The 144,179-nt window shown below is 39.8% G+C and overlaps 5 protein-coding genes and 1 pseudogene across 5 annotated transcripts; 5 read left to right on the forward strand and 1 right to left on the reverse strand.

Moving 5' to 3' along the window:
- The first annotated feature begins 3,812 nt into the window (after positions 1-3,812).
- On the forward strand, positions 3,813-8,207 carry LOC139449793 (transforming growth factor-beta-induced protein ig-h3-like). The gene is made up of 6 exons (XM_071231324.1): positions 3,813-4,012; positions 5,474-5,676; positions 6,213-6,408; positions 6,818-6,904; positions 7,465-7,575; positions 8,064-8,207. The coding sequence occupies exons 1-6, from the start codon at positions 3,856-3,858 to the stop codon at positions 8,153-8,155; spliced, it is 846 nt and encodes a 281-aa protein (XP_071087425.1). The 5' UTR covers positions 3,813-3,855; the 3' UTR covers positions 8,156-8,207.
- A 10,301-nt stretch (positions 8,208-18,508) lies between these two features.
- On the reverse strand, positions 18,509-29,443 carry LOC139450517 (transforming growth factor-beta-induced protein ig-h3-like). Its single transcript, XM_071232249.1, has 6 exons — positions 29,210-29,443; positions 27,834-28,042; positions 24,521-24,725; positions 23,652-23,753; positions 20,031-20,141; positions 18,509-18,673 (listed from the first exon to the last, which is right to left on the reverse strand). Exons 1-6 carry the CDS (start codon positions 29,355-29,357, stop codon positions 18,546-18,548), a joined length of 903 nt encoding a protein of 300 aa, XP_071088350.1. The 5' UTR covers positions 29,358-29,443; the 3' UTR covers positions 18,509-18,545.
- Positions 29,444-33,852: 4,409 nt separating this feature from the next.
- LOC139449986 (transforming growth factor-beta-induced protein ig-h3-like) lies at positions 33,853-49,741 on the forward strand. The gene is made up of 6 exons (XM_071231596.1): positions 33,853-34,084; positions 35,288-35,505; positions 37,233-37,419; positions 38,170-38,271; positions 46,480-46,590; positions 49,537-49,741. The coding sequence occupies exons 1-6, from the start codon at positions 33,931-33,933 to the stop codon at positions 49,686-49,688; spliced, it is 924 nt and encodes a 307-aa protein (XP_071087697.1). The 5' UTR covers positions 33,853-33,930; the 3' UTR covers positions 49,689-49,741.
- A 1,919-nt stretch (positions 49,742-51,660) lies between these two features.
- On the forward strand, positions 51,661-57,678 carry LOC139449987 (transforming growth factor-beta-induced protein ig-h3-like). Its single transcript, XM_071231597.1, has 6 exons — positions 51,661-51,890; positions 52,560-52,756; positions 54,139-54,325; positions 54,684-54,785; positions 55,781-55,894; positions 57,475-57,678. Exons 1-6 carry the CDS (start codon positions 51,728-51,730, stop codon positions 57,621-57,623), a joined length of 912 nt encoding a protein of 303 aa, XP_071087698.1. The 5' UTR covers positions 51,661-51,727; the 3' UTR covers positions 57,624-57,678.
- Positions 57,679-60,809: 3,131 nt separating this feature from the next.
- On the forward strand, positions 60,810-67,187 carry LOC139450568 (transforming growth factor-beta-induced protein ig-h3-like; annotated as a pseudogene).
- Positions 67,188-69,444: 2,257 nt separating this feature from the next.
- On the forward strand, positions 69,445-79,062 carry LOC139450413 (apolipoprotein D-like). Its single transcript, XM_071232104.1, has 4 exons — positions 69,445-69,544; positions 75,439-75,706; positions 77,919-77,983; positions 78,706-79,062. The coding sequence occupies exons 1-4, from the start codon at positions 69,527-69,529 to the stop codon at positions 78,919-78,921; spliced, it is 567 nt and encodes a 188-aa protein (XP_071088205.1). The 5' UTR covers positions 69,445-69,526; the 3' UTR covers positions 78,922-79,062.
- Positions 79,063-144,179: the final 65,117 nt, after the last annotated feature.

Consider the following 144,179-nt stretch of genomic DNA (forward strand, 5'->3'; position numbering starts at 1 on the left):
TCTGTCCGAGCCTTAACACCATGCCGGTCTATGCAGGCCCATACGATTAACGTGTCCATATCAGACACTGGCTGTCGACCAGGGCGTTAAGGGGGAGGTTGTCTTCGCGCGGTTGTCACCACACAAAAACACGATTATTTTCTCCAAGATCACTGTTACACTATTCAGAACTCTATCTCTGTGATTGTCAACAGTTCGATACAGACCGGTCGACCATGCTACACGACTTTTGATGTAGTTACGAATCCTGGTGTTCTTTCTTACCATTCGCCTGTGAAATTTATGTTAATGAAGACTTTAGTTAGTTCTCCTTGATACAGCCTTGACTCTGTGGTTATTAAATTCAGTAGTAATAGCATCTGAAGGAAAAAGTCTGTTATTTCTGACGGTTCTCAAAATTTGCCGAGTGTCACGGGGTGTTAGCGTTTTGCACGGCCTGTTCGAGTGGTGTTCTCCATCGATCCACGTCGAATGTATCGTTGTACAAATGTATAGGTGCATTCCCAAATACTTCGAACGATTTCAGAACGATTATGTCAATCTTGGTATTTGTCTTTGTTTCTTTTCTTTTCTCACTTCGATAGGTCGTCAGATTTGCCAGTTATTGTCGTAAGTGCCCCTGGAAAAGTAGCAGACGACAAATGGCTGAATATAGCACGTGATCATCCCACAAATTAGGTGGTGAAATATGGTGTAGATACGCGATGTGCACGCACATCTTAAACGCGACGTTAAACCCCATTTCCCCTGACTTAACTTCAACTTATGGTGATTAAACCGTCTTCGTGGTCTAATGGTAATGCGTTTGCCCGGAGAACGGAATGTCTGGGGTTTGATACCACGCCGTGTCATACCTAAAGACGTTAAAAGATGGCATTTATTTTTACCCTGTCTGGCGCTCGGCATTAAGGGGCTAAAACAAGGACTGGTTGGCTTGGTGTCAGTATACTCTGTCTGAGTGGGGTATTAACGTTACGTTACTAGCCCGGACTAGCATACACACACACACACACACACACACACACACACACACACACACACACACGTGCATGCACGTCGCTATGTAAGCGCAATAATCTTGGAGGCAACGTTAAAGCTCATTTGACCTCACCTTTGGTGAGCAGCAGATTTTAAGGTCGCCTCATTGAATGCTTAATTACATTGAGAACTGTTGGAGCGGGGTTACCAATAGATATACAAAAGAATTATGCACATTTTGTAATTAAACATGATCGAAGATGAATTTCATGTCATATTTAAATGTTCATCATATAATGATATAAGATAAGATTATATACCGAAAAAGATATATTGCTAAGTGTAGATTCAATTCATTTCGGGGCGGTGGGGTTGCCTGATGTAAAGCTTCAAGCGTTAGCTCGTCACGCCGAAGAAGTCCGATTCCCCACATGGCTTGTCGTAAGGGGCGACTAACGGGATCGGGTGGTCAGGCTCGCTGACTTGGTTTATGCATGTCATCGTATCCCATTTGCGTAGATCGATGCTCATAATGTCAGTCACTGGTTTGCTAATCCAGTTTCGATTATCTACAGGCCGCCGTCATATAGCTGGTATATTGCTGATCTCAGCGTTAAACACCAAATAAACAAACTAACAAATCACAAAAGAAGTTTTATGTCTATTGGAAATATGTATTTTTGTTGTAAGTTCTGAGAAGCACCCGTAAAATATAGTGTGCTTCATGACATGAGGTGTGACTTCATAAGATGTGATTTGTATTATACCATATGGTTTTACAGGTGAACAATTGACTTGTCTTTGCATGTGTTTGTGACGATTTCTCCCGATGGGACAGGATTTGCTCACCTATACACCTATATTTTATTTATTCATAAATACATGCTCATGATATAGTCGGAATCGTAAAATCGACTGCTTTTGGCAGAGATGAACGCGGAAAGGGCTTTATTTCAGGTTAGGGGGTCTACACATTGTTCGCAAAGATAGCAACGGAAATACTGCCACACTCGAACGTTCCCATTTACATCTGCCTACAAGATCAAAGTAAGCGTGATCGACCAAGTTCTTTGATCTTACCCAAACAGTTTACAAGTTTGTGCCGGGTCCTCCGTTATCCCGCCTCGCCGCCGTATTTATGGATCTAAGTGGTAAGTTGAAATCAATCCAACATATCAGGTTTCAATACATCTAGTATGTCTATCCCTGCTTGGTGGGAAAGTAACGGTCTGCTGGAATGGATCGTCTATCCCCAGTGACAGTCGACGAAAGAAATGACACCAAGTGATTCGCTTTTGAAATGCACAAAAGAGATCTCCATGAGGTATTGACTGATCAGCGAAAATCACAGACGAACACAGCGCTAGCTCCCTGGAGAGACCGGTCGCATCGGTTGAATCATTTGGACGATGTAATGTGGTTGTTTAAAATACATTTTTAACAGCTGTGAAATTGTAATAATTATTATATGAAGTATCTGGGCTTTCAATTTTAAAATTAATAGGCTGTATGAATTCAGCGACATCTTTTCGCTCAAGTATTCTTTCAAATGTTATCTTTTTCATATAATACATATCGTCCTCCACTTGAGCAAGAGTAGTATGAACTCTTTGAACCCCTTGTGGAAAGAACATGTTCGATTGTACTTCACAAGTTGGGAACTGTAGTCCCCAAAGGCTGGAGCTGCAGGAGTATCGCTCAACGTAATGGAACATTTGCCCATAGGAAAGTTAACCCTCTTGTCATAACATCTTGTGAAGTTTTGTCACTCTGAATATTTATGCATTGATGAAATTATGAAAACTGATAGAAATAATTACTTTATAACTTATCAGAAGTGTGTCTATGAATGTATTTGTGGAGGACATTTCCAAATTTGACGCATCAGTTACAAGAATGAGGTCCGATGCAATTCCCTTTTTCGACTTGTACCATATGTTCCCGTGTTTTTTAAGGTGAACAATTGACTTTCCTTTGCATGTGTTTGTGACGGTGGGACAGTATCATCACTATTTGATAGTGACTAAAACAGATACTCGTGATATCGGAATCGTACGCTAGACTCTCATTTTGACAGATGTCTTAGGAATATCGAAAGGTTTTGTCGCTTTTATTTATTTCAGTCATGTCTGGCAGTTAGTTAACACTACACCGAATTATACCATTATGAAGTGTCAGATGGGATCTTTTTGCTTTCTGGAATCGTTATTTTAATACTTGAACATAAGCAAGCATTTGCCCTAAGCTGACTTTAGACAGATAGGCTTAAACTATCAGAGGCTGGCAGTATTCCTGGTCACCATCAGCACTACGTTTTTCAATATATACGTTCTATCTTTGAGTGAGTGAGTTTATGCTTTACGTCACATCGGAAATATTTCAGCCATATCGTGACGACCTATCTTTGAAATTCCACGCCTGCCGATGTGCTCTTAGTACATAAGGACTAAAGTCTAAGATACTCTTAGATGTCAAATTTGCACCCTCTCACCCCAACCCACAACAAACAAAGCTGGTTGATCTAGAAAACGACCTTTTTCGCTCCTATCACCTATAACACTTTTGAACATGTATTCATAAGACCGATAAACTTGCACGTGAGAAAAGAAATAGTTTAGTCATCAGCCATAATCGTGTCAAATGCTTTTATAACAATATCAATAGGTGGTCAAGTTTCAAGTTTAGCCTTTTTCACAGGCAAACCTATCTTAAATCTGGTCCACGCCTTGTATTTACCAATCCTCTCCACATATGGCGCTGCGTACTGTGTCTCTTACATGACAAGGCTTATCTCTCAGCGTCACCCGTGCCAAAATACCTATTTATACTCTATTTGTACACGGACTCTACCTTTATTGGGAAAGTGCTTCGATCAAAATGTTGTTCAAAATATTGTGTGTAGTAGCAGCATTCCATGGCGCTTTTTCAGCCGACACCAGAAACATAGTACAGTACCTGTCCGCCAATCCAGAATACTCCACGCTGGTGGGTCTGGTTAAAGATGCAGGTCTCGTTGCTTCCCTCTCCGCTCCTGGTGAGTTAACTGATGGGGTTACTCCATCTCAGTCTTCACTATTGATGGATTTCCGTCCACTCTACCTATATCAGCGCCGATATATGTCGATGCGTGTGGTATTATCAGATGAAACTTTGTAATTGTACTCTATATGTTCTTCTAATGCCATTGGCCGATGCCTGAAAGTAATAAAGTTCAGTTGCGTTCATTTATTGAGGTATTTTGTATGCACATAATTCCGAGGTTTAATTGTACACTATGCTCTCTATCTAAGTTTCACAATCCTTTTTTCTCAGAATGCAATCAGCATATACAGAATGGCAATTAAATAATTTAGATTGCTTGCCAAATGGATAACTATCTCCTATGGTGCATCAAACACGATTACCATGAGGGTTATAATTAAACAAGGCAATGGTTTAAAAGTAGGAACTATCCACATTGTTTATTCAAGGCAAGCTGAGAGACCATAGGCCCCTGGTTTAACATACTTACAAGGTGTACTGGTTTCTTCTAACTTTCGGGGGCACGGTTGGCCCAGTCGTTTCTAGGTTTGTCAGCACCATACCCGTGCTCGTGGGTTTCACCGAAGTGGTAAACGTCTGAGACCTGCATCACTTCGGGCTTTCCTCCCACATTAAGCTGACACGCCGTGATATAACTGGAATTGGCGTTAAACCCAACTCACTCACTCTTCTTACTTACAGAGCATGATGCATTAATGCAAAGTGGTTTTATAGTGTATTTTATGTATTGGTTTCTTTTGAACGTGCACTTTGTGGCACGTTGATAAAGTATGTCTTATCTTATCATCATGTACAGTCCTCCCTGGCCATAATGCCCCTGGTTATAATGCCATCCTGGCCATAATGCCCCTGGTTATAATGCCATGTATTTTCTCAGAACGGATTTATGAAGTGAGGATTCCCTGGTTATAATGCCATCCTGGTTATAATGCCAATAACAATGTTTTTCATAACAAACGTCCCTATTCCCTGCTTATAATGCCATTTTTCTATATCTTTTTACGTAAAATTAGCACTGTAGAAATCTGTTGGAGATAATTCCTTCTTCTAAATCAACAAAGTAAATTTACTGATTTCAGTTGTTTTCACAGCTAATCCCCACACAAAGAATCATTAACTTTGTCAAGATAACAAACAAATTGATATTTGGATAAGATGAAAAGTTCTTTAGAATATATTTGTTTCTTGATTCAAGATAAAGTTTACAAACAAGCTTAATAACACTAAGAGTACAAAAAATATGTACAGATGGTGTTAGATCTTTCAAAACTACTCCATTATAGATCTTTAGAACATAATAACCAGCTCTGAATTGAGATAGCGAGATCTAATGCTGTTGAATAATGAATTATCTACAACATTTCACTGTACTAGAATTTTTTGATAAGTGCATCATTTTACATTACAACACATCTTGGTCATTGTCATTTCAATTATATAATTAATTTGAAAGGTTCTTTGACCGTGTTGGCCCCGACCAATGACGCGTTCAAGGCGCTTCCAGCAAGTACCCTCAGCGCTCTCCAGAAAGATAAGAACCAGTTGAAGACTGTGCTCCTCTATCACGTGATCAACAAGGCTCTTATCAGCTTTCTTATCACTGACGGAGAGGTTGAGAGCACACTGGCCAATCAGAATGTGACCTTCTCAAAAACCGTGAGTCTTTAAAGTGTAACATTTCTGAACTATGTCCTCAAAAGAAAATCCATATTGTTATAATGCACATGAAACAGGACTTTATTCACAGAATTAACCTGTCAATGTAATCAAATTAAGTGTACAAAGCTAATGTGTAAGAAAACCATTCGACCTAATATAGGTCCCACGTCTCTAGAATATCAGGGGCAGACCATATGATATTCTTGGGGAGGCGCTGGGATTTTATCGAAAATAATCTAATTTTCCTTAAACATGCTGTTGAAAAAAAGAAGATATTGTGTACTGTTAAGATTACATGTATATTTTTACAATGTATTTTTTACAAACAAATATTTAGGCTAATAGTTTTAATTATAAGATATCTGATTTGCAGCTGCAGCTGAAATAAATATCTCGTCTCCATAACATATCCCAGGCCCCCACCAGAATATCAAAGGGTGGGTCCCCATGCTTGATAATGTTGTCATTAGGTTGAACATAATTGTTTTAAAGAAAAAATATCATTGGTAAAATTATGATTTTATTGTTTGCAGGGAACCTCTCTCAAGGTCAACAATGCCCCTATCTCCAACTCTGACGTCATCGTAAGCAATGGTGTCATCCACACCATAGACGCCGTTCTCATCCCGAGCACTGAGAACATCCTGCAGTATATTGTCAAGCATGATGATATGTTCTCAGACCTCTTTGCAGCCCTCGTCGTTACAAACCTTGAGAGTGTTCTTGAAGGTAAATATATTTGTAGGACACAAATCTATGGCGAATTTTTACTGAATTTTGTCTGAAAATTGATTACATATTGACAGAAATCTCACTATGTTCACCTGGACGGAGATAGCGGAATATGCTATGTGGATCTGATTCACATCTTACAAATATTACGTCATGTATACTGAACCCAAAGATGAACATGAATATTTTTTTACTATTCAGTTGTGATAGTCTGAGCAGTCTTCATGTAAAGAAATACCCAACGAAACATGATCCCTAACTGTCTTTGTTCAGTATACATGACGTTATTTGTGTACGTCGTACAATGAGTGCAGTGAGTGCTGTGCAAACAAGTATGATACAAACATGTCTTTATCTCCTGGATTTTTTAACGAAGTATTCAAATTCACTATTTCTTTTGCGCCAGGTGGCCAATTTACTGTTTTTGCACCAACTGATGATGCGTTTAAGAAGATCAGCTCTGCACTGCCCCCTGATGCTGCCTCCTTGGCAAGTAGGTGATCATGCTGCACTTGATCATATTCATCAACATAATTATGGTATATCTGGTATATATTTGTTTATGAGGAAGCAGTGTCTTCCTCACTAAAGTCTCAGCGATATCTGCTTGATGGATAAAATAAAAAGCTTTTTTCACGAGCTGTTTCTTCAACTGAGGCGATGAAAAAAAGAATTAATGATTTACTTGACCTTTTTATCCAGTTTTATCTTTTAATAATTGATAAGAACATCAACTACTTGTGGCGTCGCATATCACGATGACGTAATACTAACAGTACTTTTAATCTTCACTGATCTGAAGCTAGTTGTGCTCATTACTTCACGGTCTTTTTTAGAAAAAAAGCCATCGTATATGACACTGTTTTGATACTTTATTACAAACGGTAACAACATTGTTCATCCGGAAAATAAACAAGTGGATCGAGCAATTCGCTATATAAGTGCAATAATCTTAAACTTGAAGCTAAACATTTCACTCCCCTACATGTATGGTTTCTTGTCACACCTGTATGGATCAGCGAGGTTCTACGGTGTTATTCGCTGTTTAAACAGGGGTTCTGAAGTACCACGTTGTGCCTGGGCTCCACCCTGCCTCCAGCCTGAAGGATGGGGATATGCTGAACACTCTGGCCGGCAAGGCTCTGAAGGTGGACCTGAGCAAAGGTGAGCTGATCATGAACCTAGACCCACTAAGACCCATGAACCTAGACCCAGCGATCGTAACGCAACGCTGATCGTAACTCCCCATCTTCACGAGGCAAGCGTATCCACAAGCCTGTATCAAAGCCATTGCAAATAAGACTTTGATAAAATGTCTAGTGGACTCTTGCCACGGGAAGATGGTAACTGTCATACTCTAACATTAACTTAAGATAATCGTCGCGCTATGATCGCTTTGTGCGAGTGACCCGGACAAGGATTAGGTGCACATGGCACTTCTCAGCGACATAACGGCACTCACTTGGCCACCTGCTCGTCCTTCTCCCTGATACAAATGGAAAACTATGCGCATACCAATAACCATTATACCCTTGGCAAATGGTTGTTGATCATGATTATAGTTACTATAGTTACGGAAACACTCGGCTTATAATCTCTATGAGGAAGAATATTCGCAGTGTCCTTGATCGTTGTGTAAATGATTATTCCAGGAGTGAAGATTGGGTCAGGGAAGGTCATCAATGCCGACATCATGGCCGTCAACGGCATTATCCACGTCATCGACACCGTCCAAGTACCATAACGTACACGCCGTGCGCGGTAGCTGAAGAGACTAATAAAACCATACTTCCTAAGATTCTTACAGTCGTTTCTTTGTACATAAACACCACCCACAGCCGGGACGACGTCTTTCCGTGAAGTCGCCTCGAGTCTCGTCACAATGTGAAGAGAGTGAGGAGCGTGTTGCCTCTTCCCGAAGATTCGGGTCAGAGGTCTTCAGCAACCCATGCTTGTCGTGAGAGGCGACTTAAGGGATCAGGTGGTCAGTCTCACTGACTTAGATAATGTATATCATCGCATCCCAATTGCATAGATGGATGCTCATGATGTCAATCAATTGATTGTCTGGTACAGACTCGATTATATACAAACCGCCGCCATATAGCTGGGGTGAGTGAGTATGGCTTACGCCGCTTTTAGCAATATTCCACAAATATCACGGCGGGGGACACCAGAAATGGGCTTCCCACATTGTACCCATGTCGGGAATCGAACAGGGGTCTTCGGCGTGACGAGCGAACGCTGTAACCACTAGGCTACCCGACCGCCCCAATACAGCTTTAATATTGCTGAGTGCGGCTGTAAACACAAGCAAACAAAACATGTTACTGCTTCACTGTGGTAGTATTATTGTCATTACGGCAATGTAAACCTTAAGTAGAGTTGTTATAATTTGTTACGGAATGTAGATATCCGATTGTATATCCGTGGTGGCACGTGGTCCTGTGCACAGCGCGCAGATCACAAATCAGGTGAAGTTAAGCAACGTCGGTCTCGTAGAGTAGTTGGATGGGTGACCATGTTAAGGTGACTCCTGAGAGTTTCTAGGACTTCGGTCCTGCCCCACACTGAAGCACGTGTACCACATGTGTTGTCAAGTGACCTTCTTCGGAATGTGCCTCTACCCAGCAGTGAGTGGGTACGATGAGATGGTAATGTGGCTGTTAACCTTCTAGCGCCTCACAGGCAGCTTGCGTTGTATACTCCCCAGGGAGCTGAGAATGAAAATTGAGTGCTCATTGATTCATTGACCGGATAATAATAATCTGGGGCATTATAAATGCACTTATTATTATTTTTATTGTCAGTCGCCATTTTGTAACCAGCCATTCAAGTCGGCTGGCAGGATTGTACATATATCGTGACGTCATAGTGTTTGATGAGATCAGCTGTTACTTCTCAATGCGCCCTGTTCGCACTTCGAGTTACTGAGAGTCCCATTGTGGTCACAAGATGTTATTGTCACAGACGAATATTTAACACAATAGTCCTTTGTAGCCTGTGTCGATCAACACGTTACATATGTCAGTAGAGGGGTATTGGGAACTGACAAGGAACTCCAAATATGAACTCCTTATTTGTAACTCTCTTGTTTATGGGCCGGAGGCCTTACATACAATAAATATCTTTGACTTGGACCTTAGGTCCCGTGACGTGGTCTACCCCCACTGTGCCCAACTTTGGGTATAGAGGTGTTAAATGATAAAATTTTGTTCATCAATATTACGAGATCTCGCGAGAGGAGACCCCATTCAAGATGGCGGCGCCCAGCGCAAACGGGCGTACCTAAAACAATTGTCACCTCGTTGCGTAATGGTTGACATATATTTCCCCATATATTATTTATATTTCAGATACAATTTAAAGCACATCGGGACGTGCGGAATTATACAGTACGATTGAACACATTTAATGTGACTTGGGTATATTTTTAGATGCAAGACATGTGTAAAATCAAAAATATGTTACTGAGGGATTCAATCGTATGCGCATTCTGATTGGTTTGTCGTATTTTCGCACATAACATTCAGCGATAGGGGCCGAGTCTTCTTGTAGGTTACGGAAAGGGGCGAGTGGTAACGAATGCCAGCGTGTGTTCACATTCGATGTCGCCGGGGTAACTCGTAAGTAATTTTCAATGTGACGTAAGGGAGTTGGGCTGCTGGGGAAATAACATGAGTCAGACATTAGTCTGGCTGAGAATGCCGCTGTTTGCATACGTACATGTCTTGTTATCAGATATGCAACCAAATATACAGCCTTGACTCAAGATACCATCGCTATGTCATCTGGGTCATATTCTGATCTAACATAGGAATAGGCTCAAATTGTACAATAATATCCGTAACAAGAAAACAGCGTTATCACTATCCCTCGCCATGGGGCAGATTAGAATTTTGTTTGCTCATATAGTAGTGAATATCAACCATAAAAAGGAGTCCTTTAAGCCTAAGCAGAGATAAGCACTTGGGCTGGTTTATGTCCTCAGAAAAAAATGATTAAATAAGAAATTAATACACTCAAAAGGCCCGTTCTCTGAAAAAACCCAATAACTCAGTCTTGATAAGTATCTCTTAGATAAGCTAACTTCAGTAGTTTCTGTAAAAAACGTGTCCCCATTGCAGAAACTATGTATGCAACCAGTACAATAACGTAGATCAGGGCCGTAAATGTGTAAAAAATATTTTACGAGACCAATTTTCGAACTCAGACAAGTATCTCTTATTCATTCATGTAACTTCAGAAGAGACAATTTGTCCCTATTGCACACACTATGCACAAAGTAAAATAAAATAGATCAAGGAACGAAACTCTGTAAATATATAATTGACAGGACAAACATCTCTTATATAAGCATGCAAACTTTTATTCATGTAATTTCAGTAGTTACCGAGAAAACTTTTCCCCATTCACATAGTAAGTTAAAAAACATGAAGCAAGGGCCATAACTCTGTGAAAAAAGAGTGTACGGCAATAGTTTTCGAACCCATTTGGGATCGTGACAAGTAACATCGGGGCATAAAATTTCATGTCTCTAACTCGGATAGTTTTCTGAGAACATTGATCCAAACTGAGAAGCAGACGGACGGAAAGACGGACCAACTTTTGACGAGCTTCGTTTCTCGATCCCCCGCCCCACGACTAATGCTCCGAGGACGTTGGATAAAGAAGGCAAAGCAACTATTTGTGAAGGACAGATCGAAGAAGTCAACGTGAATATATGATTCTGTTACACACAGTGAAACTCTGCGAAAACTTCAGTTGTTGCACGATCACAGATGCGAACAAATTGTACATCGTAAAATTGTCACTTAGAGCAAGTATTTCAGCTATTTCACTGTGTATTTCTGCTCATGTAAATATATAAACAGACCCCTGGATGGAATGTTAACCCTTTAACCTCTAGAGTTACCCAGTCTGCCGTGATAAAGGTGTAACGTTGCTGTAATATAGCTGAATCCAGGCAGCTTTGATATAACTGTAATATTGCTGAATCTAGGCTGCTGTTATAAAGCTGTATTATTGCTGAGCCCAGACTACTGTGATATAGCTGTAATATTACGGACTACATGCTGCTGTAATATTGCTGTGTTGTTGCTGGGTCCAGGCTGCTGTGATATAGCTGTATTGTTGCTGAATCCAGGCTGCTGTGATATAGCTGTATTGTTGCTGAATCCAGGCTGCTGTGATATAGCTGTATTGTTGCTGAATCCAGGCTGCTGTGATATATCTGTAATATGGCTGAGTCCAGGCTGCTGTGATTTAACTGTAATATTGTTGAGTCCAGGCTGCTGTGATATAGCTGTATTGTTGCTGAGTCCAGGCTACTGTAATATAGCTGTAATATTGCGGACTACATGCTGCTGTGATATAGCTGTGTTGTTGCTGAATCCAGGTTGCTGTGATATAGCTGTAATATCGCTGAATCCAGGCTGCTGTGATATAACTGTAATATTGCTGAATCCAGGCTACTGTGATATAGCTGTAATATTGCTTAATCCAGGCTGCTGTGATATAGCTGTAATATTGCTTAATCCAGGTTGCTATGATATAGCTGAAATATTGCTGAATCCAGGCTGCTGTGATATAACTGTAATATTGCCGACTATAGTATTACTGAGAAACCATGCGAAAAAATTACAAATATACCTCACACACACAGTATACTGACTCCGACTGGACAATTTCTTGTTTTATCCCTATAATGCCGAGCTCAGTGTAACATCTAACGGACTTTGGAATGACGCTGCTAGGGAATCGTACATAGGCGTACATACATGTATCAAGCCCATGTATTTGTGACCCGTTTTTCACTTATACAGGCAGTTCGTACGCTTTCTTTGACAGCCGGGCTTTAGGAGGACAAAACAGCGTTTACCAATAAATTAAAAACTACAAATGTCAAATGCTGGAGGTTTTCGTCACCTACAATGTTAGTCCATTTTATTATTTTTATGCTTCTTGCTTATCATAGATGCTTCGCTATGCGATTTACAATATAACCTCCCACTGCAGCTCTGTCTGCCGTTTCGTGTCTAACTTCCAGCATATGTTGCTGGTGACATACTCTAGTACGATATCTACATGGCACCATTGTCCAAGAGATTTGAATTACAAAATGTTCTCACCCTTGTACAATATCTTGTGGGATGACCGAAGTACAAGTTTGCCAAACAGTTACATTCCGACCAAAGACACACCAACAAAAACAACGCGATGAGGACATTCGGATACGGCTTCGTTTGGGCCTCAATTTCTGCGACGTCAATGATGGATGAGGAATAGCTCCGAACTGTACAAGTTGGAATGAAATCAGATGAACCAAATTACCCTTTTCTACTGGATTAATATGCTCATGCAAACTCAAGGCATGATTTAGAAATACAAGTTTGAATTTGATCAACCTTTTCCCCTTTTTTTACCATGTTGAGCCAAAATATCTTACGTGGATCAGTTAACGTTCAAAAGGCAATTCTCGACGTCGTAAAATATCCAAGCAAACATAAAGATATTAGTTAGCCGCTTTTGACATTTTAATTAATTTTTATGAACCCCCTTAACTCTTCCTCCACTTTCTATGACTAGATAGCCATTTTCCTTGGTTTTAAATGAACTTTACCCATGCCTTGTCCTGGTAAGATTAATTTCAGAAGACCAAGAAAAAGTTGAAATATTGCTGTTAAGGAATTGTATAATGGACTGTGCTTTCAGTGGCGATTTTTTATGATTATGGAAATGGTTTTGTCGTTTTAATAACAATTCATTTATTCATTCATTGGATAACAGTTATATCACGGCGTGTCAGCTTCATGTGGGAGGAAAGCCCGAAGTGATGCGACTTGAATTACTATTGATAATTGCCACACATGAATCTGACATGTTACATAAATGAAATACTGTTTGGGGTGACGCTCGAACACGCTTACTCACACATTCACTCTGTATGTAACCCCTTGAGATGTCTGATCAGAGAAGGAAATTATAGCATGCATATTCACAAAAAACTCGATATCCTTTCATGGCATATGTCATTCTGCGCAATGTGAAACATTAAACATTTTCAAAAGTATGTGACCCCAAAGGTAACCACTTACTAAAATATCATAACATTTTGTGACAACACCGGTTAAAATATGTTTGTTTATTTTAAAAGCAATGATCGTTTATTTACATTTTGAAGAGAAGATGGTTCCTACTAAATGCGGTACTTTCCATTAGAGGGTGTGTGGTGGTATCTCCTTGTTTTAAGTTTATAAATCGACTTGAAGTAATAAATGCATTTCTCTACATCCTTTTTTATATCGAAAATACTTCGATTCCACTTTCAATCTTTGATCATGAATAAGTCACGAGGACAAATAACAAACAAATGTTTTTTTAATTACACAATCAAAGCATCCAAGCCACTTGAATAAAATCGATTTATTTACATAGCGATGCTTGCAAGTCGTGCTGTATCCTGTATCTTCGTTTGATTTCATGACATGAAACAATATATATGCAATGAGGAAAATACTGACTTGATCCTCTATCATAAAGGTACGTGGATGTATGTATAAAATTATGTTTAGTGAAACATATATTCGTGATGGACTAACGCCATAATCACAGTTCATAATGCAGATACGCCACAATCACAAAGTAAACAAAAACAAGCTAAAAGGGATGAGATATAAATTAACCAGAATGAGATTGATTAAGATCCACCATGCCCTTCCTTAAACCTTCCACACAAATAAACTTTAGATTGTCACGTTTTGACCTCCTTCGACAATCGTACAATCTATTTGAATATCAAAGCAAGCCATTTTGTTGGATGAACGTTCACTGTAGTCTTACTGATTGTTCCCGAGAGATACCAACTCCCCACACCTGTGGTCAGCCAGATCAGGGCACTGGAACCATTCGTCACCATTCGCCCCTTTCCGTAGCCAGGACTACCTCGGCTACTCTGACATTCTTATTCCCACGAGGCCTCGAGTCTACAGAAGACATAGGCCACTGTTAGAAGTGTTAATAGTAGAATCAAGTGGATGTGCCGAATTTCCTCGCTCCCATCCCTGGTGGATGCACATATTGACAGGTTAATTCTCAACACCGCGGGGGCGCGTCTGGATGTCAGGATGTGCAAGATAAGCAATCAATACAAAAGCCCATCGCTGCTATTTGGGGATTTACCCACGTGATGAGGCATATCAGCAACACATCTACATCCGACAATGGATCGCGATCCATAAGAAATATTACTAATAAGTTTTTAGTCGGAGAAAAGTTCTTATGTCAGTTAAAGAAATGTGAAAAGTTAATATAATATTTCTCTGACATATTCTGGAAGCATTTGTCCTCAAATGGTTTCCTGTTATAGGACACATGCACGTGAAAAAAATACATGTAGGTATGCATGCACATTCATGAATTTCATGAATTCTTTAGCCAGGAGTAAATTAGAAAAAAATATATGTGACTTTACACCTTCACAAGAACTACGCCTTCTCTATTTGTGTACCAGTAAATTGCAAATGATTCCATGCCATTTGATTGGCTGACCAAGTATTTATTTTTGCGTTTATGTTTCAACAGACCGAAGAAAATAGGCCAGACCCACTTGTGGACCACTTTTCCCTGATTGATAAAAGGGGTTGGCGGGGTTGGCGGGGTTTGGGTTGCATTACTGCGATGAACATTGTCATCGATTTCGTATCATTGCCCGTATGTTGTTTGTGTTACTGACTGAATAAGCAATCTGTGAAGTTATCATTGTTGACATAAATAAATTATAATAATTAGTTGTTACTTTTGTTTGTTTGTTGTTTAACGCCGCACTCAGCAATATTCCAGCTATATGACGGCAGTCTGTAAAAAAATCGTGTCTACGCAATTGGGACTCGATAACATGCATCAACCAAGTCAGCGAGCCTGACCACCCATTCCCGTTAGTCGCCTGTAAGAATTGCGTTCAATGTGTAGTTGCGGGTTGCAGACTTTGCCTTAAAACCGCTACGTACACATTGTACAAGTCAAGTCTAAAATTCTTCATACAAGTATGACATTAAGTCTTTGAAGGGCATTTAGAAGCGAAGCGAGGAACACAACGTTTCGGAGTACATGTATATGCTTACTCCTTGGTAACTGGCAATGGACGATGGGCAAACGGGAGGCCGGAGAGTATTTAGCATTGTCCATTGTCCATTGCCAATTGCCATTCAGTGATAATTTAGCCCTGGCTTCCAGTTGTCCATAACTGTCAGCGCTAAGTACTGAAAAGTGTTGGCTCCCATTGTCTATTGTTAATCCCCTATCAGCGCCAATTATCTGTTGGCTTCCCTTAAGTTTCACCTTTTGAGACTTATTACTTTTGTTGTTCTTACATGTACGTATACATGCTTTCTGCCTCATAGCATTCATTCACCTGATGAAGGAGTAAGTATATACTCCGAAACGTTGTGTTCCCCATTATAAAGAAGTTGACATCCATAAATTATCTTCCTTATGTATGATATTGATTTGATTGGGATAAATGTTCAAAAAAAAGCTTGGTCCCCGCTTATTCAGCATTTTTCAGTTGTGTCGAACGTCGGATAACTCGAATTATTTAACTTCGAGACAACAGTGTTTGACAGTATGTGGTATGTATTGCTCAACCCTATTCCAGGTATATACGTCGGGCGACACTTCGAAGGAACTTCACTCATTTTACCCATGTCTTGGAATTTAACTTGGCTGTCGACGTGGCAAGCAAACATCATGTGGCTAACTCACCACCGCAGGATTACTTACGAGGGGTGATGCAAGGAGTGGCTGAACCTAACTGTGATAGATTGCGTTTATGTGGTTATTGTGGTTGTTAATTATTTTCAAAAAAATCTCCTGCGAGGTGAACATTCCTCTGCCAACAAAGCTGTCGGGTCTGTAGGTGTACAATGCCAGACATAACATCATGGTCATTTGCATAATGCTTACATACTTACTTCATGGCGACAACAGACACAGGTGTAGTCTTTGTGGAACAGCATATCTTTAGTGAGTTTTCCCACAACGTTTACCGTTATTCTCACGCAGTTTGAAATGTTTGATGTGTGAGTTGGGTTCAACGTCGCTTTGAACAGTATTCCAGTTATATCACGGCGTGTCAGCTTAATGTGGGAGGAAAGACCGACGTGATGCATTTCTAAGACGTTTACCACTTCGGTGAAACCCACGAGCACGGCCATGGTGCTGACAAACCTAGAAACATAATCAGGGTGAAGCGGTATTCGAATCTGCGATCATGCATGTAGGTTTCTGACGTATCCAAGGGTCGCAACTCTGCCCAGACGACTGGGCCACCTTACCCCTTTCTGGAGGAAGTCCATCTGTAGTATTCCTTTGGAATTCCAGATAGCCGAAACCATCACCTGGCCAACTGGTGGAACTGACCATGTCTGACTGTTCTTTATTCTCTGGCTGATTGGTAAACCCAAGAGTCATCATTAGTTACAAATTGTTCAGTAAAACAGCTGTGTCTGTTTCAAAACAACGTGAATTCTCTCGATCAAAATGTTCTCAACTCGGATGCCTACTGTATTTGCTTTGTGACGTGTGGTGAGTCAGTGATCTTCCATAATAAGATAATTTATTTTCTCAACAATTTCCTTAGAGGTGGCAGTTGAGGGTCATCATGACCTTTGATCATCTTCCCCTCTGCAACTACCCATCTGTTAACAAGGTTGAGGATTCGGGATGAAGTTGACACCATGTACGAATGAATGGGTGTTCATTTGGAGATGCTTGATGATAGCGCGAATTGTGTCCATTTGCATCCACAGATATCACCTGGTCACTGATGCCTGCACAAATATGCTGCCTGGTTGTGTATTTGGTTCAAATGCAAGCTGTAAACATAATTTTCCAGAGGTGAGGGCGTTAACTGACCCAAAAGGTCCAGTTTCTACCTTGCCGAACTAGACTGGAATTCCGGAGTTACATTTTCTCTGACGAGTCTAGGCACAGTCCAATCAAAATTGCGTAACGAACTAGACATCCGGTTCGAAAACAACATGGATTTTAACGTGCTGGTTTCGGTCGACTGCAGGATTTGAAAAGCATGTTCGCCGTCAACTGGGCGTCGACAGATATTTGGCAAATCTTTTCATGTGTTTAATCATGGTGCTCAAGTGATTTGATGCACTTCGGTAAGACCCGTTTTATTACAATATAGATCTTGATTATTGATCATATCGTCTTGACTGGGCGCAGTCATTTTATTTTGAAGCAAAAGCAAGTGATATGAGAGATGAGTCTGATTGGTCAATAGGAGGAATATAGATGGGACATAACTCGTAAAGCCACTGGTGGCGCAACGATCGAGCTTGGAAATTCTGGTCTGTTCGGCAAGGGTGGAAACTGGGATTTTATAGTCAGTTAACGCGGGAAGATGGTTAGCATGGGCAGTATTGTACTAGATACATGCAAACTGTTAAATGTGTTAGGCTTACAACTACTCAAGAAATCCTCGTATTCTCGATAAAACTCGTATATAAGAACAAGCAGGTTCATGTTAATTATCAACGTTACCTTCACGAGGCAAGAACAATACCTGTTTCTCTGATATATATTGCGGTAACTGTCTTACTGACTCGAACAACGAAGCCCCGGATCGAGGTAGGCATAACATAGAGCATAAAGTTTTTAATTTACCAAATTCAGCAATGTGATGTAAACTGTCGAGCAAAAGAATGTATATTGGATTTGATTAAAATATTACAGGGGGCACGGGTGGCCCAGTCGTCTAAGGCGCCGCGATTCGCTGTGCAGAGTTGCGCCCTCTGGGTACGCCAGAAACCTATGGTTGTTAGTTCGAATCCAGGTTCGCCCCGATTATGTTTCTAGGTTTGCCAGCATCATACCCGTGTTCGTGGGTTTCACCGAAGTGGTAAACGTCTGAGACCTGCATCACTTCGGCTTTCCTCCCACATTAAGCTGACACGCCGTGATATGACTGGAATATTGTTAAAAGCGGCGTTAAACCCAACTCACTCACTCGTCCGACATGTCACACCGGGTGTACGCTTTCGTTTGTCCGTCAGTTTATGTAAAAACGACCATTAACAAGATGACAGCTTCACTATTTTATTTGATAAAGAACTGGGGTTCTAGCCAATGATCTGTCCGCTGAGGGTACTTGGTATCAGCACGTGATCGATGATGTGGACGACGCCATTGTCAGCTTCAATATCACTCTCGGTCATATGAGCCACATGGTTCAGACGGATGTCGTTGTCTGGAGTTCAAACAAGAAAGAATTGGATTCTTTGATTTATTATCGGTGAGAAGATGTCACATCCAGTGAGGTTGTTTAACCCCTCATCCAAAATTCTCGCACTAAAACAGCGGTGGTCGCCAAGAATACCCTTTACATATTGTTTTTGTTGGATTCAAACCCAACTACAGCGCGACAAGCAAACGCTTTAACCAATAGGCCATTCTACAGCCCCGGGAGATGACGATTATATCATAATAATACTCTCAATCCTGTTCCTAAACATATGGAAAGCTGAATTGAATGAATGTTTTCCTGCAGTGAAGCTGCAAATCCTTAGTATGACATTAACTGTCTAAAACACCTTTATTTCCTTGTCCATGTTCCTCGACCATAATACTTAATGATTCTATCAACTATTGTCTATTCTACCATGAATTTGGAAATTAATCGATTCTGATTGACCAGTCAGACGTGGTTAAATCACAATAAACCCGGGGCGGTCGGATAGCCTTGTGGTTAAAGCGTTGGCTCGTCACACCGAGAACCCGGTTTCGGTTCCCGACATGGGTACAATGTGTGAAGCCCATTTCTTGTGTCCCCCGCCTTGATATTGCTGGAATATTGCTAAAAGCGGCGTGAAACATACTCACTCACACTCACTCACAATAAACCCCCTCTGATTGACACAGCCGATTTGATGGCCGTGTCATCGTAAGCGTTCGGTTCCAAATTCAAGTTAGCGCGGTTTAATATATAGGTAACCTAGCTCTACTTTGAAAACCCAAAATGTTTATCTACTGAATACAACATCCCCTCTTACATACCTAGCACATGAATCTTGCGACTGAGATCCGTTCTAATTTCAATTTTTTCCTGGCTCGAATAGCCGAACTTTTGGCATTACAATAGCGACTACCAACCGGAATTTTTCATCGCGAATTAATGATGTAAGACGTCATTCTCTGGATATTTACTCTGAGTTTGCTTTCTGTCGGCTCCAATGTTTCAATAAATGTGAAAAATGAAAGAAGTGGATAAATGCCTAACTGTGATATTCTACCGAGTCAGACCAAAGCATGCACACCTGTAATATGATTAAGTGTGTAGTAAGATAGAATTGTTGTCCACCGGTCCCACGGACATTAACTAACACAGAGGGTACTTATGCCCCCTCGATATTCTTGGACAGCTTATAACAAACTGCAATGCGAATACAAACTACACAAAACACGCTGAAGAACATCCCCAATTAGAAGGCTGTGTTGCAATACCCAGCCACGACAGATTAACCGTAGTCATATGGCGTGTAGAAATCGGGTGTACTTTAACGTTTTTTGAGTAGTATATATTAATTAGTTATGTTTAAGATACTGACTGCTGATGTCAACACCGATGTCGTGGCCGGAGTACATGGTTGTTATTCTACCGTTGTGGTCCAAACTCTTCAGGTGGAGGGTGCCCTGGTGTAGATGGTAACGGACCAATTCTAAAATCACAAAATATATACAATACCCTATCAATCCGGGCGGTGTTAATCGATATGTTATTTTCCTTTACGTAGTCTACCAATAATTTACCAACTACTGCATAACTAGAGGCCTGACGGTAGTGTGCATTACATTTTATCAGGGATGTGATAAATACAAATATATTACTCAGGCATGTGATACATGCATATATATTACTGAAACATGTAACCCAACCATGCATATAACCCAAACACGTGATACATGCATAAACATCAGTCACGCATGTGGTACGTGCATATATATTACTCAGGTGTATGATACATGCATACATGTGTCACTCAAACATGTGATACATGCATAATAGGATACATGCATATACAACACTCAAACATGTGATTCATGAATTATACAACACTCAGGTATGTGATACTCGCATATACAGCACTCAGGCATGTGATTCATGAATTATACAGCACTCAGGCATGTGATACTCGCATATACAGCACTCAGGCATGTGATACTCGCATATACGGAACTCAAGCATGTGATACTCGCATATACAGCACTCAGGCATGTGATACTCGCATATACAGCACTCAGGCATGTGATACTCGCATATACAGCACTCAGGCATGTGATACTCGCATATACAGCACTCAGGCATGTGATACTCGCATATACAGCATCCAGGCATGTGATACTCGCATATACAGCACTCAAACATGTGATACTCGCATATACAACACTGAGGCATGTGGTACTCGCATATACAGCACTCAGGCATGTGATACTCGCATATACAGCACTCAGGCATGTGATACTCGCATATACAGCACTCAGGCATGTGATTCATGAATTATACAGCACTCAGGCATGTGATACTCGCATATACAGCACTCAGGCATGTGATACTCGCATATACGGAACTCAAGCATGTGATACTCGCATATACAGCACTCAGGCATGTGATACTCGCATATACAGCACTCAGGCATGTGATACTCGCATATACAGCACTCAGGCATGTGATACTCGCATATACAGCATTCAGGCATGTGATACTCGCATATACAGCACTCAAACATGTGATACTCGCATATACAACACTGAGGCATGTGGTACTCGCATATACAGCACTCAGGCATGTGATACTCGCATATACAGCACTCAGGCATGTGATACTCGCATATACAACACTCAGGCATGTGGTACTCGCATATACAGCACTCAGGCATGTGATACTCGCATATACAGCACTCAGGCATGTGATACTCGCATATACAGCACTCAGGCATGTGATTTATGAATTATACAGCACTCAGGTATGTGATACTCGTATATACATCACTCAGGCAAGTGATTCTCGCATATGCAACACTCAAACGTGTGATGCATGAATTATACAGCACTCAGGCATGTGATACTCGCATATACAGCACTCAGGCATGTGATTCATGAATTATACAGCACACAGATATGTGATACTCGCATATACATCACTCATGCAAGTGATTCTCGCATATTCAACACTCAAACGTGTGATGCATGAATTATACAGCACTCAGGCATGTAGTACTCGCATATACAGCACTCAGGCATGTGATACTCGCATATACAACACTCAAACATGTGATTTATGAATTATACAGCACTCAGGTATGTGATACTCGCATATACAGCACTCAGGCATGTGATACTCGCATATACAGCACTCAGGCATGTGGTACTCGCATATACAGAACTCAAGCATGTGACACTCGCATATACAGCACTCAAGCAGGTGATACTCGCATATACGGAACTCAAGCATGTGATACTCGCATATACAGCACTCAGGTATGTGGTACTCGCATACACAGCACTCAGGCATGTGATACTCGCATATACAGCACTCAGGCATGTGATACTCGCATATACAGCACTCAGGCATGTAATACTCGCATATACAGCACTCAGGTATGTGGTACTCGCATACACAGCACTCAGGCATGTGATACTCGCATATACAGCACTCAGGCATGTGATACTCGCATATACAACACTCAAACATGTGATTTATGAATTATACAGCACTCAGGTATGTGATATTCGCATATACAGAACTCAGGCAAGTGATTCTCGCATATGCAGCACTCAAGCAGGTGATACTCGCATATACGGAACTCAAGCATGTGATACTCGCATATACAGCACTCAGATATGTGATACTCGCATATACAGCACTCAGGCATGTAATACTCGCATACACAGCACTCAGGTATGTGATACTCGCATACACAGCACTCAGGCATGTTATACTCGCATATACAGCACTCAGGCATGTGATACTCGCATACACAGCACTCAGGCATGTTATACTCGCATATACAGCACTCAGGTATGTGATACTCGCATATACAGCACTCAGGCATGTTATACTCGCATATACAGCACTCAGGCATGTAATACTCGCATACACAGCACTCAGGCATGTGATACTCGCATATACAGCACTCAGGCATGTGATACTCGCATATACAGCACTCAGGCATGTGATACTCGCATATACAACACTCAAACATGTGATTTATGAATTATACAGCACTCAGGTATGTGATATTCGCATATACAGAACTCAGGCATGTGATACTCGCATATATAGAACTGAAGCATGTGACACTCGCATATACAACACTCAAGCAGGTGATACTTGCATATACAGCACTCAAGCATGTGATACTCGCATATACAGCACACAGATATGTGATACTCTCATATACAGCACTCAGGCATGTGATACTCGCATATACAACACTCAAACATGTGATTCATGAATTATACAGCACTCAGGCATGTGACACTCGCATATACAGCACTCAGGCATGTACTACTCGCATATACAACACTCAAACATGTGATTCATGAATTATACAGCACTCAGGCATGTGACACTCGCATATACAACACTCAGGCATGTACTACTCGCATATACAGCACTCAGGCATGTACTACTCGCATATACAACACTCAAACATGTGATTCATGAATTATACAGCACTCAGGCATGTGACACTCGCATATACAACACTCAGGCATGTACTACTCGCATATACAGCACTCAGGCATGTGATACTCGCATATACAACACTCAAACATGTGATTCATGAATTATACAGCACTCAGGCATGTGACACTCGCATATACAACACTCAGGCATGTATTACTCGCATATACAGCACTCAGGCATGTGATACTCGCATATACATCACTCAGGCATGTGATACTCGCATATAGAGCACTCAAACATGTGATTCATATATATATATATATATATATATATATATATATATATATATATTACTGAAGCAGGTGATGCATACATTTATCACTCAGGGTGCAATACAGACGTCAATGTAATCATTGAAAGTCCAATGTGTTTCAGTCATGTTCATTATTGGGTTTGTTCACAGTGCAGTGCGTTTGTGGGACAACATAATTTGTTGAAATGAAAAATAGTTCGAAATAAATGACAAACGTTCCAGATATACCTGAGGCAAAAGTAGGGTTCGAGAAGATGCGAGACACCTGCGATTGATCCAGTTTAGCGAAGGCCGCATCACTGGGAGCGAACAGCGTGTGACGGTAGCTGGCTGAAAAAGTGAGTGATTTATAATTAATGTCTGCAATATTTCAGCCATTTTATCGGGACGCTGAATGGAGACTCAGGTAGTGGGCTTTAGGCAGTTGGCCCCTCTGGTCGTTTCGCGAGCGGTTCCTGTTTCTCACATAGAAAAATCGTTCTGGATAATTTGAACATGTACTTTATGTATTCTATGAATATTGTTACCATGAAAAAGGAAATACTGAAATACTGACTGTATGTATCAATTTTTTCATAACGAGCACTCGAATCAACAATAAAATACTGTCAACACGGAGCTCTTGTAGTCACCCTGTGTCGATATTGGACCATAGTCTGCTGAGAGTGAGTGAGTGAGTGAGTGAGTGAGTGGGGTTTTACGCCGCTTTTAGCATTATTCCATCAATATCACGGCGGGGGACACCAGAAATGGGCTTCACACATTGTACCCATGTCGGGAATCGAACCCGGGTCTTCGGCGTGACGAGCGAACGCTTTAACCACTAGGCTACCCGACCGCCCCTATTCTGCTGAGACCATTCCTTAATCGAAATACATACATACAGACATTTCGATCTGATACCGAGAGGCTGAACCATTAAATGCAATACGTGCCTTTTTATTTATAAACTAATAGCATTCCTTTTCATCACAGGCAACCCGTATCACAATTACTATTTAGGATTGATGCTTAATGTAAGCCTTGCTTTAGGATTAAGCAGGGATCGAAATGAGAGGTCGATGACTACCTTTAATAGGAAGAACAATTGAACTGACCACCGTTATAGGTTGTGTTGAGCATTCTGTCATACCGGACTCTGTCTACAGCCTTTTTGAACTGGGTCAGTTTGTACTCTGGCTTCTCCAAGACCTGGTAGATAGTGCCCTCTGGAACATCCAGGACAGTATCCAGGAGGTAGATGACGCCATTAGCAGATTCAAGGTCAACCGCCACAGCTTTAGCATTGTTGAAGTATACATCCTGAAAACATAACAATATATGGTTATAATAATATGGTTTAATCACATGAAATACAAGTTTGTTTATGTATAAAAATATAGACTGTATCAAACGGATGACGTCATAAATGACGTCATTTATTGTTCAAATGACATGTTCCAATGAATGGTTCTGTATTTATACCCAATGTTCCCAATGTTCCCAGTGCGTTCACCTACCTTTTGTTCCCTGGTGATTATGAGTGAGTGAGTTGGGTTTAACGCCGCTTTTAACAGTTATATCGCGGCGTGTCAGCTTAATGTGGGAGTGAGTGAGTGAGTTGGGTTTAACGCCGCTTTTAACAGTATTCCAGTTATATCACGGCGTGTCAGCTTAATGTGGGAGGAAAGCCCGAAGTGATGCAGGTCTCAGACGTTTACCACTTCGGTGAAACCCACGAGCACAGGTATGGTGCTGACAAACCTAGAAACATAATCGGGGCGAACCTGGATTCGAACCCACAATCATTGGTTTCTGGCGTGCCTAAGGGCCGCAACTCTGCAGAGCGAATCGCGGCGCCTTAGACGACTGGGCCACCCGTGCCCCCCTTAATGTGGGAGAAAAGCCCGAAGTCTCTGCAGGTCTCAGACGTTTACCACTTCGGTGAAACCCACGAGCACAGGTATGGTGCTGACAAACCTAGAAACATAATCGGGGTGAACTGGGATTCGAACCCACAATCATAGGTTTCTGGCCCAAAGGACGCAACTCTGCACTGTGAATCGCGGCGCCTTAGACGATTGCGCCACCGGTGCCCCCTGGTGATTATGAAGAAATGTATTGCATTCACATAGTCTAATACTATCGGGTATCCATGGCGTGTCGGTGTGGTTTCTCATATGACCCTGTCTATACACCCTGATGTGTCCATGGAGAATTACTTACATTACCCTAAATAAATACCCTGATCTTGTGTTCATTGTTTATCGCTTACAATGCCCTGCATATATACCCTGATGTCGCGTCGTTCGTGAAATACTTACATTGCCATGTGTGTACATTCTAATGTCGCGTCGATCGTGAAATACTTACATTGCCATGTGTGTATATCCTGATGTCGCGTCGTTCGTGAAATACTTACATTGCCCTGCGTGTATACCCTGATGTCGCGTCGTTCGTGAAATACTAACATTGCCATGTGTGTATACCCTGATGTCGCGTCGTTCGTGAAATACTTACATTGCCATGTGTGTATACCCTGATGTCGCGTCGCTCGTGAAATACTTACATTGCCATGTGTGTATACCCTGATGTCGCGTTGTTCGTGAAATACTTACATTGCCATGTGTGTATACCCTGATGTCGCGTCGTTCGTGAAATACTTACATTGCCATGTGTGTATATCCTAATGTCGCGTCGTTCGTAAAATACTTACATTGCCATGTGTGTACATCCTAATGTCGCGTCGTTCGTGTAATAATTACATTGCCATGTGTGTACATCCTAATGTCGCGTCATTCGTGAAATACTTACATTGCCATGTGTGTATACCCTGATGTCGCGTCGTTCGTGAAATACTTACATTGCCATGTGTGTATACCCTGATGTCGCGTCGTTCGTGAAATACTTACATTGCCATGTGTGTATACCCTGATGTGGCGACGTTCGTGAAATACTTACATTGCCATGTGTGTACATCCTAATGTCGCGTCGTTCGTAAAATACTTACATTGCCATGTGTGTGTACTCTGATGTCGCGTCGTTCGTGAAATACTTACATTGCCATGTGTGTATACCCTGATGTCGCGTCGTTCGTGAAATACTTACATTGCCATGTGTGTATATCCTGATGTCGCGTCGTTCGTGAAATACTTACATTGCCATGTTTGTACATCCTAATGTCGCGTCGTTCGTGAACTACTTACATTGCCATGTGTGTATACCCTGATGTCGCGTCGTTCGTGAAATACTTACACTGCCATGTGTGTATACCCTGATGTCGCGTCGTTCGTGAAATACTTACATTGCCATGTGTGTATACCCTGATGTCGCGTCGTTCGTGAAATACTTACATTGCCATGTGTGTACATCCTAATGTCGCGTCGTTCGTGAAATACTTACATTGCCCTGCGTGTATACCCTGATGTCGCGTCGTTCGTGAAATACTTACATTGCCATGTGTGTATACCCTGATGTCGCGTCGTTCGTGAAATACTTACATTGCCCTGTTTGTACATCCTAATGTCGCGTCGTTCGTGAAATATTTACAATGCCATGTGTGTATACCCTGATGTCGCGTCGTTCGTGAAATACTTACATTGCCATGTGTGTATACCCTGATGTCGCGTCATTCGTGAAATACTTACATTGCCATGTGTGTACATCTTAATGTCGCGTCGTTCGTAAAATACTTACATTGCCATGTGTGTGTACTCTGATGTCGCGTCGTTCGTGAACTACTTACATTGCCATGTGTGTATACCCTGATGTCGCGTCGTTCGTGAAATACTTACATTGCCCTGTTTGTACATCCTAATGTCGCGTCGTTCGTGAAATACTTACATTGCCATGTGTGTATACCCTGATGTCGCGTCGTTCGTGAAATACTTACATTGCCATGTGTGTATACCCTGATGTCGTGTCGTTCGTGAAATACTTACATTGCCCTGTTTGTACACCCTGATGGCGTGGCCAGTGTGTATCACTTACATTGCCCTGTTTGTACACCCTGATGGCGTGGCCAGTGTGTATCACTTACATTGCCCTGTTTGTACACCCTGATGGCGTGGCCAGTGTGTATCACTTACATTGCCCTGTTTGTACACCCTGATGGCGTGGCCAGTGTGTATCACTTACATTGCCCTGTTTGTACACCCTGATGGCGTGGCCAGTGTGTATCACTTACAATGCCCTGTTTGTACACCCTGATGGCGTGGCCAGTGTGTATCACTTACATTGCCCTGTTTGTACACCCTGATGGCGTGGCCAGTGTGTATCACTTACATTACCCTGTTTGTACACCCTGATGGCGTGGCCAGTGTGTATCACTTACATTGCCCTGTTTGTACACCCTGATGGCGTGGCCTGTGTGTATCACTTACAATGCCCTGTTTGTACACCCTGATGGCGTGGCCAGTGTGTATCACTTACATTGCCCTGTTTGTACACCCTGATGGCGTGGCCAGTGATACTGTGAACTAAGCGGCCAGACAGTATGTCCCAGCTGAAGATATCCCCCTGTAGGACGTGGTACTTGAGAGTGTTGGCCAGATCGTTTTTGTCTGCGAGCAGCTTGTTGAGATCATCTTTTGGGATAGCTGCAAACGCTGAATCAACTGGAGCGAGGATGGTGAAGGGACCTGTGATGGAAAGAAAGTAAGAATGCATTGTATTGTGAAAAGGATTTGCTTTATTATATGATTGGCTTTGCTTCTAATTCTTTGGAAGTACATAAGCTGGATGTGTCTTCTGTTTCCGTGTTCATGTCAATTCAAATATAAGTTATGAAATGAAGATACTTTTAGCACCCCTTTTTAAGGCTTCCCTTAAGAACGTGCGGAATAACAATTGAATAATTTTATTGATTTCTGCGTAAAAAACCCCATCAAATTGTCAATTCAAAATACAACTTATCCATCATTCTGTCATGTCACATCCATTCTTTTATTCGGGTTTTCCCATTTCAACTTATATTTTGTTCCGGTATAAAAAGAACATACATTCTCATATCAATAATAATATCATCCTGAATCGCACCATACCTTTCCCATTACAAAATATTACTTGACCATCTACATTACCGTACCTAGCCAATTTCAGTATCTTATTTGATCTACTACATCAGAACATTGTTGGTATTACAATAATAGACCGATTCTGTTTTTGTAATCAAATATGCCTTCATTTACCTATCCCATTTCAATAATAACCAAATTAGGTTCATATCATCATACCTATCTCATCAGAATAACAACCAGATTCTGTCCATGACATCGCCGGTATTTTATAATTATTACTAGTTCTGTCATATCATCTTACCTATCCAAATAAACTAATTACGTGATTCTGTTCATATCATCATATGTATCTCAATTACAATAATTACCAGATTGTATATATCGTCATACCTTTATACTACATGTATACTAATTTATATCAGAACGCCTTTCCCATTACGGGGGCACTGGTGGCCCAGTCGTCTAAGGCGCTGCGATTCGCTGTGCAGGGTTGCGTCCCTTGGGCTCGCCAGAAACCTATGATTCTGGGTTCGAATCCAGGTTCGCCCCGATTATGTTTCTAGGTTTGACAGCACCATACCCGTGCTCGTGGGTTTCACCGAAGTGGTAAACGTCTGAGACCTGCATCATTTCGGGCTTTCCTCCCACATTAAGCTGACACGCCATGATATAACTGGAATAATGTTAAAAGCGACGTTAAACCCAACTCACTCACTCACTCTTTCCCATTACAGTATTCAATCTCATGCAGCTTCATGTTGGCACAATTTCACCATGACAATGTCGTACCTTGTCCTTTGAGAGTGTCACCAAGACCAGCTTGAGTTATCAGGCTTGCTAGCTGTGTGGTATTCTGGTTTGCCCCTAAATCATCCACCAAATTTGTCATGCAATGTGCAACACTTGCCAAAAGCACCAACACAGCAATTCGCAGCATCTTGAAGAAGGTGCCTAAAGTTACAGCAACTGATAAAAAGAGACGACCGGCTACGAAATTTCGCCAAAGCAAAAGGGCTTGTACGTTTTCTAGAGATAGAGTTATATAACCTACTTATTACTGCGCATGCGTATCATTGACCACAACTATTTGTGTAACGACATTCGCAGAGTTCACTAACGTGTTGGGTCACACGATAATCTACATCTGACACCAAATGTTGAGTCTCAGGAATAATTCTTAATTTGTCCTGAGTCGACACGTTTCCACACAAAGTTGAATGTATTTCTAGACACATACGTAGGTAGCATTACATAGCACAAATGCTGTAAGAAAATGAATGCTTTTAGAAAAATGGTAAATTTTCTTTGAAAACTTGAACACCGAACAAGACAAAAAGTGAGCAGGGCTCACTAGTATCCCCGACTCCAATCCAAGTTCTAAACATGAAAAAAATAAATATTTTCTCAGACAAATCCACTTATCGGAATCACACTTTGCAAAATCACGGCAATTAGGCCACACATGCCTGATAATTGTGAATGGATGTGATAATCATCACAATGTTTCAAAACTTTCTTTAACCGCACACAAGACCCACTCAAATTCCTGTGGATGGCAAGTACCAGAATACAATACAGATTCCACCTTCAATTAATGCTTCTTGAATTGTTGAATCTTGAATAAGTCTATTTTGAAGAATTTGCATTCAGAATCAATTTGACAACTGAATATATGTTACAGCTATGTAATTTCTTTACCGAAAATAGATAAACAACCTGGGATGTGTTCGCTGTCACATCCATAAAATACATGGTAATCACCAATAGTTGATGACCTTTGGTAATGGCATGGTATGGTTGGCAGCTGTCAACAGTAAGATATATCCGGTCATACCACATAGGCACTGCATGACAAATTATGTCCTGAATAGGAACAATGCACAGACGAAGTAATGACTGTGTACTCGTCTTTTGGTTAATAAAATGGCTATGTCGGAGTCCCGCCCTGAGGACTGAAGCGAGAGAGTGAGTGAGTGAGTATGGTTTTACGCCGATTTTAGCAATATTCCAACAATATCACGGCGGGGGACACCAGAAATGGGCTTCACACATTGTACCCATGTCGGGAATCGAACCTGGGTCTTCGGCGTGACGAGCGAACGCTTTAACCACTAGGCTACCCGACCGCCCCTGAAGCGAGAGGGGGTGGCAGCATCACCGCTAGATCATGACATCCTGTAAAGAGTCCGGGGCAGACCAATCGGGAGGGCTTAACAGTAAACCGCGCAAAGACCAAGTACCGCAAAGCGATCGTAGCGCGACGAATGCCGTAACTCTATGTTAAAGTATGGACGTTGCGATCATCTAAAGCTACAGTCACACAGACAATGCGACCCTGATGGCGACCTGATTTCTTTTGCGACCGACTGGCAATCGTTGAGAACGGTGCAACTACTTCTGCCCATAATTGGAATTAGGCATGATCGCCGATCAATCAGCGATAGGTTTTGCAACTTGTCAGTGATTGATCGGCAACTGTTTACCGCAGGTACGACGAAATGTTTGCAACTTGTTGAGACCGATCGGTGACTAGTCAGCGAATATTCGGTGACTTATTGCAACTAAACGGGGACTGATCGGTGACTCGTTGTCAATCGATCACCGATCAAAACATAATGCATATAAAAAGGGTGCTTTTCTTAATAAAATCATCTCTTTGCAAGTTGTCACCGATGAAGCGCCGGTCGATCACCGCCTCATCACTGATCAATCACCGATGGGTCGCCACTAGGTTGCAAAGAGTCGACAAGTAGACGAGACCGATCGCCGCAGGGGGAAACCAATCAGCGATTAAAATAACACCACTTGAGGATCTCTAGGAGACCAATGAAACCTCGGAGCTACCAAATCGGTCGCAAGCCAGTCTTTTGTGCATGTTCAAAAGACTGGTTGCGACCGAATGGGTTTTGCGACCGCTCTGAAACCTTGTAGCGACCTCAGTGAAACCTTTCAGAGATCCCTCAAACCTCATTGAGATTGTCAAATATTTTGGTAGAAAGAAGGTTGCATCGCGGTCACATTGTCTGTGTGACTGAGCCTTAAGCGCTCGCTGGTCATACGTTTAGCAACCATCGCCGTGCTATGCAGCTGGATCGATCGTGCATCAACCAAGTCAGCGAGCCTGACCACCCGATCCCGTTAGTCGCCTTTTACGAATGCATAGTCGCCTTTTACGGCAATCATGGGTTGCTGAAGACCTATTCTACCCCGGATCTTCACGGGCTATTGACGTAGAATATCCCGTGTGTTACAGTGATACACAAATATGGAATAAAGTTGCGTATATTGCGTGTATTGTCATCGGTACTCTGGCTGCCCAACACGAAGCCTTTGTACTTGTTTGACCGACAATGCCTCAAGTTGCTCACAATGACACGGTCTCAAGTAGCATAACAATTATACGTTAGCATCACTACATTAATTGTTTGATCAAAGAACTTCCTATAAGTGACATGTCAAATATTGTCACATATGCCAGTACGCTGAGGAAGAAATCTGACCAAACGTAAGCTTCATTGTATATCGATGATCTGATATCGTTCATAAACGTCCAAGACCTGCATCACTTTCCTCCCACATCACGCTGACACGTTTTTTTATAACTGATAATCTCATTTACTCAATGTACATGTATTAAAAGCATTGGATTTAACGGGCTCTGCTCAAAGATTTCTTATGATTATTGTCGCTTTAGGTATTTGGGTATTGTCGCTTTGATTTAGATCATATTTATTAAGCACCTACCATGGTAACAGTTTCTAAGTTTTTCAGAAGCCAATTTTAAGGTTTGGAGGGGGGTTGTCAGGTAAATGCACGTGTACCTGAACTACAAACTTAGCAATCTTTAGAAATCCTACAGACACAATAGAGACATATAACAATCGCGTCTGACTTTGGAATTGGTTGGAACCATCCATGAAACCGATTGACAAATCAGGTTTCAATTTCACCTTTAAACAAAAATAGGATCGATACCTCAAACAGGCCCTTACTTCTTTTGTGCACTTCTACACAGGGAAAGGGACGTTGTTTGCAGCGTCAGGCTGCTTGATTAATTCTACATTCCATGTTTACAATTCTTTCCCCAAGAGCAAGGTAGCCGAAACGTTACATTGATTACAAAACTTCTGTCTAATCCTTTCACTCTATCGATACATTGATACAACAAGAAAAGTTGCCCTTGGCCTATACTCTACTATTTGCATTGGGGCTCTGTATAATTTTACAAGAACATTTTCATCCTTATTGCAACTCAGGAAACTCCTTCTAATCTTACATCTTAGACTTCTCAAATGAAGAGATTATTTTGAACTTTCCAAAGATGAATAAATAAAAGTACATATTTCAGTAATTCAAATATATTAACTTTTATACTTCTGTATTTCTTTTTGATTTTGGAAAACGAAGTAAAGGTGAACAATTATGTTTATAAAACCCGAAGAATCAATCTTATTTCACAACTTGTAACTAATGGTTTCATGACTGTGAATTAAATATTTTCGACCTGAGATATTTGAGTGAACTCTACCACCACTGAACCCCAGTCATACTCACTATGTAAGTTAGGTATACAATACTATCGGTTTATAAGGGGGTGGAGGGTGGCCAAATCGTCCAAGGCGTCCCAAGTATCTGTGCAAAGATTCGCCCCTTAGACGTACCAGGCATCTCTGATCCATGACATCTGTGGTTGCGTATCCCAGTCTAGCCCTAACTCTGTACTTGTTAGCACCATAACTTGATTGTGGATTTCACCACAGTGGTAAACGTCCAAGACCTGCATAACTTTCACACGCCATGTTATAACGGTTGGCGTTAAACCATTTCATTTAGTCAATGTAATGTATTTACAGCATTGGACTTTCTTTGTAATATGGTTTCACAATGGATCCATTACTGAGATTGATCAGAGACCACATACTATATGGTCTCTGGATTGATACACACTTTTACTTACTTCATAACGGTTCTGTGACAAGTTACACGTCTACTAAAACCGTCCCGTGTGTTAGCCTAGTAAAACGTTCGCTCGTCACGTAGAAGGTCTGGGTTCGATTCCCCACATGGTTATCACATGTGAAGCCATTTCCGGCATCCATCGTAATGATATTGTTAGAATATTGCTAAAAGAACCGTATAACCATACTCACTCTACAAACACACAAAGAAGTGATGAATTGTGTGTAGGAATGTCCAGTGAGGGTATATTGATATTCTTTGTGTGCGTTTCTTGTCTAAAGTGAGGGATATAACAAATGCAATTTTTTAAGTATCTTTTCGAAATAAAAGAGTAGTGCAACCCTAATTTGTTTCGGAGAATATGTCCACTCGAAGGGGTCAGACGCTAATCAATATGACCTTGAGGTAACCTTTGATAAGAAGTCCAAATGTTGGGAATCACATGACCGCAACAGCGACCTAATAGCTGCTTCACCCGAGGGGACCACTCCTTCTTGCTTTTCTTCAACAGTCGACTGGGAAGAGCGGTGACGCCGATCATATACAACAAAATGCACGCTTTGGTAATTCTGTGTTCGCTGGTGGTAGCAACATGGGCACAGGGCTCAACACCCAACATCGTCGACTACCTGACGTCAAGGCGTTACACCCAAATTGTCAGCCTTCTGAAAACGGCGGGGCTCACTGACACTCTCAAAGGAGATGGTAAGTTCATGGATGGGCACGACGTAATTATAGAGCTTTCATAGCCTGGTTCCTGGTTGAGTGAGTGAGTAGTGTTCAACGCCGCTTTTAACTGTAATCCAGTTATATCACGCGTGTCAGCTTAATGTGGGAGGAAAGCTACAGTGATGCAGGTCTTAGACGTTTACCACTCAGGTGAAACCACCAAGCACGGGTATAGGGTTCCTGGTCGAAATAGAGTTAGTGATTGAATGTGGTTTTACGACGCTTGTAGCAGTATTCCAGCAATGTCACGACACCACGCATTATACCCAGGAAATAGACGAGGACATCGCTTGTGAGAGGCGCAACACATTTTTCATAGGATATTGAAATGGACGCCCTCCGTCCTTGTATGTTCGTTCGAGTGAGTGAGTATGGTTTTACGCCGATTTAGCCATATTCCAGCAATATCACGGCGGGGTACACCGGAAATGGGCTTCACACATTGTACCCATGTCGGGAATCGAACCCGGGTCTTCGGCGTGACGAGCGAACGCTTTAACAACTAGGCTCCCCGACCGCCCCGTGTTCGTTCGAGCAAGATGTCGTTTCCGGAGCAGATTCTGAAATCCGCATAATACTTCTTCACCAAACTTGGCCCATATATAGGCCAAGTGGTGAACTCGTGCCTTGTGATAGTTTGGGATTTATTAAAATACATAAGTTTCCATGGCAATGACTTGACTAAGGCTAAAAATGGGAGTAGTGCTTGTCGTCAATAGACGACAAGATAAAAGATCACAAACCCAATTTACACTGAAAATGATCACTTATTAATTAAATCAGAGCAAATACAAAAAAGCTGGTTAGCTAAGCAACTGCACAACAGTAATAACAGGAGAGCAGCTAAAACATATCTTTGACATTGTATTCGACATGATGCAGTAAAGTGCGACATTCAGGACTTTAAAAAGTAAATTTTCGAGCGTCCATGGCAACGACTTTGACATGGACTGAAAATGGGGGCAGTGGTCGTTTCCGGTTCTTGAACAATTTACAATATTTCTTTACTAAACTTGGAACATAGATAGTTTAGTGGTGAAATGGTGTCATGTCTTAGTGTGGGACGTTTTAAACAAATATGATTCGAATTTCCATGGTAAAAAGCTTCCTGTAATTATTCACAAGTATCCAAAATTTGGGGAATATCGATGACAGTGTTCTCTTGTTTGATTCTCACAGGTCCCTTCACCGTGTTCGCTCCAAGCGACAGAGCCTTCCGTAACCTTGACGCCGCCGTCCTCGGTAGCCTCCAGAACGACACTGCCAAGCTTGCAGCTGTACTGAAGTATCATGTCGTCAGCGGCATCCACAAGGCTGCCGACATCAACTACAACGAACTTCAGCTAGATTCTCTCCAGGGCTCAAAAATCAGAATGAACCATTATCTGTCAGTTGGCGTAAGTGCTGCAATAACTCGAATTCTCCAAACGGCTAAAGTGCTTCATTGGTTTTGTAATACATATTCCATTAACTATCAGACCTATCGGTCTTAGATTTTGAGAAACTGATGTGTTGAGTGCACATAAGTATTATTTTCTTTGAATTTTCTAAAATAAACTGCAACTTGACTTTACTAGAAATAAAGATCAATAAATGGTATAGTATGAATTTCCTAATTGTAAGAAAGATGTTTTGATGGTTATTTGAGCTTTTTGTAGAACAAAACATGTGATAATTACCCATTGCCATTAATTGAATACCCATTTCCATAACTTGAATACCCATTGCTACAACTTGAATACCCATTGTCACAATTCGAAGACCCATTGCCATAAATTGAATACCCATTCCCATAACTTAAATACCCACTGCCATAAATTGAATACCCATTGCCATATATTGAATATCCATTGCCACAACTTGAATATCCATTTGCCACAACTTGAATACCCCTTGCCACAACTTGAATATCCATTGTTACAACTTGAATATCTATTGCAACAACTTGAATATCCATTGCCATAACTTGAATACCCATTGCAACAACTTAAATATCCATTGCCACAACTTGAATATCCATTGCCACAACTTAAATACCCATTGCTACAACTTGAATACCCCTTGCCACAACTTGAATACCCATTGCCACAACTTAAATACCCCTTGCCACAACTTAGATACCCATTGCCACAACTTGAATATCCATTGCCACAACTTGAATACCCGTTGCAACAACTTGAATACCCATTGCAACAACTTGAATATCCATTGCCATAACTTAAATACCCATTGCCATAAGTTGAATACCCATTGCAACAACTGGAATATCCATTGCCATAACTTAAATACCCATTGCCATAAGTTGAATACCCATTGCCACAACTAAAATATAACTAGTATCAACAATCGGAATGAAAGCAAAATATACATATAATATATAACAGTTGTTTTTTAATGTTCATAACATAATGAGAGAAAAAGGAACGTCATGAAGAATATACCTTTAAATCCCAAAATATTGTTCATTTTGTGACATATGAGTAGGAAATGAACTTAAATACTTATATTGGATTGTCGGACATTCAATGATTAACGCAAACGATATGCGCGCACCTGAAAATCTGGCATCTGATCCAAGGACCTATATCTTCATGAGCTTTATTTGTTTGCATGTCCAAATCGATATGAAAGTGAGAAATGAATGAAACTTTTGGTGTAACATAAAGTGGTATCAAAGCAGTTGTTGTTAGTTTGTAAACGTCCTTCTTGTGCTTTGCACACTTTACATTTATAGACCTGTGGTTTCTAACACTGATTATACATGATTTCTCTCACATGTACATGTAACCTGTAAAGAGGACGTATTACAGATAAGCATATGTGAAGGTGGCGTTTTCTCTAATACGCGTTGTAAACCCCTTGTAAAATTCCCTCTATTACATAACTCAATGCAAAAAACATAGTCCAGGAAATTATGTGTACATTTTAAACTGAGATTAATGTTGAATATTCAGATTGAAGTATTATGATTACTATAAAAATGTAATCCATGAATGATTGTTATTTTTTCACCCTCACTGTTATCAGAAAAAAGCATGACTTCAAAAATGTAAATGAAATGTCTAACTACGGTTGATGCTCCTGGTCTGTAAAATGACCCAGTATGAAATGTTGGTAATTCTAGGGCCTGACTGCAGAGGGACAACGTATCATCTCCCCAGACCATGTCGTGAGCAACGGTGTTGTTCACCTCATGAATGGAGTCATGATGCCGCCATCTGGAACCGTTGTCGACATCGTCAGCAACGACGGAGAACTCACCACCCTCCTGGCCGCAGTCCAGAAAGCCGGCCTCACCAACTTCCTCCAAGGTACATGTATTGGGTGGCGGGGTAGCCTAGTGGTTAAAGCGTTCGCTCGTCACCCCGAAGGTCCGGGTTGGATTCCCACATGGAAAAATGTATGAAGCCAATTTCTGGTGTCCCTCGCCGCGATATTGCTGGAATATTGCTAAAATATGTTCGAGGGGTTCATTTACATAACACCTGGATTGCGTAGCAGTGATAGGCGAGAATATCACTTCTTGGAAAACAAGAGCGGGATCTAAATACTAGTAAACCAAATTTGGAATATAACGTAGGCTTTCGGCTTGACGAGAACGCTGTAACCAGTTGTCTACTCCATCATTTATTTATGATTGTAGAAACACAAGAGTCTGACAATACACCATATCACTAGGTAACAATACTGGTACATAATTTCCTCCGTGGTTTACAATTATCTGGTGGCTCAAAGTATGGTATGTGCGTTTGTATGAGGTAATTAGCTGGTTCTGGAAGGTGAACGCAATTACAAAACGTGTCAGTTTGATGTTGGAGGATATACCGGTATCCAGGTTCTAGACGTTTACAATTTTGTAAATCCTACGACGGATGAATCTATAATCATTATATGGGATTCAAACTCAAGATAAAATCAAAATAGCGTTTACGCATCATATATCCCATAAGAGTAATCAAGGCAAAGCATATTTTCAAAGATGAACGTTTTGTCATTAAAGTTATAGTTTCTGCCAATCAGCGTTGCATGGATAAAAGAACAACCGTCTTTTGTGTTTTCAGACCAGCACCCAATCACTGTGTTTGCACCTACTGACAAAGCATTTGCTGACCTTGGATCCGACGTCGTCGGCGCCCTCATCAACAACCCAACTCTCCTCACCAGTAAGTTCAATAGTGTGTTGTAGTGATTTACACTGCTGATATTTTATTATTTTACCAAGCAAAGAAAGTCATGCAACATTTATGATTAGTGATTAACTCTTTAGTAAGTATAGTACGGTGGCCCATAAGGGACATGGAGTCTGTTTTTTACGGTGGAGCATAAGGAGCATATCGTAATCTTTTGCAAATTAACACAATTTGTCATACGAATATGTGATAAATCATGTATAAAAACAACCGAAGAAAAACAAGAAGTATCTATTGAATCGCTAAAATGTGAAGCGAAAATGTCAAAAACTAAAATGAAAATGTCAAAAACAAAAGCAAAAATGTCAAAATCTAAAATAAAAATACAGAAAACTATTTTCATTTTAGTTTTTGACATTTTCGCTTCACTTTTCAGCTATTTAGTATCTTCTTTATACATGATTTATCACATATTTGTATGACAAATCGTGTTAATTTGCAAAAGGTTTACGATAAGAGTATGTGAAATATCAAAATATTGAAAAACAGACTCTATGTCCCTTATGGCCCACCGTACATGTACACTACTGCCTAAAAGTTCATTCCCCTAACACGCGTTGAGAACGCGTGTAACACGCATGTGACACGGGTGCTCAACGGGTTGCACACGGGGTGAGCACCCGTTGGACACGGGTGTGCAACGGGTGTGCATCGCGTGTGCAACCCGTTGCACACGCGTGTGCCACGCGTGTAACACGGGACCGGGTTCCAGTTGAAGTTGACAAATTTATCAAATGAATAGTGAGATAAAACAAAACAGTGAGATGTGAAATTTGAGTTAATGAGCGGCCATTGAGCTGTGTTCACCAGACCGTAAATACAAGGTCGGCCTATCTTAATTAGTGTTCGGTTGCTAGACTTTTATGGCATGAACCATTCCACTAGGGTCCAGTCTAGCCATTGTGGCTAGCCGACAGTAGAACTGTAGTGAATTTAGATGCGAGTTTATTGCTAGGGGAACCCCCGTGTTGACACGATTGTCGCGGGTTGGTAAATGTTCGCCATTAATAAAATGATTGTTTGTGGATTGCGAACATATTCATTTGCCCACACGAGTCATTCCATTTGATTGCAAATATAACGTTTTTCGTTTGCCAAATTTATGCGTTAGACAGTACAATTATGATATAGCCGTCACCACTACTAATGTCTCATTATTTCACGTAGGAATATGTCCCATTTCCCCACACCCCACTTTCTGTGTTGTAGTTTGAAAGAATAAATAAAAGAAGGTTTTGTGTGGGACACTTTTATACTAATTATAAGAGGATGTTGTAAATGAATATGAACAGCCATGCTGTCTGACAGTTGATAGAATTTGAGATCTTCACAATCACCGGGTGTGACCATGTAGACAGAATCTCGTTAGGGTTTGTGATTTTTACATTGCCCAATGACCATAGTGAGTATTGCTGGGGATACCAAACGTAACAGTTTATTATTAGAGGTTGTGAGTACCTATACCACGTAGATAGGATATCTTTAGGATTTTAATCCTTCTCTGAGAGGTATTTAGAAGTTGGAGTACTACGTTAGAAGAAGATTTTGGGGTGACTTTAATCCTTTCTTTCTCTGTGAGTAATCCTTTCACGTTGATTGGAGGAAGTCACTCAACCAGGTCATGACAGGTCGTGCGTTTACTCACTAACTACTGTGAGCGTTTTCGGCCTGACATCATTTCTTGTATAAACATAGAAACGATGCTCACTCACTCACTGTTAATCTTCTGCAGTTTGCTGGCAAAGTGGGGATAAACCTCAGTGTCAAAGACGATCAAACTTAGTTCGAATCCTTGTTTATATGTGACATCTTCCAAATGGGGACATTTTCATAAACTTGGCAAGTGATGATGAATTTTAATATTAATATTATTAAAGTTTATGAAATTGTTAATAAAACTTTGATAAAATTGTGCTTCACTCTCACGAAAAATATATTGTCTGTGAGTAAATTTATATGTCACGTTACATCGGCATTTTTCAGTGATATTGGGACTACATGAAACATGGCTGGTTTTACATTTCTGATACAGGTGCTTGACTGACTGAGTAGTTCATGATCAATAAGATATGTTTAAATCAGTCAAGTTTGCAACAACAGATGAATAAGTTGATACATTTGGACCGCAGTTACCGATTAACAACTTAAGACATAGAGACAGGGAGGAGATATATAACCAAACCTATGATCCTGTTGAGACAGTTGACAGTTAGAACGTTGGATTAAATGACAGTAACTAATTTGAACATTCCCCAGTTATATCATAAAATACATCATAACTCATAACAGTCCGAGAGACAGCTTCCAGACATATACTAGTATTGAAGGGACAATCGCTTTTGACAGTTTAAAAATAAACTCACCTTACAGTGCTTGGCAAGTCAAAACTTACCTCCCTGAGTATGTTTTTTTAGGTTTGACTATGCTTGTGGATTTCAGAGATAGACATGATTGGTTAGCTAGATGTTATTACAATAAGCGAAAATGTCTTAAAAGTCCACAGTTTGTTTAAAAGTACAAAAAGTGTGTTATAGATCTATCAACGTTTTCTTTTATTGAACATAATATTTGCACTATATTGCTGTAAGATGTAAATAATCTAGCCTCCCCATGTACGTAACTTACATATATTTATGTATGACCAGAACAGCAAATACAGTTCTGGTAGATAGGTACCTCGGAGATTTAACGTGCGCTTTCCGACTTAAGCCTATCTCGCACACGGGGAAGCACTTATACTATGAGGGTAAAAAAGCGTAATGATTAAATACACACACACACACACACACACACACACACACACAGACACACACACACAAATTAAGTTTAGTCCTTGTAGTAGTCTCTTGGTCAGCTTCTCATCCTGGGGGTCGGGATTCTCGTAGAGACTCTTGGCAAGGAGGGCGGCGGTATTGGCGACGAAGTGGTTTGAGGTCGGTACGCCACTACTCTGGAAGAAGTGGTACAAGTCCGTGTAGTTTGTGATGTCGTACTCGATGTCCTGTCCCCCCTTCTTGTGCACCATGACGAAAGGGACTCCTTGTTTGGCGTAGAGATATTCCTTTGGGGTGTTGATCTGGTCAATCTTGAGATCCGGCCGGGGCTTGTAGTGGTTGATCAGAATGTCTGATTTTTCCACTAGTAAATAAAGTTCTTTGGTATGACCTCTTTTATCCCTGCTGACGTTATCCTAATGTTCAATTTCAGTCTGCCTCACCAAGCGTAAGAAAGCATATTTGTAGATATGAAGCATTCTAGTTAATTGTGGATACACTGGGCAGACAGAATTGTGTTTATTTCCAGGCCATCCTGATCGTCGTTTACTACTATAAGGTGTATGGTTGGAGGCAAGATCAAAGGCGCCGCACAGCATTTATTAGACGGGGTCGTCCGTTTCGCTTTGAACAACCACCCCACCTGTCTGTAGGAGTTATATAATCGGTGCGCAAATAACTGTGTCAAGCCCACTGCCGGGCTGATGCGGTGTCAGTGTCAGCGATGAACATGAATGCTCAAATCATAGACCTGTAGCACTCACAAGTTGCTTAGCCAAAATATTTGAAAAGTGTATATTCAATTCTCTGATAACGGCAAATATAACCTTAGAAAAAGATTCAACATACAAACAATCAAATGTAGAACACAGACCTATGCTTATTATCATTTCTTCTGGATATGATCAACCTACGGAACCCTCTATCCGATGAAGTAACTAATGCTCGCTCATTAAAAGAAATCAAATCCTTAATTAATCGTTCTGATGCAATTATTAATAATTTTGACTTCAAATATTTTCATAGATCATGCTAAATTGTCCACTGTCGCCTTAGGCTCGGCTGCAGTGACTTAAACGCTGATAAGTTTAGACGACATGTATCAGACATACCAGACTGCACTTGTGGATATCACCTTGAAGATGCAATTCACTTTTTCTATAACTGTTAAAAAATACGATAATATCAGAAATACTGTGTATTTCTACACACATGGGTATGGTCTAAACATGATATTACATGGCAGTAGTTAAGCAGTTCTACAAACATGACTCTTCTTAAATCAGTTCATGACATCATTGTCAAAAGCAAAAGGTTTGAGTAGCTTAATTTTATGCATGTAGTAAAGGAAAACTGCATTACCTTATTTCACAGACACCACTTGCTTCAGTGTATTGGCTTTGTGTATTTCATTTGTGCATTTTGTATGTTTATGTTCATCACTCTCTTATATATATATATATATCCAGCTGTTGTTAAGTTGTTACCTGGAGAGGTATTACATAAGCAAGTTTTGCTTGTTTACCGATCCAGATTTCTTTTGAAATAAAAATACGTTTAAGCCAACACAGCTAACCCCAAAACACATGATTGTAAACTATTCAAAAAGGAGCACTAATCTCTGGCAAATGAAGGTTGATTCTTCAGGTAAAACGACCTTTGGATTGCCGCTTGGGCTTACAAGCTGCCGTGAGTCAAATTGCTCGTTAACGCAACCGAGCGTGACAAGAGACTGGGCTACCAGTCTGCAAGGACAGCTAAATAAACTTACGCATTTTTGAAAACTGATTGGTTACCCGTGATCTATGAAGATTTCAACAAAGGGCACATGGTAATTAATTTCTTCAGCCTAAACAAACAGACAAATAACGGCGAAAGCTCATCGTATGTCGTTATTTGGAAATACCCCTGATTGTTACAGTTTGATAATAAAAAAGTATCCCTGAGTGAAAGCATTTGCGGATTTCGGATTGTGTGGATGATACAATTACTACTCCCTTGTTGTCATCCACATTTTCTGGTATAACCCTATACTTCTGTATTTGTCGTAATTCACTTGCTGCTCAGTTAATGAATTTATAACATGTATACTTAGTTGTAGCACCACTCAGATTACCGGATAAAGGTTCAAATTTGGTCTTTCTTGTACCTGGGGTAATTATTTAATCTAAATCCAGGTTTGAAGTGAGGTGGAATGTGAGTTATGCACGTGGCAGCCCAGCAAGAGATGTATGATCAGTTGCTTTACTTTTTTTGTAAATCAACTGATCATTCCCAGACATCAAAGGATCAACAGGAAATGCGTTGATTGATTAATTACTGTTATCTTGCACAGTGGATATGTCAAAAGTAAGTGTTTACATGTGAAGGTAGGGTTACTGAACCTAGGGAATACACTCATATCATGGCGTGAAGTACAGATGTAAAAACAACATACTTTGTTCAAAGGGTAACCGATAATACACTGACTGGTTGTTCATTGTTATCTAACTCAATGTATGTTTTTAAGAACCGTGGACATTATAAAAATAGTTGTCACGTGGGCTTTCTCAGCTAACTTGGCACCTATGTGAAACAATTGAAACAAACTAAGTGATCAGTTAAGAAACAAACACGGGTTATAATATTCGATACATTTAAATAACGTTTAAAAACGATATATTTAAATATTTTAATATATTTCATATATATTCCAATATTGTTTCCAAATAATTATTATTAAAGTATTTGATTCTCACATAGACATTTGACATCGAATAAATATTTTTGTACAGCTGCAGACGCAATGGATATTGTTCCTTTATGTTGATATTCCCGGATACATTATAACTTTGGTAGGTTGTAATAATGATGTTTGCATTTTGTTTTCATTCATTCGTTGCAGCTTTGAACAGAATCATTCTTGTTCCTTTCCGTTTGGTTGGGAAGTTTTTTTCGATGCGCGATAGACGTTGTTTTCACAAGTATTTTCTTTTTTAAGCGTGTATATGTTACAGTCAATGTGTACAATATGATTCACTCAGGCAATTTATTAAATATCTAAATATTTCAGTCATTTTACAAATTGACTGATTAATCCATTCATTTATTTAACCGACTGACTAAAAATGATAAAGACGACCAAAAGAGCTTAAACACATCACAATATATTAATTATGCTAAGAAAAGAAGCCAAACAATACAGAACTGTACTTGGTGATGATAATAAACATAAACAAATATTTGGAATTCGTTATCATATTCATTATAAAGATGGACATATTTTTCAGTTAATTTGTAAAATAAACTGAATATTTAGGCGTTTAATACATTTCCTTAGTTAAATCTGTTTACATTTTGAATGTAAACATATACACACGGTAAAATAAGCAATGTTCAGATGAAATATTTACTTTGTGTTGCAAGTCAAAATAGTGTACACGAAGATCGCACAATTACCAAGCAAGTGACTTTTCAAAACTGCATCACCATTACCGATGCTCCCCACAGATATACCTACATTTCCAAAACAGTATTTCATTTTTGTTGATCAGTGTGACCATACGTCCTTCTACTTTCAATAAAAATGTGCTTACGAATGGCGAGCACAGGTCGCGAACAAGTCTAGATTTCTGCTATATCATCCGGGTACTCACTGGGAAAATACAGTAATGCACAGGTAACAACTACTCCCGCGGAATTGCTTTAGATCAGTGCTCTTTTGTACGTTGAAATACTATATATTGTGAATGCCAAAATGATGTATCAAGGATCAAGTAGAAGATACATTGACCGTTGCACTGGGAGTTTATTCAACAGACCGTGAAAATAACACTGCTGTATCTTATTATTTATTTTAGATGACGCAGTCAAAGCTCACACTCCTGGCGGCCATTATCGAACGGCCAGCTAAAACACAACCCCGCGCTTACGTCTACAGGTCTCTTCCTGTAGTACGGTAATTAGTATTCTCTCCCTCAAGTGTATCCTCAATGATATAACCCACCCTCATTAATTACATGCTGCTCTTTTCCAGCCTCACGGCTATGGAGCTGTGATAAAGAGTCCAAGTCATCATAAAGTAATTAGGGTCCAATAAAAACAATGCGCCGCCAAACCTCATACATATTATCACTGAAAGTCGTACTACAGACGGTTAATGTCAAATCACAATAAAAGCATTTCAATTGCAATAACATGTTCCAGGACCATGTATTCTCTTAACACCATCGGATTTAGAAGCAATGGTCGTATAAAACAAAACAGATCTATTTAATCACAACAGTATTCATGTTATTCCCACAAAATCACATAAAGAAAGGAGACATTAGGAAATACATGTGTATTATCATTTTTCGTCAGGATAACAAAATTTTCTCTCCTTGTTACCACCTCCAGGTTCAGCTTAACACGGGTCCTCCTTTGATCAAAAGTTTGTTCCCCCTCTAATGAGTGTGTCACGCGTTGCACACGAGTGGCGGACGGGGTGCACACCCGTGTGCAACGCGTTGCACACGGGTCTCACACGCGTGACCAACCCGATGCACACTGGTTGCGTAACGCGTTGCCCATGCGTGTAAGGGGAATGAACTTCTAGGCAGTAGTGTAGTATAGCTATTGTCTGGAGTAATTGTCACTGATAATAACTGGGTGATACTTGTCATCATGTGATCATCAGTTACAGCAGGAGAAGGAAACAATTATATCAGTAACTATTTAAGGAGCAACCAATTAATTTGATCTTGGGATTTCAGTTTGAGATAAGCATATGTTGGGGAGCTCAATAACCTTTTTCTAACATCAATAGTTGTTCATTTGTGTTTTTGTAAAAAAAATATAAGTAAAAGAACTGTATTGGACACTTTTTATACAATGCAAAAAAGGAGTATTTTGTTCCTACAATGCTTTGCTCTTGTAAGTTCTTTTCAGAAAGAACAGGTGCTTGCTCTTTTTTTTTAAAAAAAAAATGCTTTGCCACTAAAGTCTAGGAGTTGTGTTTTTCTTGCTGTAATTCACTTCTCACACAGAATGATTATTTTTGTAAAAACGTATATGTGTGATAATACTGCGTAAGGGTTTCTTGACATATATATATATAATGATACTATGTTATGTAACCTGTCAACATATGTTTATCACGCGATGTCACATAGAAACGGAATTGTTAGTTAACAACCACGTCACCTACATGTAGATACGCATTGTACTATAGGCCTGTGGCCTTTTAAGTACTGAATAAAACTGATTGACAGTGATGACATATATATATATGTCAAGGGTTTCTTACGCAGGTTTATGGCACATGTACGTTTTTACAAATCATCGTTTTTATATACATTGAACTCAAAAGTTTTAACATCAGGTTATTGTATATTTCATCAGTTATTGTATTACTATGTGTGCCCACAGTGTCTCTCGTCTTCCACAGGTATCCTCAAGTACCACGTTATTCCTGGGACTCTGTACAAGGCTGGGTACCACTCAACATCTCTCGATACCTTTGAGGAGGCCGACAGAATCAGGCTCCACCGCTTCATTTGTACGTGTTATCATTTGTCTTGATATTTATCAGTATCTCATACATTTGATTATTGTTATTCAATTTATTCCAGATATGGCTGATATACTGTGAATGTGACCATACAGTTTAATTCATTCATTCACTATTGTTCCATGATTCACCTAACGCATTATAAGCTTCAAATTTCTCAGCATCTCTGTCAAAAGTTGAGTAGGATATATTGGGTTTAACAAACGCGTGTCGTGTTCATTCTGAAATCCTCATAATCACCTTGATGATTAAGTCACCACGAAATAGCCAGCTATTGTATTGTTGAGTCTCGAAAGGGCCCTGTATATTTACAGTATATATATTTAAAAAACAGTATTAAATTTCAAAAGGGTTAATGAAAAATACGCCTTTGAAATCTATCGCTTTCTTCTTTCTGGTCGTGACATAGTTCATCGAATACACGACATCGGCATTCAAAGGGCCCTGTATATTTACAGTATATATAACTAAAAATCACATTATCAAATTTCAAAAGGGTTAATGAAAAACACTCCTTTGAAATCTATCGCTTTCTTCTTTCTGGTCGTGACATAGTTCATCGAATACACAACATCGGCATTCAAAGGGCCCTGTATATTTACAGTATATATATCTAAAAATCACATTATCAAATTTCAAAAGGGTTAATGAAAAACACTCCTTTGAAATCTATCGCTTTCTTCTTTCTGGTCGTGACATAGTTACACGACATCGGCATTCAGACCTGTTGCAGCGTTAGAATTTGGCAGTAGGCCATGCTAAACTGGCCAATAGTTATCCTAGTTAAACTATTAATTTTTAAACGTATCCTATCCCACAATATGCGTCCCTCTTTCTTCTTCGATCCTAAGTGGAAAAAAGTGCTAATAGAAAGGTTTCAAGCGTCTAAAACCCCAAAACAATTTGCCCGAACACCCCTCGCACCACCATGGTCACCTCCCAACAATCTGGGTCACGCACGTTCTCTATGCATGTTGACCTGTACACACTAGTCACGTGATTTCCCCAACCAACTCATTGTCGTCTCAGTATGGTGATATGCTACACAGATTGGGGCTTGTTTATTGTTATAAATAAATTTCAAGCCTTTCGGTATTTCTCTCGAGGTCTAATCATGGACGTTCGAAAGTATTCGCGACTGTTGCGGATCCTGCGGACCCTAGTACTGCTACTTCGGCCACGGTCATTTTGCCTTCGACGAACCTTTTGGAGGTTCGGAATACTTCTCCGTGACCTTCCACTTAGACGATCGATAACTCAGTTACCATTGGCGGAGGGTACTTCCAGGCAATGACTAAGGTGGATCCCTTAATAGACAAGCCGATTTTACCTCGAATTACTCCGTCAGACTCCGATCGGCGTCTTCTTATCGCCATTCATCTCATGAGAGACCTTCTCTAGATGAGTCGCGATTCATCCTCGGACCAACACACCTCTAAGGTTCGTCGAACCTCTAAAGATCGGCGAACGTCTCCTGATCACTATGCTTCAAGCAGCCAACCTTCCAGTGAGGTTCGATTAACCCCGGAAGATGAACGAGCATCATAGGATCGTTGAAACTCTTCGCGAACCTCGAAGGATCGGCTAACATCACTGCACAGGATCTACGCACTTCACAGAATCACCATGTTTCGTCTCACCATATGGCTCCAAAGGTTCGTCGAACCTATAGTGTACGATACTCATCTAGGAATCGCCGATCGGGAGGTGGATCCTTCTCTCATCGTCGCTCAAGCGGGGTCTCATTTGGCTCCTTCTTCATCTCCGAGTTATCCGGACTCTCACCTTCGCGATCTGTCACCTTCCTACCATCACCAGTGCCGTGAACTATCTTGGAACCCGGCTTCGTGTCCTGCGTATACTTATATGACACATGATTGGGATTGCTACCTTCAGTCCATGGACCCTTTTCCCCGAAACGATACACGAGAAAGAGCTTCTCGATCGCATCTTCGCCTGGAAGAGGCTTGCTTTCGTGGGGAAGTTGACCTGATTCAAGAGAGGATGTTGGGCATCTTGGATCTATCGGCTCATTGTCGCAGGCTCCTTCGACACTGTTCATGGTATGAGTCTGTGGGAGATAAGACACCACGATCTTGAAGAATTGGTCGGCTGGATTTAACATCGATTCAATTGTATTCGTTTTGTTTAACTTTACGGTTACGCTACCCTTCGTTGAACATGATTTACATACATGTATAAGTACACAACGTATTGTTTTTTCCTCTGTTCACGCCTCTGGATCACAGCGCTTTGTGGTGTGTTTCATCCCTATTCACGAGCTTTGTCTTTAGACACCTCCTGTTGTAGCCACTTCTCTGTAGGATAGGGAGTTGCGCCTCACCTTCCAACCGTGAAATACATTGGCAGTGTGAGATATACTAAGTTTAAAAATTTGTACATGTTACATTAAATTGTATATTTATATACTTGTCCTATCTCACACGTTATATGCCCACCCGTCCATCCCAAGATCTCAATTCCCTTAGCCTTTTAAGCTTAGAAAAAGAATGATTTGGCTGGGAAAATCACGTGGCTAGCGCGTATAGGCAACATACATACAGAGTGTGCTTGACCCAGATTGTTGGGAGGTGATCATGGTGATGCGAGGGGTGTTCGGGCGATTTTTTTCAGAAGCTTGAAACCTTTGTTTTAGCACGTTTTCCACTTAGGATCGAAGAAGAAAGATAGATGCAAAGTGAATTGCTGTATTTATGTGACTTGTGTCATAATAATGTATACTAAACAGCTGATACAAAAAGACCTTTCTTTCTACCATACAGCATTAATCCTTCATGTGATACCAACCATTTGACATATACCATGTTGTATTGTGACTGTGCAGCCAACTACATTTTATACATAATCATATTCTCCAACAGGTTTGATTTTCATTTTCAACAACGATGAATGCCATTTGATTATCCATTCCAGTCAGTTACGAGGTTGATGATGGCACCCTCGACAAAGTTGAGCTGAGTGCCCTCAATGGCGTTGTCCACAAGATCGATAAAGTGCTGATCCCAAGTTCCTTGTCAGACCAAGTCAAAGCTCTCACTGCTGGTGCCACAACAACTACCCCCTAAACCGCCAAGAAAATTCCTGTTACTGTTGCTTTATTAAAGATATCAATAAAGTGTTCTTCAAGTAGATGAGTATTTTTTGAAGAGGATCCTTGTTACCATATGCATGACGGACAGCTTAACATCCCTGGCATCAAGGGCGAGCAACACAAAACACACAATGCGAAAATACTAATAATGACATTTTTCAGTGTAACAATTACTTATTAAAACAAATCGCGAATCGTCAATCGTGAGCATATGATGATTCAGCATCTTTACCTCCAAGCGTCACCTTGTTTAAAACATGCTCTTGTGTAACATTGTTGCCTTTAATAGTTATCGGGGCGGTCGGGTGGCCTAGGGGTTAAAACGTTCGCTTGTCACGCGAGACCCGGGTTCGATTCCCGACATGGGTACAATGTGTGAAGCTCGTTTCTGGTGTCTGGAATATTGCTAAAAGTGGCGTAAAGTCATACTCACTCATTCACTTTATTAGTTATCGCTGAGGACACCGCGATTCAGCATTTGTTTCCCATAATTGGCCAACATATTTACCTGTATATTCTCTCAGACAAAATACACTTATTAAGCATAATTTTCCTTTTCTAAGAATACTATGATGTTTATGAAAGCTGATTCGGAGAATGGTACATGCTGGGAGGAACATGTGACTAAAACCATTGACAGATAACGTTCACGCCATATCTAGACCTCGTTATCTGATACATGCTAAATTTAGGGTGTTGTACAAAGAAACACCATATGGATGAGAAAGTTCTGAAAGTTGAAATAACACTTTTACACTTAAAAGAGAAAGGACCAATGATTTGATACTTTTTGAGGGCCTGGGATTTTGTAAGGAGACAAGATATTTTTCAGCTAGAGCAGCAAACCCAGATATTTAATGAATTAAAACTATGAGACTATATATTTTTCTAAAAAATAGTAAGTGTAACAATTTCTAAACTTTTTCCAATAAAATCACATCATGAAAACCCGGAGTGAGGCAGGTCTGAGACGTTTATCATGTTGGTGAAACCCACGAACGCAAGTATGATAATGACAATCCAATGACCCAAATCAAGGCGAATCTGGAATTCGAACCCACGGTCATAGGATCATGACGCGCCTAAGGGATGTAACTCTGAACAGCCAATTGCGATGTCTTTTCCCAAGTAAAAGGTGGTGCCAGTAAACATCAGCAGCTTCACTGTATCGAGAATCGGATGAAGGGACACTCCTCTTTCATGTTGTGAAGGGGCGGTCGGGTAGCCTAGTGGTTAAAACGTTCGCTCGTCATGCCGAAGGTCCGGGTTCGATTCTCCTCATGTTTACAATGTGTGAAGCCCATTTATGGTGTCCCCCGCCGTGATTTCGCTGGAACATTGCTAAACGCGGCGTAAAACCATACTCATTCACTCGTCTTGAGGAAGGTTACGGAATGGCTATCATTAATTTGATCCACTGATATGTCTCTGTGTCCATTGGTTTATTAGAATGTATGACGTCAGATTACTTAAATGTGAACTATTATAATCACATTGCGCTATTCTTCTGCAGTTGATTCTTTGCCAGGAAGTTCAACTGGCACATCTATTGGTCATTATGCAACATTATAGAGAAATTATGGTTCAACCATAACACGGTTAAAGCCAGAGAAATCACTCGAATCTGTCGTTTCCAGGAGTAGGGTTTCCCTATTACATAACATGGATGTACGAAATTCTTACGTAACCAGTTATTTAATTGGATATGACGCTGTTGATGGGCATTGTTATATTTTATCATAAGAAATCCATTGAATCCATGTGTATCTACCACTACAGCAAGATACCATTCATCAGAGAATCGCTAAACTGACCACGTAAGTCTTTATCTTTTAAAACCGATTATTGTGAGGTCATTAAAAAACTAACGTAATGAATTTAGTTTCTAGATAAGAATAAAATGCTGTGCTGTTATGTCACGTGATTGTAATCTGAGTCTGACTATACACGAACATTCTTGTGAAACCAATCCTTCTTCTTGCAAGTTGGCTCCGTGGTGCTGCTAGAGACAAAATGTATGCTTTGTTAGTTCTTTGCATGCTGGTCGTTGCTGCAGCGGCGCAGTCGACAACAGTACCAACATCAAATATCATCGACCTCCTGACTACACGACGCCTCACCACCCTCCTGAATCTTATTCAGCAAGCAGGGCTTACTGATACCCTTAAAGGACCTGGTAAGATACAGTAAGGATATCATTTGGATGATTATGAAATCGTCTCTAGGTCTCGGTCAAACATATAGATAATATAAGAAATAGATGCATTCAAAGTATATACAATGCAGTTTTAATAGCTATTTTGAGACGTGGATTAACTTTTCAAAATGAAATTTCTTACATGAAAAATATGACTGATTCTATAACGGTGAAGTAACGCAACAATCAGACAACAGATTCTAGTTTTCTTGAATTGATAACATATTATTAAGCTTTAATCGAAATGAATTTCATGAGTGAATATTAATATCATGTAAAGATTATTGATGTACTTAACAGAAAACACAGCGAAAGATTATGTATATGTTACATGAGAAAATATCGATTCAAATTTAAATCAGTTCTATTTCATAATTTGTTTGTATTCGGGTAGTAACTTATAATGATATTAATATCCATAATTATCACTGTATTCATATCAATGAAATTGTCAATAATTCTTATTAGTATTCAAAGAGTTCGTTCGTCACGGTGGCGATCATTATTTGAAGACAACTTTAACAAAATAGCAGGAATGGTTACACCAAGTAGAATAATACTCTCTTACTAGTAATCATCTATGGACCAATGTTCTTACACAATCCTACACAATGGCTGGTCATGGCATGCCACATTGACTGTTCACAGGACCATTCACCCTGTTTGCCCCCTCTGAGACCTCTCTGGGCAATTTGGATGCAACTGACACGGCAAAAGTGACCGCCCTTATGAAATACCACGTGGCCAATGGTCAATACCAACGAGCTGATCTGTACAATGAGGAGAGTCTCACTTCCCTCCAGGCCAACCAAAGCATCAGGGTCAACTACTATATCAGTAAAGGGGTAGGTGCACGTGTTCTATCTATTCGGCTTATTGGTCAGAATATGAAATGGTTGGACCCCAATGTAGCCTCCGGTTTACACTGAATGTTTGGATGGTCCATCCGAAATGAAAAATACATGAGAAAAGTTTGTCGATTTTCACCTTTTTAATGAACTGCCTTGACACCCAGGACAGAAAGTATCATGTCATACTCTGTGCAGGTAAATGTATTTGTTCTCAGTATGATGATGATCTGGTGGGGTCTGTTCTTAAAATGTTCGCTCGTCACGTCGAAGGCCTATGTTCCATGTTCCATGTGGGTACATTTTGTGCTGTCTTTTTTACGTGAACACTGAAATCTTATGAAAATTCGAATTTCTTTAACACCATATATATTTTGTGAAAGGTTAAAGTTTAGAAACGTTATCATGGTTATCGGCAACATAGGCACTCGAACGACGGATAGCTCGACATAAATACTATTGTCCCCAGGACCCCAACGAAGTTTTACAGTATCAAGATGTATGTATGATTAATCCACGTGTACATTCGTGTCAACGTTATGTTTACATCAATATCTACATTCATATGTACATTCACGTGTATATTCATAATTAATGTGTACATTCATATCTGTTCATTCATCTGAGTTGGCACGGTTGGCCCGGTCGTCCGAGGCGCCACAATTCGCTGTGCAGAGTAGCGTCCCTTGGACACGCCAGAAACCTATGATCGTTTGGTTGAATCCCATTTCGCCCCTATTATGTTTTTCAGCACCACATCCGTGGTCGCGGGTTTTACGAAAGCGCTAAACGTCTTAGGCTTGCATCACTTCGGGCTTATATCTCACATTAAGCTTATATAACTGGAATGCTGTTCTAAGCGGTGTTACAATCAATTCACTCACTCATCTGAACATTAATGTGTTAAAATCAACTCCCTCACTGATTCATCTGAATATTAATGTGTGTATTCATTTATTAATTCCTATGTACTTTCATGTGTATATCCATCTGCATATTCAAGTGTACATTCATTTGTACATTCATTTGAACATTCATGTGTTTATTCCTGTGACTATGCCTGTGTAATTACTTGCGTTAATTCCTGTTTACCTGTTTACACTAGATAGTAATACATTCCTGACAACTAATTATTGTTAAAACACGATGCTATTTTCTACTAATAGAAACAATGCAATGAAATTGGAACATTGTTTAAGAGTATAATACACAGCTATATAACACATGCATAAAATGTTCATCACTATTTTGCCTTTTACGCCCGATGGGAAATGTTTCAGCAAATATTTGAGCGATTAATCTATGACGTTTACATTTTGAATGTGGTACCTCTCTTGGAGTTGCATCACCATGTCGTTTAATAACGACATCTGTTCCAGGTGATAACCATAGAGGGGCAGGCCATTCAATCATCGGATCACGTGTTGAGTAATGGAGTTGTTCACTTCATCAAGGGCGTGATGATGCCACCGGCGGGGACCGTACTGGACGTCGTCTCAAAAGACGGAAATCTTACGACACTCGCTTCAGCTATTAAGAGTGCGATGCTAGACAATTTCTTTCAAGGTAAATATCGACAAGACATTTCACACTGCATAACAATTTAATATGGAACGCCGGTTTACTGGTATTTCAGGCATATCAGGGTGTGCTGACTTTACAACGTGGGTAAAACCAACGGGTAGGAATATGGAATGAAGTTTATTTATGATCATGTAGATCAGATTACAGAAACAGCAATGTACCACTCAATGCACGTCATGCTGGTCTATCCATACAATATGTGTGGAGGAAACTATTTTGTAAAGTTGATAAGGTTTTTACAATAGTAAAATACAGTTTCACAACACAGTTTCTGTAGAACTGGGCTTCACTGGGACTTCACTGTTCCTGCAGTTTACTCTATGGTTACTGGGTATTCCAGATCAAAAGCCCATCACCCTCTTTGCTCCCACTGACGATGCCTTCAACAAACTCGGAAGTGCAACTGTACAAGGTCTTATCGCCGACCCAGCACTTTTGAAAAGTAAGTTCTACTTAAAATTTGAGTGAAAGACATGTTAATTTATAACTTATAATAAAGTTAAATGTGGCTTATGCTGTTTAAAGTAAGGTAATGTCAGGCGAAACCAAAGGCTACATATAGTTCATGCACACAATACATGTTCTCAGATATTTCGTTGTTATAGTTTGAGATTATTGTGTGGCCAGAGAAATAATTTTGCAGCTTAATAAAGAAATATGTCCCTTGTTGCAAGAGCGTTTCAAGAATAGTAAGAACTAACTTATCAACTAGAGAACAAAGCGTTTTGTCTAAGCACTTTTGAAAAGTAAGTTCTACTTAAAATTTGAGTGAAAGACATGTTAATTTATAACTTATAATAAAGTTAACTGTGGCTTATGTTGTTGTTTAAAGTGAGGTAATGTCAGACAAAACCAAAGGTGACATATAGTTCAAGGACACAATACGTGATCTTAGATATTTCGTTGTTTTAGTTTGTGATGTCAGCAAAGATTATATTTTGGTCACAGAAATAATTTTGCAGCCCTTGTCGCAACGTCGTTTCAAGAATAGGAAGAAATAACAACTAAATCTGAAGAACAAAGTATTTTGTGTAAAGTACTTGACTAAGGACCTTTGGTCCTTTATATATGGGAACTCCCATCCTGTTAATTATATGGTTTGAAACGTCGCCATATAAGTGCAATAATCTAGGACGCGACGTTAAACCCCAATTCACCTCACCACATGGTGTACGCAAAAGCACAAGCACAATTCATAAACACATGCACATATAGTCGGAATCGTACAGTCGACACTACTGTTGCATTTAAATGTGGCTTTATTTAAGAATTATAATACCGTTTTGTTATATAATTACTTAATATGACATTGACTAGACTACATAAAGTTCACGAAATGCCTTAAAGATATGTGCTGTAATTCTCCTGGAAAGGTCTTAATCTTTATGACATTACTTAAGTTGTATATACGTACATGTATATGACATCTGTGTTCAGGCGTTCTGCAGTACCACGTGGTCCCAGGGACGATCTACAGGGCAGCGTTCCGCACCACCTACCTGCCCACCTTTGAGGAGGCCGACAAGATTAGAATACATAATTTCTTCTTCTGTGAGTAGTGCGTCTGGGCTTCGCCTCACTTTTGAGGTATCTGGTCAGAGGAGTTTTAAAAACATGACTGTTTTATTTGCGTTACTGTCTGTAGTGATCGCCTCACTTTGGAGGTGTCTGGTCAGATGAGTTTTAACAACATGACTGTTTTACATGCGTTACTGTCTGTAGTAATCGCATCACTTTTGAGGTGTCTGGTCAGATGAGTTTTAACAACATGACTGTTTTATATGCGTTACTGTCTGTAGTGATCGCCTCACTTTTGAGGTGTCTGGTCAGATGAGTTTTAATAACATGACTGTTTTACATGCGTTACCGTCTGTAGTAATCGCATTACTTTTGAGGTGTCTGGTCAGATGAGTTTTAAAAACATCACTATTTTACATGCGTCACTGTCTGTAGTGATCTCCTCACTTTTGAGGTGTCCCGACAAATAGAGCTATATGATTCCTGAGTATTCTCCTCGCTTTCGACGTGCCCGGATGTTTTTATCATAATCCGAAAGGCTTACCTTACCAGCTGAGGTAAGGTGAGGTGAAATGTGGTTTAACGCTCAAGGTTGTTGCACCTCTACAGCAACGAGCATGCACGTGAGTGTGTGTGTGTGTGGCTGTTTGTACTAGTCCGAACGAATGCCGATTTTATAGTGCTAGTCCGCTGAAATACCTTGCCCCAGTTTAACACGAATACCCCACTCAGACACAGAACACTCAAAACTGATCAGTCCTTGTTTTAGCCTCTTAATGTAGAGCGCCAGGCAGGGTATCAACAAGTACCATCTTTTAACGTCTTTTGGATCGAATCCGCGGCCTTCCGCTATCCTTGCGGACGCTCTGCCACTGGAGCACGGAGGCGGTCCTGGCCAGCTCAGGTTATGACAAATGTTATGGACCAAAATGTCAGCCTCACTTTAGAAGTGTCCGACCAGATTAGGTTATATAGATTATGTTGATGTCAGAAGGATTCAACTCACTCTTTATAATTAGGTGTCCAATAAGACTAAACAATAGTATTGTTTCACAAGGGTCTCCGTCGTGTCTGAGGTTGGAAGGTTAAGATGTAAACGGATGATTATTTGACAAAGTGACGGGAACTGTGTGATTACCTTTAATGAGCTTTCAGATATGAGTGAGTGAGTGAGTTGGGTTTAACGCCGCTTTTAACAATATTCCAGTTATATCGCGGCGTGTCAGCTTAATGTGGGAGGAAAGCCCGAAGTGATGTAGGTCTCAGACATTTACCAGTTCGGTGAAACCCACAAGCACGGGTATGGTGCTTACAAACCTAACAACACAATCGGGGCGAACCGGGATTCGAACCCACAATCATAGGTTTCTGGCGTGCCCATGGGACGCAACTCTGCACAGCGAATCGCAGCGCCTTAAACGACTGGGCCACCCGTGCCTCCTTCAGATATGATACTGAGCTAAAGTATTATGATCAATAATATAAAATGAACTAATGGCAAATAAACAATATGTGATGTATTAGGAGTAGAGTAGGGTAGATGTATTGTCAAATCATGGTTCATGTACAATTATATGCGTGCGAATGACCTAATCCTTTCTTTGCCCCTGTAGTTGGGTACGAGGCCGACGATGGCGGTATGGTGGACGATGAGTTGAGTGCCACCAATGGGGTTGTCCAGAGGATTGACACTGTTCTCATCCCCAGCTCGCTGTCTGACCAGGTCAAGGCTTTGACCGCTGGGGCAACGACAGCAGCATGAAGAAATTACCTTGTAATTCCTTGTAATTGTGATTGATTAAATCACTCGGAGCATAGTCATTTTTCAAAGCATTCTTTCCAATTCAATAATTGGCATGATAATGCACGTGTGTGTGTGTATGCGTTTGCGTGCGGGCATGCATGTGTGTGTGCATGCTCTTGTCCCATTGTCCCGTGTCATTAATGGCACTCAGTCAGAATCATCACGAGAGACAAGTCAAAACTAAAAAAAATATTTGATTTATTCTTCACATATCTACAACAAAATTATACTGATTCTAAATTTGGTTTTGCAGCAAATACTCAGCCTGTATATATGTATGTAAATCTTGGCTAGTGGGTGGTAGGGTTGAGCAAAATATTCCTTGTGAAAATTTGTTGATAAACAATGTCGTTTCGAAAATGCGGGGGGCCTGACAGGCCTGTTGCATGCTCTTATCCCAAAAAATAACGTTATTATCTGCTGTGTCGCGTCCGGAGGTGTCGGGCGGTCGGGCGGTCGGGTAGCTTTGTGGTAAAAGCGTTCGCTCGTCACGACGAAGACCCGGGCTCGAATTCCGATATGGGTACAGTGTGTGAAGCCCATTTTTGCTGTCCCCCGCCGTGATATTGTTGGGATATTGCTAAAAGCGGCTTAGAACATCGCTCACTCACTCCGGAGGAGTCTGTCTATGGCCTGAAACCTGACAACAGCGTGTGAGCGGATGATTGTTTATATATTATACCAACACCTTAGGTCTGTTTGAATTACTAAAGTCGTTAGTACAGAGTGAGTTGGGTTTTACTCTACATTGAGTTCACTTACATCATGGTGTGATTTGGTTAAAACTTGGGTCATGCCGCAGACCCACTTCCTTGAAACTCATGAACACAGACATGGTACTGACAAACCAAGGTTCATAATCGGGTCAAATCCCATGTTCGCAACCATGACAAGCGGATCTTAAAAAAGTTGAATACAAAACGGAATGTACAGCATACGTCCCTTTTATGGTGTAGAGTAGATGGACATTTTCATCTGCGCCAGCCTGAAGGTTACATGGGCGACCAAGCTGGTTGTGTTTCAACGCACTCCGACAGCGGGGATAGTTGACACAATTTTCCGGTCTTCGTGCCTTAACTGCGACGGATATCACCAATCACTTACGTATTCACTCTTTATTTTAGTTTCTGGTGAGTGAGTGAGTGAGTGAGTGAGTGAGTGGGTGGGTGAATGAGTGAGTGAATGAATGAGTGAATGAGTGAGTGATTGAGTGAGTGAGTGAGTGAGTGAGTGAGTGAGTCTGGTTTTTTCCGACATATCAAGGTGTGTCACTTTGTGATGTGGAAGGTGATCCCGATGTGAAGAAGGTCTAACACTCTAACCATTTAGTGAAACCACCGAGCACGGATACAGTCCTGACAAAAGTAAAAACATGCTCATGGCGCCCAAGGATTCGAACCCAGGACCATAGGTTTATCACACGCCTGAAGGGAGCAACTCAGCACAGCGAATTACGGCGCCTTAGGCTGCAGTTTACAAGCATGCATGAGCACACATGATGTTGCATCCATCTCAAGATTTAGGTGCGTTGTCACACAGTCTGTTCATTTTTGTACAAAAAGACGAATGTTATACCACTAAATACCCCTGAATATGTTCGACGTGCACGTATTCTGTCTACAGCGCTAATAATTGTCTGTTGGTAATTGTGGTGCAAAGGGCGTTTTACAAGAAACAAGAAACGAGGAACTTTTTTTAACGTCAGATATTATAATACAAAAAACATGAGGTAGCTACAAAACAGTCTGAAAAATGAGTGAGTGAGTGAGTGAGTATGGTTTTACGCCGCTTTTAGCAATATTCCAGCAACATCACAGCGGGGGACACCAGAAATGGGCTTCATACATTGTACCCATGTCGGGAATAAAAAAAACCATGAGCGAACGCTTAAATCACTAGGCTACCGGACACCCCCCTGAAAAATGAACAAAATAGAAATAAAACCAAACAAAAAAAACCAAAACAAAACAAACAACCCCCCTCCCAACCCCCCCCCCAAAAAAAAACAACAAAAAAACCAACAAAAACAACAACAAAAAAAAACAAGAACTAGAATGTACACAGGGAGCATGAATTAAAGAAAAGATGACAAGAAAGGGGTCTGTTAGAATAACAGCATGCCAGAAAATCTTTGATCATGACATCATCAAGCGCATTGTGAATTAAGCCACTTTGAACATTACTTCATGTGTTTGTGATGGGTGCCACCGGTGGGGCAGGATACGCTCACCGTTTCGCGAACACCTTGGGCCATAACAATGGACTTTAGTAGAGACTTCTTATATATGTGGAAAGGTTTTTTGCCGCGCCCATTTTCATCACGGATTATCAGACCCGAAGCCCGAAGTGATGCAGGCCTGAGACGTTTTTACTTTGGTGAAACACATGAACACATGCCCAATCCAATGACCATAATCAAGGCGTATCAGGGATTCGAACCCACGATCATAGGATCATTACGTGTCCAATGGAGGCAACTCTGCACAGCCAATTTGGACGCATTAGATAACTAATGACCTTCATGAAGGTTGGTGCCAGTAAATATCAGCAGCTTCACTGTATTGAGGGGGATGCCCCTTCTTCGTGGTGTGAGAGGTTGCGAGCTGTCCCTGGGTCTATTGCTTTGTTACAACTACATCATTTGTCCGATTACTTAAATTTAAACTATTATGAAGACGTAAAACTGACGCAACTATAGGCCATTAAGCAAAACTATAGAGGACTTATGATTCAACCATAACATGGTTAAAGCCAGAGAAATCACTTCAATCTGTCGTTTCCAGAAGTAGAATTTCCCTATTACAAAACATGGATGCAGAAAATTCTTACGAAACCAGTTGTTTGGATGCCGTGTGAAGGGAATTGGTTTGTTTTTTATTACCAATCGAAATCCATTGAATCCATGTGTATCAACCATTGCAGTAAGTCAACATTCATCAGATAGTCGCTAAACTGACCACGTAAGTCTTTATTTTTATGAAACCGACTATTGTGAGGTCATTAAAAACTAACGTAATGAATTTAGTTACAAGATAAGAATAAAATGCTGCTATGTCACGTGATCTAATCTGAGTCTGACTATACACGAACATTCTTGTGAAACCAATCCTTCTTGTTGCAAGTTGACTCCGTGGTGCTGCTAGAGACAAAATGTATGCTTTGTTAGTTCTTTGCATGCTGGTCGTTGCTGCAACGGCGCAGTCGACAACAGTACCAACATCAAATATCATCGACCTCCTGACTGCAGGACGCCAGACCACACTTTTAAATCTTATTCAACAAGCGGGGCTTACTGATACTCTTAAAGGACCTGGTATGATATAGTAAGGATATCATCTGGGTTTGTAATGCAAACGTCTGTTAGTCTCAGTCTAACATGTAGATATATATGGTATGGATGTATTGTGGGTACATTCAGTACATAGAATATAGCTTTTAAAGATATTTTACAAAAAATCAAATTCATGGATTAACTTTTCAAAATGTGATTCTTTAAATGACAAAATGATTGTTTCTTTTAAGGCGATGTTGCGCCATGATCAAAGTCAAATTCCTCATTGGCATTTTATTCGTGTATACATGTATGATGATATTGATACCCGTATTGGTCACATATTTCTTATCAAAGAAAACAGTCAAGAATTCTTACTAGTGTTTAAAGCGTTTGTCCGTCACTCTTTCAAAATCAATGGTCAGTAATTATTATTGGTGTTTAAAGCGTTCTTTCGTCACGCTGACGATCAAGATTTGAAGACCATTTTAGTAAAACAGCAGGAATGGTAACACCAAGTAGATTAATACTCTCTTACCAGTAATCATCTATGGACCAACGTGCTAACACAATCCTATGCAACTGACACGGCAAAACTGACCACCTTTCTCAAATACCACGTGGTCAATGGTCAATACCAACGAGCTGATCTGTACAATGAGGAGAGTCTCACTTCCCTCCAGCCCAACCAAATGATCAGGGTCAACTACTATAACGATGTAGGGGTAGGTGCACATTTTACATCCAACAGAATTATATCTGTTGGGAACTGACCGTGTAATATTCATATCCCTGTATGTTCATGTGTAAATTCATGTGTATCTTCATGTGTACGTTCATGTGTACATTCATATGTATCTTCATGTGTATCTTCATGTCTATATTTATGTGAATGTTCATGTCTACATTCATGTCTACATTCATGTCTACATTCATGTCTACATTCATGTCTACATTTATGTGCATGTTCATGTCTACATTCATGTGCATGTTCATGTCTACATTCATGTCTACATTCATGTCTACATTTATGTGTATGTTCATGTCTACATTCATGTCTACATTTATGTGCATGTTCATGTCTACATTCATGTCTACATTTATGTGTATGTTCATGTCTACATTTATGTCTTCATTTATGTGCATGTTCATGTCTACATTCATGTCTACATTTATGTGTATGTTCATGTCTAGATTAATGTCTACATTCATGTATATGTTCATGTCTACATTTATGTGTATGTTCATGTCTACATTCATGTCTAAATTCATGTCTACATAAATGTCTACATTCATGTGTATGTTCATGTCTACATTCATGTCTACATTTATGTTTACATTCATGTGTATGTTCATGTCTACATTTATGTCTACATTTATGTGCATGTTCATGTCTACATTTATGTGCATGTTCATGTCTACATTCATGTCTACATTAATGTGTATGTTCATGTGTATGTTCATGTCTACATTCATGTCTACATTCATGTCTACATTCATGTCTACATTCATGTGTATGTTCATGTCTACATTCATGTCTACATTCATGTGTATGTTCATGTCTACATTCATGTGTATGTTCATGTCTACATTCATGTCTACATTCATGTGTATGTTCATGTCTACATTCATGTCTACATTCATGTGTATGTTCATGTCTACATTCATGTCTACATTCATGTGTATGTTCATGTCTACATTCATGTGTATGTTCATGTCTACATTCATGTGTATGTTCATGTCTACATTCATGTGTATGTTCATGTCTACATTCATGTCTACATTCATGTGTATGTTCATGTCTACATTCATGTCTACATCCATGTGCATGTTCATGTCTACATTCATGTCTACATTTATGTGTATGTTCATGTCTACATTTATGTCTACATTTATGTGCATGTTCATGTCTACATTCATGTCTACATTCATGTATATGTTCATGTCTACATTAATGTGCATGTTCATGTCTACATTCATGTCTACATTAATGTGTATGTTCATGTCTACATTCATGTGTATGTTCATGTCTACATTCATGTCTACATTCATGTGTATGTTCATGTCTACATTCATGTCTACATTCATGTGTATGTTCATGTCTACATTCATGTGTATGTTCATGTCTACATTCATGTGTATGTTCATGTCAACATTCATGTGTATGTTCATGTCTACATTCATGTCTACATTTATGTCTACATTCATGTGTATGTTCATGTCTACATTCATGTGTATGTTCATGTCTACATTCATGTCTACATTCATGTGTATGTTCATGTCTACATTCATGTGTATGTTCATGTCTACATTCATGTCTACATTTATGTCTACATTCATTTTTATGTTCATGTCTACATTCATGTCTACATTTACATGTATGTCTACATTTATGTGTATGTTCATGTGAATGTGCCTATGTAATTACCTCTGTTACTTCATGATTGTGAATTTCCATGTATATGTTCATGTGTACATTCATGCGCACATAGATATGTATATGTATGTATATATCCCTGTGTGCATTCATATGTATACTCTTATGTCTCTTTCTGTGTCTATTGAAGCATAGAAGGTAATGTAATCATGGTTGCTATAAACATATCACGGCGCTTCACACAGATGACTTCACGCCAACTACAAAATCACTGGCACTTGCTTACCGTTTCCGCGAACACCCGGTGTCATTACTGATTTTCAGTGATCCAGGCATTGAATTTTCATCACTATGTTTCCTTTTACGCCTTAAGGATTATGTTTAACCAATATTGGAGAGATAATTATCTGGGCTTTACATTTTGAATTTATTTGGTTTACATATACTCGTATCAATGTCCAAAATGAGATACATGTTCGTTGTTCCGACTCCTCTCTAGGCGTTTGCGTCACCATGGCGTTAAATGACGACATCTGTTTCAGGAAATTACCCTGGAGGGTAATGCCATTATATTATCTGATCACGTGTTGAGTAATGGAATTGTTCACTTCTTCAGTGGTGTGATGATCCCGCCGGCGGGGACCGTGCTGGACGTCGTCCTAAAAGACGGAAATCTTACCACACTCGCCTCAACTATAAAGAGTGCTATGCTAGAGAACTTCTTTCAAGGTGAAGATCTCTTGATCATAATCGACAAAATATTTCTTGTAGAGCACTGCAAAACAATTGTAGGACGTGGTATTTAATGCCGTTTACCAGAATGTCAGTTTTATCGGAGTGTGTTGACTTGTTGTTTTGGGGGGAAAAGCCCAAAGAGGGGGAGGTCGAATTTAAGTATGGAGTGAAGTTTATTTGAGGATGTAGATCAGGTTACAGAAACAACAACGTTCCAATCAATGCACGTCACGTATTTCACTTGAAGTTGGTGTAACCATAAAATATGTTTTCAGGAAACTATTTTCGAGACAAACGATACAGTAAAATACCCTTTTCACAATTAAGACCATCTGCAGACCCGAAATAGCATAGATTTCACTGTTCCTGCAGTTTACTCTATGGTTACTGGGTATTCCAGATCAAAAGCCCATCACCCTCTTTGCTCCCACTGACGAAGCATTCAACAAACTCGGAAGTGCAACTGTGCAAGGTCTTATTGCCAACCCTGCACATTTGAAAAGTAAGTCTTAAATTTTTAGTGAAAGACATGTAAATTTATCACTTATCATTGAGATAACTGTGGCTATTTTTCTTGTTTTAAGTAAGGAAATGTCAGACGAAACTGAAGGTTACATATAGTTCATGCACACAAAACATGTTCTCAGAAATTTCGTTGTTATAGTTTGAGATTATTGTTTCGCCAGAGATGTGATGTTGCAGCTTAATAGAGAAATATGTCCCTTGTTGTAAGAACGTTTCAAGAATAGTAAGAAATAACTTATAAACTAAGGAACAAAGCGTTTTGTCTAAAGTATTCGACTAAAGCACTGTGGTCCTTTATATATGTAAACTCCCATCCAGGAAATACATGGTTTAAACACATGTGCGAACATAATTCATAAACACATGCATATGTAGTCGGAATCGTAGCAATCGGCACTGCCTTTAGCAGATATTTCGTATAAATATTGCTTTTATCTAAGATCTATTTCACTGTTTTCATTATATAAATACGTAATATGACATTGACAAGACTACACAATGTATACGAAATATCTTTAACATACATGCGTGTGCTGTAATTCTCCTGGATTTATTACATTAATCAAGCTGTACATACGTGTATGCCACGGTGCTGTTTCCAGGCGTACTTCAGTACCACGTTGGTCCCAGGGACAATCTACAGGGCAGAGTACCACAGCGCCTACCTGCACACCTTTGAGTTGGCCGACCGGATTCGGCTACATACATTCCACTTCTGTGAGTATGTCGACTTGTGTAGGGATCACCTCACTTTTGAGGTGTTTATTAATATAGGGCTACATACTTCACTGTTATATATGTGTTACTGTCTGTAATCATCTCCTCACTTTTGAGATGTCCCACCAAATAGGGCTATATTATTCCTGAATATTTGATTATGGTCTGTAGGGATATCCTTATTCTTGAAGAGTCCGGCCACATAGGGCTACATTGAGACCCTGGTTTATATTTGTTACTGTCGGCAGTGATCTCTTCACTTTTGAGGTGTCCGACTAAACAGGCCTTAATAATGTCTGAGTATTTGTTTATTGTTTGTTGATATCTCCTCACTTTAAGGTGTCCAAACACATATGGTCGTAGGAATTTTGTGAGATTGTCTGTATGGATTTCTTTACGTTTGAGGTGTCTCACCAGTCATTGCTCTATAGGTTTCAGGGTAAAGAATTGTCATGTTCAGAAGTGTTCACCTCACTTTTGACGTGCTGACCTGATTTGATTTTATGAATTTCCGAAATTATGCATGGTCCTCACTATTTTGGTGTCCAACCCGGTTACGATATGTAATATGTTAATGACGGAAACATTCTCCCCTCTTTCGATGTGACATCCAGATTGGAAGCATTAGAATTTATTACACGTTTTGGTCATGGTCCGAAAGGCTTACCTCACTTTTGAAGTGTCCGAGCAGAGTATTTGACCAGTATTAATGTTGAGGTCAGAAAGATTCCCCTCGCTTTTTTGTTTTTCGTATTTTTAGACCAGCCACGAGTATTGTGGCATAAAGGTATCTGGCACCTCTGAGGTTGCAAGGATTAGGTGTAAAACTCACAATCATTTGACCAAATGACGACTGTGTGTTTGCTTTGGGAAAATTACCTTTCAGGTATAGTACTGAGGTAAAGTATTATCATAAAACAAGAAAAAATGGACTATACTACGGTAGCCCATAAGGGATATGGAGTCTGTTTTTCAATATTTTGATATTTCACTTACTTTTATCGTAACCTTTTTCAAATTAACACGATTTGTCTTACAAATATGTGATAAATCATGTGTAAATAAGATACTGAATCGCTGAAAAGTGAGACGAAAATGTCAAAAACTAAAATAAAATGTCAAAAACAAAAACGAAAATGTCAAAAACTAAAATGAAAATGTCAAAAACTAAAATGAAAATACAGAAAACTATTTCCACCGCGTTGAAAATATTTCCACTGCGGTGATAATAAATTTATTTCCACCGCGGTGAAAACTATTTCCACCGTGGTGGAAATAGTTTTCGGTGGTTTCATTTTAGTTTTTGATATTTTCGCTTTTGTTTTTGACATTGTCGTTTTTGTTTTTGACATTTTCAGTTTAGTTTTTGACATTTTCACTTTGGTTTTTGATATTTCCATTTTAGTTTTTGATATTTTCGCTTCACATTTCAGCTACTCAATAGCTACTTGAAAGTACATTTTCCATGTATTGGTTGTTTTTATACATGATTTATAAGATATTTGTATAAAAAATCGTGTTAATTTGCTAAAGGTTACGATAAAAGGAAGTGAAACATCAAAATATTGAAAAACAGACTCCATGTCCCTTATGTGCCACCGTATTATACGTATTGTATTATAAGTGAGTGGTGTCCCTCAAATAACACGTTCCATTACAGGTCACTTTTGGGTAGATGCATTGTCAAATCGTGGTGCATATACGTTTAACTGCTTGCGAATGACCTAATCCTTTCTTTGCCCCTGTAGTTGGGTACGAGGCCGACGATGGCGGTATGGTGGACGATGAGGTGAGTGCCACCAATGGGGTTGTCCAGAAGATTGATGCTGTTCTCATCCCCAGCTCGCTGTCTGACCAGGACAAGGCTTTGACAGCTGGAGCAACGACAGCAGCTTAAAGACATTGTAATTGTGATTGATTAAATCAAACATCATATATTTGGGAGCATAGTCCTTTTTCAAAGCACTCTTGTCTCATTGTCCCATGTCATCAATGGCACTGATTGAGAATGGCCACAAAAGACAATTCAAAGACAAAACAAAAAAGCATAAGAATAAATAATAAAATATGTAACTATATAGAATTATATTGCTTTTAAATTCGGGCCTGCTCAAATCCTAAACAATAAACCTCATGCACACGGATATGGCAAACCAAGGTTCACAATCAGGTCGAATCCCATGTTCAAACCCATGACAAGCAGATCCTGAAAAAGTTACCATACAAAACGCTTAATAGCGAAATTTGCATGATGTGCCAGGTTTTGATGTAAGGGGAAGCCCGATTTGATGCATGTCTGAAACGCTTACCATTTGGTTAAACCAACGAGAACATGTATGATCCTGGAAAAGTAGAAACATAATCGTGGCGCCTGAGCATTCGAACCCATCAAAGGTGAATGAAACGCCTAAGGAAAGCAGCTCTGCACAGTAAATTGCGGCGCTTCAGAATACTGGGCCGACTGGGCGTCTGGTGCAGCAATATATATGCATACGCGATACTGCAATTCTCTGCAAACGCAATGAATCAATAAGGTACGCTGTCACACAGTATGTTCATTACTGTACAAAAAGACGACCGTGACATGAACAGAATACAAAAACCCACTAAGTACTCATCAATATGTTTGATGTGCACGTATCCTGACTACAGCGCCAGTAGTTTATTTTCTCATTTCTCTGTTGTTGGTAGTAGTGGTGCTGGTGAAGCTTAAGGGCGTATTTACAAGAAACAAGAGACTAGGAACTTAATATAACGTTGGATAATATAGTGCAATGCACAATAGCTGTAAAACTATTTTATCGACAAAACAGTTTGAAAAATCTAAAAAAAACAGAAATAAACACAAGAAGAAGAATGTAGGAATGAAGTAATTAAAGGTGACGAGGAAGGGACTTGAAATGGATAGAAGATAAAAATATCTTCGGCCGTGTCATCGGCTCACAGAGCAAGTGCATATGGTACCGTCCAAGTTCTGGACCAGTCTGCAGAAATCTACATAAGATTCAATCTTATGGAACTCATTGAGCAGGATGTGAGTGAGTGAGTGAGTGAGTGAGAATTATCGTCACATCAGCAGTATTTCAGCCATATCGCGACGAAACAGTTATAATAATTACATTTTGATTTAATAAAAAGCTGTCAACGATGGACAGTAAGATAACTAGAATATCACAGGTTCAATAGTAAAACTAGTTGAGAACAGTTAAAACAATATATTTATAATCAACAAGACAATATAAAATTGGGCTATAGATCACCAGCAACCAAAGTTAGGCCACCTTACAAGGGACCGAGGGGACTTACATTACTTTTGCTACCTGCACGGCTCCCCAGTAGGATTTACACCATCCCTTCAGCTGCTGGTAATGGTATTCAATTTTAGCCAACCATTAAAAGAAACAAATATACTACGTTGTAAAACCGAGGTAAGAATAAATGTACTTTGAATGATGTGGTCTTACATATCCTCTTAGGGGGACAATAATTTTACGCTACTTCAACCCCCTTTGAGGATATAGCCACTGACCATCGAAGTTACAAATTATACATTACCAATATAAAATATAGCTATGTACACAATTCAAAATTTATCAAAAAGTTCAATTTCTTTTAAAAAACCTATGATTAAATGAGAATTGATTCTATTAAAAAGATCCTTAATTGATGATGATGTAAAATATTTATCCCTTGTGATGGATGAGCAGGATGTGCTAGACCAAGGAGGCCTCATATTAAAAAGATTGGGCGAACTGAACTTTCATTTCGGGTTTCGGGTGCCGGGTGCCGGGTGCCGGGTGCCGGGTGGGGCTCGCTCACCTTTTCGCGAACACCTGGTATCATCACCTTTTGATCGTTATTCATAAACACATGCTCATTATATAGTCGGAATCGTACAATCGACTCTGCTTTCGCCCTACATTTCTTATGCATGTGGATAGGATTTTGTTGCTTTAATTTAATACTGTTTAGTGGATGTCCCTCATAGGTACAATTTGTAAAACCCATGAAACCATTGAAATTGTTATAATATTGCTAAAAGCGGCTTAAAGACATACTCACTCACTCACTCTGATATTGTTAGGTTATATCCCTTTGTTCGAGTGGCAGCTCGTTGGATATCTCTGATCATGACACCAGGCTGTGCCCCACGGAGGACGTGCTCTAATCAGGTCACACATGGCGGATGTTATCTGAACTATCCTACCAAGTATTTCTTTCCCCCGAACCACGATAATGGACGGCTGGCTTAAGGTGAGACAGTACATTTCAACAACAGCCATTAATCTTGGATTGTCAGGCGAAGAAATACACGTCTATGTCTAAGGCGTTGAAGTGATACTGACATTTACAAATACTCAAATTAATTTGAAATGTGTCAGCAGAATGTCTGTTTATAGGTGATTGTAGAAATGTGTAAGTACAGAAGTTCAGAAGTTTTCCTATCATGTGATGTGAAAACCATGTGGGCAATGCTGGCCTATGAACTGCAGGGATTGAATGAAAATCGGCCTCACTCCGCTCTTTGCGTCAGTTATGTGAGGTGAGGTAAATGGGGTTTAACGTCGCAACATTATTGCACTTACAGAATGTGTGTGTGTGTGTGTGTGTGTGTGTGTGTGTGTCTCTCTCTCTCTCTCTCTCTCTCTCTCTCTGTGTGTGTATTTGTGCTTGTGCTAGTTCGGACTAATGCCGGTTTTATAGTGCTACCCGAGTGAGGTACCATGTAACACTATGACATGGATAACCCGCTCAGACACTGTGTTGTAACTCGACCAGTCCTTGTTTATCCCCTTCATCCCGAGCGCCAGTCAGGGCAACATCAAGTGCCATCTTTTAATGTCTTTTGGTATGACGCGACCGGGGATCGAACCACCGACCTTCTGCTCTCTGAGCAAACGCTCCATCCACAAGACCAAGGAGGCGGTTCTCAGCTATGTAATGTTGTGAAAGTTTGATGTAAGCACAAAATGTCGCTTGTTGTCAACCAAATCCATGGTTAATGATCGGAATTTTGAACCCACGACCAACATCTTCTGTCAGCTTTGAAATATTAATTGGAATTTAAGTTTGGACATTTACATTTTATATGTTTGTACGGTGCTTTTTTTAATTTAAACGTAACTTTCGGTAATTAAAAAGGACATGATAGGTAGCAATGTGCGTATCAAAATGCCTCTTTCTTTGGGGGCACTGGTTGCCCAGTCGTCTAAGTCGCCACAATTCCTTGTGCTGAGTTACATCTCAAAGGTACGCCAGAAACCTATGATTGTGGGTTCGAATCCCGGCTCGCCCCGATTATGTTTCTGGGTTTGTCAGCACCATTCCCGTGCTCGTGGGGGTCACCAAAGTGATAAACGTCTGAGACCTGCATCACTTCGGGATCTCCTCCCACATTAAGCTGACATGTCGTGATATAGTGTTAAAAGCGGCGTTAAACCCAACTCACTCACTTCTATGTCAAATCAAAATGACTGTAGTTGTTGTGAGATCTAAAACATAGAGTCTGAACCTGTCACTCTCGACCTCTTGCAGAGAGGTCATTCATCTGTTATCATGTTATCGGGGACTTTGTATGACGGGAGCGGCTCACCCAAGGTGTGTACTTTATGATCTGGGGTAGATATCAGCCTTAAAGTGGATGCACCAGTAGATGAGTACAACATGGGCTGCTTAATACCCCGCCCCACAGAATAAAGTGTATTTCATATTTACAGTCACGACGTACCTACTGTTATAAATGTTTCCTTGTACACAATTGTTTCATTGTCTTTAGTGCAATATAAAAGGTCTACGTTTGTGCGCTCTGTTTAACATGACGTGAGATCAGACGATTTTGATAATACGTTAAAGCAGGTTGTACTTGAAAAAAACCATCAGTAATAAACTTACATGAAACGTTTTCACCAAATAGTTCGACCGCCTTCATCTTTAGTGGATAGAGCGTTTCCCCGGAGAGCGGAAGGTCTGGAATTCGATCGCTGGCCGTATCATACCAAAAGACGTTAAAAGGTGGAACTTGTTGTTTCCCTGCCTGACGTTCGTCGTTGCGGGGATAAAACTAGTCTGGTCAACTCGCAGTCTCTGTTCTGTTGTTTGAGTTGGGTATTCATGTTAAAATGCGGCATGGTATCTCAGTGGGCTTGCTTCATGAGTTCATGCAGCCACACACATACTCGTGCATCCTCGTCGCTCTATAAGTGCAAATGGGGCGGTCGGTCAGTCTAGTGGTTAAAGCGTTCGCTCGTTCCTTCCCCAGTCACACTGACTACGTCTTTGGTCTGTAAGACTAGTTTACTATTCAGACGGTTTTCGTCTATTTTCTTGTCCAAGAGACCGAGTTAAGTATCTCTCGGGTGTTAATTAGTTGTATTCGACGTTACTGAATGTCGCGCTTTACTGCATCTTGTCGAATACAATGTCAAAGATATGTTTTAGCTGCTCTCCTGTCATTACTGTTGTGCAGTTGCTTAGCTAACCAGCTTTTTTGTATTTGCTCTGATTTAATTAATAAGTGATCATTTTCAGTGTAAATTGGGTTTGTGATCTTTTATCTTGTCGTCTATTGACGACAAGCACTACTCCCATTTTTAGCCTTTTGTCAAGTCATTGCCATGGAAACTTATGTGTTTTAATAAATCCCAAACTATTAAAAGGCACGAGTTCACCACTTGGCCTATATATGGGCCAAGTTTGGTGAAGAAGTATTATGCGGATTTCAGGATCTGCTCCGGAAACGACATCTTGCTCGAACGAACACGGGGCGGTCGGGTAGCCTAGTTGTTAAAGCGTTCGCTCGTCACGCCGAAGACCCGGGTTCGATTCCTGACATGGGTACAATGTGTGAAGCCCATTTCTGGTGTTCCACGCCGTGATATTGCTGGAATATTGCTAAAAGCGGCGTACATCCATACTCACTCACTCACTATAAGTGCAAATAATTTTGATGGGGACGTTAAACCTGATTTCACCCCATCACTAAAATAGTTCAAACGTAATGCGTGTGCGTACTTTCTTGAGCGCTGGGGCACTTTTTTTCCGCCTGTGGGTACGAGGGACCAAGTCATCTATTTGGGAGTGCAGACTCTTTGATCCGTGATAGTGGTAACTGGCTACAGCCCCGTGAGTGTCACCAAATTTATTATGACTTAGTTCAAGTCAGTCCTAACAGGATTCAATTTGTGTGTATGCTATCAAATATGTCATCATATCTATCAGTTTTGCTGTTAATCGTTACTTATTACCAACTAGGTACTTCCTTCACACGTACCACAGCCGACTGTGGTGTTGTTTGTTTGTTTATTTGTTTTTTGTTTAACTCAGCAGTCAACAATATTCCGGCGTTATGACGGCAGTCTGTAAATATTACAATCTGGACCAGACAATCCAGTGATTGATTTCATGAACATCGATTCACGCATGACATGCATCAACCAAGTCAGCGAGCCTGGCCAACCTATCACGTTAGTCGCCTCTTACGAAGGCCTATTCTAGCCCGGATCTTCATGGGTCGCTGATGCATGAACTTTGACCTTTCTCGTTCGACTTTTTCATTCATTCATTCATTCATTTATTAATTCAATCATTCAAGTAAATACAAACTTATATCACCAATTACATACATATTTCATTTTAAAAACTTTAATAAAAATATAAATAGATATACAGTAAAGTACGGTTATAACGAACTCAAAGGGACTACTAATTTTAGTTCGTTATAACCGTAGTTCGTTATAAGCATATATATAGCATAATTACTGCAAATGGTCGGGACCAAAAAGTAAGTTCGTTATATCCGTCAGTTCGTTATAAGCGTGTTCGTTATAACCGTAGTTTACTGTAAGTACAAGTTCCTTTAAAATCGCATTTGCTTTAATGAAACTGGGATCAAATGGCCGAACATCATGATCAATCACACATCTTATACTTCATGTGGACATAATCAATATTGACGCATAGTGATCTGTAGTATTTTGTGTGTTTTTAGGTAGAAAACATGAACAGAAATCATGAGACTTTAAGCAGGAGGTGAGGTGAGGTGAAATGGGGTTTAACGTCGCGTCCAAGATTATTGCACTTATATAGCGACGTGCATGCACGTGTGTGGAAGTGTGGCTGCTTGTACTAGATCGGACTGATGCCGATTTATAGTGTTAGCTCACTGAGATACCATGCCGCAGTTTAACATGAATATCCCACTCAGACACAGTATACTGACTCCGAGCCGACCGGTACCAGTCCTTGTTTTAGCCCCTTAATGCCGAGCGCCAGACAGGGTAACAGCAGGTACCATCTTTTAACGTCTTTTGGTATGACGCGGTCGGGGATCGAACCCCGGGCCTTCCGCTCTCCGGGCGGACGCTCTACCACTAGACCACGGAGAGGGTCCTTTAAGCAGGAACTCTCTCGGACAGCAAAATGTACTGACGTTGCCAATTGTGCTTAAGCGTCAAATTACTCAGATTAATCACAAACATGGTACTGGCCATGTGGTTGCAAATTCATTTCTTGACGCAGTCTTCCGTCAACCAATTTATTTTACACAAAACCCCTCAGCCAGAGATTATCATTAACAAACCGTTGCAGTAATGAGTGATGGTGAAATAAACATAATGAAATCTAAAATCGGTTCTTTTAATTTTCAATTACATAAAAAAAAAAACTCGGTATACTTTCCTTCGCCTCTCATTTAGAAAGTCCGCCAGAACAACTCATCCTGGACATAATTCAAAACTTGAAATAATATCAATCTTTCGGTCAAAATGACCTGTATGTCCAACTCGAGTTTCATGGCCTCTGCAAACGCACAATATGACACATAAAAACATGATCACAGTTACTTCTTTTTTAGGTAGAGACAGATTGGAAGAGCCATTTTTTAGAAAAAATCACCAGCTTCACAACACAGCTTCCAGACAACTGAAAATGGGATGGATTGAAGTCATAGCGACATATTTTATGAGTGTTTCGTGACGACCTGAACAGAAATAGTCAACACAATAGAATATAAAATACTTTGTTCCGGCAGATAATCGAGATTGACTATCATATGGCATTGACGTTTCATATTTACACTGTAGAATATGCTGCAGCGACATGAGGTTCTATGGCAATACGGATGTTGCTATAGTAAAACCAAGATCCACAATTCTTCAGTCCTCGCGGATTTTGATTTTGTTTTTAAAGATTTTGAAAATGTAATGTCATTTATCTTTGGTAAATGCTCATTTGTAGAATGATGCATGTTTTGTTCAACTTTAGGAGACACCAGGAAGTTATATTCCAAGTCAACGCAAAGTCTCCACAACTGCAGTATTTCAGTTACGTCATGTCAGCCCAATGAAGCTCAAATGTATTATTATCGTAAAGTCTCCACAACTGCGGCGTCATTTCAGTTACATTGTCAGCTTGATGAAGCTCAAATGTACTCATTTGTAGACTGGTGCATGTTTCGTTATCGTAAAGTCTCCACTAACGCAGCGTCATTTCAGTTACATCATTGTCAGCCCAATGAAGCTCAAATGTACTCATTTGTAGACTCATGCATGTTTTGTTATCGTAAAGTCTCCACAACTGCAGCGTCATTTCAGTTACATTGTCAGCCCAATGAAGCTCAAATGTACTCATTTGCAGACTCATGCATGTTTTGTTATCGTAAAGTCTCCACAACTGCAGCGTCATTTCAGTTACATTGTCAGCCTGATGAAGCTCAAATGTACTCATTTGCAGACTAATGCATGTTTTGTTATCGTAAAGTCTCCACAACTGCAGCCACATTTCAGTTACATTGTCAGCCTGATGAAGCTCAAATGTACTCATTTGTAGACTGATGCATGTTTTGTTATCGTAAAGTCTCCACAACTGCAGCCACATTTCAGTTACATTGTCAGCCTGATGAAGCTAAGATTTACTCAATGTGAGGTAGGAGACCAAGGAATATGTTCAGGTAGACCATAATTGGGGTGAATCTGGGTGAACTCTGGTAAATGTTCTGGTACGGATCAGCATAACAAAACAGGATGGCGAAATGTGGCTCCCGAGAAATATGTCACCCTTGCAAATTTAAACACAGTGAAAAATATTGAAATTTTTTCATGTTTCCTCAACGATATATGATTTAACATATTTTTAGTCATTGGCTTTTTCAGTTTGCGGTAACTGCGTCGTTACTGTGCCTGTCCCACCAGTCATCATGCAAGTCCCCTCCACCGTCAGTAGCCTTCCAGAACACGCGCTTCTTCGGTCTGTGGTATGAAGTGGGCAAGATTCAAACGGTTGGTGGAGCACTGTTTGAGAAAGACTGTGTGTGTACAACAATAGACGTGAAACCCACCCATGGTAGTTCCAGCGGGGATGCAACTGTCGTCAACAGTTGCAGAAAGTCCTCTCCTTCGGGGTCATTCCTGAACGCCACAGGTAAGGCACAGGACTCACAGCCAAAACATGCTGTACCACGTAAACTCCATCAAACGATGCGACACAGCTCTGATGATCAAATGTGTAGTGTCGTGATTTTCAGAAACTGGAATACACAGAAATGAATTGTGAAATCTGTAAATGACCACACAAGATCATTGATAGACTTGCACAATTCTCTAAGGCAATAGGGGGAACGGGTGGCCCAGTCGTCTGAGGCGCAACGATTCGCTGTGCAGAGTTGCGTCCCTTGGGCACGCCAGAAACATATGATTGTGGGTTCGAATCCCGGTTCGCCCCGATTATGTTTCTAGGTTTGTCAGCACCATATCCGTGCTCGTGGGTTTCATCGAAGTGGTAAACGTCTGAGACCTGCATCACCTCGGGCTTTCCTCCCCCATTAAGCTGACACGCCGTGATATAACTGGAATACTGTTAAAAGCGGCGTTAAACCCAGCTCACTCACTCACTCTAAGGCAATTATTATTAGTTCAAGTATGTATCAATGTTTATTAATCTGCAACAGAAACATTTGTCTTCTCAAGTTGTTTTGTTTTTGTTTCATAGTTCCTTATTATACACAAGTTGTAGATTCATAAGGCTTCAACCTTATTACAGAGACAAACACGAAAGCTGAGTTTCAGCTAATTTGGTTTGCTATATTTTGCATTTACCGCTAAAAGCCTGCCGTGATGCCGTGAATCAGTCATAGCCTTCACTCATGCTCACAAAGTCCCAAACATATAAGTCTTGTTTCTCAGAAATGAGTGAGTGTGTGTAGTTTTACGTCGCTTTCACCAATATCCCACCAATATCACGGCGGGCTTTCTCGGAAGAAAATGTTTGAACACTTTGTGAAATTTCGAATTGAATGGCTGCCATGGCGGTAAAATGGGACCACAACCTCTTCAATACATTATCCATTAGTAGGAACAAACATGTGGAGTTTCACAAATTACGTGAATGTGCGGTACGAATATGTTTGATGGATGGCATGTTCGTATGTGATTGCATGCGGGGGCGGGTTCGGTCAAGGAAAGCGTCACCAGAAGTGACCATAGGAGAACAGCACTGGGTCATGACATTGGCCGTTTGTTAATTCTAAGCCGTCTTTTGTAACACCATCCTTGAAAACTGCTATTTTGGAACCTGGAGCGTCTGTAGGGGAGTAACAGGGCAATTACAGTGTTCTCGCCTGATGTCGACAATTACTTGTAAATGAAGGAAGACCAGTACCAGACGTACATGTACCTGCTGTGCTGATGGCGGCGTGAAGCGCCCCTGGTCACTGCAGCTGTTGCCATTGAACGCTACAACGTGTGCATTGATAACCAAGCAATTATGCACTCGTTGATCTTCGACTGAACTGATGCAGATGTTTCACACAGTGATGTCTTGACTTTAGTCTGGGAACAAGTTTTACAACATTTTCTCTCCTTTGTAACTTATTTTAGCCTTTGGGGTGAGTGAGTGATTATGGGTTGACGCCGCTTTTAGCAATATTCCTGCAATATCACATTTAGCCTTTGGAAGTATACCACTACCATATATAGCTGTTTGTATAACTCATGAAACATATCTTGAACAAATGGTTTCATTTTGATAGAATCACGACCAGCCTATTACATTTTGCTTAGCTCTGTTTGTATATCAGTAGTTGCTTTAATTTATCATGAACATAAGTGAGTGAGTGAGTGCCATTATCTTACAACGGATAGGGGGCAGGTACACATTGAGTGTATGTACCCACGTGATCGCCTGACAGAAATTTGAATCCTGGGGATATTTAGGGCTTATGCCAGTGAACAGGATAAGATATCTCCTCAGATGAGTGACTTTTTCCGAAAGTCGCCATTTGTTCAACCAGCATTGTTTGGGTGCCCGGTAGTTATAGATGGTGATACAAATGCTAACAGCCAGCTTGGGTTGTATACTTCCCAGGGAGCTGATAATGGAATCTGAAAGCAAACATCCGTTGACCAGGATAATATTGTCTTGAGCTTTGACATCTATCTCTTGTGTGGAGTTTTGTCTTTTCTTCTTCTTCTTTGAATACACCTATTAATTTATCAATTTACTCAGTAAACATCAACTCAGCATAACTATATCTGTGTAGTAACATGTATTTAAACATTCATAAAATAAATAAAACTCTAAACAAAAGGTTTAAAGATGGTACACTATCAAACAAACACGTCATGTCTTTCTTCAGGTACTCTGGGAGCCGAGGACCCGCAAGGCAAGTGGAAGGAATCCTTCTTTGTTTTCGCTCCAAAGGTCAGCCTATAAGCATATTGTAACTGTCGTTTCGCTAAAGAATGTTGTGGTTGGAGTTAGACTTATGATAAAGTTGGAATCGTACAATGGAAATGTTTTGTCGCCCATATCTAATTTAATTGATAGATGTTCTCAGACTTTGTTTTTATAGGTAGACCTTAACACATGTTAAGTATTCCTTTATATCTACAATTTTTATAAACTTCACTGAACGATGTGAGCAAACAATGAAAACGTTACATGACCGAAACACTGCAAACTTAAGGTCCAAGACAACAATGAGTCTCGTAATAAATACATCACCGTCGCATGACCAATGTTTCATTTTTAATCACCTTCAAACATATTATATTGTTGTGTTAACCTTGTGATGATCCTTTGCATGTCGTTATTAGACGACCCGTGAACATCCGGGATAGAATAGGTCTTCAGCAACCCATGCTTGCTGTAAAAGGTGACTAGGCTTGTCGTAAGAGGCGATTGACGGGATCGGGTGGTCTGGCTCTCAGATTTGGTTGATGCATGTCACCGTATCCCAATTGCGTGGATCTATGCCCATGATATCAATCACTGGATTGTTTGGTCCAGACTCGATTATTTACAGACCGCCGTCATACAGCTGAACTATTGGTAAGTGCGGCGGTAAACAACAAACAAACAACATTACTCGACGTTTTGCGAATGAATATGTTATATCGTTTTATATATGATACTGCCTACAGGTAGACTACACCGTTATCTACTTGGACGACCAGTACGCCATCGAGTACGATTGCAGCAGTTTCTTAGGCATGACAAACTACTGTGTGCACTTCCTGGCTAGGAAACCCAGCATCGGGAACGAGACTCTGCAGCTACTCCAGAAGCTGGTCTATCAGCTGCAGATCAACACGGAAAATTTGCCATACAAAGTCACCAACCAGGTTGGTTGCTGGTGAGATGACGACTGGAGCCCTAGAGCTTACCACCTCACCTTTATAGTAAGCTTATGTAGAGTACAAGTCAGTTTGGATAACGGTTAACCGACTGCATATATCAGTCTCATCCGTATGTTCATTCAGATATAATAAAGTATGATGTAAACTTTCGTTACATATTTGTTTGTTGTTTGACGCCGCGCTAAGCAATATGACGACAGCCTGTAAATAATCGAGTCTGATCGATAGATGTTTCAAGCAACAATCCTCGCCGTCTGTGTACGATTACAAGGATGCTCACTATTCCATCTATCCCTTTGTACGACAAACAGTGGTTGCTGGGGACCAATTCTTACCTGAAATGTCGACGAGCTTCTTTCATAACAAACCTCTTGTATTAAATGTCCCGATGCACATGCAAGTTAATCCGATTGTTAAATAGAAATCATTGCAAGCAGCCCGAAGGATGTTTGTAACATATTACCACAAAGGCATGCATTCAGGTCGTGGGCAGCGAAATCATTTAAATTGGTTAAACAGGAACGTTCAATAACGAATGTGAGGGGTCAATAAGGATATGTGGAATCCCTCTCTTTGTGATTGCAGCCCTCGGTATCTTCTTCTCCCATTCTCACATCCATCAATATCAATCCGTAAAAGAAATGGTAATTGTTTTGCTTTTTGCCTCCTTGAAACTTTCATTAAATTTTTTATAAGTTTCTTTTTAAAGTTTTCAAATCCTCATAAATACTGTAACTTCTTCACAGATGTAATCGCATAATTCATAGTCATTGCGGAAAGTTAACTTTAATGAAAAGACAACGATTGAATTCACATGACTGATTAACTTGATGACCAAAGGAAGTTAGTCAGCCCCGATGGTAAAATCTTTACAAAGAGGAATGCATTTACATTGGAAATGAGTGACATAAGATCCAGTTATTGCATTGAAATAGTGCTCATAATCAACACAAGGATTCATTTGTAGGACCATCAAAGTTATCAATTTCAACAAGAGTTAAGGCATGGTTTTGACTACTCCATGTTAGGCTTTGCTTAAATGAAGGAGATCAATCGAATGCTTAAACCTGCACTTAAGTTCTTATTAAGGTTTGCATAAGGTTTTGCTTTCTTTGAACTCGAAGAACCTTTTCGTTTTGATCAAGCTTTAACCTTGGAAACATCATGTTGATTAAAACTCGGAACACGATCGACAAGAACCATTATAACGCTTGATAAAGAAGGCTTGACTCATTGCACAACACAGGAACGCGCCTACTTAGCACACATCTGGAAACTAATACCACATTCATTAGTTTCTATCAAACGGAGGGAGAATTTGCATCAGATAGAACACAAGGTTTTGGCATATTTGTTCTTCAACCAAAACACGTCAACGCTTTACGAAATGAGTGAGCAATTGAATGCCGTAAACGCCATTCCATCTGAAACATATTCGAACTATTCCAAAATAATAGTTCTCTGGACATAACAGAGAATTTACTGGACAAGCCAGTGACTGAAAGCAACGATGAGCAACGACCGGGCATAGTTTTTACCTACTCTTCTGAGTAATCTCGATGACTGACTGACTGACTGAGTATTGTTTTACGCCGCTTTTAGCAATATTCCAGCAATATCACGGCGGGGGACACCAGAAATGGGCTTCACACATTGTACCCATGTCGGGAATCGAACCCGGGTCTTCGGCGTGACGAGCGAACGCTTTAACCACTAGGCTACCCGACCGCCCCCGTAATCTCGATGAGGAAAAGAGCGTGGGCTCCTGTCAATATCAAACATAATGTGCATGCTGCACGAACCCCTGAAGAATCCGGGTCAAGATATAAGGCCCCGGGAACCTATACTTGTCGTAAAAGGCATCTAATTGGATCGGGTGGTCAGGTTGATAGAATGCCATATGCATCATATCACATTGGGTGGGTTGATGCTCATGATATCAATCAATGAATTTTCCTTTACCGACGTCATAATACTATACACACACTGAACGAGTGACTGAGAAGAGTTAACGCCGCTTGGACAAGTTGCACAGTATGAGCAATGGGTTAGTGATACAGTACCGGTGGAAAACACTTGCCGTATACAAAGACGTTATAGGAATTTATAGCTGGAATATGTGTTCGTATGTGAGAAAGAAAGTTTGTGAGATACAGTGGGGAACATTAGGTGGAAAACACTTGCGGTATACAAAGACGTTATAGGAATTTATAGCTGGAATATATTTTTGTATGTGAGAAGGTTTCTCTTTTTGTAGAAAATGAAATAAATCGTTTTCGCAGCTGATCTAACAACCGTGAAAAGTAGGTGGTAAATACGCTGACGTTCCTTACATTGACTTTTAATAGTGGTCAACGAGCCAATTCCCTTCCACTGTTTTGCTCACCAGGACCAGAAATCAAAGAGACCAGTGCAACCGCCTCATCTGTTTCAGATTTAGATCTGTACATAAAGATTCAAAATGACAAAGACTGTATGACAACTGGTATGAGTTGCAATTTCCCTGTACAGGTATGTGGGGCAATATCCCAGCAGCTCCATCCTATGGTGTCTACATTTCACAACTTCATTGAGCTTTCATTGAGCGTCATACTGTTGCTTAAAAGCTTTTTTGATCAAGCTTACACCATTCAAGGCCTCAGTAAACCTTTCAAAATATTTGATCGTTGAAGTGGAGGACATTTCCAAATTTGACGCATTGGTGACAAAAATTATGTCTGATGCATTTCCCAGATCGTCAGAAGGGCTGTATTCCTGGCAGCAAACCCGGGTACTCTCCTAATGTCAGATTGGAAGGTACCAAACCTAAGGGACCGAGAACAACGGGGAGTCGGACAACTTGGTACTTGGGATGCAAGCGTAACATTTCGAAAGCATATTTGAATGTTTTACCTGAATCTTGCCAGTCACAAGGGACAGAAAATTTAATAATATGTATGATTTCACTGTATGTATAAAAAAGGGCAAGATCAGGTTTGTTGGCCAAGATAGATCTGGGGATGTATGCGGGCCTCTTCCAAAGAATTTTGTATTCATTATTTTCCATGACGATCTCTTCATATTCTGGGTCGTACAATGTGTCCTAACCACAAGCATACCGAGGATGGTAATAAAATGATCGAGCCACTCCATCATGTCGCTTAAGATACTGTGTTTGTGTCAAAGCTGGACATCCACTGACAATGTGTTGGACAGTCTCATTCTGGCACGCCAGAAACCTATGATTCGCCCCGATTATGTTGTTAGGTTTGTCAGCACCATACCCGTGCTCGTGGGTTTCACCGAAGTGGTTAACGTCTGAGACCTGCATCATTTCGGGCTTTCCTCCCACATTAAGCTGACACGCCGTGAAATAACTGGAATACTGTTAAAAGCGGCGTTAAACCCAACTCACTCACTCACTCACTCACTCGTGAATCTTGAAAAGCTTCACAAGAGGATCATCACACAAATAAATGTGTGCAAAAGTGCACGTTACAATTCTGTCATGAAGAGCCTCCATGTTAATTAGACCACGCCCTCCAATTATGATTGGTAAATATAAGCAGTTGGGGGAAGAGCGAGGGGTTTGGGATCTATTGTCTTGCATGATTCTTCGTGTTGGAGTGTCAATAACCCGAATTTTATGTTTTTATTTATTATTATTATTTTTGTTGTCAAAGCGAAACAAGATGATTAGTTTGGTCAAGTCGTTGTGGTTATACCTTAAAGACATCATGAAATGCTTACAACACAAACATTCACATTTCCGTCTATGTGAAGCTCATAATTTATCAATCAACCCTCGAAGTATAGGGGACACCAGGAATACATTTCGTATGTCCTACCTATGTGGGGAATCAAACCCGGATCTTCGACGTGGCGACCCAACCACTAGGCTAACCCCCACCGTCCTTAATTATGTGCAGTAGAGGCAATATGCATATTGCACTATAGATTTCGTCAGTCTGTCACCCACGTGACGTGGGTTGCAATGGCCGGGAGTCATTATGCATCTGGAAATGACACCTCCTGGAGAGATCAATTGTTGGTAAGCTGAAATCTGTTTCCGTCTTACAGCATGAGACGGAGATAAATATAACGTGCACACAGTCCGGTATTGATCTGTTTAACATCCTGTCGGAACGATCGCACAAGCACCTGCCAGGTTCTAATTAACTTCATTGAACTTCTTGACAGTTTTTACACCCAATATGAATATTCTCGCAGTCGAATTGCGTGAAACACGGTCAATAAAATCATGTTTATACTGGTATACACTCATTCAACTTTTGGTAACACAGTAAGAGTAACTGTACATTTAAATAGGTCAAGTTAAATCCGCTTGGGTTGATTTTAATCGACTTTGTATTATTCGCCATGTTTCTTTCCCAATGACATTGATCGATTGGACAATAATTAACCATCAATCTGAGTTCTTTTAATCGATTTTGTAAGATTTTTATAAAAAAAGTCTACTCAACTTTCAAACACGCTGAATCAGCCCTGGTGATATTGTGAATAGTCTCTCCGACACACTCTTCAAAATATTGGATTGGTCGCTTCTCATCAACGAGCTTGGGAGGCCCTAGCGTGACTTCTTATCCTCTTGCAATGGATTAATTACAGCTGGAGGAACCCCAGGCTGTAATGGTATGAAAATATCTGAAACCTACTATACTTTTTGATATCATTGACACAATTTTGAAAGTTATTACCAGCTAGCATTGTTACCGTTTTATTATATACACGCACATGCTGTTTTAAGGTAGATGAATTAAACGAATGACATTTTCACTGTAATTAGGTTTATTCAACACCGTAAAAGCTTCGTGAAATTATGTGTATTTATATGACGTTTTGAGGATGGTTGAATGCCGTATCACGCAAGCGAACCATCACTCAATACCTTCCGCAACGCATTCCCTGGATTTGTATCAAAGATCTACCTCAACGTCTATGTACATTCTCAAATGTACCTCAAGGGGTCGGCAAGAACGGACAGGTTGCGTTATAGAATCTTGCAGTTTTTGTTTGACATTTTGTAAGATTATTTCAAACTCCCTTTTTTATTCTTTGATAAAATAACGCACACGTTTATACTTGAATGGGTTTAATCAGAATAAAAGCAAACGACATGTATTTGTTTAATCCAATAATGAAAAAACAAAACAAAAACTTTCGTTGATAAAACAGTGTCAGCATGTTGTTGTGGCTGTGCAAGAAAAATAAGTTACTGGCCTTTGTTAGAAGGATTAAATTGAATAAAAGATATGTCGCTGTTTGGAGGTTTGGGAATCCCGAAAGCCGCGAGTCAGGACGGGAGTGGGTATGATCAGCATTATAGCAATATGTTTTGATTATGTGGATGGAACATGTTCAAACAGATTTAAAAAAACCCCGAAACATACTTAATATTCGAAATTAAAAAATGCATCTTTCAATGCATATTCATGCAGACATAACAATTTGCACGAGCAGGTTCATGCACGGCCAATATTTTGGATGTTTTTGCATTTGTTGGGATCATGATACTCACACAAGTGTTTTTTAATTTGAGCATTACACAATGATTGTTTAGCTATCAGGTGCTCATGGGGCACTGTTTCGACCGTGAATAACGCTTACGGAATTCCACGGCTTGCTGAAAATCAACGCCTACGTGCTCTAGGTATGCTGAAACAGGTATGTCGCAACAAGAAGTTGTCAGATATTTTAATGTTCATCGAAACACAATATCATCTCTTTGGAGACCTAAAATGTAGAACTTATGACATACCACGGGCCGGACGTCCATATGTGAAGTCACGTCAACAAGACAACCATATTCGGTTGGTGCATCTACGGAATGGATACCAAACTGCCAAACTAACAGCTCGGATAATTCCTCGGTACCCGTAAAGAACCGGGTTGGAATAGGTCTTCAACAACCCATGCTTGTATAAAAGCGATTATTCTCGTCGTAAGAGGCGACTAAAGAAATCGGGTGATCGCTGAACGCCGGGCCGGATGTTGTGCTCCCTCAACCGGTTGCGTACGGTTCTGCCACTAAGTGATCTGTACCAAGAAATTGTTTGCTTGTTGTTTAACGCCGCACTCAGCAATATTTCAGCTATATGACGGTGGTCTGTAAATAATCGAGTCTGAACCAGACAATCCAGGGAATGACATGATGATTACATTCTACGCAATTGGGATACGATGACATGCAGCCATCAAGTCAGCTAGCCTGGCCACCGAATCCCGTTTGTTGCTTCTTACGATAAGCATGGTCACCTTGTACGACAAGAACGGGTTGCTGACGACGGTTTCTTCTCTTTATGCAAATACATCGACGTAAAGTCATGTTTCAGCAAATCAATGCAAATGGTGGCCACGCCCATATTGACATTGTTAATTGGGTTGTTACATCACCCCTCTTTTGGATGCATGTTCCTCTGTTCCATGTTGATCATACCAGGTAATGGGTTTGTCAAGGAACAAATGATAAAGTGTTGATCAGACTGATAACCAAATATTCTGTTGTTATTCTCAGTGAGATAACATTTACACCACTTTATATGAAACAGTTAGTTTTTCTGTTAGTATAGACGGCATCAATCATTGTTAATTGCGTCAAAGTATTTTGTGATGTTCCATCAATAGATTGACTGACAAGATTTCGCCACTTGAGATGAGGAACTTCACATTTATGTGAAGAATATCCCTCTCGAAACTCGAACTGCTGATCATCTGTCGCTCCTTAATTGGTGTTCAATGTATTTCCCCACGACGCGAAATTCAAAAAGTTAATTCAATCAATGCAGATTACCCGTAATTCCATCGTAGCTCGTAGATTAGCCTCCAATTATTTGCCTGGCGTTTAGGTTGATAGGAGAACAAGTTTTGTGTGATGGTGCATGCCAAAGCAAGCCACTACCGTGTATATTGATTACAGTTCTAGAGCTTTTCTCGGGAATTATACGAGTGCACTAGTATTCTATTGGAACTTTCTCCCTTTTCAATGCGTAACACCCGTACATTGTACTTATTTAAAAAAAACCCATTTAGTTCACTGAAAAACATGAATATACCATATCAAAAAAGCCTTTTATACGAACTAAAGTGAAGCGATGTATTCCGAGAGTGAGTGAGTATGGTTTTACGCCGCTTTTAGCAATATTCGAGCAATATCACGGCGGGGGACACCAGAAAAGGGCTTCACACAATGTACCCATGTCGGGAATCGGGAAGCGAACGCTTTAACCACTAGGCTACCCGACCGCCCCGTATTCCGAGAGAACTACCTTCACGAATAAATGTGAGGTAACAGGTGTTAGCGGAACCTGAGGCTTCATATTGACTGTTACACCTGACCTTTGACAACGTGATCATATATCGGATGCACAATTGTAAATTGTATACATTGGGATTTCAGTCTAGGATAAAGGGCATAAAACAGCCGCTCGGCCGAGATGTCACACGTGCACATATTTGCAGCAATGGCAACAGCGGTTTCCAAGAAACCTTATGTTCCGATGAAACTGCCTCCAGACATACTTAAACTGTTTCATACAAGTATGAAATTGAACTCATGGGATTTGGTTGGGGAAGTTGACGTTGGGCTGATAGGAACTATTCACATCGCCACCCCTTTACACACACAAGATCATGATTGATTTCATGAGCGGATGAACAAACTCAGTCTGATAATGTTTGTTTTTTTTGTTGTTGTTTAACGCCGCACTCGGCAATTAATATTAAAATCAATTGTTCTTTTCTGAATAGGTTTGGATTGACTTGTATCGAAAGAATAAGATACTGCAGAAATTTGCTGAAAAAATCGCAAAATCCAACCACGTGAGAGGCTGGTGCCGAAATACACCAACATGACATGCACGCGAAACAACACTTGTGGTGCTATAAAAACGTTGGATTATCATGTGTTACCATAACAGTCTTACAGCAAGTAAACAGCGAAAACATGCCAAGACTGAGGGAAGTCCAACGCAACAACGCTATCGGCCGACTTCAATCAGGATAATCATCTTCAGCTGTAGCCAGGGTTTTCTACGTAGCACCAAACATCATTACAAGCACCATTACGAGACACACACACACTGGCCTCCTCTATGACTGCGGCAATACCAGGATTGCGTGCGATATCAGCCCAGGCCGTTTATATATTACGCGCTGAAGGTATTCGTGCTAGACGACCAGTATGAGGTGTCACATATTGATGGACCTGCATCGTCGGCTGCGACCTGAATGGTGTCAAGGTCACAGAGTATGGCCACAACTGCGACGGTTTAGTGACGATTCATGTTTACTGATTCATGTTTACTGCTACAGGCGTCGCGGGGAACGATCTGTAAAAAACTGCATACAGGAAGTGGACAGTTTTGATGGTGGTAGTGTCGTGATGTGGGCAGCCATCTCCAACACTGGAAGAACAGACTTGGTGCAAGTTCTAGGGAATTTAGCTGGAAAACGTTATACGGATGAGATTTTCCGCCACACGTCCTTCCCTGTATGCAACAAGCGAACGTCATTTTCCAACCAGACAACGCCAGCCCTCACACGGCAAGTCTGACAACAGCCTTTTGCACGAATCTAAACATCCAGGTTCTACCATGGCCGTCCAGGTTTCCAAATTTAAACCCAATCGAACATTTATGGGCTGCACTGGATCCACGAATGCCAGCACGCCAGCAACAACCACAGAACCTCCGACAGTTAGCCCAAGCACTTGCAAGCAGTGATGGTGAAGATTCCCCAGGCCAAAATTCGGTATCTGATTGCCTCCATGGGACGACGATGCCAGTCAGTTTTGGATTCTAATGGTGGCCATACAAGATATTGAGAACAGATGACCTTCATCTTTAAAATCTACTGTTCAATGTGTGCCATATGGAACCTGGGTAAATGACAATGATATGTGCCAGTTTGAACATTCGATTACCATCTGCTGATTGTTTAAATGCCCGTTATTGGTATATAATATACATCTAAAATAAAACAATTGCGTTTTTTTTGCCGAGTATATATGCAAGTAGTGAGTCTGCATACGTTCTTATATGTATTTATGAGTGTGTGTTTGGATGTCGATGAGGCTGTGTATGTAAATATGCGTGCAAGTATGAGTGTATTAGATACGCTTGTGTGATAGTTTGAATGTGTTTATGAGTGTGATCATAATGCTATATATTAATCTTTCATCAATGCATTGTATTCTTCGTTTGAACTTCAAGTTTTAACAAGTGAGTCTTATAAAGTACCTTTAGTAAGCCTTTGAACTTCCAGATTTAACAAGTGAGTCTTATAAAGTACCTTTAGTAAGCCTTTGAACTTCAAGTTTAAGCAAGTGAGTCTAATAAAGTACCTTTAGTAAGCCTTTGAACTTCAAGATTTAACAAGTGAGTCTTATAAAGTACCTTTAGTAAGCCTTTGAACTTCAAGATTTAACAAGTGAGTCTTATAAAGTACCTTCAGTAAGCCTTTGAACTTCAAGATTTATTAAGTGAGTCTTATAAAGTACCTTTAGTAAGCCTTTGAACTTCAAGATTTAACAAGTGAGTCTTATAAAGTACCTTTAGTAAGCCTTTGAACTTCAAGATTTATTAAGTGAGTCTTATAAAGTACCTTTAGTAAGCCTTTGAACTTCAAGATTTAACAAGTGAGTCTAATAAAGTACCTTTAGTAAGCCTTTGAACTTCAAGATTTAACAAGTGAGTCTTATAAAGTACCTTTAGTAAGCCTTTGAACTTCAAGATTAAACAAGTGAGTCTAATAAAGTACCTTCAGTAAGCCTTTGAACTTCAAGATTTAACAAGTGAGTCTTATAAAGTACCTTTAGTAAGCCTTTGAACTTCAAGATTTAACAAGTGAGTCTAATAAAGTACCTTCAGTAAGCCTTTGAACTTCAAGATTTAACAAGTGAGTCTTATAAAGTACCTTTAGTAAGCCTTTGAACTTCAAGATTTAACAAGTGAGTCTAATAAAGTACCTTTAGTAAGCAATTATTTGTCTGTTATACATTATGTAAACTGTAACAGTTTAATAATCAATTCTCTCATCGCGATCAGCGGACAGGGTCCGAAGCCGCCAGCAACACGTCTTCAAGCAATAATGCCATTGTGTGCATTACACTATAGAATGTGGCAATCTGTCACTCAAAGTGGCTCGGTTTGAGGTAACCAGAAACGCCTGGGGTCAATGTACATGTGGAAATGACACCTTCATGTGTGATCAGTTGTTGAAAACCCGAGGACACTGTTGGCGTTCAATTACACCCTCTGTTACACCGCCTATCGCCGTGTAGCCACATCTGAGTTGGTGAGGTATTAGTTAAAGATGGGCCAACCTCAGCCAGTGTGAAATGCATGTAAGGGGCGGACGCGGTTACACACTGATTTATATAAGAGTAAGGTCATTTCATTTATCATTTCATATCAAATTATCAAGGGGCGGTCGGGTAGCCAAGTGGTTAAAGCTTTCGCCCGTCATAAAGCAAAATTCTAAATATAGGTTTTATTCACATAAATGTTTTGTTAAATAATCACAAAAAAATCTTTTGTGAGATTGTGTCATTTCTCATGATATCTGTACATACATATACCTCCTCTAAAACTACATGTGTTGAACCAAATTGTGTTGAATGTTTTCTTGCAGTTGTGAACAAATTCCTTTAAATACTCCACGTTTAATGGCATTATTGCAGATTAAGTACGATTATTAACGTATTTAATCATAATTGAATTATTAAAAGTGGTTATCAGTTTTTAAATGCCATAAGTTACACTGCTGCATGTTTAAATAGATTGTGTTTATGTAAACAGCCGGACAAAAGAAGGTATCCACCCTTCTTTGATAATGGTTAAAATTGAAGCAAACAAGAAATGGCTATTCGATGCTGAATGCGGTATTTGATACGGATATCGCAGGCAATATCACATGCATCATACCAGTTTGTTTGTTTGTTGTTTAACGCCGCGCTCAGCAATATTCCGGCTATATGACGGCGACCTGTAAATAATCGAGTCTGGACCTAGACAATCCAGTGATTGATTTCATGAGCATCGATCCACACAATTGGGATACAATGACAGGCATCAACCAAGCCAGCGAGCCTAACCACCCGATCCCGTTAGTCGCCTTTTACGACAAGCATGGGTGGCTGAAGACCTATTCTACCCCGGATCTTCACGGGTAAGGTCACTTCATACCATTGAGTATCTCAGAACATGCCAGCCAAGTAACGTTTTGATAACGTTTTTGATTGTTTAATCAATATCCAATTTTCAAGTGTTAACTTTCTTTCAGATCGATATGTTAGACTTGGTTACCAGCTTTTGTTGAAGCGATGACGTACGTGTAGGCAGTAAGTAGGCACAGGAAAAATGACCTTTTCCTATATTTAGCACTGAAAAACGTCAAGATTGTAGTGGTGCTTTGACGAGTGTCTTGACGGTGCCACAGGCAGTTGTTCGTATTAGAATTTGCTGAAACACATGTCTGTTCATATTGCAACGTCGAAACTCGGCAGACAGGGAGCAAGTAACAACCCTTCCGCGCAAACACTGGCAGTACGACCCACCACCAATTAGCAAAACCCGAGCTCTATGAAATGCTCCTTCACAAATCGCAGAGAACAGGAACTTGGTATGACATGTCAAGAAATGCCTGATAAAAGGCCAATATGTTCCCTGACGAAGAAATCTGCTAAAACTACGCATTAGTACCATCAACGTTTGCGTGACTTTAAAACAGCCTTTGTACAGAATTCCAAAGCGCCATTAATATCCACATAAAGAGGGTTATATTGCAGAGTCCAGCAAATGAACTACCAGATTCCCGTCACAAAGATTAACTTTAATCCACAATACAATCAAGGAAGAGTTTTAATATCATCTGGGTTCTCAAAAACTAAAGGATTTGCAAGAATGTTCACATGTCAAAACATTTGGTTTTTCAACTATGTATGCCAATGCCCCATAACCCATCTATTTTCAAAGATCAGAACAATTTGAAATGAAAGCACATGAAATGTCATCTGAAATTAACTTAGAAAGCAATACTTGAAATGCTCAACTTCCTCATCTATAATGGCTATGTACAAATTGGGGATAGGCGGGTGATCCCCTCCTTGCTGATCTGTTTTCATGGCAAACACGAACTCTGGAACTTGGCCAAGAGGTTTAACTTCAGCTTTGAGTATTATCAATGATATGATATAGTTCAATAATGGTAAATGTTTTGTTTGTGTCTGGAGCAAGCTATAGACATATCATATGTTTGTTTGTTTGTTGACGCCGTATTCAGCAATATTCCAGCTATATGACGGCGGTCTGTAAATCGAGTCTGGTTCAGACAATCCAGTTATAGATAGCATGAGGACAGAGCCACGCATCCTACACCCCTTCACGATGGCCAGGGTGGTCTTAGGCACCTTTGCCAATCAAACACACCTTTACGACCCCAAGGGCTGGTTGTGAGTTTGGGTTCAAACAATCTCACCGTTTTGTCATATTAATATGATGTAATTTAGGATCAATATATTAAATTATCACATAGACACATAACACTTGTTTGTTTCTATACATACATACCCAAACAACAATTTGTACTTATAAACCAACATATTACATATAAACGAGAACAATGACAGATGCAGATAATAAAATCTGCACAAAAATAGACATATATTTATGAAAAGAAATCGTTGTAAATGAGTGAGTGTGGTTTTACAACGCTTTTAGCAATATTGCAGCAATATCACGTCGGGAGACACCTGAAAAGAGCTTCACACATTGTACCCATGTGGGGAATCGAACCCGGGATTTCGGCGTGAGGAGCGAACGCTTTAACCACCAGGTTTTTCCACTGCCCCATTTGTTTGTTGTAAAGTGTTGGCCAATATTAGATTGTCTCATTATTCTAGCCAAGTTTCAATCTGGCAATTCGAGTTTGATCCTCCGCGCTGCGGTAATTGAAATCCTAAAAAGTTCTCCCGGTCCCAGGTATTTAGTACATTTTTTTATGTGGCGTCTGTGATACAAAAAAGGTGAGTAAAAACATAACCTGGGCGAGTAAGTGGCTGTTACATTCCATTATTTAACTGAACTGTCCTGCTTGTGGATATGAAAAAGAAATAGATTTGACGATTTATTAAATCAATGGTGAGAAACTGTAGACAACGTAATCGAAGTAGAATATATCTAGACGTCCTATCGTTGGTATCTGATTATGGGTAGGTCCTGAATCGTTATAACGTTAGGTCACGAGAGAAGAGCATAAATGGGTTTCATGATACCCAAGAGTTGGGGACACTGTCTGATTAGCTTCAAGGTGTGGCTTTTTAAAACTTAAAATGGAAACCGACAGATATTGTAATCCTTCTCTTTCACCGAATAAAAGAGTGTGTTACTGTTGTGTAAATGTAAATATTTTCTTCTACGACGTCCGTTTTATGATGATATCCGTTTACTTTTAATAATCCCGCATCTGTCAATTACAACGAGGATGTTAAAAAGAAACAAAGACAACACAACAAAGAAACGTTATTTTAAGAAAATTGGGTTATTTATTTGGTGTAACTGTTTACGTAATATTTAAAAAGTGCTTAAAATGTTGCAATACATGGAGGTCGGGTAGCCAAGTGGTTAAAGTGTTCGCTCGTCACGACGAAGACCCGGGTTCAATTCCCCATATGGGTATATGTGAAGCCCATTTCTGATGTTCCCCGCCGTGATATTGCTGAAATATTGCTAAACGTGGCATAAAACAATACTCACTCACTCATTTGATACATGGGTAATTCATCTGTATATACACATTTGTAGGTGTGTATATATACATGTATGCGTGACACTATATTCAAATCAGTCATTTATTACACCAAAGCATGCATCAGTATCACATGCCTAATTAGGATAAGCAAATACAAGTGCATAAAAAAGGTAACGGTGGAAACAAATTGAATTGGTGTTTAGTCTGGAATGATTTTCCTCAGCCGCTCTCCTGTGCACAGTCAGTGTCAACGGATAATATTCAATAATCATGAGAAACCTCTGCTGAAACTGAGTCAATTGTACGATTCCTACTATATCAGGAGCATGTGTTTATCCATTAGCCATTGGTGTCTACGAATATACACTTCACGATTAAGGTACAATCAAGCATATACAAAGATCTCTAAGAGCGTACACGACTCTTGCTCAAAAGTTGTTTGATCAGGGTTATGACATTTAAGGCCATTAATTCAGTTTTTAAAATGCAATAATTTTTAATAAGCTCTCCAGACATTTATTTCAGGTGAAAAATTGACTTGCCTCCGCATGTGTTTGTTGTAGCGCCACCATTGAGACAGGATACGCTCATCTTTTCGCGAGCACCTGGCATCATCACAATTTGATAGTGATTCATGCTCATGATATCGTCGGAGTCGTACAATTGGTTCTGAATTTAGCGGAGACTTTTGGTAAGTATGCTGATGTTTTGTCGGTATATTCATATACCAGACCCTGGGTTGTGTGCACCAGGAACCGTGGCATAGCTGGAAAATTGCGTTCATAAAAACAGATGTGGAATGTTTAGTCAAACATTATTCAAAGCTATGTTCAAGAGTGATTACTCCTGAGCGCTCATGTAATCTAAGACACCATATGGCACTTTTATGATACAATGCAATCCTTGGTCGAAAATAGGTGCTGTTTGAGATTAGAGATAATTGTTAATTCATCACGGTCATGGCATTGCAGCAAATCCCGCTCGTGTTTTCAGCTTTGCGCTGCGTCTTATACATTAGCCAGCCGTTGATAGAGTGATTCAGGAACGTATCGCCGTCCACGGTGGGCAGAAAACATTAATATGGGGCGTCATTAATCACTCACGTCCTCCCCTAGAGACAACAAATGATCCCCCTTTGATGAGATGATACGATTTTCGTGTCATTGAATTTAATAATAAGTAGTTTGGTCTCATTCTTTAACTGTAATAATAAAATGATACATGTACGTTGCCTCTATTTATGTTACAGAAACTCCTGACATGGATTTACTGGTTATTTTAAATTTACATACAAGTCGTAACTGAAAACAAATATTGTTCTCTGTGATTGAAAAAAGCACCTTGTGTGTAAACATGGTGTTTGTATTACCTCACTGACGTAGGTAGACATTTTTATCCTCAATTTTACAATTTTAATTCTGTGGTCATGGGTGTATCTGTGTTCATTTCATTTTAGTTCCTTGGCATAATATGTGTTCTTTTCGAGTAGATCTTTTCATTGTTTGCTTTGTTTATATGTGCATTTTAAACTCACAATCATTGTATGGCTGTTTCCAGATGTATTTCGTGTGTAGGGGCACGGGTGACCCTATTACCTTAGGCACAGCTGTGTAGAGCTGTGTCCGTCACCGTGGTTTGAATCTCGATTAGCCCTAATTATGTTTCTAGGGTTGTCAGCACAGAACCCGTTTTGGTGTTGTGCCAAAGATGGGACGAAATTACCTGCATCACTTCCAGATTTCCCCCCACAAGGTTAAGGTCGTGAAATTAGTGTTTGTTTGTTTGTCAGCAATATTTCAGCTATATGACGACGGTTTGTAAATAATCGAGTCTGGACCAGACAATCCAGTGATTGACACCATGAGCATCGATCCACGCAACTGGGATACGATGACATTCATCAACCAAGACAGCGAGCCTGACCACCCGATCCCGTCAGTCGCCTCTTGCGACAAGCATAGTCGCCTTTTCTATCCCGGATCTTCATGGGTCCGTGATATAAGTGAAATACTGTTTAAGCATCCGTAACTCACTACTCTCGCCTACAACGGATGGGTACAATGTGTGACAAAGTGACTTTTGTGTCATTTTTTTCACGACGGTATATATCGTTGATCCTGCTCATCGCCACTTGTTTGTATGGTCGAGTTTACAAACTCCAGGCGTATTACTATCTGTGACAAGCCTCACTAACAGGGAGTAGTAAGATCAGCAAGTATGCTTTTGAATCTAGCACTGTTTTTTTTGTTGTTGAAGTCACGCATTCTGCACGAACATGTACATGTAGGTAGGTTGGTTGTTTTGTTTTTTTGTTGTTGTTGTTTAACGCCGCACTCAGCAGTATTCCATCTATACGCTATAATCGAGTCTGGTCCAGACAATACAGTGGTTTATTCACCCACGCAATTGGGATAAGATGGCATGCATCAACCAAGTCGGCGAGCCTGACCACCCGAACCTCTTACGACAAGCATAATTGCCTTTTTACGGCATTCATGTGTTGCTGAAGACCTATTCCACCCCGGATCTTCACGGGTAAGGTGGGTAGGTTGGTGGCGTAGCTCTATTCAAACTGTTGTAATTAATATTTTGATTAAAAATTAGTGAATTTTGAAATCACTTATGGCTAAAATTGAGTTTTGTATGGCACGAGCCATTAGCTTAACGTGACTGTCAACATCAATGTGATGACAGCGGTTCAAGAATGCAAGACGACCACGTCCTGAGGGATAGGCCTCAGACGCTGCCCTTGAAAAAACATTCTTATGGAAATACTATGATTTCCTTCCTGATCAAGAAGAAATCAAGTCGTTTAGATGAAAATTGTCAAACCTCGATCGTTATTAGCTTATTGAATTCAGTGCAAAATTCCTGAGAAAAATTCACAAGGGATTAATTTCTGATACCATCAAAGTTGTCAACTTCATACATGTTCTAGGACGTGAATTGATCGGATTTTTTTAAGCCAAGGAGATCAAAGAATATAAAAACCTGCACTTAACTCCTTGTTAGTGTGTGCGAAAAATTTGATTGGAAATGACTACACATTCCATTGAAACACATGACGTTTAATAAGACTCGGTTTATAGAAAAGGTCTTTATGCTTGCCGTAAAAGGCGACTATGCTTGTCGAAGAGCCGACTAACGGGATCGGGTTGTCAGGCTCGCTGACTTGGTTGATGCATGTCATCGTATCCCAGATCCATATGGTATTCCAGTCGAATCCAATATGTATTTCTGGACATCCTATAACTAATAACTTTCATGTAAATGATGGAGTGATTTTCAGTTTTGAAATGGAAACCATTCTGTTGATGCCTGATCTGTGGTGCTTGACTCGTGTCGATAAGTTGATCAGTTTCGTGTGACATTAACTTATGTTGCTCAAATTCAGAAAACGTTGCTTAAGATCCACTATTGAGTTGTCATTGTACATAAAGGGTTTCCCCTTTTTCAACATGTCCAATAATACATATCTGTCTACCCTGGTCATCATAAGACATTATGATTCTGTCAACCACAATAAAACATCATCTGATCATCAACATAATTATATTTAATATCGTTAATGTATGAAACTACCAGTGTCCCAACTTCCATGTAGATTTTTTCTATTATATAACTCTGGGGACCCGTGATCATGAAGATCCGAGATAGAATAGATCTTCAGCAACTCATGCTTGCCGTAAAAAGCGACTATGCTTGTCGTAAGGGGCGACTAACGGGTTCGGGTGGTCAGACTCGCTGACTTGGTAGAAGCATGTCATCGATCCCAACTGCGTGGATCGGTGGTCATGAGATCAATCACTGTATTGTCTGAACCAGACTCGAATATTTACAGGCCGCCGTCATATAGCTGGAATATCGCTGAGTGCGGCGTTAAACAACAACCCAACCAACTTTGTATATGGGCTAGGAACGCGTCTAACGAGCAATCTCCCGGCTACGTGTATCACGTCTATGTAACTGTGAGACCCCGGAGGCTTAAGCCCCATATAGGACCGAATTCACGGTCGTCGATCGGCAAAGATCACTTTTAGAACGAGAGCTCTGGGGCCTTAGATACAATAAACCTTCTCTCTTTCTTTACTTTACCGTGGACTGACACTTGATTGTCACATCAATAACACATAACTTGAGGCCATTGGTGCTTTATTACAACCCCGGTTACACAGGCTTATTCACACAGAACACATACTGAGTAGATTGCAATCTGTTTCCTCTCCGTCAGTGTGAGACAGTTGGAAAGAGGCAGGGTGTGCTGAAATTGGACTGATGCTATTTCACGACCAGTGGACTCGATTGTACAGGGTCATATCATAGTCAGCCTGTCTAGTCAATTGATTTTTCTTAAACAAGTTTAACAGATTGAATTGCGTGAATTGTATTATATACTGACACTTATTTCAGAGTGTTGCTTTTTTCAATGCAAACATAATCTGTTTTTATGTTCTTAAATATTCCCAAACACCAAATGCGGTGTCGTCTGTCAGATCCTCAAACACAAAGCACAACAGGAAACGTCTGACCGCAAACCATTTTTGAGAAGTATCAATAAAAACTAACTTAAACATAATAACATTTATTTAAAACCAAGTGTGTGAAACAAGTGAGGTTAAACGAATTAAACCAGTCTTCATGCCCTAATTAGAGGGTAAAAAAAGAACAAAGGGCAGCTAACTCCGTTCGTCAGATATTTCAATACATGAAAAACATATTGGAAACTGATTTTGTCATATTTTCACAAACCTTTTTCCCCCCCAATGATAACTGCACTGCAACAAATGTCTGGCACAAAGGCAACACAAGTCTGGCAATCTTAGTCTGGTGATGAAGTGGAATTACTTTACCCAGATGATAATAGAGAGAACAAAATTATTTGCAAATGTTTACAACAATTAATAATACACATTACTTTGACACAGATTAAGAAGAAACGTAAGTATTGATATATTAGTGACAAAGCAGGGTAAAACATTTAAAAGTACAATTTAATTCTCATTTCTTATATAGTGAGTGAGTGAGTTTGGTTTATCGCCGCTTTTAACAGAATTCCAGTTATAGCACGGCGTGTCAGCTTAATGTTGGAGGAAAGCCCGAAGTGATGCATGTCTCAGACGTTTACCACTTTGGTGAAACCCACGAGCACGGGTAGGGAGCCAACTCTGCGCAGCAAATCGCGGCGCCTTAGACGACCGGGCCACCCGTTCCCCCCATTTCTGATATAATCATGACAACTAAATTATATACTAAACCAAAATTATTATACCCCGCTCAGTTTGTCTTTGCATCGGTTTATCATGTAACTCATGAACTCATTAATTCATGAAACTGAGCACAGATGTGCACATTGTACAGCTGATCTAATATTACAAAATTTATTATTTAATTTCTCTAAGTACAGACCCACTGTGATGACGAAGACTTAATAGCAATACTAATAAGAAAAACAAAACGAACACAGTGAATCAGCTGAAAATCTTGCAGTTTCATCTGTTCAACATCAATGGCAGTCCGAAAGATCAGTAAAGGAACAGATAAAATAAAAAAGTCAGAATCATGATAAATCATATGTGAGTAATTTAAGCAAATATATGTTTCGAAAGAACTAAAAAGCAACAGAAAATGTGTCATGCAGTAATGAAACATTTGGGTGACATGTGTTACATGTATGTCTGCAGGCGTTAATGAAACTATCGGAAATGTGATAAAAAAATTGATATTGGTTTCAGTTACCTATACCACCTTCAACAAAATGTATGTATTGGACAGCTTGTCGGGAATGCACCAAACAGGGAAGAGCTGTAAGAACAAAGAGTAATTGTGGCAATTGTCTTAAAATTGCCGCCGACAGTAAAGCAATGCAGTTTACTCAGAGGTTGCCTATTCAATCCTTGTAGCCGCAATTAAACTAAGCTGTATGGACTGTAATAAAACCTGATGAACAACAGTATGATATGTGATAATAGATGATTTATATCCTGTCAACTCACTGGCGCCATAATAGCTCAGCAATACTTGGCAACTTTATGCAACTGGTTTCCACGCATCAGCCTAGTCAGCCAGCCTGACCACCCGATCCCGTTAGTCGCCTCTTACGACAAGCATAGTTGCCTCTTACGACAAGCATAGTCGCCTTTTACGGCAAGTATAATTAATTGTAAATAAAAATGTGCCATACTGGACACATGCATCCACTTTCCTATGGCAATAAATGTTTACCACTGTGCCATCAGCATAGTTATCCTGAAGATTGTAAGTATTTACTGCAGTGTCATTTTCATATTTCACATACCAGGCAGAGTGACCAGGATCATATCCAATGTAGTCTGAGTATGTGTCACTTTCCTCGATATATCTGAAAGCATGCTTAACAGTCTTTCCTACTGAGAAGGGATGTCCAACCAAATGTTTCTCATCTTTGTTTGGGGGTGTAAGTGAAGCAGGCACAAGTTCCCCAAGGTTCATCTCAAGATCCTGATCTGTCAAGGATACATTATTTCTCTTTGTGGTACAGAATATACTCTATCATGATGTTTCTAGTTCAGGACATTCTTTTCTGAAACTGAGCTGAGCGCAAAGGGCTTTTCTGCATTCTTGTTTCGTTTTCGACTGCATAAGGTCACTGGTGTTCACATGAATGGCTTCCTCTGACTGCCAGAGACCATACTGCACAATGTCACTAGTCAGCTTTTCATTTTCCTGTCGTTCCCATGTCTATTTCTCTGAAGTTGAATTGTCTTGCTGGGCTTTTTTCTTGTTTCCGTGAAGTCCTCACAACGCAGCTTCAACTCCTATTTGATTTCCCTCTCCAGTGTGTGACACGTCTTTATCATCTCATCGCGCTCCCCTTTGGGCTTGCAATCAATCCAGCCAGATATTAACGTTATGTACGCCTCATTGTAGAAAGTTGTTGCACAGTAAGTAGGTGATCAAGTTACCCAAATATGCTTGCTGGAACATAGTTGTGCTTCATTGTGGATTGAGTGAGATCATCTCTGCGCTCTGCTGGGAGTTGGGGGGGGGGGGGGGGGGGGGGGGGGGGGAACGATTCGCTATGCAGAGTTGTGTCCCTTGAACACGCCAGAAACCTATGGTTGTGGGTTCGAATCCCTGTTCGCCCCGATTATGTTTCTAGGTTTTGTCAGCAACCATACCCGTGCGTGTGGATTTCACTGAAGTGGTGAACGCCTTATACCTGCATCACTTCGGGCTTTCCTCCCACATTAAGCTGACACGCCGTGATATAACTGGAATTCTGTTAAAAGCGGCGTTAAACCCAACTCACTCACTCACACTCTTTACATCCTTCTCAATATATGACGCAAACAGTAACTGTACACATCTGTTAACTGTTACCAGTAGATATTCATGATCTATGTCATGTTTCACATGGTCAGGAAACGGTACTTGTTCCCCATTGAGGAATACCGAGCTATCAACTGAAGACTCTCCGAGAAATGTCAACGAAATTAATGCGGATTCAGGTCGAGAATATGTCCCTTGGTCTCAGGCTCTCTCCACAATGGGAATGTCACTTGCTTCTCTATCAGACATAAGACCTTTGTGCCTGCCAGGTAGACTTGGACTTGGGAGGCAGCATGAACGTCGCCTATGATTTCTGTAATATATTTAGATTAGTAGTGGACTGAGCACCCCTGCAACAAACAAGCAGTCGGAGGACCTGATGTCTTTGTTCACCGATGTGGTCTGCAAATGGATGTAAACTCCGCTCTTCTCGTCTCCTCCTTTCGTGAATGCGTCGCATGCTGTCCTCACTGTTCCTGCGAACTGTAGCGAACTGTTCCTGCTTCAGAAGATATCAGAGAACTTTCCTTTGCCTTGCCAACTTTTACATTTAACAATATCCTTTTCAAGTGTCTTTCTTAAATATATTGACTTTAATTCTGATACTTTCCTGCACGACTCTCTTCAAGCTGGGAGACCTCACGTTTGAAGTACCTCTGTTCATCTTTCAACTTTTCAAGTTCTTGATTCTGTATTTTTGTGCTGGTAATTAGTACTTCAGTTATAATTGTTTGAGGTTGTTTGCTGTTTGCTTTATGGGGACGTTCAAACGCAGTGTTCAACAGAATCTGCAGATATTTACCACGTTTCATCTTTCCTTGTTTATTTTATTTACAAAGTCTTGCAAATAAATGGTCCTTATAATTATCTATTATGAATGTTCAGAAATCTACAAACTACTTCCGGTGTTATATCTCTTTGGTATTCAGTTCTCACAGGACACAAGAAGATCCGGGGTAGAACAGGTCTTAAGCAACACATGCTGGACGTAAAAGGCAACTGTGCTTGTCGTAAAAGGCGACTAACGGGATCGGGTGGTCAGGCTCGCTGACTTGGTTGATACATGTCATCGCATCCCAATTGCGTGGGTCGATGCTCATGATTTCAATCACTGGATTGTCTGGCCCAGACTCGATTATTTTCAGGACGCCGTCATATAGCTGGAATATTGCGGCGTTAAACAAAAAACAAAAACAACAACAACAAACAAACAAAGAAACAAACAAAAGTTCTCATAGCGAACAATTCAAGAGTACCAGACCATTAGTAATACACTTCCCCTAGGGAAGGACAGTTTAGGAAACATCAGAAGTTATGACGCCGAACTCATCACGTATTTGTAAGCCATTATATAATGTTAAAATAAAAAGTCAAAAAATCAAGAATCGCCAAAATGAATAATCCACCAATCTACCAATACAACAGCCAGTCCGCCGTTGTATTGCGTTGAATGTCTAGGGCATGCCAAGCCATTTCTTTCAGCACTATCCTGTGGAAGTGGCCATTAGTGAAATTGACCTTGTGTGCAAGTTCCATTCTCAGGTACATGTACATTCTGATTTTCTTGTTGCGGAGAAAAACTTTGAATGTATGGCAGGAAAACCTTCCACATTCCTCCTAGTTATGAATGACGATATTTTCAGCTTCACTGATGACTGTTGGTAAGACATGCTCCATGCCCCATAAAGTCCACTCTCTGGGCATGGACAACATTATGAAGTTCTGACACATACAAGCCTCTGAACATAGCGTTCAGATTTCCCAACAGGAGTTGCCCTTGACGAGCCATATAAAAACACTAAACTGATGAATATTAAGATAAGAGTCCCACAACCTACATTTATGTCATACTCTTCTGCATGGATGGGTACCCTAAAGAATGGCAAAATCGTTCAAACAATCATGACAAAAAACAAGTATCATGTTAGACATATGGGTTGATTTTTCAACCTTTTTTATCGAGTCCTTGCGTCTCTTTTACCTTAACCTTTGGTCATATATTTTTTAATCGTTTCTCTATACATTTAACCTGCATTTTCCATCAATTATTCACGTTGACAATGGTTATCTTTATGTATTGTTCAATAGTTTTGAAGATCTCAATCAATTTTACTCATCAGGTGTGTCACTGTCTGATTGAAAAGCCTGACAAGTCCTCAACTGAAACCGGTTTCCATAACTTTCAAACCGGAATCGAATGTATTTTCGACCTTCTCGAATTGAAGAAGAATAAGGGACGTAACACAGAAGGCATTCTAAAAAACAAATCTCGTTTATAAGTAAACCCGCCACCATTCGGCGTGATTGTGCTGCCCGTGCGGTCTCAACTTAATGCATCATAACGGTCGCAAATTCTTTGTTCGTCAAATTCTATTAACGATAAAATAATATCCCCAAAACATTTAATCAAAACAGGCATGTTTCAAATAATATGAACAATATTAGTTTTAATTCATTTCCTGTATACATCATAAACCATGATTTCTGGTGTCCCCAGCCGTGATATTGCTGGAATATTGCGAAAAGCGGCGCCAAACCATACTCACTCACTCACTCACTCGTAAACCATTTTTTATTACAATGCGATTACCTCCCTTACATAATGAATTTGATAATGTCTGTCCACGGTGAATGAGCGCAGTCGCCCATTTGGATCGAAAATCAAGTCAAGCCGCATTCCGCTTGTGATGAACCTGCATCTCATTCTTGCGATAAACCTTCTGACACTTGTCATGTATTGTCATGTATTATAGGGTCTAAAATAAAACAACAACAAAAAAACAAGCCAAATATCAACAATTGTTTGAAAAAGCAGAAATGTATGTACTTTCCAGTCAATTATCCATAAAGATATGTTTCAATAACCAAAAAAGTCCAGTAGAATTTTTCAGAAAACTATTACAAATAGAAAGAAAACGATATTCAGAGTGTTATATCGATATACTATATACTCGTTCAAATGCATTATTCGTTCACTAGTTCCACTTTTATATGTTTCACTATTATGTTGTCTCATATGTGGTTACCTCCCGTAACTCCGTGGAATAAACGCGGTAGACAATTCAGTATAACTGGAATACTGTTAAAAGTGGCGTTAAACCCAACTCATTCGGTGGAGCAGGGTACCCGTATCCAATGATGTAGTCAGAATCGCAAACTGAACTGAATGCTGTTTTGAGGACTTCTACATAAACAACTTGGTTATTTTACTTTAAACGACATATACGATTATGTACATCGTAAAAATGTCGGTTTGTATGTGCGCATGTGTCAGCGTTTCGAGATCGCTGATATATTATTTCTTAAAAAAGGTGCAAATGACGAAGTGTATAGGGATTTTTGTAGCTTACTAGATCTACAGAATTTACGAATTGAGCATATCGTAATATATCGTCAAAAATTAAAAGCGCCCAAACCCTCTCTGCTAAAAGCAATCTAGTCGTTGGCCCATACTTTGACCTATGCACAGCCGAGTTACAGCCACATGATGAACTCGTTCTCCACTTAAAACGAGGAAGGATTTGCCCTGTTTTTAGTAACTAATGAATTTGGCTTTATTTCATGGTGAAGACGTGACTTCGTGATAACGTAATCGGAATGCCGGGGGCATTATTACTATTTGAAACGATCAACTTTCAGACTTCCGCCTTTTTACTGTTATGCACTCAATGCCATGTGCTTGTCATCATGTGTTTGTGTCTTCTTGCCGCACAATTGGTATTTCTTTAGGTCTGGATCGTTCTCAGCAGAAACTTGAAACGATGCTTAAACAACCCTTAAACCTTTGAGCAAATAATCCGTTTCATGCACATAGTGTTGAAGAAATGAAGTCTTTGAAAACGTGTTTTTTTCGCGAAATGTGTTTGACTTCCAAACATAAAAATTAAACAAGGGAGGTTTTGCAGAACTTAAAGAATTCTTATTTTGAAAAGAAAAGTGTGGCTGGTTGTGACATAAGTGGGTGAGTTAGTTATAATTTAACGTCACATCGGCAGTATTTAAGCCATAGAATGACGATGTGACACAAGTGAGTAGGTGGGTTACGAATGTGATGGAATAATTGCACATATCAAATTCATCGTATATATCACTGACAAATATAGTAATGATACCAGGGTCACACGTCACAAACACATGTACTGTCAAGACAATTATTCACCTCATATAAAAGAAGTAGAAATTAGGAATTGCATCGGATATCATTTTGTCACGGATGCGTCAAATTTCGACATGTCGTCTATGTGTCTATCAAAAAACCTTTAGGAAGCTTTTTCTAGGTCTTGATATTGTTGCCTTGAGCAAACTATTTTGAGCAAGAGTCGTGTGACGCACTTTGAGATCTTCGTGGAAAGATCATGCACGATTGTACCTCAACAATTGTTTAATGTATGCACCAAAGGATGGGGCTGTCTGAATATTGTTCTACGTGAAGGGAAAGTTGACTATTTGAAAGTTGAAGTCATCCATCTTGCCATACAGTCTAGTGCAGAGTGTTTTGTCACTCAAAGTATCGGATATCATTTTACTTTCTTGGTTCAGCTTCGGTAAGATCTTTTGTGAATTGTCAAACACACAACAAAACAATGAATGTAAGAATGGAATAACTATTTGTGTTTACATTAGCAAATGCAAATATATACAAAGCAAGATGAAAGCTAATTCGTATCAATGTTTAAAGCATCGGCGTATAAACACGGAGCCTTAAGTTTACATATGTACTAAATGCAAATCTAATTATACCCTATCTGCTGTGTGATACAAAATGTATGATCGCCGATTTACAGGGTACAAGTTATGTTTCTAGGACCCCGTGTAGCACAGCATATTCCCCGTCATGCTTGTATCAGCAGACAGGGGAGATAATTCGGACATTTGACCATTTTCGAATCCATGTATGCCAGATTAAGAAGCAGTGTTACAGGCACGTCCAGTGATTCAAAATATGACATCGATTGAAATGAAATTGAAGAATCGATGAATATCATTTTTGTTCGTGCATATATGTCCATATGATCAAGTCAGTAGAACAAAACATATTCCAAATTATTTTTAATTATGTACTTCAATACAGAAACGCGTCACTCAAATAACTCCAATATGTATATCGTAATTCATTAAGAATAAGTTGACATTTTGATAACGAAATTGTACTACAATTTGAGACTTGGAAATTATAGATATTTTTCTGAAGAAAAAATTTGTATATGTCTTGCATATATAAACCTTTGCAACACAAACATGTGAAAAATATGTATTGAAGCTCTGGAACACAATGCTTCCAATACTGAATAAACTCGTTCGTCTATCTTGTTAAAGTGATTATACAACTCTACATCGAACTCGCTAGATACGCCAGAGGTCAGATTAGCAATCATTTGATGTTCCACTAACCTAAAATACAGGTAGAAAGAGGTGAGGTGAAATGTAGTTTAACGTCGCGTCCAAGGTTATTGTACTTATATAGCGACGTGCATACATAAGTGTGTGGCTGCTTGTACTTGTCCGGACTAATTCCGATTTGACCACTGAGACACTAGTTTAACATAAATACCCCCACTCAGACACAGTATACTGACTCCGAGCCGACCAGTCAATGTTTTAGCCCCTTACTTAATGCCGAGCGTCAGGTGTGTAACAAGTACAATCTTTTGGCGTATTTTGGTATGACGCGGCCGGGAATCGAATTTGAAACTTCCCCCCTTCGGGCGGAGGTCTACCACTAGACAACGGAGGCGGTCCATAGAAAGCACAGGTGTTAAGGAACTGTGGACAATTTAAATCTCACTCTCTGCCACATATCTATTGATCAACTGTTAAACTGAAAATCAGCCATGTGGACAAGCAGTTCTACATGCATTGTGGTGCTGATCTGTTGCGGAATAAGTATCTATAAAGTACAACAGTCATTTAGGGACTTTGCATCCACTCAGAAGTAATCACTTGAAAATAAAATAGAACCTGTTGGCACCACCTATATCCTGGTGATACTTTGCAATATTTCATGTGTCTTTCTCAAGTGTTAGCCAAAAGGCGCATCAATGTGATATGAGACAGTGTGTCAGAAAATAATCATGCGATTTAAGCCAAATTGTGATTATCACTACAATTAATCATCCGTTTTAAATTATAATCATTCCTTCTGTAACACACTCATATGTATTTTCAAACAGACACGAACCTCTTTCTGAGACTCATTCATGCTCTGTCGTTAATTAAAGTGTTTATTGACTTCATTTACATGTATACGCCATTGGATAAAGACAATTTGGCTTTTGCTGCGAGAATGTCAACCACTTAATATATCCATTGTACCATTGGACTTAATTTATTTCTTCGCTATATAAGTGCAATAATCTTGGACGCGACGTTAAACCCAATTTCACCTCACCTCACTTAATTTATTCATTGTGCCCTTCATCGTGATATTGCTAGAATATAACTAAAAGCTGGCTAAAACCCAATTTAGCCTCTCGCATATGACATTGCGTATACCATCGTCGCTGATTTAGTTAGTATTAATATGCACTCACGATGATCGAATAATGATTTAAAATGATGTTCAAACCCATCCCTCTATTTTCAGATAGTCTATCAATCTATCAAGTTAATTTCGTAATTCAGGCCACATGGTCCATAGTACAGGTGTAAGATAAAATATATTTAGGTCATATGTCCAGAGTTTTACATCTTTGTACATGTCCATCTCATTTTAAATAACTTACATAAAGCTATCAAGCGTAGTACATTAATATCACAGGAGTTAAATAAATTAGCAAACGTAATTCTACCTTTATAATTCTTTTTGTAATGAGGTAAGAAAACTATTTCTTACATACAATAAGCACATGGTATTAATCCTCTACTAAATGAAGGTCACTTGCTTTACATACAGAATCTGTTTGACAATGACTTTTTACGAATAATTTTGACATGAAAGTTGTGAAGAGATATACATTGCTCTCATTAATCGTTTGTTCCTGAGTACAGTTATATATAATTCGGATTGCAGAAGACATTTTATTTTATTAAAAATTTAGCATAATGCACTTAAAAAGTAGACTACCATGTTTGGAAATAAATATCTCTTAAGCGTCTTCTAAATGCAGACAAAAACATGTTCTCGTCACCAACATCTTGGAATAACATTTGTCTCACTTTCGATGCCCAATTGTCTTGACAATTCTCATCTAATGGTTTAAGCATAATAGTACTTTGGAAGGGGTATCGACTTGTGTATTTTGTGTAACTGTGGCATGATATTAATTACCTCATATGTCTTAACCATACATCAATATTGGAGCGATTGTACTGTCAAATATATCACAAAAATTCAAGAAATCTTTAAATCTGTCATTACTGAACAAATGGAAAACTGGCCCTATTGCCTTGCGTGTTGGCATGGCAAGAGTTTCACATGATTTAAACCATGAGGAGAACATAATTCCAAGATATTTAAGTTAATGTCGTTATCGTCACATTGTCCAGTGTCCACGATTCAAACTGAAATATTATCACTCCGTTTATATACACTAACTTTTAATATGTAAAGATTTACACACAATCCCCATTTCGAACAATATGTATTTAAAAAACCTAGCTGTCCCTGCAAACCCCGTAAAGTATACGAGAAAAGTACGTCATCGGCAAATTAGAGTATTTCGGGTAACAAATATACCATGATCACAAGCGGCATACATTTCTAGCACAAGCTGATTAATGAAGAACATAAACAAGGCAGGGTTTAAGACGCAGCCTTGTCTTACCCAAATAAAAGTGAAAAATAAGAAGTTTAAAGCTACCAATCTTTACACCTGCTTTTACGATGCATATGTACTTTGTACATTTCTCCTGTCAAAATAATCAAACGCCTTTCTAAAATCAATGAATGCACAACAAACATCTGCCTTTTGACTTACAGGGTCACTTGGAACATAATGCATGTGACGTATAGATATGACCAATGGTAGAATATTGAGAACGGAAACCTGATTCTGAAATAAGATCATTTATCTCTATCCAGATTCTAAGGCGTTTTTCGCTTTAGTGCCCTAGATTTCTTACGACTCGATAATAATTCGTCAGTAAATGGCAATTCCTTAAAAACATGACATGAATGGCTTTCAATGAAATCTGAAACCGATTGATCAAAGAATAAATGATCAGTTCGTTGATCCGGGTTTATCAAATTCTTAAAATAGGAATAATTCTGGGGTAATAGGTGAATAACCTTCATCACAATAGAGAAGGCGTTTAATGATTACCAGTGTGTGGTTACTCTGGGAGACGGCATCTATTATTATCATTATATACTGAACCAAATTAAAAACTTCACAATCTTAAAATTTTAACATTTTGACCAGTTATCATTGTGGGCCCTTATTGTGTATTTAAACAGTAATGGCCACGTATTGTCTTCAGATAACACCCGTTTTTGTGCGGGTGAATCGATCAAAATCATGTGCATAGCAATAAAGTGGCAAAAGTGGTTTTTCACGTGCAACTGGTCACGTGGCCATAATACCGCACGTGTTTTCAGCCATACTTGTTAGCAGTCATTAACAAAAAAAGAAAAACACGAGAAAAAAAAAGTTTTTACGGCCATTTGTCATGCCTCACCTTTCAAATGGGCAACGTGAACGTGTCATCGGCATGTTGCAGACGGGAACGTCCGTAGCTGAAGTCGCAAGGACGATGGGTTGTAGTCGACGGACTGTTTATGATTTACAGACGCGTCTACAGCAAACGGGTACCACCGCTGATCGCCCTCGGCCAGGTTGACCACGTGTGACGTCACATGCAGAGGATCGTCAGATTGTCTTACGTCGCCCCCGTAACCGATTTTTGACGGCGACATCAACCAGAAATGAACTTTTTAGGGGTAGACTGAGTGCGCAAACTTTTCGAAACCGTCTGAGAACTGCTCACCTTCAAGCACGACGGCCATACTGCGGGCCGATTCTGACTCAATTACACAGACGTCAACGTCAATTGTGGGCACAGCGACACTTACTATGTACTAAGAGGAATTTGAATCAAGTCGTCTTCAGTGATGAATCCCGATTTAACCTTCGATTTGCTGATGGTAGGGCGAGGGTGTGGAGGCGCCATCTTGAACGTTACGCCCAGTGTTGTGTACAGGAAGTTGACAGATTTCGAGGCGGAAGTGTCATGGTGTGGGGTGCTTTCTGTGGCAATGCACGTTCCATGCTTCTTGTCATCCGTGGCAACCTCAACGCTGCTGCTTACCGCGACCAGGTACTGGTACCATAACTTCTGCCTTTTATGGCAGCACATGGACCCGGTTTGATCTTCCAACACGACAATGCCAGACCCCACACAGCAATCTTGACTAGGAATTTCCTTCAGAATGCGGGAGTCAACGTCATGGACTGTCCGTCAAGGTCTCCCGACCTCAATCCCATCGAAAACGTCTGGGATGCTCTTGGAAGAAGTCTGTCTGCGCACTCTCCAGAACCACCCACAGAATTTGCAAGATCCTGGCAACATTTTGCAGCAACAATGGCGTCGTCTTCCCAAACATGTGTTCACAAGCATCAAAAGGTCCATGCGGAGGCGTTGTGTGGCAGTTGTCAACGCACATGGTGGCCATACAAGCTACTGAACTTGTGTGCCATCAGATTCTCGTGCTTGGGACTTATGATTTAAACTGTTGATGTTATTACCGAATACCGTAAGGGCTTGGAACAGATTATGGTTACCACCATTAATTACAATCCTTCTTTGGACATAAATCATTAAAAATCACCTTCTCTGATACATTTGTCCGTTGTATATCATATTTGGGATTACTTTTAAAAATGTGAAGTTTTTAATTTGACTCAGTATATAATCATCGATGTTGTTTTTCGCACTTAAATTTCCTTAACTTATAAAGACATTTGTACTTTTCAACTTACGATTATAACATTCTTCACCAAACCATGGTGGTTGATTATCTGTGCTCTGAGCAATATTCTAGGTGTCATATTCTATGACACAAAATTCTAAGAATTCAGTTTTTTTAACTTCTACTACATATTGACATCATTGTTCCGCTCTGTGTGGAATGTTTCCCGAAGCCAAGGGTGGTGTCTCCATAATTATTCCTTGAGATAAGAAGAGTCCGTTGAAAGCTAACTGTGACATGACATCAGGCAAGCTATGGTAGGCAAGCATAAACGGATAGATGACACATCAACAACTAAAGTAAAATAGTAGCAAAAAAGGACTTGACAAAAAGCCATCCATGAGTATAATATATACAAAAAAGGGGAAATGTCCCTTCCATAGTCCCCGTAAAGAGGAGTTGAAGACGACCCCTGACCCAGGAAGGCCTGTCACATCAACAACACCAGAAATGATCCAGAGAATTCACGATAGGATAATGACCGACTGGACGTCCTTTTGCTAGTTCATAAGGCATTTCCCATGAGAGAGCACATTCTTTTATCACGGAAACATTGTCTAGGAAGAAAGTATAATTTCGTTGGGTTCTAGAGGTTCTGACATCGGATCAAAAACACACCGGTCAAAACAGGAACGATTTGTGATTATGGAGTTCACCTTTCCAGTCTGACATCTGATCACTGATATCTACGCGATCCACAGCATTGTCCAATTGAGTATAACAGAATAATATTGCAAGCATATGAAAAGTTGTCATGTGATAATTTAACACCATACAATACCTTTAGAATTCAGGGGTCCGTTCCACAATGCTTTCGCAGTGCTAAGGGTATCGTGACTCGTATACATTAACACAGACTTACGACTGTAGTTGATCTACGATAGCTTCGTGGAACGGGCCCTGCACCACAAAGTTCACATACGTCACAATACCCAATGACGTACTTTTGGAAATTTTGTTGCAAGATACACCGGCGAAACAACAGTCATACATCGTGCGTCACAAGCCGTCACGGGGAAGGTGGTACAATGATTGTGTGATGTCTAACCTCAACGTAGACATTAACGCCACCGATGAAGGCCCTGGCATTATCTTGACGTTGAGTACCCGTCCCCTGTTTAAGGTGGAAATGAAGATACGCCAAGGGAAAGGGAGTGCAATTGATATACTTTCTTATTTAAATGTTTTGGTTCTAAAAAAATCTGTTCTTTTAATGCTAATTTGATATTTAACACATCTTGCTGCATATTTCTTATATGTAAATAAAACATGAAAGGGGATAGTTGCCTTGTTTTTGATAAGGTGATGGTTAAAACCGGCCATTGACAAGTCATACAGAGACGACAAGATGGCTCCGGAAACTTTTATCGGTACTATGAATATCAAGGACTTGGGAACCTGATGAGTAATGAATTCTACATAACTTCGTATAATATTCATTTTAATCTTTCATCGACTTTACTTTGGGAATTACAGTGGCACAGCTGATGAGAATGATGAAGAAACTGTAATAGAATCATTATTGATCTCATGACCTGTCATCGATACTTCACATTAAGGGGTCACAGGTGGCAAGGTCGTCCAAATATGATCAACCAACCAAATTGCGTAATAGTCCCTGTACGGTTTCGACTAAATTATGAGCATGTGTTTTTGAGGACCGTGTCTGAGAAGGGGTATTCATGTTAAACTGCGGAATGGTATTTCAGTGGATTAGCACTATAAATCGCCATTAGTCATGCACGTAGCTATTTAAGTGGATGCGACGTTAAGCTGGGATAGATGACATGCTTCAACCAAGTCAGCGAGCCTGACCACTCGATCCCTTTAGTCGCCTCTTACGACAAGAATAGTCGCCTTTTACGGCAAGCATGGGTTGCTGAAGACCTATTCTAAGTAGTGCCAGGTAAGTGCACAAAGCCAAAATAAGTGTTCACCTGATCAAACACCTTAACATTCTATTCTGATGCAAATTAAAGGAGGAATCGCATCGGATATTTAGTCACTGATACGTCCTCCACAAAGCCAAGTCTACCATAAACCGTTGTGGAACCGTTACTGAGGCTTTTAATGATCAAACAACTTTTGTGCAAGAGTCTTATGACGCTCTTTGAAATGTTAATAGAAAGAGCATGTTTGATGTAGACAGCAAACGCAGGATCTGCTGGACCTTTGCTTGGCATCAAAGCAATGTTGACTATTGGAAAGTTGAAACCACACTACTTGTCATACAGTCATGTGTCTTTGATGTTATCTTTATGCATGAAGCTAACTATGACACAGAGGAGGCGGTTGCCCTGATGCCCTTTAGTTCTAGTGGGGTAAATCAGTGGATGGGAAATTGGTGCTTGGCACATTTTGGACGATATCAGATCATCTATATTCATGTCAAGCATTTTCACGTTGTTTTCTCAGATATTTACTTTCATTTCTGACAAATGGTTTCAGCGAAGGGGGCCTTTATTGACAATTGTATGTGACGTGATATTCTAAAAGATGTTTTTTTGGTCCAGTGCAAAGGTCAGGGATTGTCGTATTGACCCTCCTCCAATATCCCAACAAATTGTCAAAATTGTCAAATTTGGTTTGTCTGCTTCCTTATTTATGCATATTAAGTATCGATCATACACGTGTAAGAGACTAATCTATGATGAACTGACGTTCAAAGGCCATTTTGATGTCAAGGTCACTAGAGAGAGACACTATGTGCTAGGTTAGTGACAAGACCCATGCTGGCTAAAGGGTCCAGGACATTTATCGCAATAGAATAGTGATTAAATACAATTATTGATAATAATCGATAATTGGCATAGTCAGGAAAAAGATGTTTTGCTTTCCTGACTAACTAAATCTAATACATTATTATTTTATTATGGCTGCGTTTATTACATATATTAGCTAAATAATACATTTAGAAGTAAACGTGAATCTGAAGCTTTCCTTTATTACAGAAATTCTAATATTTTAATATTAATAGCTTTTCCGTGTGGTTATTGCTACAGAATCTACACCTCAGTCACCATTGAACTCTGTTCATGTGTATATTCTTTAATATCACTAAATGCAAAGAATATTGTTAACTGCCTCTGAGATACTGATCCCGAGATACTGCCAGGAACAGTGATTGAACTGGACTGAGTAAAGTTTGTGGACCTGTGATGTATCACAATACCACCATCGTATGAGATTTAGCACTATGTATAGTGACCATGATCTAGATCATGGAAGCTGCAGAAGGTTACCAGTAAGCTTGGTAGTTCCAAACATGTCTGCAGAGCAATGTGAACGGCTATTCAACAACTCGAACGAAGGCAATTGGATTTACTGGAAAACCTTTAGATTCTCTAAAAATTCTCTTAGTGCTCTCTAAAATGTTCAAAGATGAAACTATGACCACAGTATTTTGTGTGACTATTTTGCAATGCTTGAGAACAAAACAGTGCTTTAAACAAATATTTTGTTCTTTGTAATGACAAATGTTTTGTGTTTAGATTCATTATTGCCGCTCATTACATCGCTCACTAGGAACCACGAGAGCTATTTAGCCTGTATGATCAACACCTCAAGTTAATGTGTCGTATGACACAGGATGACTGAAACTGAACCGATTTTGCAATCGTGATATCGAAGAACTATCATAATTAATCACCAGCGTGTCACTAGTGATCTGAAAATATTATTCTCAGGTTTTAATTAAGCTCCAAAGAAACTGACCCGTGAAGATCCGGGGTAGAATTGGTCTACAGCAACCCATGCTTGCTGTAAAAGGCGACTATGCTTGTCGTAAAAGGCGACTAACGGGATCAGGTGGTCAGGCTCGCTGATACATGTCATCGATCCATATTGCGCGGATCAATGCTCATGATATCAATCACTGGATTGTCTGGCCCAGACTCGATTATTTACAGACCGCCGTCATATAGCTGGAATATTGCTGAGTGCGGCGTTAAACAACAAACCAACCAACCAACCAACTTACATGTCTACCTTTGTCCATGCAGTAGTGTGAACATACATCTGTGATTCAGGGCTCAAAACAAAAATCAAGCAAAGAAAAACGACATCAATGCACATTTGTCTCCCATCGTAAATCGAAACTTCATCCCCGAGGCAATGAATCATTGCAGTTAAATATTCTGCACGTCCGGTTCTCCTGACAAGATAAACATCTGATGATGACATAACACAGTCGTTTTTCTTTGATTTGAGACTAAACGATTACTTGTTCAAAACATGATTAATGGTGATCTGTCGAAACAATATTACATAAGGAGCGGAGGCGCCTTCTCCAGTGACATATGCTGTCATCTATTTAATTCCATGTTCATATATGTTCTAATTACATTGATGAATTATTGCAGCTACATCCCAGCAAGGACAAGGAAAATGACTTCCCATACGTAATGGGGGAGAGAACACGGTTCTTCAATGTGACGAACGGACGCTTTTACCGCGGAGTGGGGCGGTGCTGTATCCTTGTGATTAAAGAGTTCACTCGTCACGACAAAGACCCGTTTCAACTGCCCCCATTGGTACAATGTGTGAAGCCAAACGTGTGTGATATTGTTGGAATATTGATAAAAGCGGCGTATATCCACACTCAAACACTAACTCTGAATGAAAGGACTGGATAGCCTATTGGCTCATCACGCTAAATAGCCGAGTTCGTTTCCTCATATGGATGCGTTTTCTATTCTCCCTACAAGCATTTCGATAAGTATTATTCAAATATTGATAGAAGCGGCATGAAACCATACTCAAAACAAATGTTGTTTGTTTGTTGTTTAACGCCGCACTCAGCAATATTCTAGCTATATGACGGCAGTCTGAAAATAATCGAGTCTGGACCATACAATCCAGTGATTGACATCATGAGCATCGATCCACAAAATTGGGATCGATGACATGCATCAACCAAGTCAGCGAGCCTGACCACCCAAACCTGTTAGTCGCATTTTACGACAAGCATAGTCGCTTTTTACGGCAAGCATGGGTTGCTGAAGACCTATTCTTCCCCGGAATCTTCACGGGTCCAAACAAATGTTGAATTTAAGCAGAGCATTTTTGGTATTGCAAAAATATGATCGGAAATGTTGTGTATAAATATACACACGCAGTTAAAAGTCGAATGACTGGCATTGAGGACAACTGTAGCATAACTGGCTATGTCCTGCTGCGGACATATTCAGCAACCACAATAACAATATGGCATCATGTGGCCTTCCTCAATGCCTCTCAAGTAGTTGGTTGGTTTGTTGTTTAACGCCGCACTCAGCAATATTCCAGCTATATCTGTAAATAATCGAGTCTGGACCATACAATCCAGTGATTGATATCATGAGCATCGATCCACGCAATCGGGATCGATGACATGCTTCAACCAAGTCAGCGAGCCTGACCACCCGATCCCGTTAGTCGCTTTTTACGACAAGCATAGTCACCTTTTACGGCAAGCATGGGTTGCTGAAGACCTATTTTACCCCCGAATCTTCACGGGTCGCCTCTAAAGTGAATCTTGGCACATACACAACAAAACAATTACTACAGAAGCCATTTTGGTAAACCATAAAGTACGACTACAATGGGCTGTCGATCGTTCTCAGTGAACATTTTAGAGGAAATAATGTCTGGAGTTTTAGCTATCCAAGTCATAGCTCACTTTGCGTTTTGATATTAGGCCAGGCTAGTTTGCGATCTCCAAAAATATCCAAATATATATATGTGGCGCAAGCGAGAATGTTACGGTGCCAGCCACACATTTCTTTCCAAAGTATGAATCAATTACATTCTATAAAAAAACTCTATTGTAATTATAATTATATTGTAATTATACATTTTGCGAACATGCATTCAAATGTTCTTGGACACCATGTGCATAAAACGTAATATTATTTGCTCAAAGGTTTAATGATTTTTCATGCATCGTTTCTATTGTCTTCTGAGAACGTTCTTAACCTAAAGAAATACCAATTGTTTGGCAAGAAGCAACATGGCACTGAGTGCATAACGGTAAGTAGGCGCAAGTCCTACGTCGATCGTTTCAAATAGTCATTATACCCTCGGCATTTCGATGAAGTTATCACGAGTTGATTTGTAAAGCGTATTTTTTAGAGGTAAATTATAGGTTTAAAATCGGTTCAGTGGGGCCGTGGTACTAATAGCAACGACAGTGCGCAGGTGTTGTAAATCTATTGCCTTCTGATAAACTACAATGGACGAGTATTGTGGGTTCAGGACGTTCTGATGCAACCACACATAATTATGTGATCACGTCAGGTGCGAAAAGGTGAGCGTACTCCGCTCAATGGTTGCATCCGTCACAAACACAAGCAAAGTCATGAATTCACCGGCACAAACACGGCACCCACGAATGAATATGAACAATGTTTTCTGTCGTTTCAACTGATGTTTTATTATGCAGATATAAATCATTGGTTCACATATACTAAATATTTGGCTACAACTGTGAATTATTTTGAGAAGTATTATACACTGCGTTCTGATATGTTAATGGCTTTCATGTTTGTTTGAAAACGGGGGAAATAGGAAGTGTACACATCTATGTGTGTATGTACATGTATTTGTACCAGTGGATATCCGGGTTAGAATAGGTCTTCAGCAACCCATGCTTGTCGTAAGAGGCGAGTAACGGGATGTGCGGAGTGCGACGTTTACCGACAAACAAACAAAACACGTATATGCGTATGCATGTCACATAATATGCAGACGTTGTGTTTGTTTGTTGTTTAACGTCGCACTCAGCAATATTCCAGCTATATGACGGCGGTCTGTAAATAATCGAGTCTGGACAAGACAATCCAGTGACAAAGCATCACCCAAGTCAGCGAGCCTGACCACCCGATCCTGTTAGTCGCCTCTTACGACAAGCATAGTCGCCTTTTATGACAATAATGGGTTGCTGAAGACCTATCCTATTACCGATCTTCACGGGTCTATGGGAAGGCTGGGTCGTAATAATTGTTGATAAGGTTACAATCTGGAATCCTTCTGTAAAGAGTGGTTTGTACAAAGTTTGAAAATTGTTCATACTTTGTCTCAACACGTCAGAAATTCAATTCAATACTAGGCGGTAAGGTTAAAGGCGAAAAATATCTATTAGTGTTTGGTGAACATCAAAAGGTATGGTGGCAATCGTGGATATTCCAACAACACGCACACCATATAAACATGGCAAAAACTTTGATCATAACAGACATATTTGACAGGTCATACGGAGACGACGGAATTGGTCTGAAATTTCTAATGTAACTTTGAAGACAATCAGGAAGGATTTGGGAACGGTAGTAATGAGTTCAGCATAGGTATCTGTCAGTAGAGGTGTAGATTGAAACAGAATTGTCATATATTTGACATTGGATATTTTACAACCTTTATAACTTGACAATTGCTGAATGATCTGCATTATAGTCATTCTTACACTGTTATTTGATGTCCGTATGATTAATTAATATTAAGATGTGTTGTGCATCGATTAAACATCGAACACAGCATCTTTGCTTGGATCTGACATATTTCAAATGAGATTCACAATATAAAGTATGCGAGACGTTTTGCTTTTCATTAGTTTATAATTTACATTGGCAGACAAGTTGCAGAGTTTATAGGAATATAACAAATGTACATTGTCAACGCCAGAGTGTAATAAGTCTCGATTATCTGCCCAAACGATTCCACTAAAAGGCAAAATAGTGCATATTATGAAAGGTGTAAGGCAATTCTCTTTTCAACACTTGTGTTGGTCGATCGGTGATGGAGTCGAGGTACATGATACATATTTTAAAGTCATAAGTAACATTGATAACGTAACGGCCTGTCTAGGTAAATATGTTTGTCCTGCTTATGGTTTTATGTTATATATGAAAGAAAGTGGTCTGTATAATAAATTTTATAAATATGAATAATTAAATGCTTGTTTTTAAATTTGGTGTGATGTTTTAATCGTCTGATTTATTGAAGCCTCTGTCCAGGTGGGGTTAAAGTATCGTAAAATTATTGTCCCCCCTGTGTGACACGTAATCCTATCATGATCGATGTAACTATCACCAACCAGTGTAGGCATCTCTTTCGAAATAGTTGTCATGGAGAAACTATGATTGTTCCCACATTTTTTTATGCACGAAATTGAAGAAAAGATGCCAGAAGTGTGAGTTAGGTATCCAGCAGCATCATGCTGGGTAACGATAGATCCAACTGGTCTGCCCCTCCGCTGCATGGTTATCTTGAAGGAATTAGATAATTAGAAGTATAATTCACCAAGAATAATGACAGATAAAATTCATTTATTTTCCCCTGAAGATGAAAATCATGCTGTAACTAGGTCTTTCGTCATGTCACATTTGGAGGTAGGCAAATAGTACGCATCCCCATGGGCACCAAGTGTGCTCCCCTTCTTGCTGACCTGCTTCTCCATGCATACAAAACGTAATGTTTGCTCGGATTTGCTGAGCCAAACCAAGGGAATTTGGCTAATTCCCTTCCGCTGATTTACCAACCAGAACATCTCTTTTATATTTAGATCTATGTATACAGATTCGAAGTGACACAAAAATCTCCACAAGACTGTATGAGAAGAGGGATGATTTATACTTTCCAATCGTCAACCGTTTATCCGTAATGTCGAGCAACATTCCAGAAGCTCCAGTTCTCGGTGTCAACATTTCACTTTTCAACTTTAGAGATGCACTTGAGCATGCTCTTTCTGCCAAGATTTCACAGTGCGTCATACAACTCTTTCTCGGATGTGTACGGTGGCCCATACCCGCCACTGGTGAGATCATTTTTCACTGTATGCCTCTATATTTTATCTAGCGGCCGCCAAATACTTTTCTGGCCGTAGAAGTGTGTTTGATCAAGGTTACAACATTCAAGGCCTCAGTAAAGCTTTGAGAAAGTTTTATGGTTGACATGTGAAGGGCATTCCCAATGATACCCGATGCAATTCCCTATTTTGATGTGTACCATTGTGTTCCAGTGTAACGGGTGCCACAGGTGGGGCAGGATACGCTCACCTTTTCGCGAACACCAGGTATCGTCACTATGTGAATGTGATTCATAAACACATGCTCATGATACAGTCGGAATCGTACAATGGTCAGATTGGCAGAGATTTCGTATGAATGTCGAAAGGAGTTGATCACGTTTACTTGATATAATTATTATACTAATTTGCAACCTACGGCTGCTTCAACCAGAGTAGGGTTTTATTGTGATTTGACATCCTATGATTGACTAAATATATTCATGGTAGAATTTTGTTTAAATATCGCTTACGCAATTTCTACGGCTTGCTGAACATCAACGCACTGGGTATGCTGAAAACAGGAGTGTCGCAAAGCGAAGTTGCCAGACGCTTAGAAATCGTGCACATGTGACGTCACGTCAACAAGACAACCATATTGGATTGGGGAATCGACACCATACTGAATTGATAGCATACTGCCACATTAACAGCTCGGACAATTCCTGGGTTGAGACCAATTAGTGTCAGAACCGTACGCAATCAGTTGAGGGCGTACAACATCCAGTGATACAACCAATTAAGCTTCCGCGTCACCGTCAGGTACTGACAGCTCGGTGAAGACAGCATCTGAGGTTCAGAAGACAAGCCAAGAACAGTTCACTGTTCACAGGTGAGTCTGAATCCCATTTGAACAGCTCTGATGGTCGTGCAAGGGTCTACAGTTGTCCAGTGACGTTAACGCTGCTCAACGTCGACAGTTTGGGGGGGGGGGGGGGGGGGGGGGGTCACGTTGCAGCAGGGCACTGCCTTCCCACCTGTAACAGAAGTTTTGAGACAACATAGCATACTTTACTGCCATGGCCGGCTGTTTCTCCAGACCTCTCCCTCATGAAACATGTCTAGGGAGGGACATTACACAGACTGTTTTCAATCATCTGTGCGCGGCCCCTGCTTCGCCTATATTAAAGCCAATGGCGGTCACGCCCGACAGTGATTTTGTTATTGTTTTAGTTGTTACATCACCCCTCTTTTAGGGCATATCCCACTGTCTAGGTATGCGTTTTGTCAATGAATTTGTTATGATAGCACATTGATAAGACGACTGACCAAATGACATGTTGTTATTTTCAAGAAGACAACATTAACACCACTTTGTAAGAAGCACTGTAACTATTTTTCCCGTTGGCATACATCAGCAAATGATATTCAACATATTGACGTTCGCCAAGTAATGAGGGCTTTTCGACAGAAAGGATTGTTTGCATTATTTTCATGATGTATTTTAGAGTAGGGGCGTCACATGTATACACTAATTCTTCTGCCACATTGTGAGAAATATATGAATAACGCCAAGGTTTTAGGATTATAATTAAACCCAGAGAGTAATATATTCAGATCACATGATCAAGGGACACGTTGGTGGTTAATTATGATATTTCTTTGACGAGACGATAGCAACATGGATGTTAATAGAAATATTTTCCGTTGCAATCATGTGTTATATGAAAAGCTAACTTGGGGTGTTGACGATACTGGCTAAATAAGTCTTTGGGATCACCCTGAGCGATGCAATGAGCAGCAGTCATGAGTCTGAACTCAAAAGTTCTTTTTACTAAAAGTCCCGTGAAGATTCCGGGGTAAAGTAGGTCTTCAGCAACCCATGCTTGCCGTAAAAGGTGACTATGCTTGTCGTAAAAGGCGACTAAAGGGATCGGGTGGTCAAGCTCGCTGACTTGGTTGAAGCATGTCATCGATACCAATTGCGTGGATCGATGCTCATGCTTTTAATCACTGGATCGTCTGTTCCAGACTCGATTATTTACAGACCGCCGTCATATAGCTGGAGTATTGCTGAGTGCGGCGTTAAACAACAAACCAACCAACCAATCTTTACTAAAAACACATACGAGTACATTATCTATTTCAAGCTATATGGTATTCTTAAACATTACAATTTAGTCACACAAAATGCTGAGATCTGGTTATCCCAATGTTGTATTGTCCGTTCACAGTACTGCTCATATATTCACGGAAGCATCAAGCAGGCTGGTAATTTACTGCACTGTGTCCATTCTAAAGAAGATCCTGGTCATTACCCATAGTGGTAAATCTCCTACCGAAGTGGTATTGTAACGCGTTACCTGAAAATGAATATGTCACAGGTATACCAAAGTTACTCAATCCTCTTCAATCAAAGATCCTGCCAGCAATATCTCAGTAACAATAAACACTATTCTATGTATTTAATGATATTGAAGAATGGATAAGTGCAATGGTGACTGAAATGTAGATGCAGCCATAACCATCCGAAATAACTGTATTTAATCACTTATTAGAATATTACTTAGTTATAGATTTACTTAACGTTTACTTCAGATTTTAATTTGTGACTTAGTTAAAATGTACATTAAACGTAACAAATGTAAATTGAGAAGAAAACGACACTATATCCCTCGGTTAATTTTATTACATGTTTGATTTTCATTTAAAAATGTGTAAGGCGATATTAATAAAAAAAATGAACTGTACGGGCGCTTAGTCAGCAATCGAAAAGCACTTCTACATGGTTTATTTTATTAAAACAATAATTTGATTAAAACTTTTGAAAAAATATATAATAAAATCGCATAATACGCAACTGCTGATGAATATCTTCGACATCTTACATGTACCTTTGAAAATAAATAAATTGGCTTTTTTCGCCTCACATTTACATTTCAAACATGGTAGGGGTCGTGTGGTTGCAAACTATTTTTTTACCCAAGTCTTGAAGAAACTTAGTTTTACACAAATTACCCAGCTGCGGAATACATTTTTAAACTGTTGCACGAATGAGAGATGGTTATAAAAAATAGCCCTAATCAAATTTATCAACAGTTCTTTTAATTTCCAATTACATAAAGAAGCTCGGAATACTTTCTTTTGCCCCTCAGTTTACTAGATTTGATTAGTCGTGGTAGAAAAACGTCATTTTTTCTGACGTTCGGGACCTTAACACCAACATCAAATCAAAATAACTGTCCAACGTCAGTTCGGCACAGACCAGTCACTTCGGATCGATCTCGGCCCCATGTAGCTTTAGAAATACAGACGTTGACAAACCAATGTCATCTTTTAAATGATATCTGTGTGAAAAACATATTCTCATGACTATTACGGGTGGACTAGACACGGTCAAAGACCACTTTCTTTCTTTCTTAAATCACTTTTCTTCATGTATTTTATAAATTTAACTGTTAATGATTACTCTTATGACATAGAAACAGCTTTACAATACCAACGTAAAAGACTGGAAATGGACAGGAGTGGCACTAATGGCCAATCTCGATCGTCCAAATATAAAAAGAACAGTTTTATTTGATTAGATGTCTATTTATAGCGCCGTGTCACTCCAACCCGATTAAGAACAAGACTTTGGGGTCAAATGGGACCACGGTGGTGGAGGTACATGTACATACACTGAATAATCGAGGAATGACAATACAACATTCACTTACTGCTGTACTTGATCGAAAAACATCTTTTAGAATATCACGTCACTTAAAATTAACAATAAAGGCTACTTTGTTCAGGACAGTTTGTCAGAAATGAGTGGAAATATCTGAGAAACCAACATGTGGGATGCTGGACTTCATGTATAACATGATCTGATATCGTTCAAAATGTGCCAAGTAGCCAATTCCTTCCACTGATTTACCCAACTGGGACTTAAGGGTGTCGGTGAAAGCGGCTGATCTGTTTCATATTTAGATCTATGAATAAAGATTCAGAGTGACAAAACAATTTCTACAAGACTGTATGACAAAAGCAGTGACTTCAACGTTAAAATAGTCAACATCCCCTTCATGTCGAGGAATATTACAGCAGCTCCAGCCTTTGGTGTCTACAATTCACAACGTTTCAGGTACAATCAACATGCTTTTACTATTAAACTGGGCAAAAGAAAGCATAGGTCGAGTTCCATGATCGATAAAAACATAATAAGAACAGGTTTTGTCGTGAATTATAATATACATGTAATCTAGGGAGGGGTAACAAATGATTGATCAACCACAGTTTGAATGAAATTGTGCAATCACAGGTAATGTAAGCTCAAGGTTAACAATGGTGGGGTAAGAAATTTCATTTTCAAAAGTTGTCTGAAATGTCACCAAAAAAATATCATACACACTGCAAGTTTATTGTCGACGCGTGTATGACCTCCAGCTGCCTCAATGCATGCTGTTATACGCCGCCTCATCGATGACGTCAGTCTTCTGATGATGTGGACTGGAATCCGTTGCAACTCGTCTCTCAGGGCCTGCTGCAATTCTTGTCTGTTGACGGGAGGCTGATGGCGTGCTCTAATCGGTCTGTCAAGATGGTCCCACAGATGTTCAATAGGATTCATATCGGATGAGTGGGCAGGCCAGGGCAAAACGTCAACGTTCTGCTGGTTTAGAAAGTTCCGAGTCAGTCTTGCAGTATGGGGCCTGGCATTGTCGTGTTGAAAGTACAACTGGCTGGTCTCTGTACTGCACAGCGTTCAGGTTTCCCTGTACAATCACCAAATCAGTCTTCTGATCTCCACAAATACTGCCTCACACCATGACACCTCCCCCACCGAATGGATGGACCTCTCGAATACATGTCGGAACCAAACGTTCCCCTCTGCGTCGATAAACTCGTTCTCTGCCGTCATTTCGAAACAAGTTAAACCGACTTTCATCAGTAAACAGCACTCGACGCCAATTTCCCACTTGCCAGCGTCGAACCTGCCTCGCCCATCGCAGTCTCAGGCGTCGATGTTGAGCAGTCAGTACCATTCCTCGGAAAGGACGATACGCTCGAATTCCAGCAGCACGAAGTCGTCGTAGTACTGTACGTTGGCTAATGGGATGTCCCAACGCTGTTGCTGCCGTCGCCGTTACGAATCTGTTTCGCAGGTGAATGAGCCGATTTCTTACCGTCTTCCAGTGGTGTTGTCACTCGGGGTCGATCTAGGCCTGTCCTTTGTCCTCCCTGTCAGCCTGTACCGTTGAATCAGCCTGGCTACTGTCAATGGTGTACAACAAAACCTTCTGGCAATTTGGACCTGTGTTGCCCCCATTTCGGATATACGGATGTCTCTCTCTCTCTCTGCTCCTGTGACAGTCGTGGCATTTCTTTTGTGTGCTTTCATCACGTGTGGTTATAACCTGCAGACGAACGCATTTATACAGCTAACACGCACGTGCAGTTTATGCCATAGGCGGGAAACCTGTTTCACCATTCTTTTGTCACCCCACGAGCGCCGTCAAAGGTTGCGCGTTCGGGTGAGGTGTTATTTGGCACCTGTCCCTGGGCAGTCATATTCCCAATACCCACTTTCCACTGTTTTTAGGAAAATTACAGATTGCCAACCTATACTTTCTTTTGCCGCTTAGTTTAAAATTTCAAAGAACTTTTGCGACCCTTGCACAAAAGTTGTTTGATTATAGCTTCAGCTTTATGGTAGACTTGTGAAGGATGCTTTCAAATTTGACGCATAAGTGACCACAATTAATGCCAGATTGAATTCCTACATTGTATTAATACCATTGTACCATATCTTTCCGTGTTTGTTCAGGTGAACACTTAACCTGCCTTTGCGTGTGTTTGTGATAGGTGCCACCAGCAGGATGAGCTCACCTTTTCGTGAAAACCTGGTATGATTACTATTTCATCATGATTCATAAACACATGCTTATGATAAAGTGCATGTCAATCACAGGATTGTCTAGTCCAGACTCGATTATCTAAAGACCGCCGCCATATAGTTGGAATATTGCTGAGTGCGGCGTTAAACAACATACAAAGAAACAAAACCGTTGAAGACAGGGGAACCAATATCTCTATCATCCATCTATACATTCACATAGATGAGGATTTCCATGCCATACGAAAAAACATCACCGTTAGAGCTACATCATTTAAGCTGAAGAGAACCGATATAGTACTTATTGTTATTTACTAACAACCCCTGGATATCATGCAACAGAATTTCACTCATGACTGTTTCTCGACAAATACAATAGCATGCATAATAGCCTGTAGGCACGTCACCTCTAGATTCTAAAGTATATTCGATTGGATATCTAGAAGGTGATCCTTTTTTTACAGCGAGTTCCTTTCCTGTATTGCTCTCCATTTAAGCCAACTGCATTAGTAAAAAGGTTTTATAGTTGAATGAAGTATTTCGTAACAGTATCTCGTGTCAGATTAACGCCAACTGCATGACAAAAGAATATTTAAACCTATGTAAATTGAAACCTATGTAACCGTGAACGTAAACTGATTAACAAGTCAACCAATAGATAGTAATGCATTGGTTTCCATATCCCGTATCTCGTTCTTAACGCATGACCGTGACTGATCTCTTCAACCATTCGTCTTAGGATTTGACATAAGCAATTCCTACATCCACATGTGCCATTGAAAAAGACATTTGAAGGTTTATTCGAGGTTGTGCTCCTTTTGGTGCGTTGGTGACCGTAGTTCGTTTGAAAAGTTTTTTTTTCGAACCTGAGCAATACATTTTGACTTTTACTGCAACCCCTGTCAAAGTTTCCCAGCGTTTCCTTCGAAATGGCTGATGGTTGATCCATAATGGCCGGTTTAAGGCACCAGCTTTCAAATTGATGGAGCATATATATCATATTGCAAATATTCAAACTGTATTCCCACAATGAAATCAAAGTGTCTTTAATTCTTTAAGAATTTGTGAGAGCCGCAGTGCATGTTCACTCATTGTCTAAGTCCACAAACATATCAATATTTAATGTATGTTGTATGATAATGGACCGCCTCCGTGGTCTAGTGGATAGAGCGCCTGCTCGAAGAGCGGAAGGTGGTGGGTTCGATCCCAAAGATTTATACCAAAAGATTTCCCAAATGGAACTTGTTCTTATGATGCCTGGCGCTTGGCATTAAAGGATTGGTCGGCTCGGAGTATCTGAGTAGGGTATTCATATTATATTGGTCTATCAATGGGCTAGCACTATAAAGAAGGCATTAGCCCGGACTAGTCCAAGCAGACACACACACGCACACACACACGTAAGCACACAGACACGTGCATGAAGTGTATACGTGCAGCAATCTGCAACGCGACGTTAAACCCCATTTCACCTCGCATTACCTCTATATAATAGTCTAGGAGCAAACAGTGATGTTCAGACAAATTCAGTTTTACAATTTGTTTTTACACAATGTCTCTAGCATAATAAAAGCATATTACACGAGCTTACTTCTGTTTGTTTCGTCTTTGGTTTCGTGTCCCACGTAAATGTGATCGAGTACCGAACAAATGACTCTAATCAACTCCCAATGTGCTCACTGGGAAAATAAAAGAAATATGTGTACATTTATGGGAATATATCAAAATATGTGCACACATGGAAAATGTCAGAAATATGTGCACACATGGAAAATGTCAGAAATATGTGCACACTATGGAAAATATGTGCACCGATATGCTTTACTCTTCCGGTTATAAATAATTATATCAATGCCTGTTTCTTACCAAATCAGAATTCAGCTTCCAAATCCCCAAATCCTTTACGATAGTATCGACGTAACTTCATGTAAAGAAATCTAAGTTCTGCTATTTTGACTTTCTCTGTACCACTAACGGCGTGTTAACGGCATCATTAGTATTTCGTTTGTTGTTGATGCATCGTCAATCTGTTTATACCTACCTACCATCCAGCCACCCCTACCTAATGTCATATCACAGTAAGCTTTCAAGCCTTCTTATCTCAAGGATTAATCATGCAGACACCATCCTTGGCTTCTGTAAACAGTTCATGCAGAGCGGAACAATCTGAGTGCACGTGGATAGGTTTGAACGTAATTTTGAAATTCTAAATCTTTCATTAGTCGTTTTGAGCGCAAATATATATATATTGAACCGCAAAAGAAACGTCACTTCAGGACAATAATTCATGAAAGTTTCCCATTGTAATATCAATGACTTTTTTTAGGTATCTCCTTTTTGGCGTTTGTCTGTATTCAAATTAATGTCAACGGCCAAAATTTGACAAATATGGATATATCGGGTCGACAAAACGCAGCTTAATAAACACCCATGGTACAAAGCCCCAAATGCTTTCCATGAAAATCAATATTCGCTTAGGTTTGTGATAAACGCAACCCAATACGTGGATTCAACATTCTTGTATCGGTCACAGAACCACGACAAGATGTATGAAGAACATAGAAAAATGCTTTATGACGACTTCATGCTGGCCAGGCTGCACGATATGTTGCCAATGCTTTAAATGTCCTCGTGAGAACCATCTACAGATTACAAGCAACGCTATCAGGTCACCAGGAGCACCCTCTTTTAATACATAGTTATTACATTTTGAAATCCATAGTTTTGTTCTTGGCAGTCTTGTCTTGTACTGAAAATGTTCAGAAAATAACAGCAAAAACTATACACATAAATATATAACGTCAGCGCAAGAGAATTACCACCGTGGATGATGGTATTATTATCAACAGAAACAGATGCCATTGGGCGTAAAAGTCAAAATAGCTGTGAAAATGATATGAAGAGATTAATAAATCTCCTTGATATACTCCCCAAAGATTGTAGGAACTCAAGGGACCATTACAATCTTGTATCATGACATACGATGACCGATACTGTGTGAAATATTGGATATTTATATTTTCTGTTTGCAATAGCTTGTTTATCACATGCGACAATCGAAAATGTCAGCTCTTTCAGGTCACAAGCAGAGATAAACGTCACATGTACCAAGAAGAGCCAAATGTTATATTTATTATGTATTTTATCACTGATTATAGCCTAAATAGCAATCATTCATTGACGAAGACCAAAAGTTATTCCGACAAAGTGTTAGGAGATAGGAGATGTTGCTTAATCTCACCTTAGCGATAACTCTCGCGGAAGCCACTTTTAGATGATGAATATAGTATTTTATCTTGAAATGTATAATAAAATTCCCACCTGACGTTTCCTGCCAATCATTTCATGGGAGTTAGATCACCTGTCAAGTGAGAGATGTGAAGTGTTTGAGAAAAGCACAGGCTTTTATTAAAACCGAATGATTGATACCCCATCTTCGACATCGTTAGTCTTTGCGGTTAATGAGATAGTGTTTTCAGACTTCGACTCATATTATTTTCATGAGGCTTTTTAGACAAGAGGTGGGCACATACATTAATTTCATGATTTACAGTACTCTGATTAAAACGTCCATTTGGATTGCACTAGTTTTGTGACAAATGTGGAATAACTCTAGAGTTTAGACACCCCGAATATAACATGAGAATAATACACTCAGATCACATGATCAAGTCACGCTTTATTTTGCCAATTAGGATATCCTTATGACAATAACAAATTACTATGACACAAATTAACGTGAGGAGTTGATGATGCTGGTGAAAAGCCGTAACGGTTGTTTATCTTCGTCAGTAATACAAAGATCAGCATTCATGAATCGAAACAAACCAGTTGTCATTATGAACAGCTGTACATTTATTTTCTGTTCACTTGAATCCTAACACATGGAGACACACAAGAGTTACATTTATGCACAAAACTTTGAAGTCTTAGTTTTATCTCTCAATTGTTGGTGAGTAATAAAGAGCATGACTCGTTTTCCAAGGATGCAGTCCCATAGCCTTCTTTGGGTGTTGTATTGCCCGTTCACATTAACCGCCAGACAAGAATGGAACCAACATAATGGTAATGAACTGCACTTTCTATGAGTGAGATCCTGCTCATCATCCATAAGGGTAAATTGAGGTATGTTAACGTGTTACCTGAAATAAATAAAACAGCGACACAAAAATGTCCATAATCATAAGAAATCTCTACAAAAAGAGTTCATTGTGTGATTCTGACAACAACATAAGTATGTGTTTATGAATCACTATGAAACAAACAGGTGTTCGCGTCCCACCGGTGGCGCCCGTTACAAATACATGCAAAGGTAAGTCAATTGTTCACCTGATAAAATACGGGCCCATATGACACAAGTCAAAATAGTGAATTATTTCATTGGACATCTATGTATTTCGTCCCTGATGCGTCAAATTTGGATATGTCTTCCACGTGTTTGCAGTATACGTTTTGAAAACGTTACTGAGGCGTTGAGTGTTTTAACTCTGATCAAATAACTTTTGAGCAAGGGTTCTATTGCGGTGGGATAAATGGTTCACAGACTGTTGCTCTCCTCACGTGGCCCTTTATATTACGTGAATTACTGGCATCAGAGTGTCCTATCCAAACGAAAGCCGGATTTACAGAGAGTATAAATATATTGTGCACATCATCAATTCCAAGACTGTTGAGATTTCCTGGCGTAGATCGCCAGTACCTCAACCTTGACGTAAGAGCTGCGAATGAAGTGGCCAGGCTGATGATTTGTGAGTCATCGTACCTCAACAACTTGGGTCGTTGGTCGTGCTGGAGCCACTAGCATTCCTTGTTCATACTCCACAACGCACAGGTCGCAGTTTTTATAGTGGGAGTGAGGCGTGAAAAACAACAAATGCAATTCTAGGACATTATTGGAATCGAAACGTCGCTTGAATCTTGATTCGGGATTTGGACTGTCACATAAACTGGAGAACTGGAATGTTCAACTTTTATGTATTTAGATTTTAAGTCAGTCAGCTGGTGATCAAGTTAAAAATGTAATTTACAGAGACGTGCCTCTTAGGCAAATCAATAAAACAGGGTAAAATGTAGCGTACAGGCTCCACGAATGCAAATTAGAACAATATATCACACATTTTAAACCCGGTAAATAAGACCATAACAATGACTCAATCGAAGGTTCAATTCTCTTGTTCTTGAAATAGGAACATACAATGTACTTTCTTTTACTTTTCGACAGTAAAATATTTATCATAATTGATATGAAAAACATAAATTCATGAGGTAAATGATAAACTAATCGATTTTAAAGATTTGTGTTTTACAAGAATGACAAAAGCTTCATGGCTTATCCCCCTTTGATAATGAAGCGATTGCTGCTGACTGTGAAAAAACACAACATATTTATTGTATTGTAAGATTTTAGTAAGTTGTGTTAGTCTCGTTTATTAAAAACAGTGTATTGATTGAATAGCCAAGGGACATCACTACCAGATTATTTTGAATTTGTAAACAAATGGCGACTAATAGGGGTGGTCAGTATGCAGTGATACAAATTAAATGAATGTTTGTTTGTTGTTTAACGTCACACACAGCACTATTCCAGCTCTATGACGACGGTCTGTAAATAATCGAGTCTGGACCAGACAATCTAGTGATTGACATCATCGGCATCGATCCACGCAGTTTGGATACGATGACATGCACCAATCATGCCAAAGTATATATCATGGCCATGGCAACACAAATTCAGAAACGCGCTCCTACGTTTTGACATGGTAAGGCATATACATGTTGAGGGTCCACTGCAATAGTCATCACTCACCACTGTATAGGCGGACTCACTACAGACTGCACAAAAGCTGAACCAATCCAGAGATCCGAGTACACATTTTTCGAGCTTGTAACGAACTGCTATTACTTACATGGATGCTTCTTTGGAAATTATTTTAAAGCTTTTTATTTAAGATTTGTCAAAGACCTGTCACTCTCTTCAAAGCACTGTACCTGTAGCACATCGTTCTGTGTTTGCGTCAGCCAGACAAATTACATTGGCACCTACACGATCAGGCACAGAGAGAAGGGTTGTTCAAAGAATCTTCTAGTGTGCGGAGAAGAGAGGGAAAAGCGAGTTTGTTGACTGAAAGTCAGGTGACCTTTATCATGACCTGTGTGTCCGTCGATCATCGCCCGTCGTTAACATGTTTGACGATGGTCCAATGTTGGCACACGATGGTACATCTGTAGTTAGTGCGGGGCTCAACATATATGTTCCATTGTCTTTCCCAAGAGGGTTACTCTGTACCACATGCACCTTTAGAGATTGAGATGGGTGTCCTAAGAAAAAGAAGAAGTAAATTTGTGCACGTTGTATGGAAAAGGGAGAAATCCATGAATAAGTGAGATTGTTAGAGGTTGACTGATTGAGATAATTCTAGTTACCTGAGCAAAGCTACACCATATTGTGGGGTCACATCATCCGAAGCACAGCTGACCATGTCCAAACCAGCCATAATTTGCTTTTCAAAACATAAACATCTGCAAAAACAGTTGTGATTCTTCAACCACACTGAAAGCTGAATCTAATGGAAATTACACAGCTCAAAATGTGAGTGAGCGAGTGAGTTAAATTTTAAGTCACATCGGCAATATTTCAGCAATATCGTGACTATCAATAGTTAAACATAATACATATATTAAAACTTAATTAAAAACCTGTCAACGAAGGACAGTAAAATCACTAGATTTATCACAGAAAAAGATATAAAACTAGTAAGGAATTATAAAAGAATAGCACAATACAAGACGACACAATATAAAAATGGGCTACAGATCGCTAGCAGCTGAAGGTAGTTCACCATGCTAGGGTCCATGGGGACTTACAGTACTTCTGCTCCCTGCATGGACCCCAGCCGGATTTACATCATCCCTTCAGCCGCTGGCGATTATTGACAAGTTTAACCAAAGTTAAACGAACATATATACTACTATTAAAAACGTGGTAGAAATAGATTTTCTTTGAAAGACGTGCTCTTACATACCCTCTCAGGGGGACAATAATTTTACACTACTTATCTCAGTCATCAAATTTATTTTACCAATTATGAAAACTATCATATACAAAACATATCAATCAAACTTTTAGTAACAATTCAATTTTTTTAAAAAAGTCAATAATTAAACGAGCATTGATATTAAAAAGATCCTTTAAGGATGAAACTTTGAAATATGTATCCCTTGTGATGGAAAATCAACACAATCAAGCAGGACATGCTTGACGGTAATTCTCTCATCACAAGGGATGCAGAATGGAGGATCCTCACCTTTTAAAATATATTTATGAGTATAACGTGAATGGCCAATACGACCTCTCCAAATCTGGACTGACAGCCCAAGTAGGTGTAACCCATATGTGGTTTTATTTCATGTAATTTATTGATACCTACTTGGGTGTCCCACTTCTTTTGCATCAGATCACGAATATAAGATCTGATTACAGGTTTATAATCAGTGTATGGGATAAGAAGTGGTGTCACAGAATTGTCGAGTGCTGCTTTTGCTGCAGCATCAGCCATTGTGTTGCCTTTAATGCCCAATATGACTGGGCAACCAACAAAAGACGATGTCGTATTGGCCAGTAGCAAGGTCATTAAATAATTCAATAATTTTGATTAACTTGATATGTTATGGATAGCCTGCAGGCAAGAAAGAGAATCGGAAAATATGATAAACTTCTTATATTTGGACTGATATATTGTAAAGCTGTTAAAATGGCATTGGTGTCTGCTCTGAAAATAGAACTTTTATCGGGTAACCTGGAGGAGATGGTCCTGGATCCAATGACAGTGGCGCTGGCAACAGCGTCACTATCCTTGGATCCATCTGTAAATATAGATTTGTAAGTGTTATATGATTTTCTTAGTTCATTATAATTTTGTTGATAAATAAGTTGGTTTGTTTCCGATTTCTTTAATTTAGTTAATGTCAGATACACCTCTGGCTTTATTAGCTGCCAAGGTGGAGAAGACAAAAGCTGCGTGGGGGCTATATCTTCAAGATTAAATTTTTGCGGCTGAAATATCAGATTGAAGTCTTATTCCATGTGGGGGGAGAACCGATGATTTTTTAGTATAGAGATTTTCATAAAGGGGGTTAAAACACAGTCATATGCTGGATTCGAGTTATTAGAGCGTGATTTAGAGACATACTGTAAGGATAATTTGATTCGGCGTTGTTTAAGAGATAGCTCATCAGCCTCTACGTACAGACTGTCAATAGGAGAAGTTCGGAAAGATCCAAGACATAGTCTTAGACCTTGATGATGGATAGTGTCCAAAAGTTTAAGGTTGCTTTTGCAGGTTCCACCATAGATGATGGAGCCATAATCCAGTTTAGAGCGAATAAGTGCTCTGTATAATTGGAGGAGGGTTTTCAGATCCCCTCCCCACTTGGAATTAGAGACAACTTTTAACAAATCTAGGGCTTTCAAACATTTATTCTTTAAGTATTTTATATGAGGTAAAAAGGTTAAATGATGATCGAAAATGATACCCCAAAACTTCGCTTCTTTTACAACGGTAATGGGGGCGTTATCTAAGATTAGGTCTGGGTCTTTGTGAGGTTTATATTTTCTGCAAAAATGAATACAGTTAGCTTTAGATTTGGAAAATTTAAAGCCATTTTCTAAACACCATTTTTGGATTTTATTTAAACACAATTGCATTTGCCTCTCAATCGTATGCATGTTCCTACCATGGCAAGAAACATTAAAGTCATCCACAAACAACGATCCATCAATTGAATCGTTTAAAACCTTTGCTAGACTGTTGATTTTGATACTAAACAAAATGACAGACAAATTACTGCCTTGTGGAACACCCTTATCCTGATTATAATGATCAGACAGCTCAAAATGTAATTAATTTGATACAAGTGCAGATAGTGTTGGATTTAAATATACATGTTTCTCTATTTTACTATATTGTCAATGTTTACCTTGTTTGGCCATGCTTTTAAATCTCTCAAAAGCATATTTGCCTCAGTCTGTAACGTCTCTGAAAGTACCGGCCTGAAGGAGTGAGTGAGTCAGTATGGTTTTACGCCGCTTTAAGCAATATTCCAGCAATATCACGGCGGGGGACACCAGAAATGGGCTTCACATTGTACCCATGTCGGGAATCGAACCCGGGTTTTCAGCGTGACGAGCGAACGCTTTAACCACTGGGCTACCCGACCGCCCTCCGGCCTGAAGGAGCTGGCATTTGGACTGTATATGTTTCTCCTGATGATCAAATCGTATTTTGTTCTATTCGTTAGATTGCTGTGTTAGTTATTAGAATTTATACCACAAATATGTGAAAATCAAAGGTGACAGAAACTTGTACAACAATGGCTGTTTATGACCACATCTCTGTGTGAGCTACAGTGATGTGTCATTGTATTAATATGTATTGTTTCTGACTACATCTTTTTATGAAAAGTAACTTGGATCAAAGACTTGCTGATGTTCAAATATCAGAAGATTTCTCACCAAAATCCTGCTGATATCAGCCGTTAACATACTTTATTTTTAACAATGCATGTAGTGTTGCAGTGAGACCTAAACATACAAATGTTGAAACACGGTCTAGTTCTCATTCATCTGGTACCACGTCTCTTCCTCCATTTTATGATAACTGATGCAATCCCGTGTCTTAAATCTTTCGTGCTCCAAAATTATCCTGCAGATAACCCAGCCAGCATGACATGAGTAAATATTGTTCGTCTGTCTCCTCCCCCATTGAACAAATTTAGAAGATTATTCCGTTGAATGCAGACGTATTAATGTTTGTGTATGCAAATGATACAATGAGTATGTTCTTAGAATCCGTATCTTATCGTGCATTGATATAAATCTCGGTGAAAGCTGTCTACTTTATTGTCAGGTTGCACACAAGCTATGGTCGAAGCATCAGACTTATGTGTTTATACGCCTCCCTTATATACTAGTATACGTAGTAGCAGCAACGTCTGTTTTTCAACGTTAAATTCGAAAACGTGCAACGAGTAAGTGAGTAATAATTAGATTACTAGGCTCATCACCCTTTAAGTTAGATACCAATTTTGTGTAACTCGTGTATTGAGAAACCTATCCAGCGGGGACTAGTTTTGTATTCTATATTTACGTCATCAAGTTTGAATGTCTTAATAAGTATTAATGATAAGTACATGTTCATGTGTACATGACATTAACGTAACCGTAGACGTGTGTGATTAACTTCAGTGTTTATTTCACCACGAAGGTGGCATATGGAGGCTTATGACAGTCTGCTTTCAGCTGATATTTCTCAAACGTTCATAAATGTGTTTTACATAGTTTTATAGAAGACATGTATACGAAATTCCAAAATTCCATTGTAAAAAAATATGTCCAAGCAATTCCCTGTGTTGACTAAACCATAAGTGCATGTGTTATATTTTTCAAGTGAACAGTTGACTTGCATTTGCATGTGTTTGTGATGGATGCCTCCGGTAGAGCAGGATACGCTCACCTTTTCGCGAACACCTGGTATCACCACTATTTGAGAGTGATTCATGAACGCATGCTCATGTTATTATACTCGGTATCGTGCAATCGTGCAATCAGTTCTGCTTTGGGCAGAAATTTATATGAATACTAAAAGGGTTTGGTTGCTTTTATTTATGACGATTGCAGTAAAGATATAATTAGTGTTATATATATCTACATTTTTATATATCCTACGAATCAACAACGGTTATTTGCTCTTCATGTATAACCACGTGTACAGTTTTCACAGTAAATCATAGCATCTTTTTCCAATGCCCCTTCAAACAGTGGAAATTCCTTGAGAGAAGTAATATTGATGTTATCCTACAGAGGACAATAACTCCTACGCTACTCCCATGCGGATCCATAAACAATTTGACGTTTAATGATTTAGGGGCGATTACCAATTGAAATGACAGACGTGATATGATAAAGGCTACAACATGCTTTGATGGATGGTCAATATAGAACACACAGACAATGGGTTTCCGAGCGGCAACATTCATATACAATGTTGGAATTCGTTTACATTCAAGAAAGGTTTGTCCCACTCAAAGAGACCTCTAATGTTACAGCACTCACAGAGGAAGTAGTGAAACAATATGTTACTCTGAGTCTAAGCTAACGGGAGATTGCTCTTTCACGATAATGTATGAGTTATTAGCTTTATTCTGCACACAGGAAACAAACTGCCAGACGCCTGAATGTCAAACTCTTCGTTACATATCTTTATTGGAAGCAGTTATGTATAACTGTATGACATATACATCATGTTATATTATTTATCCTTCTATCGTATGTTACTTTTAAGAGAAGAGTTTTGTGATCCCTGGGCGAACGTTAAATCAACAAAGGAATCACTTGCAAAATTGATCATACGACTTTTTGCTTTCACGAAAACATGACGATTATATGTCCTTTGATAAAAGCACACACAAAAAGTAATACAATGACCAAAATATATTTCCCTATTAATATGTCAAGATTTCTTATGAACATCGGGATACGGCTATAGGAAATGACTACAATTCCCCAAAACAGCTTCATCACAGGTTTTAAGTCTATACTCGTACATTCATCGTGTCTGTTGTGTCAGCTGTGTTAGTAATTAATTAAAAGTTCCATGAAAGAGGTTATTTGAAACACCGTGGCAAATTAGAACCTAGCTGAATCAATTTCTCATCATGACTTATGTGCACATGAAAGGACAAATACACAAGCATGTCGACTATAGCTATAGGACAGAGAACCACCATGGTATTTGGACGCCAAAGATATGAATATGAAATATTAACTATTACATTTACATCTCAGGTAATATCTCTCATATCATGAAATCAAGCAAGATTTGACGATAGTTGACATGTGTCTAAAATGATTAATATACAAACGCTTTGACTTTTTAGTTCCCGACGATCCCCCGAGGGCTTTTCCCGAGCTCCTGGCTTTACATTTTTAATCAAATCGAGGTGTTTCTGAATTAACTTACGAACCGTCCAAATGCAAGAACTACCATATAGAATTAAACAACATCGGGATACCTTATAGTAAAAAAAAATACTAGACGATGACAGCGGATGATAAAAAGACCACGTGCAGCATGCAGACACATGAAGTCATGACATGTAAGATTGGATATCCTTACATCACCTGCAGATGCGGCTCAGTGGGAAAACAGTTGGTTACTAATACTGAACATGATAAACGAGGTTGAGTGAGTGACTGAGTTTGGTTTTACGCCGCTTTTAGCAATATTCCAGCAATATCAACGGCGGGGGACACCAGAAATGGGCTTCACACATTGTACCCATGTCGGGATTCGAACCCAGGTGTGACAAGCGAACGCTTTAACCACAAGGCTACCCGACCGCCCCGATAAACGAGGTTGAAGGTACGATTCACATCATGGAACTTTCATGTAAACAATTGTGAGTTTTAACTAGTTGTAAAATATCATTAGATGCATATCAAAAGGAAGTTTCTAAAATCTTCAGTGAAGTAACATTCTTCATTTAAGTTAGAAAGTCTAGGGCATTCACGCGGAATGCCCTGGGCATCGATAATAGCAAGTCTACAAGCTTTACACTAGTTAAAGAAACACAAAGAACAAAAGTATTACGTCACAGTATGTTTATAAGGAAAAGGAGAGATGCATTAACATACAACATGTTGGATGAATGTAAATATTTCTCGAAATATTTTCGCGTTTTATTTTGGTTGTTAGATCACCAAAGGATTTATTTGTACTGTTATTTACAACTAATCCCTCACACTAAGTGTCATATTGTGGACATTTTCAGAATTCCAAAGACTATATGACAAGAGGAATGGCGTCAACTTTCCAATAGTTAACGTTCCCTTTATGTCGAGCACTACCCCAGCAACACCAAGTTTTGGTGTGTACATTTAACAAATATCGAGGTACAATAAAGCATGCCATTTCTATACGGCCTTTGCTCAAATTTTGCTTGATCATCTGTACAGCTTTAGTAAAGCTTTCAAAATATGCTACAGGAGACATGAGAGGCACATTTTAACATTTGACTCACCAGTGACCAAAATGATGTCCAATGTAATTCCCAACTTTTACGTTTTGGAGACATTTTTCAATAATCTGAACGATCGTTGTGCCGTTCTTTCATTAGACTGAGATGAACACCCGGAGTGGTATCACGTGATTTTCAGATGAACAGCGGTGCCACCGATGGTGCAGGGTACTCTCCAATCTTTGTGAACACTTGGTATCATCCCTTATTGACAGCGATTCAAAAACACATCCATGCCTTTAGCAGAGATTTATTATTATTATGGAAACGGATTTGAGGCTTTTATTTATACGTTTACACATTGTCTACCAAATGTAGGAATATTTAGTGTGCTTCACATAGGTGTGCGCTCCTGGATTCCCAGTATGAATCCACGTCTGAATGTATATTATTTGTCCCCAGTGTATGGTGACATAAATTAATAAATTACCACTGAAAAATTGAACGTTATTTTTTCCTGTGCAATCGTGTGAACAGACATCCACCATTCGGAGCTCAGCTAATAGATCAACGGACGACCTTGGAAATATGTCTTAACTGTTAATATCTTAAGTATTGAAATTGTCAAGTACGTTTAGTACATTTTATTACCAAGCACCGTGTAAATCACGTCAACATCAAACTCAAGGTTATTGATGATCTCCAACAGAGGCGGAAATATCACAATCAAATCTGAGACATTACCCATGAAGCATGATAGAGTGTTCTGTTATACTTCCGGTACCACCACCATGATCAACGGTTGATGAAGACATGTCACAGCTGGTTGTGAAATATGTCTGTTTTATCTGGGTGTCATTCCCTACATGGCCACAATGTACAAAGGCATTTGTTTGTGTTATACTCCATCCTTTGACTGATACTTAACGTGGAGTAAAACCGTCAACCATCACTGAAGGGATCGCGGTCAAGGATAGATTGAAGGTGGTTATGTATAATGTTGACATGGCTTGAAAGGTCGAATGAGTGGCACAGATGATTACATTGTTCCAAAAGCACCTCTAGAGATTGGTTTGAGTGGTTCAAAGTGTCTCCTTGTGGATATTTTCATCAACGTTATTAACAATAAGACAGTCAACTGTCTCAGACGTGATTCTTGGCACGTATTCGACATAACACTTACTGACAGCTGACCTTTCGTTGACACAGTCATATTTTTATGCTTTGTTTACCAAAGTTTGTACCAACATAAGTCATAGCTCATTTATCTTTAAGTATTAGAACAGGGGAGGAATGTATACTACACACTACTCACATTGTACACGTTGTATTGGAAAATTAAGAAATCAATTTATGAGTTCGATTGTAAGGGGGCCCGACTGACACAGATAACATCAGTCAGCTGTGGGCAGCTACATCAAGAAGCCACCAGATCCGTAGTCCAGCTAACCATGTCAAAACAAGCCTTAAATTTCTTTTCAAAATATTAACATCGGCAAAAACAGGTGAACTAGATTAGATTGAACGTCAAATGAATTTGGCGACTTGATTTTGTCAACACCATGAGCTAAAAACGTAAGAATATTTGTTGATATGTTTTATTTAGAGTACAGCTTAAGCATTCCTTTCGCCTGGTTTTAATACTTGACCTAGGGTGTTTTTCACCTTCAACTCTGCAATAGAGTATCTGATCATGGATAACCAATTATTTGGCAAGACGGGCATGTTGAGAGTGTTGAATGTTCAATGCATCACAGCAGAGAGTATGATATTGAGTAGGCACAAGCTGTTTGTTTGATCATTTAAAGTAGTAATATTGCCGAGGGCATTCCGTTGAAGATTCTCATCTATAAAGAAATGTCACGTTATTAAATAATTAAAAGCAAATAAACAGAAGAAATATTATTTTACTCGATTCTATGGTGTGACGGAAGCACGACTTCATCAGAAAGGTAATTGGCTTCTTTATCAAATCACCTTCATTAAGTAAACTTGCAAAAGGCCCTACATCGTCCAATTATCTTCTACCGCTTATGTGTGGATAGGAATTAATTATTTAAAGTTTATGCAGTTAAAATGCTCTTTTCTGTCAGCTTATGGTGTATAATAATATTAGCTTGATATATTTATTCCGTATTGATATGGACCAAATTACATGCCCTCTTGACTTTCAATCAGGTGAGCTAAAATAGATCTCATTTGTTTCTTTCAAGAACATTTCAGACGGCATAATTTATTACGCATAAGGCGTGGCTTTTATTGGATGTCCCTCTACGACAATATCCATGAAATAGTCGCTCTTCTATGATGTCAAACATGTCAGTTTCAGAGTGAAAATATCGTGTTGAAACTCTCGGATGTGTATCCGATTTTAAGCAAAAGTGATTTGTGTTTTGGTCAGAGAAAACAAAAGCGTTTCAATTTGTCTCAAGCTCACCTCAATGTGGACACACGCAGGGATCAGATCGGTTCCTTTGCTGGGACATGTACTAATACCAAAGGTTGGTTGGTTGGTTGGTTTGTTGTTTAACGCCGCACTCAGCAATATTCCAGCTATATGACGGCGGTCTGTAAATAATCGAGTCTGGACCAGACAATCCAGGGATTGATATCATGAGCATCGATCCACGCAATTGGGATACAATGACATGCATCAACCATGTTAGCGAGCCTGACCACCCGATCCCGTTAGTCGCCTCTTACGACAAGCATAGTCACCTTTTACGGCAAACATGGGTTGCTGAAGATCTATTCTACCCCGGAATCTTCACGGGTCCTAATACCAAATGGATAATTTCTGTTTTGAAAACGCAGACAAATGTTGCTTCGCAGCCATTTTCATCCTCTGAGATTATATTTGACCAGTTGAATCTATTTCGAGGTCTGTGTGCCTGAATCTCCTTGAAACACGATGCACGAGCCTCTGGCCCAGGTTGAGGCTGTAGATGAACGACATTTTCAGCAGACCATTAATGGCCAATATTATGCTAATATATTTGGCTAATCTGCTGTTTATGCCTTTAAGCAGGTATTTGAGACTGGTTATTAATATTCTTTGGCGTTGACGTGTCGAATACGCAGACAGGTGTCCCCCTACAGCCAGTTTCATGCTCTTAGATTATATTTGACCTATTGAATCTATTTCGATGTTTGTGCCACAATTGCTCTTCTTGCCTGCAACACAATGCAATAGGCCAACTCCCAGTTGATGCTGTGGATAAACGACTTTTCAGCAGGTATAGTTACCAGGGCGTGAACAGTTGGACGGCAACTTTTGGATCTCCTGACAGCAGCTATCAAACGATATCCTAATATTGCAACGTGCAACGTTCAAAATTGGACCACCTTGACGTTGAGAATACCTTGCCCATTGCAATTCCAGTTAAATCAATGTTTCTTTGGAGAATTAAAAATCACTACTTGATAATGTTACGAGTGACACAGTGTCTCAAGTAACAAATGGAACCACCCAACCCAGTTTCACTATCAAGAATATTTAATAACTACCAAAACCTACAATTTTCAATATTTACACAATTGCGAATACAATCTGACAAACAAACATACACGTGGCAAAGCAAAATAGGCGAATACATAATGTGATACAGAAACTCCACCAGTCACAAACATATCACAGTTCGAACACAACGACACATTGTGCACAAACATTGTGGTTACTTTCCTGGCTCTCACAAATGACCGACATGGCCGAAGACTCCACTGACCGACATGGTCAATACAGGGACGTAGTTGGTGTGAGAGGTCCGTCCTGGACCCGTCTCATGAGTGAGTTACAATATAACGTCGGTTCGGCATTTTTGCAGCCATATAGCGACGAGACCTATTTGATATATACACAATTTATTCATGAATACAAAGTTATATCTAAAAACAACTCAATCAACTGTAACGCCTGGGGGTAGGTATACAAAACCTGCCCCCACCCCCACAATCTGTCTCATTACGCAATACATTTTCCAAAGAATGTCAACTGTGCTTTCTAGTGTATAGCCACAGTATTTTCCATTGTGAAACCCTTGTATCAAACTTATCCGTAGTTTTCTCTTCTCTCATTGATTTACTTTATGCTCAAACATATTTTAATTTCGAAATGCAAGAAGAAACAGCCATGTTATCATTTACCCACACTATGGACCAACATATGTCTCTTTGCACCTCTTCCCAAACATTATGATGATAACGTCGTTTCGGCTGAGGAGGACTTTGTGCACCACCAGGAGGAAGCCTTACGCCAGGCACATCATCGTTGGCAAAAGGGTGTGGACCTCGAAGGGGTTTGTGTTGAGCGAGTATGGTTTTACGCCTCTTTTACCAATATTCCAGCAATATCACGGCGGGGGACACCAGAAACGGGCTCCACACATTGTACCCATGTCGGGAATCGAACACAGGTCTTCGGCATGACGAGCGAACGCTTTAACCACAAGGCTACCCGACGGCACCTCCGTCAACGCAGTCCGTTAGGCATAGAACGTTTCAGCTAACCTTCGTATTTCAGACAGAAGTGTTCAAAATAAAAACCAGTATTTGCACGATAAACATGTTTGATTTACTGTTGATGGCAGGGTAACCAAGCTGATTCACGTCGGTATCCTTTACATCCGTGAAGATCCGGGGTAGAATAGATCTTGAGAAATCCATGCTTGCCGTAAAAGGGGATTATGCTTGTCGTAGGGGGCGACCAACGGGATCGGGTTGTCAGGCTCGCTGACTTGGTTGAATCATCATGTGCGTGGATCGATGCTCATAACTTTTATCACTGGATTGTCTGGTCCAGACTCGATTATTTATAGACCGCCGTTATAAAGTTGGAATATTGCCGATAAACATCAAAATTCCTTTTATGACATATACCTGAGTGATAAAATGTTGATGAAATGGTTCGAACACCTTATTAAGCTTTGCATGTTTATGATGATAATATGTTTTACATATTCTGGTCAAAAGAATAAAAACGTTGCACACTATATTTCAAAAGTTCCTTCCTCTGTATTGCGAAATTATTTCACGATACTTTCACTATAGTGCCATATCGCAAATGACTGCAGAGGTTCTAAACGTCGGCAGTAATCGTACGCAGGGCTTGACTACAATACTAATTCATTGTAGCATCAATGTCAGAATTATTCTCGTTTAATTTGATTGAGGGCAGGTTTCTGTTCATGCTTCGCTTCCCCCATGTTTTTTCTTCGAATGTATCTGTCTTTCTTGTTACATGTATAATATTCTATGGGGTAATAAAGAATATCAAAACCCAATATTTCTGAAGTACAAATTGCCCCTCTCTACAAAACGCAACACGCTGGACTATACGTAAACATATCATGCAGTTCAATCAATCCAGTTCATCCATCTGTTATACATGTTTGAGGAAATCAAGACAGCCTGACTGTTATATGACTTTGCACAATCGTGTCCACTGATCGTGAAATAGAATCAGGAATACCCTCAGCTCGCAGTATTTGTAACTGTCTCACACGTATTGACAGACAACAGATTGCAATTTTTTTCACACACCTTTCACCCAGTATGTGTTCCGTGTGAATACGCCTGTGTAACAGAGGTTGTACTGAAGCACCAATGGCCTCAAGTCATGTCTTATTGATCTGACAATCAAGTGTCAGTCCAAGGTGAAATAAAGATTTAGAGAAAGTTTATTGAATCTTAGGCCCCAGAACCTCATTGTAAAAGTGATCTTTGCGACCGTGAATCCCTCATTAAAATATTGTCGATGTGACGTTAAATGTTAACTTACTACAATAACCTAGACGTGACACTCGGCGAGGTGGCTTGTGAGTTAGCCCATACACATAGAGTGATGTAATAGGACACCATGGTACTTTCCTCACATTGTCAAATTCTGTGTCAGTATAAACAATGAATGATTGATTGTGGTTTAAAAGGTTCCAATGCCTAATGATGACTTTGAAACCATCAGGAAAAACAGAAATGATTATTACTGAAAATGTTGTGGAAACCCTTCTCAAACGATCACGTTTCCACGACAGATGTGATGACCTGAATCACACTTTTGCATTGCTGCAGAAAACTCACCACCCAATTCAGAAACCTCTGCATAAGGTAGAACATGCAGCCGTCCATCAAAGTTTCCAACGTGGCTGGAGCAAACGGTTTATGAGGAAAACACTTAGTATGTTTCATTAGGAGAAAACACAGGTTAATATATGTGGCGCCAATCAAAGTTACATCCTTGTTGTTCCTGGATCACTTCGAAACTATTCCTCCCAAAACTATTACATACCCTTTCCGATTGTCGTGTTCATAGTCGTTCTCAAATCATGCATTGTGAATTAGAATAAATGAACAGAGCCGACTTCACTTAAGTGGCAATCTAGTCACGTCTGTGCGCGAATTGATGCGGGATGAGTCGCGATGTAATCCCATACTATGACTTTTAATTACATGGTGCTTTCACACCTACTTACCAGTATTTAATTCTTAATGGCAGTTTTTTGTCAGTGGTGGGTGGGTGGTACCAGTAGAGCAGGACATCCTATCCGTTTCGCGAACACCGGGTGTCATCACTGATTTTCAATGATCTCTTCAACTTATTTTCGTCGGCATTTTGCTATTTTTGCCCAATGGAATTCCTTTCAGCAGATATT

Source organism: Haliotis cracherodii, unplaced genomic scaffold (assembly GCF_022045235.1).
Source record: "Haliotis cracherodii isolate W230 unplaced genomic scaffold, xgHalCrac1.p SCAF_8, whole genome shotgun sequence".
NCBI classification, from domain to species: domain Eukaryota; kingdom Metazoa; phylum Mollusca; class Gastropoda; order Lepetellida; family Haliotidae; genus Haliotis; species Haliotis cracherodii.

Coding starts and splice junctions, on each gene's coding strand:
- LOC139449793 (XM_071231324.1), top strand. CDS start 3,856: ATGTTGTTCAAAATATTGTGTGTAGTAGCAGCATTCCATGGCGCTTTT. Junction 5,677..6,212: donor ATGTGACCTTCTCAAAAACC/GTGAGTCTTTAA, acceptor TATTGTTTGCAG/GGAACCTCTCTCAAGGTCAA. Junction 7,576..8,063: donor GAAGGTGGACCTGAGCAAAG/GTGAGCTGATCA, acceptor TGATTATTCCAG/GAGTGAAGATTGGGTCAGGG.
- LOC139450517 (XM_071232249.1), bottom strand. CDS start 29,357: ATGCTGCGAATTGCTGTGTTGGTGCTTTTGGCAAGTGTTGCACATTGC. Junction 24,726..27,833: donor GGGTGTACAAACAGGGCAAT/GTAAGTGATACA, acceptor TTATGTTTTCAG/GATGTATACTTCAACAATGC. Junction 18,674..20,030: donor CATCGGTGTTGACATCAGCA/GTCAGTATCTTA, acceptor TTTGAACTCCAG/ACAACGACATCCGTCTGAAC.
- LOC139449986 (XM_071231596.1), top strand. CDS start 33,931: ATGCACGCTTTGGTAATTCTGTGTTCGCTGGTGGTAGCAACATGGGCA. Junction 35,506..37,232: donor ACCATTATCTGTCAGTTGGC/GTAAGTGCTGCA, acceptor TGGTAATTCTAG/GGCCTGACTGCAGAGGGACA. Junction 38,272..46,479: donor CAACCCAACTCTCCTCACCA/GTAAGTTCAATA, acceptor CGTCTTCCACAG/GTATCCTCAAGTACCACGTT.
- LOC139449987 (XM_071231597.1), top strand. CDS start 51,728: ATGTATGCTTTGTTAGTTCTTTGCATGCTGGTCGTTGCTGCAGCGGCG. Junction 51,891..52,559: donor TGATACCCTTAAAGGACCTG/GTAAGATACAGT, acceptor GACTGTTCACAG/GACCATTCACCCTGTTTGCC. Junction 54,786..55,780: donor CGACCCAGCACTTTTGAAAA/GTAAGTTCTACT, acceptor ATCTGTGTTCAG/GCGTTCTGCAGTACCACGTG.
- LOC139450413 (XM_071232104.1), top strand. Junction 75,707..77,918: donor GTCATTCCTGAACGCCACAG/GTAAGGCACAGG, acceptor GTCTTTCTTCAG/GTACTCTGGGAGCCGAGGAC. Junction 77,984..78,705: donor TCTTTGTTTTCGCTCCAAAG/GTCAGCCTATAA, acceptor TACTGCCTACAG/GTAGACTACACCGTTATCTA.